The 121,108-nt window shown below is 39.9% G+C and overlaps 1 protein-coding gene and 1 pseudogene across 1 annotated transcript; one reads left to right on the top strand and one right to left on the bottom strand.

Moving 5' to 3' along the window:
• Nucleotides 1-11,933: 11,933 nt before the first annotated feature.
• On the top strand, nucleotides 11,934-89,543 carry LOC127423492 (tyrosine-protein phosphatase non-receptor type 13-like; annotated as a pseudogene).
• Nucleotides 14,518-14,955, bottom strand: LOC127422876 (uncharacterized). Its single transcript, XM_051666683.1, has one exon. The coding sequence runs from the start codon at nucleotides 14,953-14,955 to the stop codon at nucleotides 14,518-14,520; it is 438 nt and encodes a 145-aa protein (XP_051522643.1).
• Nucleotides 89,544-121,108: the final 31,565 nt, after the last annotated feature.

Genomic DNA, 121,108 nt, shown 5'->3' with positions numbered 1-121,108 from the left:
ATGTGCATAGGGATGTTCTATAAATCGAATGACTGATGAGCTTTCGTGTTGTTGGTATGACAATCTCAACCTCAATTCACGTGCATGCTCTTCGTTTAGAAAAGAAAAGTAAGCCTACAGCCATAGAAGAGCATTGAGAAATTATCTAGCAGGGCGAGAGAGAGAAAGAGAGAGAATGGAATGGATATGAACCCCTGATCTATAATAAAATGTAGAGATAAGTGATATGAACAGATGAGGTGTCACTGTCAAAAAGTGATTGTGACACAGTAACGCTGGCACAAGTAATACACGCCGATGGTTCAGCATCACACAACAGATATGTAAAAAATAAATATATATATATATATATATATATATATATATATATATATATATATATATATATATATATATATTACATATTATCTCCAAAACAGCTCCATGTGAGGCATTATAACGCATATAGATCCATGTTTAAAAATAAATAATAATAAAAAACATCCCCAACACTACACAGCTGCCTACCCCTGGTTACTATTGCTAGGATAATTTTGGACTTTGACCTTGTTCAATAATACAGTTTAATTACAAATCAAAATAAATACATAGAAATCCCCCACTGTCTGAATGTTTGACAAGTTAAATTAGTGATAGCTAAATGATTAGTGGTTAAATACTAATTGTTAAATCATTAGTTCAATAAAAAAAAAAAAAAAAAAAAAAAAAAAAACATGGTTCTACACCTTTAAAGAATTGCCATAGCTCTTTACGGCAATTCATTTACATATGTAAATTTGACGTCTTGTGTAATAAATGACAACTTCCCATGAAGAGTCCCTCACAGTCCCAGGATCAGCAGGATGTAGAAGAAAATATATATTTTTTAAACTATATACATCACCTATAATTGACACACTCATTATTATGCCATACCATTGTAAAACCATTTAACATATACCTTCCTATCAGCATACACACGTATTAGGATATGAACTACATACTGACAAACCTACATATACATATCTACATCTCTTTATCTCTCACCCTAGGCCTACATACTGTATCTCCATATCCGATTTATTAAAACTTATAGATTTCAGAAACTGTATCAGTGCTGAACTGGTTCCCATTTCTGGCTTTAAAATATTCCTTTATGTTAACATTTCAACCTCCTTGCCTCCTCACCTCCTTCATTAATTTTTCTTTTTCCCCTATATACATCCTGCAATGAATTAATACATGTTCTACTGTTTTACTTGTTGGATGTTTTCCCAATAAATGCAATGTTTTATTTAATCCTGTATGCCCTAATCTCATTCTTGATATTATGTTTTCCTCAATCCTATTCCAACAAGAAACTCTTCCTCTCCCTTCTGTTGGTTGTATTAGATATAGCTGCCTACCCTTTGTATCACTATTCCATTCATGCTGCCATTCTTTATATAGCCCCTTTTTAATTATAGATTTAATCTCTGATCTACTGTGTGATATTTGAAGATCAACTTCACCCTTCTCTACAGCCTGCTTGGCCAACCAATCTGCTTCCTCGTTTCCCTCTATACCCACATGAGCCAGGACCCATAAGAATCTTACTTATATAATTGCCTGATATAATCTATACAAACACTGCAAAATTTCCAGAATTATTTCTTGCCTACTGTCTGACTGTTGAGCTTCTAGACTTAAAAGAGCCAAACTGGAGTCAGAGCAAATGATTGTATGATTTAACCAAATATCCTTAATCCATTGAACTGCCATCATAATAGCGACAAGCTCCCCCATATAAACTGATAGGAGGTCAGATACCCTTTTCCACATTTAAATTTCTTTTTTTGGCATTGCACATGCAATAGCTACATATCCTGTTTCAGGATCCTTTGACGCATCTGTGAACATATGATTTAGTGTACCATACCTTGACCATGGATACTTTTTGACCTCATCTGCCTCTTGCTTACTTCATCCTTGCTTTTGTCTAATTTCTAATAAACTTAAATCTACTTTTGGTTGAGGCATAATCCAAAGAGGTAGTGGGGACAAAACCACTATTGGAGTATACTGATATTCACTGAAACCTATTTCACTTACTAAATCTTCCCCTTTCCATGCTCCCAGCATTAATTGAATACCTTTACTGTAGGATGAGTTTTATTTTGACCTTGTAAATTTGTCCAGTATGCCATCATCAGTTGTTTCCTCCTGATTTTTAATGGCATTTCTCCTAATTCCACCTGCAATGCTGCAGTTGAAGAAGAAGGAAAAGCTCCACAACAAATTTTCATTGCTTGATATTGTACTTTATCTAATTTCGCCAACTGATTATTAGATGCTGATCCATCCGCAAAACATCCACAGTCCAAAACTGACCGTGTCATTGTTACATATATGGTTTTTAATGCCATCCTATCAGCCATCCTTCTCTTCCTGACACACTTCTCATTACATTTATAATTCGCTTGTACTTCTCTACAACATTATCTAAATGACCTTTCCAAGTTAGCCTGCTATCAAACCACATACCTAAGAATCTAACAATAGATTCTCGCTGTAATACTTTATTATATAATTATAATTATAATTGTCCACTGACAACTTAATTCCCCATTTAAATTACCAATTTTCAACTTCTTTTAATGCAGTCTGCATTTTCCGTACACTATTGTAGAAGATTCTAAGCAAGAAAGAAGCGGGAGTGTCATGAATCCCACCTTTGTTGTTCCTCCCACTCACCACCAGAGGGCTCCATCACCTGGGGATTGACTTTAACTCTCTGGACACCATTTCCCATAATCCCCATTCCTGGCAATGATTCCCTGTTTACCTGTTTCCAATCTATTCAGTTATTTAAGTCTCACACTCACTCTCTGTCATTGCAAAGTCTTGTTTTGCCCTGGCTGACATTTCTGAGCATTCCCTGAGTTTATTGCATTTCCTGTGTTTGATACTGGACTGTTTATCCTGTTTTGACCCGTTGTTGCCTGCCTACTATTACTGCCTTGATTTCCTGGATATATCCTGTGATTTTCTGCCACCTGCCCTGACCTCTTGCCTGTTTATTGACCACCTTTCTGGATGACCTTGGATATTACTGATGCTGGTGATTGAACCCATGCCTGTCTGTATTACTATGTATATTATTATTAAAGCTGCACATGGATCTCAACTCCTTTGACTCATCATTACAGAAGACTTCGCCACAAACCGATCCAACGTCTTTTCTGCAACTCACCACCGAGGTCTCAGCGCAAGCGGATGTATTGGCCGTACACCACCAACAGCTTGACCGGCTGACATTCTTAACAGAGGAGCTTGTAAAGACTTTGCAAAGCCTCCGTTTACCAACACCAAACCCTTCAGCCTCTTCATCTAATCCAGCGGCTTACCCGGCCTCACCTAGCTCATTCACCACTAACCCACGCCTTGTCTTTCCTGAGAAATTCAATGGGTCACCAGCTAAATGTAAGGGATTTCTGCTCCAATGTTCTTGGTTTGTTAATCATCAACCCACACTATACTCCACTGATGAGAGCCACATTTCCTTTGTTTGTTCGCTGCTTACCAGTAAGGCGTTAGACTGGATTACAGCAGTGTGGAACGGCGACAGAACAACATTCCCTTAATTCAGTTACTTCCTCCAACGATTTTGTGCTGTGTTTGAACATCCAGTAGGATGCAAAGTCACCAGAGATCAACTGCTTTCTCTTCATCAAGGTAATGCTCCATGCCATGTCACAGCCAAGCCTGAGTCTGCTCCATGCCATGTCACAGCCACGCCTCAGCCTGCTCCATGCCATGTCACAGCCACGCCTCAGCCTGCTCCATGCCATGTCTCAGCAATGCCTCAGCCTGCTCCAAGCCATGTCACAGCCAAGCCTGAGTCTGCTCCATGCCATGTCACAGCCATGCCTCAGCCTGCTCCATGCCATGTCACAGCCACGCCTCAGCCTGCTCCATGCCATGTCACAGCAATGCCTCAGCCTACTCCACACTATGTTCCAGTCAAGTCTGAGTTGGTTCCACACCATGTCATAACCTTGCCTTCCGTGGCCCCGGTCTTGAGGTCCTTCACGGCCTTTGTCTCCAAGTTGAATTATCCGCCACTGATATCGGTGCGTAGGGCCATGAAAACCTTTCCCACAAATTGCCTGCCACGGCCACCAAGCCCAGTCCCACGCCTGCCACGGCCACCGAGCCCACGCCCACCACGGCCACCGAGCCCACGCCCACACCTGCCACGCCCAATGACCCCACGCCCACGCCTGCCACGGCCAACGCCTGCCACGGCCAATGAGCCAACGCCCACGCCTGCCACAGCCAACAGGCTGGAAGCCTCATCCGTCCCAGAGCATGCGTTGCCAGCCTTATCCTTCCCAGAGCCTGCATTGCCAGCCTCGTCCGTCCCAGAGCCTGCACCGCCAAATTCTGCCTCACGGAGGAGGAGGAGGAGAAAGGCTTCTGTTTCCAAGCACATGCAATAGCATGCAAATGCCCATGTTCACGACCACAGAGGTTGTTTCCAAGTCTCTGCCCATGTTCACGACCACAGAGGTCATCTCCGAGTCTCTGCCCATGTTCATGACCACAGAGGTCGTTTCCGAGTCTCTGCCCATGTTCACGACCACAGAGGTCATTTCCGAGTCTCTGCCCATGTTCACGACCGCAGAGGTCGTTCCCGAGTCTCTGTCCATGCCCACAACCACAGAGTTCATTCCCGAGTCTATGTCCATGCCCACAACCACAGAGGTCATTCCTGAGACTCTGCTCTTGTTCGCGACCACTGAGGTTATTTCCCAGTCATCCTGGACTCTTAGTCTCAAGTCTACCACGGTTCCGCCTTCTACGGCTTCGCCCCTCGAGCCTGCCATGGCTCTGCCTTCTACGGCTCCCCTCCTCGAGCCTCCCATGGTTCCGTCTTCCATGGCTTCAACCTTCCAGCCTGCCATGGCTCTGCCTTTCATGGCTTCGCCCCTCGAGCCTCCTACAGCTCTGCCTATCATGGCTCCGCCCTCAGAGTCTTCCATGGCTCTAGTCTCTAGTCTGGGGTCACCACCCAGGCCTCCTGACACTGTTTCAGCTCTGTGGTCATCAACCAGGCCTTCTGATCCAGTCCCTACCCTGAGATGGCCTCCTGGGTCTCCTGGCCAACCACCTGATCTGCTTTGGTCCCCTTGGTCTCATTGCCGTCCGCCTAATTCGCTCTGGTCTTCTGGGTCTCCTGGTAGTCCACCTAATCTGCTCTGGTCCCTTGGTCTCATGGCCATCCGCCTAATCCGCTCTGGTCTTCTGGGTCTCCTGGTCGTCCACCTGATCTGCTCTGGTCTCCTAGGACTCCTGACTGAGGTGGCGGTCATTCCTGCTGCTGACCTGACTGTCACAGCAGCAAAACTCCTCATCGCTCGGAGGAGGAGCAGAAGGGCACCTACTCCTCAGTTGCTGACAACAGCCACAGAGGTCATTCCCCTGTCACTACCGGTGCTCACGGCCACAGAGGTTGTTCCCCTGTCACTGCCAGTGCCCACAACCACGGAGGTTGTTCCCCGTCACTGCCATTGCTCATAACCACGGAGGTCACTCCCTTGCCACTGCCGATGCCCATGGCCATGGAGGCCATTCCCTCTTCCCTGCCAGTGCTCACGGCCTCGGAGGCCATTCTCCAGTTGCAGCTGACAGTTCTCACACCCACGAAGGCCATTCCCCAGTCACAGCCAGTGTTTACGGCCACAGAGGCCGTTCCCCTGCCGCGGCCGACACTCACGCCTGCCACGGTCAACCAGCCAGCGCCCATGCCTGCCACGGTCAACCAGCTAGTTCCTGAAGCCTCGTCCATTTCAGAGCCAGCGCATGCATTCCAGGCCTTCTTGACTCCTGAACCCTCTGAGCCCTCCATGGCTCAGCCCTCTGAGCCCCCTGCAGCTCTGCCTTCTGTGACTTTAGCGGCTTCACCCAGTTCTCTGACTCCTGTCCAGTTTTTGTCACCTGCTGCATGCATTGTGTGGCGTTTGCCTTGTAATGTTTAATCAGGTTTTGTTTAGTGTGAGAATGCATGGCATGGCTTTGTTTGGCATTGCTATGCATTCTCTCATCTTGTTTGTCGGTTGGCATGGGCGTATATTACCTTATTGTCTTGGCCATGTGCGTTCATGCCATTCGGGTGTTTTGTTGTCTGTGACGTGTTCCTACTCATTTTTGTCTGTTATTTCTTTTAGTTTCTAAGTGGCATGGTGAAAAGGGGATCCGCCCCTATTTCTAAGCATTCTGATGTCAATGAGGGATTCGATATAAAACCACGAGGTTCATGGCAGATGCCCTCTCCACTTCTCGTTTGGGTCTCGTCTCTCTCTGGCATCCTCCCGCATTCCCTCATGGTGGCATCATTTGCTTTGTTCCTAAGACTGGAACATAATAGCTTACATGTTACTTTACTTTCATTTATGTGAGCAGATAAGGATTTATATGTATTTATTTTGAGCATGTTTTGTTTAATCAGTGGAGACTAGGGAAGCAGTGGCCCGGAAGATTCACCTGTGTTTTTCCCTTTTCCCCTTTCTTCGGGAGCAAGGTAAGATCTTTTGGAGAACAGGGGTAGTTAGGGGATTTTGTTTTGTTTTGGTTAAGTCTATCTGCTCTCTAAGTTAAACATAGTCATTTTCTAATTTGGTTTAAGTTGTTATTGTTTGTAAATAAAACCAAAAACGTTGGATGTCACAAAATCCAAATTCCAAGCCTCTGTTATTTATCATATGTGTTAGGCCATCCTCTTTAGGTGATTATAAAAGAACGAGCAAAAGGGTTGGCTGTAAAATATTTGGGGGCTCGTCCAGGATATGAGTGGCATTGTTTAATCCTTTGATCTGTCCACGATTTGTTTGTGCATGCGTTATTGTTTAAATGTAACGCAGTTCAGTCACAGTCGTTTGAAGTTGAGTTTGTTTTTGCTCTAGTTAAAATTTGGTCTGCTATTGTCATGCTCTTTAATTCTTGCTTGTTTTTTATTGGCCTTTTCTAACCAGTTCAATTTAGCAGCGTTTACTGCGAATCTGATGCAAGAAGAATTGTTTCATTTTAACAGAGTAGATCTTGTGAAATTGTGGCTTATTATAAAGTGGGATTTCATAGTAATTTATCCAAGCGCGAACTTCAGGTTCTGTTAGTCGATGCTTTATATAAGAGAAAATGTTAGAAAATTAGGACATAGCGGAGGTTAGCTCTGAAGATCTAGCAATGCAAATTTTGCAAGCTCAAGAGCACAAACGAGTTGTGTTGAGGGAGAAAGAGGAATGGGAGCATGAGAAATGAACATGAGAGACATGAACTTGAACTGAAAAAGCTCGAAATTGAACAAGCTTGTCGACTTATAGAGCTGGAATTGAAAGCTCAAGAAAGAGGTATACCAGGTTCTCTTGATTTTGATGCGAGTCGGAACAAGTATTTTCCCCCTTTTAAAGAACAAGAGGTTGACAAATGTTTTGCTCCTTTTGAACGTATTGCAACTAATTTGAAGTGGCCGAAAGAGGTTTGGCCTATGTTATTGCAGTGTGTCTTAGGAAGCATATTCTGCTCTATCAATTGTGGACTCTCTAGATTACGAACAAGTAAAGGTGGCCGTTTTTCAAGTTTATGAATTTGTTCCCAAGGATTACTGCCAAAAATGTCTTATTCATTGCAAGATCTGGAATGATGAATTTGTTAGAGAGAAGGAGTTGATGTTTGATCGGTAGTGAGCTTCATTAAAAGTAAAAACTTTTGAAGAGCTACGCAAATTAATTATTTTAGATGAATTTAAAAACTGTTTACCTGAACATGTTACGACCTATTTAAATGAGCAAAAAGTTCTGAAATGTGCTGCTGCGGCTACTTTAGCTGATGAATGTGTTCTTACACATAAGAACGTCTTTACCTTGACTCAGAAGTCTCCATCTCGCAGTAGCAGTCACAGGTTTTCAAAATGTAGTCCTGATCGGGGTTTGTCTGCTGAGAAGCTGGCAGAAAATTCAGATAAGTCCTTGTCCTCACCCGTTTGTTTCTATTGTAAGAAATGTGGACACATTATTGTGGAGTGCAATGCGCTCAAGAGAAAAAAAGGTGTCCCGAAACCAGTAGGTTTGCCTACGACGTCCTCACCCAGTTGGTTGGACTGGAGATGTTGACTTTCAAAGCTGACACTAGACAAGATCAGTAGTGATGCTAGCTCTCAGAGACCAGTCAAAATTCTTCGTGATACAGGCGCTGCTCAGAGTTTTTTAGTGGAGGGTATAATACCTTTGTCTGATAAAACCTCCATTGGTTCAAGATGGGCTTCGTGAATGTGCCTTTGCAAGAAATTGAACTTGATTCCTCCCTTGTTAAGGGCCGTGTTACTGTGGGTGTGCGGCCGTGTCTTCCCATTTAGGACATTACCTTTATTTTGGGGAATGACTTAGTGGAAGGGAGAGTGTTTTCTAGCCCTGAGGTAATTGATGTCTCTCTTGCTTGTTCTACTCCTGATGAGTTAGCTCAGATGAACCTGGAGGTTTTTCCTTCATGTGCAGTTACTCGCACAATGTCTCAGAAACTGAAGGGACAGAATCACAATAAGTCAGATGGTGAGTGGAATTTTGATTTGAGCGATACATTTTTCACCTCCTCTGATTTTTGTAATGCTAAATGTTCAACTCCAACGCCGATTCAGCCAACAGCATTAAGAAAGGAAAAAGACATTAGGTGGGGCTTGACACATTTCCTTTGACTCCCGAGCAACTTGTTATTGAGCAGAGGAAAGATTTGACCATTTCTTCCCTCTCTGAGAGTGCTGTTCTTGTAGAGGAACTTGAAAATGTATCCCAAGGTACTTTGTTGATGGTGGTGTGTTAATGAGAAAGTGGAGACCCCTGACCGCATCTGCTGAAGATGACTGGCAGGTTGTTAGATAGTAGTTCCGACTATACTTCGATCTGAAATTCTAAGTCTCGCTCATGAAAATCCATATGCAGGTCATTTAGGGGTTAATAAAACTTATGATCGTGTACTCCATCATTTTTTCTGGCCTGGCATGAAGGGCGATGTAGCAAAGTTTTGTAGATGTTGTCATGTCTGTCAGGTAATAGGAAAGCAGAATCAGAGTATACCTCCTATGCAGTTATATCCAATTCCAGCAAATGGTGATCCGTTTGAATGTGTAATCATTGACTGCGTAGGTCCTTTACCTCACACGAAGTCTGGAAATCAGTATTTGTTGATGGTTATGTATACATCCACACAATTTCCTGAGTCAATTCCTCTGAGGAAAATTACTGCACCAGTTATTGTTAAGTCTTTTATCAGGTTTTTTTAGTTGTTTGGCTTACCGCATACTGTTTAAACTGATCAGAGCACGAATTTCATGTCACGTGTGTTCAGACAGGCTCTGGATCAGTTGCACATCCAACATCTTACATCTAGTTGTTGTCATCCAGAAAGCCAAGGAGCACTCGAGCAGCTCCACCAGACTTTGAAGTCGATTCTGCGAGCATACTGTCTGGACTTCCAAAAAGACTGGGACGATGGAGTGCCTATGGTAATGTTTGTGGTAAGAGAGGTCGTGCAAGAGTCTTTTGGTTTTAGTCCTGCTGAGCTGGTGTTCGGACATACAGTCCGTGGTCCATTGAAACTGCTCAAAGACCATTGGTCTATTGATCCGACACCAAATAATATTCTTAATTTTGTCTCAGAGTTTCATTTCAGGTTGCACCGAGCATGCAAGATGACTAAGGAAAATCTAGTGATGACACAACGTTTCGATCACAATGCAAGACTTCGTTGTTTTGTTCCTGGTGATAAAGTACTCATGTTGATGCCCATGTCAGTATCGTCCCTGCAGACCCATTACTATGGTCCTTATCTTGTGGAGAGAAAGGTAAGTGAGCTTGACTATGTGATAGGTACTCCTGACAGAAAGAAAAAGTCCTGGCTTTGTCATTTTAACATGTTTAAACCATATTTTGAGAGAGTGCCAGTTAGGGCTGAATAGAAGTCGGCGACTTTAATTGTTCCCCAGACAGATTTGACCTCGCTTCTCAAAAAGGAGCTGTCTAGTGCTGATCTCTCACTGATGTGAGTGATGGACAGGGGATGTCGCTGTCCATTGCTGAATCTTTGACTGCTATACCTTGCTCTGTTGTTACCGTTACCTGTGTTGTTCCGTCACCTCCTGAGTGGGAGGATGAGCATGTTTATGTGCCTGCTAGGGAATTGGTAGAGGGAAGGCTGAATAATTCGAAAATAATGCAAAATCTTGATTTGTATCTTTCTCATTTGACAGTTGAAGAACGATCTGACCTAATTAATGTAATTCGGTCTCATATAACTTTGATGTTTCTTCTCAGACGTCCCTGGTAGAAAACGATATAGATGTCAGTGATTCTTCGCCGATTAAACAACATGCCTACAGGGTAAGTCCTGAGAAACAAACTCATTTGCAGAAAGAGGTGGCCTTCATGCTCGAAAATAAAATAGCTGAGCCCAGCACTAGTGCCTGGAGTTCACCCTCCCTGCTTGTAAATTAAAAGCAGATAATACAATTTGTTTTTTGCACAGATATTTGTCGTGTTAACGCCATACAAAACCTGACTGTTATCCTTTACCCCTCATGGTAGATTGCGTGGATCATGTTGGGAACCCTGGTTTTGCTACCAAGATCAATATTTTAAAAGGGTAATGGCAGGTACCTCTGTCGATGCGTGCAAAAGACATTTCCACGTTCGTACGCCTGATGATATCCTCCAGTATACCATGATGGCTTTTGGTTTACGTAACACACCTGCAACCTTTCAGAGGTTGGTTAACTGAGTCATCACGGGGATGCATAACTGTGAGTCATATCTAGATGATCTTGTGGTCTATAGCTCGTTCTGGTCGGAACATTTGGAGCAAATTGATGCTCTGTTTGATCAGTTGTCCAGTGCCAACCTTACCGTGAATCTGGCTAAATGCGAATTTGATCAAGCCACGGTAACCTACCTGGGAAAAATCGTAGGTCGTGGGCAAGTTCGGCCCGTTGAGTCTAAGTTAGAGTCTATCATTCAGTTCCCTGTGGCCAGATTGCATCACAATGGGCATGGTGGGATATTACAGACATTTCTGTAAGAACTGTTCTGCAGTTGCCTCACCTCTGACTGATCTTCTTAGTCCAAAGGTCATGTTCAAGTGGACTGAGAACTATCAATTGAGTTTTGAGGGGGTTAAAGCACTTCTCATTAATTCCCCCGTGCTTTCCGCTCCAGATTTTACTACACTGTTTCACCTCGCCGTAGATGCAAGGGTGTTGAGCACCCTGTCTGTTATTTCTCAAAATTTTTTTTATAAACATCAGCGGGGTTACTCCACAATCGAAAAGGAAGCGCTCGCCCTTGTTCTTGCACTACAGCACTTTGAAATGTATATTTGTTCTGTTTCACATCCAGTGGTGGTTTATACAGATCGTAACCCCTTGGTATTTTTACATCGGATGAGAAATAACAATCAACGGTTAATGCGCTGAATCTTGTTTTTACAACCCTTTGATTTGGACATTATTCACATGTGAGGTAAGGAAAACATCATTGCTGACATCCTATCCCAGGTGTAAATATTATGAATAAATTGTTCTGCTTAAGGTGAGTAATCCAACTATACCTACAATTTATTCACTTAAGGGTGAAGGTGTTACGTGTTCCTACTCATATTTGTGTTTCGTATTTTTTGTCTGTTATTTCTTTAAGTTTCTAGGTGGTGTGGTGAAAAGGTGATCCGCCCCTATTTCTGAGCTCTCTGACGTCACAGAGGGATTCAGTATAAAACCACAAGGTTAGTGGAAGATGCCCTCTCCGGCAGCACTCGCTTTGTTCCTAGGACTGGAACATAATAGCTTACATGTTACTTTACTTTCATTTATGCGAGCATATAGGGATTTATATTTATTTATTTTGAGCCCATTTGTTTAACCAGGCAAGGGAAGCAGTGGCCTGGAAGACTCACCTGTGTTTTTCCCTTTTCCCTTTTCTTCGGGAGTGAGGTAAGATCTTTTGAGGAGAACAGGGGTAGTTAGGGGATTTTGTGAGAACACGTGGCTTTGTTTTTTTTTTCTGAATTGCCGCGTGTCTCTCTCTGTCTTGCGTCATGCCCCGCCTCCTTGTTTGCTTATTAGTTAATTTGCCTCACCTGTCCCGTTAACCTGTTTAATTTATCTCCCTATTTTAGCCTCTCCGCTGCTTTAACTATTATCTGAATGTTCTCTGTCCTCCTATAAGTCTGTGCTGTACAGTTAATAACTTCTGCCATGAACAGCAAGAAGCTTTTCTTGTTCACCATCAACATATCCTCTTTAATCCTTACCCCATCCTCATATCTTCATAATTCCTCATTTCCACCTACACTCTCTAACCTTTCCTTTGTTTCCAGCTTGTTCTTCATTTCCACCGCTTTCACCACATCATCATATGACAAGTTATACTTAACACATTGTTGTTGCACTTCAATTGCTTTTTTCCTAACCTCACATCCCCCGTAAGCAACACTATGGGCTCCACCACAGTTACAACACTTAACTCCCACACCACACTTACCATAATCATGTTCACCTCCACACCTAGCACATCTCTTCTTAGCCTTACACACAGCAGCTACATGTCCATACCTCTGGCAATTATAACACCTCATAGGAGACTGCACATATACTTTTACAGGATAACTAACAAATCCTACTTTAATCCTATCCGGCAAACTCCCTCCTTCAAACTTCAACATTACAGAGAAGCTATCAACGTTTTCTATTTACCTGCAGACACCTTGCCTCAACTACCTTGCCTCCCTCTACATTCTTCTTAATCTCTTCCACTGACAGTTCCAATGGGACTCACACCACACACCCATGACTTTTGTCTTACCGGTCTGGAACTCACTACCGCCTTCTTGCACATCATCTTTAATCTCATTACTTTATTCCTTTGCTAATCGTTACTACATGATACCATCAATGCTCCATCCTGAAATACTTTCACATATTTAATCTCTCCAAATAACTTTTTCAGCTCATTCGTCATTGGTATTGGGCTTCCTCCATACAAACTATTTCCTTCCCTAAACTTTAATACCATCCTAAATTCACATCTACTACTACTCATCTCACCCATCCACTCCTTCACTATCCCCTATGCTTCTTACAGAACCTTCCTGATTATATTTCTTTCTTTCCTTTATCCTTTTTTTATTTTACCTCCTCCACCCTCTATATTTATCCAACCTACCTCCATTCCATCCTAATCCTCCAAATCTTCAGTACAACTTTTGGTCTCTGGTCCCACAACAGCTCTATTCATTCAAGGTTTTGTTAAGATTTCAAACAACCCACAAAAATGCAGAGCCCCCAACATGAGCAATTTCTGCTGTTCCCCCAATGTTATGACAGTCTTGCGATGACGCAGTGACGCTTGGGTTGATACTAAACATACTGTGGCAAAAAAGTTATTTTTTAATGGATTGCTTTAACATTTATTATTTAATACTGACCCCCTTAGAGGATAGTGCAGGAATTGTTTTCTGAAATAATTTTGTGTGCCCTCGCAATAAGTTTTGCATCCCCTGCAATATGTTTTGTGTGCCCTCACAATAAATTTACCATGGTTTACTACAGTAACCACATTTTAACCATGATAGGGTTTTACTATGAATATTAAGGTTAAAATATGGTTCCATGTAAAATCATGGTCAATTTACTATTAAATCTTGCAAATCATGTAAAAGTATACTGGGGCTAATGGGTCAATGCGAAGGACACTGTCTGGTCAAGCAGACAATAAAAATGATCCATCAAAAACAGTTAACTGAATAAATGCAAATGGGAAGATGTCTTCTGCTCAAGAGCATTAAATTGGTAAGTGTTTTTGTTGTAAATCTTCATGGAACTTGTTAGTAATGAATGCAGTGGATGTTGAAGGGGCAATTTCATTTAAAGAAAAAAGGTAGCTCTGTTACTGTTTGGAAGGCAACACACGCAGATGGATGGTGAACCCAGATGCGGGAACTACATTGAAATAACAGGTAAGAGAACAGGTGAGAGAAATGATAAATGGACTTAGCTGGTTTCAGAGTAATGTAGTTCATAGTAGAATGTTACTGATTAAGAATAACACTAATGATGAGAGCATGAAGAAGGACGATACTGCCCCCCCGCTTAAAGGGTGACTCCTGGCGCCCGATGATGGATGGAAAGGAGGGCAGGGTCAAGCAGACCAGGAAGGATGATTATGAGGCCAAGGAGGAGTTGGCGGATCATCAGGAGGCCAGGTAGGAGCCTGCGGACAATCAGGAGGCCAGGGAGGAGCCTCCAGGAAGGGAGTGGGGTCTGGAGATTTGGGAGGCAGCTTCAGGAAGGCTACGGGGTCCAGTGGTTTGGGAGGTGGTTCCAGGAAGGCAACTGGCTGAGGATCAGGACACCAGGATGGAACTGGCAGGGGGTCAGGGGGCGGAGCCATAGCTGGTTCAGGGAGTTGAATCTCAGGAAGCGGAGTGGGCGGAGCAGCTGGATGAGCAGGGACTTGTGACTCAGGAGGAGGAGCCAGAGGCGGAGCGGGCAGAGCTGCAGGAGGAGCAGGGATTTGAGTTCCAGGAGGAGGAGCCGGAGGTGGAGCGGGCAGAGGTTTGAGGAGGAGCAGAGGTTTGAGTTTCAGAAGGAGGACCCAGAGGTGGAGTGGGCGGAGCCTCTGGAGGATCAGGGATTTGAGACTCAGGAGGAGGAGCCGGAGGTGGAGCGGGTGGAGCCGTCTTTGGGAGAGTGGATGGGACCGCTGGAGGAGGAGTTTCTGAAAGAGCGGACAGGACCGCTGGAGAAGGGGTCTCTGGGAGAGCGGACAGGACTGCTGGAGGAGACTCTGGAGGAGCGGGCAGAGTCGTGGAAGGCTCAGAGGATGGAGTTGTGGAAGACCCAGAGGGCAGAGTCGCCAGGGTCAGGAGCACTGTCAGCGACTGGGAAACAGCCTCCATGGTCGTGGGCACTGGCAGTGACAGGGAAACGGCCTTCGTGGTCGTGGGCACTGGCTGTGGCAGGGAAACAACCTCTGTGGTTGTAAACACAGACAATGACAGGGAACGGCCTCCATGGCATTGGGCACTGGCAGTGACAGGGGAACGACCTCCATGGTCATAAGCACAGGCAGTGATAGGGGAACGAACTCCGTGGTCATGAGCACAGGCAGTGACAGGGGAACGACCTCCGTGGTCGTGAGGACAGGCAGTGATAGGGGAGTGACTTCTGTGGTCGTTAGCACAGGCAGTGATAGGGGAGTGACCTCCATGGTCGTGAGCACAGGCAGTGACAGGGGAACAACCTCCGTGGTCATGAACACAGGCTGCGACTGGGGAACAATCTCCATGGTCGTGAGCACTGGCAGTGACTGGGGAGTAGGAGCCCTTATTCTCCTCCTTTTCTGGATAGCCATGAGCACCGCTGTGGGAGGCTCGGAAGGCGGAGCCGTGGGAGGCTCGATGAAGGAAGACGGAGCTGTGGGAGGCTCAGTGAAAGAAGACGGAGCTGTGGGAAGCTTGCAACGCTAGTTCTGGGATGGACAAGGCTTGCAATGCTAGCTCTGGGATGAATGGGGCTTCAAGAACTAGCTTGTTGACCGTGGCAGGCATGGGTGTTGGCTCGTTGACCGTGGCAGGCTTGGCCGTTGGCTTGTTGACCGTGGCAAGCATGGGCGTCGGCTCGTAGAACCCCTCCAAGGGAACTGCAGCATCGTGGGACCACATTGGTAGCTCAAAGACCTCCCAAAAGTGGGTGATGAAGGCATCAAAGGATTGAGATACTTTATCTCCTTGCCTCCAGATCATGGACCCGCACATCAAGGCTTCTCCGGTCAAACGGGATATGATATAGGCGATCATCGCTCGCTCAGTGGGAAAACTGTGTGGAGAACTCTGTAACAGGAGTAAACATTGGAGGAGGAATCCATAGTGTTCCTCTATGGAACCGGAAAAGTCAGTCAGAGTGGCCAGTGAATTGTGAAGAAGTTGACCCAGAGGGTCAGGAGAGGAGTTAACAGAGTAAGCCACTGTAGTACTGGTAGCACTGACCGATGATAGAGAGGTGATTACAAGAACTCTCACTATGGGGTCCAGTGCATGTTGAATCCGATGAATGACAACCCCAAAAGGCTGCATCTCCATAGCAAGTAAACACTGAAGTAGAAAGCCATTGCAATCCTCCACAGAACCAGCGTAGGGCGCTGGGGAGACCAAAGGACTGGCTGAACTCACCGAGGCAGAGGCAGAAGAAGTGGCAGCAGGAAGTGGAGCGGAAGCGGTTGTTGAGTATCGATAGATTCTCGTGGGTTGGTAATGTTTGAGTTTGAAGTGGATGCTGGCGAAGTGTTGATGAGAGCTAGACAATACCGGTTAACCCCTGTTTCAATATCATCCGGGTAGAGATGAAGATTCACTCCTGCTGGGTCCATAATTGCAGTTTAGACTTCTGTTAGGAAGGCAACACACGCAGATGGATAAATGGACTTAAGCTGGTTTTAGAGTAATGTAGTTCGTGGTAGATAGTTACTGATGAAGAATAACACTAATGATGTGAGCATGAAGAAGGATGATACTGCTCTGGAAGAGCAGTGAGTTTTGTGTGTTCCAAAGGGAGACTAAACCATGATTTTGTGGCTGTGATGGGTATTTGAGCTGTCCTTGATTACTGTGGTAACTGTGTACAGGTGCAGGTGATTAGAAGTCTGGGGAGGTGCTTCTGGGCAATGTAGTTTTGTGGGGAGAGTGACAGACAGAGACTGGGGAGAGCATGACAGTTATGCTTCTCTTTTGTCTACTTCAGTGTCGTCTAAAGGCCAAAGTATGCTTGATGCAAATTTCGTCATCAGCACAGTCTGCATGGACTGACCGCGAAACGCGGACATGCCTTGTCTGTGTCATGAGTCCCTCTTTTACTTTTCAACTCCTCCCCTCCAACCAACCAGTGGTACAAGGTATGTAAATGGCCACTTTTCATGATCAAATCAAATCCTGATGGATTATGAATCAGGAAAATCCACATCCTACATTTTTTCTTGTTTCACTCTGAAACATGTCAGATTACGGAAGTTAAATGGGTTGCGAAGGACATTTCACGTTGACTTTAAGAGTAATAAATCTTTATGGTAACACTTTACAATAAGGTTCCATTCGTTAACATTAGTTAATGCATTAGGTACCATGAACTAGCAATGAACAATATATGTTTTACAGCATATACTAAGCTTTGTTATTGCTAGTTAATAAAATACTATTGCTCTTTGTTAGTTTGTGTTAGTTTATAGTGCATTAACTAATGTTAACATATACAAGTTTTATTGTTAGAAATGTATTAGTATATTTTAAAATTAACATTAATCAAGATTAATAAATGCTGTAAAAGTATTGTTTAATGTTAGTTTGTGTTAACTGATGTTGTTAACTAATATTAACAAATGGAACCTTATTGTAAAATGTTACCAACTTGATTAAAAATATATATTTATTATAAAATAAAAGTCATAAAAATGTATTACAGATATTGCTATTTATTGTTTTATATTTTCATACACATTGTTTTAAGCATATATTTAGTAAACAATACATAAAACTAAAGACATCAGTTGGGCTTTGAAAGTATTTTACCTGAAACATGTTTTACAATAAGTCAATCTTATTTAATCAATGAATTAATTTGAACTATTCCATTTAAGTATACAGTAGCTTGGGTGTTCAAACTGTCCCAAATGGGGATGGCAATATCGCTTGAAGTTTTGACTTTTTTTGCTGCTCAGATCCAAGGATTCTGGCAGTTGGGGTCTAATTATGGTTGAATTCTGGGGACTCAGGATAAGTTGTGGATGAGTTTTCCCACTGGTAAATTAGTTTTAAGCCAATATTTGGTTAGAATTCAATGCAGAATCCCAACCAAGTTTGCAGGCGAAGCAGAGATGTTTTTTTTTTCCTTTTTATTTTTTTTTTTCTGGTATTCAGGCTTACAATAAATATTTAACAGATTTGAAACAGATTTTTTTAATCACATACAGTATACTGTAGCTTAAAACATTCTCATAATGCATTATGTGAATGCATAATGGAATATATTGCACAGTGGTGAAATATATAGAGTCACACCTCTTCTATTGAGTCAGATTAGTGAAGTGCTGGTGGGGAGTTTGGTCACACTGATTGGTCACCCATTGACCTGTCAAACCTTTGCTCTAATCCAATTGTGTTCTTATGGCTGAACTCTAAGAATAGGATTAATTAGCCAAAATGCAGCAGTGACAACATTTAATCATGGTATCAGGAAATGGAGGAAATCTTCACGAATAATAACGGTGAAGTTGGAAAAATTTATCATAACAAAAGTAGTGCTGTTGTCGGTATGTAAGCAAGAGCCACAGAGTAAAATGCTTTCGAGGTTTATAATTGAGTAGAAGAGACCTGGGGGAAAACACTGCGCATATCGAATGTAGAAAGGTAAATATCCTTTGTAACTTCTCTTTGTGCCTTAATAGTGATAACAGTTTCATAAATACAGTGTCCTAATGCTATTATTCACAAATGTGGAAAGCACAGTTGTAGTGGCAGACAAAAAACCATTGTGTTTCAAATGATGAAGTAGTTTGGAATGGGACGGGCACATTCTCTATTTATTGGCAGCTGTATTTGGTGCATTAGTGATTGTGAAGTGTAACATTTGTTACAATATACTTACATTATGGTCACAAATGACTAAGATCTTTTAGCAAGCCCCCTTTTAAAACTTTTTGAAACACTCTGCCACATAAATTTCACTATACCATTTAAGCAAATGCAAAAATTACGCATACAATGTAAAGGCGATTATAGGATTTTGGCCTGCTTATTCATAGCAGTTATAATATCCACTGTCTGTGAAAGTTTTCTATTTGATTCTCAAATAGACAACTTTCACTCTTGCACAAAGACTGGATACATCATACACCCTGCACAACACACACATAATTACTCTTAAACAACATCTAATACAGTTCAGTCATAATAGGTAATAGCGATTTCTTAGGCTTATTAGCCTTGATATCACCTTTTGTGCAGTTGTACCCAGACAGCTGCATACTGTTAAGAATCACAACATAAACATTAATTTTGGTGATGTAAGGCACGAGTGAGGCTGTGAAAATCAGAATAGTAATGACATGTTTGTACTCAAGGATTCAAGTGAGGGCAAGTGACAGCATTAAAGGACAAATATCAAGGTAATCCTTTATGACATTTAACTGGTGACTAAGAGTTTGCAGATACATTTGGGTTCATGCAATGACAAATAAATTCCAATCTTTGTATCTAATTTATATATGAAAATGATTAAAAGTAATATTGAAAATATTTGGAACAGATATTTGTAAGCCAGTTTGTATGATAAGTGCCCCAGTTCTTGATAAATAGGTCGAAATTTATTTAAGCCTGCTAGTGTTTTACTGGAAAAATGTACTGCCCCTTAGTTCTTCTGAAATGAATTGTCAAATATTTATAACATATCAAATACATTGTCTACCAACAACTTCCTGTCATTTATGCACCTTTCTGGTGCTTTTAGCTTAGTTGTAAGAGAAGGAAATAATACAGACTCATTAGAGCAAATCCACCAGGCTCTCTCAAAGCCAATTACTTAGGGAAAAGACATGCTTGTTTGGAAGTGTGTGAAAGCTTGTAGGTGGTCAACATGTGGTAGTGCTGTTAGGCTCTTAAGGGCCATTTTCTCAATTTTACCCTTGTGGTAATTAAAGAGGAAAGCTAGAAACAGAGTACTTTTGCTCTGTCTGCTTTTTTTTAACACCTGATTCACTAAAGGAATGATTCAAATCAGGAAACGGTGAAACAAGGACCGAAGACCAGAGCTGAATGGCTGAATTTGCATGGTGCAACTTCCCATCTTGCAAGCCAGTTCTGAGTGCTAGATTGTGGAAGAGGCAGCAGACTACCACAATCTGCCTATACTATGCTGAGACTGTACAGCATCGCTCTACCACTGCAGTTCAGGCACCTGAACACTTTAAAGTGGACTTGACTGCACAGCACATACAGATATCTGCCTGGTTATAACGCTTTTCCCCATCATTTGATGAATTCCTGCCATGATCGCTAGAACATCTCTGTGTAATAAAATTCTGTTTACAGCCTGCTTTCCGTGGGTGGTAATAGTGCAACATTAATTGCACCAGGCAAATAGTACTGACTTTTGTGAATAAGATGCAATCTGTAATACGCCAATGTGTTTTAAGAGAACACTCTTGAATGATTTTTTGAGATACTGTACTTTGGCATGTTGTCATAGTAGATAGGGTAAACTGTCACAGTGGAACCTGCCATTAATCCACTGGCATAGGTTTTATGTCAATATTGGGTAGAGAATTTTCTTTTTTGTTTATTTTGGAGGGTATAATTCACAAAAATAATTCTAATATAAGAGGGTTTTATATGAAAGCCCGTCATGTCCATGGTTTATAATTTATTTTCTTGTGATCACAACTTAATTTTCTCATGATCTCAACATAACAAAAGTTGTTTTCTCATGATCATGACATAATTTTCTTAAGATCACAACATAACCAAAGTTGTTTTCACAAGATCACAACTACTGTGCAAATTACTGCAAAATCATTGCGGATATATCATTCAGTGTGGCAGTGTCAGGGGAGCCGGAGCACATCACATGTCCCTTTAATCAAGGCCTTATAGCAACTGAAATAGCTTTGTGCCTTGCTGGAGAAAATATACACATAATTGTGTTCGTCACCTGGGAAGACGGTTAGTTAGACATCGGCTTTATTACAACATTATTATGTAACTACATCGCTGGCCAGCTATGAGGTCCTGGGAGACTCCATGGTAATAATGTGACATTCGGCACCAAAGATTCAAAGCTTGTGTTGAAAAAAAACAAAAACACCTTCACTTTGAGCTTCAGTCGTTTTGGTAAAAAATTTGATATGTGATGTTCGAAGATTTTTTCGCCTTGACTGCTTCGATAAATGGTTAAAAAAGCGCAAACCCAGTACAAGTTTGAACCCAATACAGTCACATAAGCACATTTCACTCCCCTTTTAATAAAAACCCATTTCTGATGAAAGCCCTATTGCTTCAGAAAGCTTCATTTTCCCATCACTACTCCATGGATACCAGATGATGACTGAGAGATGCATGTCAGCAGGCTTGTGAGTCACTAGATAAAACTGAGATAAAATCAATTTCCTTGACCTAGAGAAGCCTATACTGTTGCGATAAACGGGAGATGAAGATACTATGCCTGTGATGTTATGAGCTGCTCCAGGTGCGAAAAGGTGTTTTCTTGCAAGAACTTTAAGTTGAAATCACGAGAACACAAGACAAATTTTATTAAACGAGAAAACAAAATTTGTTATGTTGAGATCACTAGAAAATTAAGGCTACATCCACATTAATCCAAATACATTTGAAAACAGCTTTGGGTTGAATGGATCACATGACTACATCACATGAAAACAAATACAAGATCGTTTTCAGATAGCACAGTTTTCCCTGTCCACACTACAAGCAAAGACAGCATTTTCAAAGTTATCCATTTGAGAGAGTGTTTTCGAAAAGCGCTGTTTTCACTGTCAAAAATGCTGTCTCATTGTTGACGGAAGGTCAAAACGTAGAGAAAAAGATGCGATTTCAAATACATGGACATGGCCTAAGACATGATCACAAGAAAACAAGACAGAAAAAAACTAAAAAAAAAAAAATAAAAAAAAATGAACCAAGGGAAAAATGGGCTTCTGTAGTTTTAAACTAGGTGTTTGAAACCAACATACAAAACCATTGCTAGAGAAAACACACATTTGTGTAATTGGACTTTTGACTCAAAACATTATACTTACTGAGATATAGCCCTTGTGACAACTTTCTTGTGTGACAGCTTGCCCCAGTCTCCTCTTTGCGTCTGAGAATTTAGTCCTACAGTCCTACTTCACTCTTGTTGGTTATATATAAGTTTATATGTGTACACATACACATTATACTGAATGTGTGTGTAGCCCATGGTTTGCAGAATGAGCACATTTGTGACCCTGGCAGAGGTACTGGAGTCACGGGGAGTGCCTCTGGAGGAGGATGAGGTCTGGGCTCTCCTCCTGGGTGCAGCAGAAGCATTGATAGACATCTCCAGTAAAGGTACAGTAACTTCAGTACATATTGTATGTCCTTATCCTTCATTCCCAACAAAAGATGTCCCCTTCAAAAATTTTGGAATGTCCTGATGTATGACACCGTCTATCTCTCCCTCTCAGATCCTGGAAACATGTGCTGTGTCATCAGCCCTGGTTCCATGCTCCTTTCCACAAGAGGCAGCATTGCCTTCAAGACTTGCAGTCGTTCTGAAGATGTGGGCTCATTTACTTCCCAAGAAATGTCACACAGCAACTCTTCCACCAGGAGGCAGGCCACAGAGAAGGTGAGTTGACCCACAATTATGGTAGACTTTTTCCTGGCAGTCCTTCCTGTGAAGAAGATTAATGGGGTGGACTTGAAGGTTAAATGAATGGGTGGTAAGTGTCTTAAGAAGGTGAGCTTTCAAAGCTTGGTTATGCCAACAACAAATAAAAGTCCTTTAACGAGCATAACAAGAGATAATGTTTGAAATTTACACAATTTAGCTTATGTTTGCTCTTGTTTTAGATGGTGGTGTACTCACTAGGTATGACACTCTATTGGACAGTGGATTATCAACTTCCACAAAATCAGGTGGGTTCTTCTTTAATTAATCTTAAAGTTGTATTGATCTCTATTTTACATCTTTAAGTCTTTTCACAATCCAATAAAGTCTCAAAGGATACAATCATGTCTAAATATATAAATCACTTATTGCAACTCTTCTGCCACTAGTCTGTCCAGCTTTGTGACAATCTGAACAGCCTTCTACTAAGCATGTGTGAGGACGTGGCTTTCAAACGGGTGAACTTACTTACAGTGATGGAGACGTGTGAGCAACATCATAAGAATGCTCTCCTTCCCCGACCAGAGAGAGTCATCAGGCAGATGGTAGAGGATGTACTACAGGTAAAATTAAAAATGAATATAACAAAGTTGTAGTTTTCTTGTTTAGAACTTATTTGATGGTAGAAATTATAATGCACAGACATCAGATCTGACCTCGTTCCACTAGATTCCCACCTAGCATTGAAACTAATACAACAATGTAACAGGTTAATTAAAAGATCCAGCGCTATGCTGGATATCTCAAATGCAGTATTTAAAATATTTTTGTGCTTTTAATCAATGGTTAGCAGACTGCTTTAGGTTTCGTTGCTGGATTACATATAACAATTTTATGTTTAATTTTACCTTAATTATCATATATCATATACCATTATTATCATAATTCCTCAAAAAACACATGCTAATCACTGTTTTTATTTTATTTTTTTAGGTGGAAAACCCCCCAAATGATGCTGCTCATCTCACAGACCGAAGCCAGATGGTTAGAGAAAGACTTCGAGGCATGTTTCACACAACCCATGTTTTTGAAATAAGCTCATAAAGTTAAAATAAAAATACATTTAATATATTTTTTTTTAAAAGCCTGTTCTTATGCCTTAGGTGCTTCATGTCAGAACTCTTTTTGGCCACTTAAAGGGAACAGCACACCATCACAAGCAGATTTTAGGAGGTGAATAGCACTGATGTGATCCATTTATATTTGTGTAATGCTTGCACGTTTAAAGCATTGGTTCTCAACTGGTTTTGCTTCAGGACCCAGATTTTACCCAGCACAGTAATACAATTGTAAAAAGTAAACATTGTCATCTGTAGAATCAAACACTGTAATTGAGTAAAATAACAATGGCATAGGCTGAACAGGAAATATTGACACTTTTTGTACAGTAAATGCATAAAAAAGCATTTAAAAGCAAACAGAAGGGTGATTTGTTTTGCACCAAAACACAATAGACCCCATTTACACCTGGTATTAAGATTCGATCACATGTGGTCAGACCATAATTTCAGGTGCAGGGGCACCTTATTGAAACCCGTACAACATTTTTTTTTTTCATTAAAAGTTATTATTATTAATAAACGTCTGTCTGTCCAGGACCCTTAGAAACGTCCTAACGCCCCTGGTCAGGTGAGACACATCACTGTTTACACCTGGCCACACAAATGCATCTCATATGACCACTTGTGTTCAGATTTCGAGGAGAGAGTATCTGATTTCATGACAACCAGTGTTGGGTGTAATCCAATTACAAAGTAATTAGTTACTGTGATATAATTACTTTTTAGTAAAAAAAAGTAGTGTAATGCATTACATTCTAAATACTTGTAATCAGATTACAGTTACTGACTTTCAATTAATTTAATTACTTTTAAGAACATTATAGGGTTATGCTTATTTCTAATAAATATTCATGTGGAATACATGAATTATGGCCCCGTAAAGAGTCATTGAAGGAGAAATGTGAGGTGCTGAGTGCATGACTTGTGTGTAACAACGAACAAGAAAGAAATATAGACATTATTTGGAATTTGTTGAGCGGAAAAGTGTTTTAGAAAGTAACTTAAAAGTAAAGTAATTAGTAATTTTTAGTGGATTACTATTCTTAAGTAACTTGACGACATATAGTACATCAGTCCCTATGTAAGTGTGTTACTGCATGACAATAAACTGCAAAAAAATGTCATAAAAGAAAGTGAAAAATCTGTTTCTCCCAGATGCAGTTTAATCTATTCACAAACACAACATTTTGAGCAGAATTATTTGTATTTTATTGGATTACCTATATTAACTGAGCATGAGATGAATATGCTTCTCATCTGTGTCAGTGCATGTGTATATCAGACACACTGAAAAAGTTATGTGAAGTTCCCATGCATATTTATGTATGCACTTTTCAAATTGTAGGATTGGATGGTTATTTCCTTTTAAAAACTAGAGTTTAAAACTCTAGTGTGGTCACATGCGTTTTTGACTACCTCTGTATCAGGATTTCCATTCGATTTCCATTACCGGTTTTTGACCGCTTCTTTGACACAATATCCAGTGAAATTATTAACACAAAGCGTCAGAAACGCCTTCAGTTGATGGCCACAAGTATACAGCATGAGTCCAGCACAATGATGACAACGCTTCGCTGCCACGGAATTTTAAACATTCCTGATGGCTTGCGAATTCCTAATCCACGACGGGTTGTATCCCGCACACTGGCAAAAGCAGCCCGCATTATTCCCGCCTCACATGGCCGTAGCGAGAAGCTTCTCACTTCAAAATCGCATTAAAACAGCCTTACGTTGCCGTCTTCTAGAAGAGAAGGACACCATGACTGGACACATTTAGAAGGACGGTGCACACATATGGCTTCATGTGCTGTGTAAAATAGGAGGAAACAGTCATAAAAATAAAGATAAAGAAATTAGCCAAGATGAGAAATTATATGATATAACGATTTTTATTATTTTAATCATTCTTTGTGAATGAAAAGATATGTGGAATATCGCAGTTTAGCTTTTTGCTTTGCTCTCTGCTTATGTTTTGAATTATTTTTTTTAAATTAGACTATTTCTGTGACTGCTGTTTTTTGTTTTCTTTTTTATGGAAAAGCAGCTATAATAAACAAATGTTTGTTGATCATTTTACCTGATTGTGTCATTATTATATAGCAAATTATTCTTGTGGTACCCCACGTACATGTGTGGAGGTTGTATTTTGGCTTTGCTGTAAGCAACAAATAATTTAATTTAAACCGACTGATCTAAATTCAGGACACTCTGGGCTGTCAGTAAAGGGTTAAACTTTCGTTGTACGGAGTCATGTGACAAAACAACATGGCGCCAATCACAATGGAGTTTGTCTTTGGGAGAAATGCCAACAAAACTACATCTGGTATAAGAAACCTAATCACGTTTTTATATTGATTTTATATTTATATATTTATATTTATAGTCTCTAGTTTCATCTGATATGCCATTTGTAAAATTTGAGCTATTTATCGCGAAACGCCACGCTGCTAAACACAATGTACACTATAGTGGACAATAGCACTAGGTTTTCATTAGAAATCCTTTATTTGCATCTATGCATTTTAACACTGAGAAAATAAATTTGCTTTCAGAGGCTTTATATGGAGTTAGGATGAAAATACGGTGCATTTCGAACTGTTCTGAGACCAGTGCAGACAGACAGCGCACTGAAGGCTAAGTCATTCACTAAATAGGGAGCAAGGGAGCTTCCTATAGATTGCCTATGAAGCCAAGTGAATTAAATCCAAACTTCCTATCAAAAGTTCAGTTTCAGGCTGCAGATCATGTTTGGACGACTCAACATGACAGATATGTGACAATGGTAATCAGTATTTAGATTCAGAATTTATAATGTAATTTTATTTTAACATAGTTGGCAGTGATTGGACGATGCTGGTGATTACTTGTATCAGAATAAATTATGCAAATTTCTGATTGGTAAAATGCTTCAGCACTGGCTATCACAATTTTTGTTTGACAGTGCAAAGAGAACATTGAGATTTTGTTGCCCAAGCAGAAAAAACATTGAAACATAAAAGTAACATAAAGTCAAATCATTTTTATTTGTATAATTTTTTTATTTGTGCTTTCTATTGTCTCAAGAAATGTGTTTTATAATCATTATCATATTTTTATTTTATTTTTTTATCCAGTCACCAAATGTTTTGAACCCCATGATCGGATTACCTGTAACACATCTTAATACCAGGTGTTAACGGGGTCATAGAGTGAATGAATGGTCTTTGACACCAACAACAAAAGCCTTACTTTGCTATTCTAACTATGCATGGTTATATTGTTAGTTGCATTTTATTATGTGCGTTTAGCATTGTTTTTCCACATGCTGTTAAATTTAGATCTAATCTCACTGCTCTTTCTCTTCCAGAAGTTGTCACATTTCACAGCAGAGAAGCTGTAACAGCACATGGCTGACCTGAAGTCCTTGTCTTGACAGGCGTCGCTTGTTCAACTCGAGGCCGAATCAGTTATTTGGCTCCTCACTTAGCCTTAATGAAAGGAAAATAAAGGTAAGGTAAATTACATTTCCTATACCTTTAATACCTTTTTTTATGAACAAAAATGCCAAAATGATGTACCTTTCTATCTCTTTGTATTTCTCTTTTCTTGGTTTATACTTATACTCTTAGAAGTATGGCCCAGAGTTCATCAGAATGTTGGAGGAGCCTCTCATCGTTTTAGAGCTGCCTAATTCCATTGTGGTCAGTTCAGTACCCCTTAAATTGACTCTACTGGCTCTGTAGCAAAGAATATGTTATTAAACCAACAGCCTGATACCTTAGGAAGGATCACCTTTTGCACTTCCCCTCTCTCTCACACTCTCTCTCTCTTTCTTTCTGAGTAGTCAAACAAAGGAAGGTCAAGTTCAAACCAAAGGGACTTGACAGTTCTAATGCCAAATGGACAGAACATTCTGGTCAAATGTGATGTCAAGTCGAGAGGAGGGAACGTCTTTGATATGATCATCGCTCATTCAAACCTTGTGGAAAATGTTTACTTTGGCCTTGCATACAGTGCTGGTAATGCACATCTAATGTATTTTAGACATGTTTGGTCTGGTATTTTGAATGGTATTTTGCCGTTTTTTGCAGAATTTCGGTTTTGTTTTTTTAGCAATATCATACAAGTAGGTATGATGGGTGTTACTGAATTTCAGCACGTAGATAGTCACAGCCTTATTACATATTTGTAAATAATTCTGTTGTGGAATAATTAGGTCAGTGTGTCAGTTTAGTTTGTTTGTGTACACTTTGCTATTTTACCTTTTAAATTGTCCTTATTTTGTTTTTCAGGTGATGAATTTTTCTTTCTTGACAATGAAACAAAAATTTCAAAAGTTGCCCCATACAGCTGGATAAAAGTGCCCACTGCCACATTTGTGCTTCATTTCCGCATCAAATTTTTTGTGAAAGACTTTTCTCTTCTTCTGTAAGTCCCTTTCCCTGTTCTCACTATATCAGACTAATTTAATAGTGTGTTTTTACCTGTACTGTTGTCCAACCTTGACTTCCATTGTGATTATTTCCACAGCAACAAGCTGACCCGTCATCAGTACTATCTCCAGTTGAGGCGGGACATTTTGGAGGAGAGGTTACTGTGTAATGAGGAGACCTGCTTGTTTCTTGGCGCCTTGGCTCTCCAAGCTGAGTTTGGGGACAGTATGCCTGAGGTATTCCAGCTATCACAAAATGACCTTTCCACAGAGATGTGTGTTTATTCTCAGGGCTACAGTCATACAAGTTTTCATGCTGTAGTCTCTGCCCCTCTATCTGTGCCATGATGTCACACCCGTAAAATAGTGCCAGAGACCAAAATATAATGACATCATGGGAGAAGCTAAAAATAAATGCAAATAAATAATATCATGCCTACAGAAAGCATTGAGGACTTAGATCAAATACATACCAAGCAACTGCTAAATGGTAATGTTGTGTACAGCTTTTTATCTATAGCATTTATGAGTGTTAACTGGTTTTACTTTAATGCTAAAAGCACTGTTTTTAGCCTATTTTCACCATAATCAAAAGCTTGTCTGTGTCCTCTGAAGGTTAATGGGAAGAACTACTATCAGCCTGAGCACTATGTTTCCAAGAGTGTTTTGCAGAAAATGGCAATGCCTTGCCTGAAAGAAGAGTTGCTACGGTTACATGGCAACAATGCAAACATGGTTGCTGACGAGTCAGAGCTAGAGTTTCTCAAGGTTGTATTCACTTCTGTTCTTTCTAACACCACACATGGTTTATTTAACTTCTCATGCAGTTACAAAATACACCAGTGTGAACATCTGAGGGGAACTGACAACCACTAAAAATAACCTTGGGACCAATTAGTAATAATTAATGGCTCAGAAATTTGATGTTAGTGTAGCATTATTTGTTTACTTGCTTTATGTAATCTAATGCAAACAAATATTTGTTATATATTAATACATAAACTATTATGAAATTATGAAAATGATGAAAAATTAATAAATGTTATAAGAGGTCATGACATACTCTTTTTTTATATATATAATTGTATTATCTTCCCTGATGTCCACTGATTGTTTAATTAATTTATTTTGTTGCACCAAAATGTAGTAATATAAGATAATTTTCATGCAGCTGAATGAAACAGAATGGGGTCTCCTTTTCAGAGTTGTAACTTGACACCGCATCTTTTAAAAGCAACGCGAGATACATGCCAATTGTCAAAGATGTCTGTCTAGTGCATGTTTATATACAAAAATAATTCAAAATAATCCATATGGGTCCCCTTAGGTGTTCAGGAATAGTTAGGCCACACTAGGCCTGTCTGTAATGCTCTCTCTCTCTGTACGAATGGAGCGCCAGTGAGCGGGGATGTAAAGTAGGTGTATATGTTTTTAAGCTGTAGAGGGGGTCATGAATTAATGAGACCCTAAATGATGAAGGAAGGTTGCAGAAGTATAGAATGAGGCGTTTTTGCAGTTTGGTTTCAATAAATGCTTTTATTGCATTGGGGATTAAGTTTTGAATTCTGAAATGTACAGTATTTTTTTTTATAGTACAATGACCTCTTACATGTCAAAATATCAAGAAAAATTTGATTCCTAATGACATGACCCCTTTTAAGGGTGGCTTAAATGCCCAAATACAGTAGAGTGCCAGTTAAAAGTTTAGACATATCTAACTTTATTTATGTTTTTTCATGACCTTAAAGACCTTCTGATGCTTGAATTTAGTTTTGTAGATAAACTAAAATTATACTTAGGGAATCTACTTTACATAGTCTAAAATACAGTATAAGATAGTTTTGATTATTTTCTTCTCATTGGTCACTGCATAGTTTCTATTTGTGTTATTTAAAAATGTTGATTTTATATGCATTATGTTAAAATGTGTTAAATAATTATTATAAATTACCAGGTGTGTCCAAATGTTTACTGGTACTGTATGCTTATATGGATGGAAAATATGACCACTGTGTTTGTCTGTGCTGTGACAAATGTTTTTTATCCTTTTGCCATCTTGGATTTATCCAGATCCATAATGACTCTACTGGCTACTGGCCAAACATTGTTATAGACACCATTAAGTCTGAATAGTTTTTCTGGTTAAGATGCTTGGTAGTGAGTGTCCTATATTATAATCTGTCCAACTGACTTGGCAGCACTGACTTAACTCCCCCACAGACTATTCAACAGCTTCCTGAGTATGGAGTGCTGTTTCACCATGTGAGCCATGAGAAGAAGCCTGTCTTTGGAGAGCTGGTCCTGGGAGTATGTTCCAAAGGCATCATTGTGTATGAAATTATAAATAACTCCCGTTCCGCAAGCCATAGATTCCACTGGAGAGAGACAACTAGTATCACCTCAACTGTGAGTAAACACAAATACAAAACACTGATACCTTAATAATAACATAATAAAGACTATTTATAATAAAGTATTTAATAATATTTTTTAAGACATTAAAGGTAATGAGTGATTGCTTTGATGTTAAACTACTTTCTGAAATCCCAGCTATAAGCCATTAATTGGTTGATTCCTCCGAAAAGTGTTTCTCTGTGGCACTCTGTGTGCTGTTTATTTAAGCATCCCAACCAGCCTGTAAAACTACACTGTAAAAGTTTGATTTCTGTCAGACTAAAACAATAATTTATCTTTTTCAAATGTAATGTAAAAATGCTTTAATCCAAAACAAGATAATGCTATTGTTGCTCGGCTTTGTCTAGCATGAATACATGTAAGTCAGACCGTAACTGTGAGGTGTTTCAAGCTTACTGCATCTATAACCAACAACTGGGAAACAATCATTTTGATAAGCTTTTCAGTTTGAATCACTGTGTGGCTTACCCACTAGAGAGTGCCGCTTGCTCACGTAGCACTGATTTAAGCAGTGAATGCAGGCTATATTTTACAATAGGAAAATAGGAAATTTGATTTTTAGTAAACATGCAATGCCATATTGCTAGTCTTAATTTATGTTAGTCTTAATTCAATAAATCATGCAGCCTTAATGGATACCATACCGTAAAAGTCTACAAGTTTCAAAGAGTTTTGGATGTCTTTTTCCTTTTTTCATGTCTATTTTTTTCAAGTCCGTAACTGAAAATTTCATTTCCCGATCTAAAAAAAAAAAAAAAAAAAAACTTGTATAAAATGTTTTGCTGTCTGCACTCTGTCTCCAGCGGTTTATAATTACACATACAAATGGTTTGATATACTGGTAATGAGTACTTTCTATGAGACATTAAATTTCACTGATAGACTGTAAATGTCACATACGAAACTCTGGAATTGCTCAGAGGTTACGGGTGACCTCAAATATTTGATTATGCATGTGTAATGTATATTTGGAAAGACCGAAGTCTGTAGCTCTACTACGCAAAAACCTGCTTTAGCTCCATTATAAACGCGTGTAAACGTACTGATTTGGCAGACTTGTCAGACTGAGGGAGTGTTCAGGAAATCTGTTTGAAAACCTTTTTGCAATTCCGTTTAGTTACTCTAGTGGCATAGAATGTATAAACTTCACTTTTAAGATACAGCTTTGGGGTAGGGCCAGACAAAGTCTCACATTGCCAGACCTTTGACTTAAACGTCAAAAGGTCTGTGCTCTTTTGCAGCTCAAACTGGCCAAGAACCCACTTAGACAAGAAGAACCATCTAACTGACATGCAAAATGATCAATCACAGTCAGTTTTGTCATTTTGTGCCATTTAGGATGGGGTTTTCTGAGATATTATACCATAAAGACCAACTTGGGTGGAAAAATTATAATAATGACGCAAAAGTCTCTATGAGTGATTGCACAGAAAACAAGTCAATTTTTATTTGTATAGCACTTTTCACAATACATCAAAAGCAGCAATACAGAAAATTATTCTGTAATGTCTGTAAAGTCTTAAATGTCCCAAAGTCCAAATTAAGTAGTTTCATTAAAAGCTTAATTGAAAATTATTTCTTAATGTTTTTGTCTTTAGGCCTCCAGTGAGCAATCCAAAGGCTACTGTGACAAGGAACGAAAAACTCAGTTCCGCTCTGGCTATACAGCATGAATACAGTATAATGCCATTATCAGTTAGTTGTATGTATACAAGTCGTGTATTAATTGAGTAAACAATAGATTTTTTGGTAGGCAATGTTTAAAACTAAAGGACTTTGATTGAACTGTAAGATTTATAATCAAGTGTGTTTGAAGTCCATCCTGAATTGACTGCTGAGGTGCACGTAGATGCAGTGTCCTTTGCTGTTGGGCTGGTAAAGGCTTTGTGGTAAAACACACAGAAAAATATCGGGAAATGTGTAGAGAATCTAAATACAGAACAGAAAACCTAAGTTCAGACTATTTTACAGACATAACTAAGTAAACAACTAAGTAAACTAAGCAGAATATAAAGTTAAGCTTGTGAATATCCGCTTTACTTGCTACTCAAACAAAGCTCTTAATATTTAATGTCAATAACCTGGCAAACTTTGGCACATCCAGTGATTATTTTGTCCTCAAAAGTGCTCGTTGTATCAACCCGGAATCTTGTGAACATGACTGTGTTTCCAGGCAGACTGTATGTGCCTTTACTTTTAGACCTGTGTGCTTTTACTCACTGAAATTCCATCAAACCAGCCAATCAGATTAGGATTTACTTATTTGAGGAATTGTTTTCCAGTTCTGTGTGCAATGTGCATCAGACAGTTAGTGCATGGACTGTGGCCAGTCAGTGGGCGTACCATCTGAGACTTAAGCTTGGCCAGATCTGAGTTTGATTGAGTTTATGACTTGTGAGAGACACTTTGAAGTAATGCATAAACACAAGAGCACAGTTAGGGAATTTAATTTGATGCTGTCTCAATAAACTAAACTAAAATGTTATGGAGATTGTGGGTAAACTAAATTGATAGGATTTTATAATTAATTTTATGATGTTGGTCCACATAATGATTCTCTCTATCGTATTCTCATCAACACAGCGATGTAAATTTGTCATCGAGAGCAGCACTAATAAAAAGAAGCACACCTTTCTGACCAAAAACTCAAAAGTTGCCAAATACCTCTGCAAAATCTGCTCTGCACAGCACAAGTTTCACAAGGAGATGAGCTCCCGCCAACTCACCCACAGCCTTGCCTCAGGTTAGTACACATCCAACCTATTAAGGTAAATTCATACTGAAAGAGATTCAAAGTAACAAAGTGACTGGAAGTAATTCATTTTAAATTGAGATTTGTAGATTTAAGGTGACATGAGCAACAGCGACTGTGGACTATGATGCAAAGTTGAGTTCAACTTTATGCAAATGAGTAGTGACATGATGTGCCGACTACCAATGGGAGTGGAGCTCATAAGATCTGCCTGCTGATACAATTGGATCCAAATTGTATCAAGGTTTCAAGCAACATATAAATTACAAATATTGGATTCAATTGTAATTCGAGCTGTCAAAATTAACAAGTTAACGCATGCAATAAATGTAAAAAGTCTAAAGCGTTAATTTTTCTGTGTGATGGGGAAAGGAGCTCTTAACATTATTTGTTGTACAAATCAAGCCCAGATGGGACTTGTGACAGAAATCAAGTATTTTTCAGCCTTTAATTACCACAGAAGCATGAAAAGTCTTAACTATCACAAAAACGTAGAATGAGACGTTTTTGTCTACAAGCGCTTTTCATGTGGAGTTCAAAGCGCCGCTTGACGCTGAAGCACTGACACGAATCATGAATGCAGCTTCACGATTGCTGTAGCAAAGTGCATAGCCACAGTTTGCTGGGTGATTAATATTGTTGAGGATGAAAGTTTAAGATATTTAATGCCCATTGCAATGAATATGCAACCTATTTGTGGACTAGTTTTTTTCAGTTGGTCAAACTCCCAGATAGACTTTGGTAAATGTTTAATGTTACTTGAATTGGTGCTATTTTAGTGCATTTCTTTCTTTATACTGTGGAAGGCTTTGTTTGGAAAATGTTAATAAAGCATTATATTGTTACTAGGCATGTAACAATACACAAATTTCATGATACGATACAAAGCCTCATGATACGATATGATACGTTTAAAAAAATTTAAAATAAAAAACAGCTCCCACAAAAGTTTCGCTTAAATTTATTCAAGGATTCAACATAAATGTCTTTTAAATCATAAATGACACAACAGTGTCTGACATTGGCAACAAAAAGCAGAGCTCTATAATAAAGCACTGCATTTATTCTGTTTGATTGTAAACTATATGAACTCATCATTTTCATGTTTTTCTTGAGAAAAATGTGTTTGCCTACACTCAAGTAATTTGTATATCACTTTTCATAATACACATATTTTCAAAACAGCTTTATAGAAAATCATGCCTTGCTGTTTGAAAGCCCCCAGTGATCAAGCTGAAGTGACTGTAGCAAGGAAAAAAATATTTTCAGTGTTATTTAGTGGTGAAAAAAAAAACTTGAGAGGAAGCTGACCTCTGGTTTTATGTTATATTTACATAATCCAATATTATTTAGCGGCTTGAACAAAACCCAGTCAGCACACATAATTTTGGCCTTTTCCCCCGTTTCACATTGTATGAAAACTTTACCACTGTTATTACCGGCTTATAACATGTGCACAAGTGTTGTTCTCATACCTGTTTACATTTTGATGTCAAAACCAGAAAATAATAAGTGTCATGTAATCACGGGTTTCTTACATTGTCAGATTTTTTAATACGTTTTTTTTTTTGTTACTTACGAACGTCTTGCTCAGTTTCATGCTCTGTGTCATCTGGGAGAGGCTGGCTGTTAAATGCAACTTTGCTGCTGCTGTGTTTCTGCATTGCAAATCCACCGATTTGTGCAGTGATGTCAGCGTAAATAAAATGACATGTTTGATGTACTGTAGTGCCGGGACATGACAACGTTGTATGGCAAATTCAACAAGCTGTAACGCTACAATCTACTTGCCATTTGCCATCGAATTTCTCACTAATGTTCTGTAGATATGCTGCTCTGTTTTTCCTGTGAGTGCTCAGTGCCACCCCTACTGCGGAGGAGAATGTTTTAATTAATTATTATTGTTAAAATCTGTGATTAATTGCGATTAACTATGAAAAATTATACGATTAATCATGATTAAAATAAATTATCAACTGACAGCACTAATTGTAATAGATTTTTTGCCAGTGACTGTTTTTGGAGAGCTATTTAAAGTGTAAATTGCAACTTTTTCTTAGTCTGCTGCCTTTGACGTCACAGCTTATTATAGGCACTAGTAAAGGCTTTGGGACTGTACACCTTCTTCTGGTGCCATCAGCCAATTAGCATTGTCCGTGAGACATAATTTTCCTGCAAATCCAGAATGATAAGTCACATAGCATTTAAGGCTCATGTCACTGGCTTAAATAAAACTGAATGCCCATGACCAAAGATGGCAGCAAGAAATTTGCATACTTTCGGGGGGGTCATGCACCAGCCAAGTAACTGCCAAATAAAAGAATGGGAATGCTAATGGGTAGCTTTCTTCAGGTATTATTGATATCCTTGGATCCTACAGTCAAGTAAGACTGCCTACTAGTGGCCAATATTAAATCATCTTGGCAACCTCCAGCAATCTAATTGCTGTCAAGGTGAATGTACTTTTGTTCAAGGGGAAATTATTGGTTTATTGTGACTGGATGATGCCCAAATTGTCAGGTTCCCAAACCACCATTTTTTTGTCCTGTACAATTCATGTGTGATCTTGGGTAAAAGCCTCTGGCACACTCTGCAACATCATGTCAGACTGTACGATATGCATCCTAGCCAAGACTTTGGTCCCAATCGTCCAGATTGACAGTGTTGACTGGGTATTTTATCTCATTTGGCCATCATAGGAGTACAGTGCATGACTGTGATGCAAAATTTCAGTCACTGCCAGAACTTGTCTAATGCTAAGATGTCTGGTGCAATTAATCGGCCACCAGTGACCGATTGTCGCTCTAAGATATCAAAGACAGTTGATTTTGCCCTGCATCAAGATAAATCATTTATGATCCCCAAACTTTGTCTCAGATAACAAAATCATGGCCAATATTGTACAGTGTGAACCCAGCTTTAATTGTTGTCTTTACTGAGTTATTTGTTCAGATTTGACCACCCAGAAAACATGGAAAGGGGGACTGAGTTACTAAATCTTATCAGAACGGCCCCTTACCAATCACAGTAACTACCAGTTTCAAATATTTCTTCAGAAGAGAGTATTGTGCAGTATGCAGCCATGTGCAGGGCCAAGAACAATCCGACGAGAAGGTTGTCTGTGGTAGCACTCAATGATAGACACCTCAACGCCAATCCTGATGACTCTATGAGCAAGCTCTGTGAGGATGTTGCTATCCGGATCAAGACAAAGATCAAACAACAGAGAGACTTATTAAACTACACAGGGTGAGAACCAACTGAATGAACACCATTTGCAATAACCCTAATCCTACATTTTCCTTATTTATGTTGAAAATTATTTGTTGTACTTCTAGAAGCCAAAGTCCATTTCAGCAGAGAAGTTCTTTTAGCTCTCAAAAGCGATGCTCTGAAGTCTCTATGTCCTCCGCCTTAAAAGGTATGGGTTGATAACTATTCCCTAATAAAATTAACCTCTTTTTTCATTGGTGCAACATACAATAAGACCAGGAGCATGTATTAAGAATGTAAAAATGGTCAATTTTTATGTCATGTTGACTTTAATGTGGTCAATTAGAAGCAAGTTTTGTTGTAGAGAGATGTCTAAAATACAAAGGTGTTTTTGAAAAGCATTTTTACAATATGCCTTTTTCTCAAAGATACTCCAACAATTTCCCGAACACCAGAAAGGGAAATAATCTGCGTTTCTCTCAAAAAGGATCCAAAAGTTGGCCTTGGTAAGTGGATTCTGCGATTCTGCAATTCTACAGTAACTCATTATTACTGATAACTGAAATGCTTGTATACATGGGTGAATAAACACTGTACCCTAGGTGTTGTAATTGTTGGAGAAGACCATGCTGGGAAACTAGACCTTGGACTCTTCATTGCTTCCATTGTACCTGGAGGCCCAGCTGACCAAAACGGACGCATCAAACTAGGTGAATTTAAGATTCAGATTACTTGTGGGCAAGTACACACTGCAAGACAAAACTGTGAATGCATACTTTACACAATTAATTGCAGATTAGGGGCATCAATTACAAGACCATTTTCCTCCCCGTTTGTAGATTCATTCTCATACAAACTCAAGCACAAACTTATTGTTACAGTTGTGAACAATCATGTGAATAATCAACATGAAGGGCTTTTGGACATCTTCTCACAGATTTGCACAGAACAAAAAGCTGAAAAAAAAATAGACGAGACAATTGTTATTAACTATTTTGTGCATTTTGAAATTTACGCCATACCAACATTTAAAAGTTACACATTTTTTGTTGCTAATTTCGGTAACTTACAACAATATAGTTGTAATGATGAGTCAGCAGAGTTGGGATCCATGTGCAACTTTATTAACAGTAAACATAGTAATATAGACAGGCAGAGGTAAATCACCAGCAATAGTAGTATCCAAGGTAAATCAGAGAGATAGTCAGGCAAGAGGTGAGGTCAGGTCAGGTCAGGTCAGGGCAGGTGGCAGGCAATTACAGGTAATATCCAAGTAAACAAAGCAGTAACAGTAGGCAGGCAGCAAAGTGTCAAAACAGGGTAAACAGTCCAGGATCATACACAGGTTAGGCAGTAAATAGAGATAAGATAGTCAGCCAGGGCAAAAACAAGACTTGGCAATGACAGAGAGTGAGAGTGAATCTTAAATGGCTGAGTAGCAACAGGTGAGGAGGAAATCAGTGCCAGGTACAGGGATTATGGAAAATGGAGTCCGGAGAGTTAGTCAATACTCAGGTGAAGGAGCCCTCTGGTGGTGAGCGGGAGGAACTACAGAGGTGGGATTCGTGACAATAGTGATATGATTTTAACAGAATTAGACATTTTTGGGATTAAAGGAATATTCTGTGTTCAATACAAATTAAGCTCAATTGACAGATTTTGTGACAAAATGTTGATTACCACAAAAAATAATTTTGACTAGTCTGTCATTTTCTTTAAAAAGAATTAAATTCAATTCACAGTAGAAACTTACAATGGAAATTAATGGGGTCAATTTTTGGAGGGTTTAAAGGCAGAAATGTGAAGCTTATGGGTCATTCCTGGTATTCTGTGCCTTTTGTGTTCCCAGTAAAGATCATGATCGTATTGCCTTAAAATGTTGAACAATATCAATTTTAAAGCTGTCTTTGACATAAATAACACCATTTAAACTTTAAGCATATTAAGGTTGATTACAAATAATAATTTTAAACATTTTACAGCGTTTTAAACCACAAAATATCAAAATGTTTCCTATGTCCCCAGGCTTGTGAATCCCATTTTCATGATGAATACAAGACATACTATGAGTGATTTTTTCACGTTGTTGGGTATATCACTAACACTTCTCTCTAATGTATTTTTTTTTTTCATTTATTAGATTTATTTTAATAATTATAATAAAGTTTTTTTTTGCATGTCCCTGAAGTTATTGTCCACTCTGTTATTTTCAACTGTCTCTTTAAATGAAAGCTGGCAAAATCAAATGGCATCATATCATAAATCTGACATCAATGCCTTGGAGGGAAAACAACTTGGGAAGGTGAGTGAGATCCTCAATTTTTTTAATTTTCTATTTTTTTTTTACTTATTTTATCTTTCCAATCTGATGTGGTGAACCTTAATACTTCCACTCTGTTGAGTGAAATATGAAAAAAGTCAGTAGTAGTTCATATTTTTAAAATTAACATTTTAAAATAATTTCATTTCTTTATTTGATAAACCTATGTTAGCTTCTTTTTGCTCAGACATGGTGCAATGGCGACTTTAGGTCAGAATTTCCACTCTGTTAGTGACCACCCTGTTAAGTCAGAAGGCCTTACAGAGTGGACAGTTAGAGTGTACATAGTGACAGTGAAAATAATTTATGTTTAAAGTTGAAGAATTAGTGTTTATGTGAACTTCATTAGTTATGTTTTACATATTTTCATAAATAGTCACCAAATAATTTTTGATTTCAGGTTTTGTCCACTGTGTAAACACTTTGTCCACCCTGTTATTATTGTGTCCACACTGTTAAGCATGAGTTTTTTTTGTGTTTTTTTTTTTACAATAATCCATCAGAGAGAAAGTACAATTCATACATATCTATTTTTTAAAATAATCTATTAACTGATAAGATTTTAAAGGGAAAATATATTGTAAACAATGCCCATACATTTAAATCATAAGTCTTTCAAATTGTTGTTAATTTGTCACTAACAGGGTGGACATTTTTGGTCCTCCATTTCATTTATTTTGTTTCATTAATGGTTAAATGTATTAACCTGAGCTTGACCAAAATCATTTTTCAGATGTTTTACATCTCCATATCATGATTACACAAGAAGTGATTTTAAAAACTGTGTTGATTTTCTAAATATTATGATGTCCAAAAGGCACAGAATACCAGGAATGACCCTTACAAGTACTTACATCAATTCTTCTGTTTAAACTCATGTATTATTTAAGCTGTAAAGTTGTTTCAATTGTAATTTTATAGTCATTTTAGGGTTTTAGGGTTTGTTGACATTACATCGTCATGGCTAAATAATGATAATAATATGTCACCATTTATTGCCAGCCTGTAATATAAAGCAGCATTATTTAGTATTTTTGTATAGCTAAAATAGCTGGAAGTGGCTTATACCGGAAGTGGTCCACATTCAAGCTGATTATGGCAGCGCCCTAGTTTAGCTGAAAAATAAGGTGGATATTGAGATATCAACCTCTGTGCTTTTATCATTGTACAGACGAAATGGTCAACTTGGATCACGTGAGTCTTTTCTGGCCAATGGCTGATGTAGATGGACTGCATTTAGAGTTTTACGACAGTTTTTTTTACAGTTTTCATAGCACTTTTTACTTGTGGTAGATTTTGAGATATATCAATGTTATTTTACATATTTTGGGAATTGAATGTTTGTGGAATACGTTTCAGTGACCGGGAAAAAGAGCGTGCTTTTTCTGCTGCAGATTTCGGCATGAGTGTCTTAATCTATTTAAAAAATATATATATTATTTTATATCAGCATCATTGGGCACACACAGCAGTCATAATAGTCATTACATTAATATAATTACATATATAATACATTAATCATTACAATTTATTTAAGTCTAATTCAACTAATCCTAAAAGCCAAAGGAAAAAACAGACATTTATCAATTTATTAGATTTTTATTAAATAATATACAATATTGTACAAAATGTATCATATTTTAATACTAAACACTTATTTTAATTAATCGATGCAAATGTTTTTTCTTTTTTTTTTTTTTTTTTTTTGCCGTAAATGAGTTCTTCCTGTCGCTTCATTCTCTACTCTGATATCTCTTATAAAACAGCAATTTTATCGTAGTAAACTCCACACATCGTTCATCTCAAAAGGATTGTTTAGTGTAAAACATGTTGAAGATTAGCGGACAGGTGGTTCATTTAATAAGTGGTGAGCTCTTTCCTCAAAAGCAGTTTATTCAGCATGATGAATCATCTCCTCCATAGACATCCATTAAAAAAAAAAAAAAACAGCCTCTTGTCTCCTCGTCAGTGTACCGCTGAGTTATGTGTTTTGATGCTAACCTTGTAGGCTCCCCTTTAGAATGGCTCTACTATAACTTTACACAGAACAGGTTAGCAAGCAATTTTATCACACTAAAATCATGTTAACATGCATGTTGTTGTTTATGTCTTGTGGCCATACTTCTGAAATAGTGTGTATTGTAAAGCTGCACTACGTACAATTTTTTGGTTAAAAATTAACAAATTGCTATTATTGATTGAGTACATAAACAATCAGTGTTCAAAACAATGTCCTTACCTTACCCCAATTCACTGTGTAAGTCTATAAAAATTATTTGTATCTTGAGCTGTCGGGCTAGATTTGGCGTGAAATCATTGGCTTATGACATTCATCCTTGCGTCATTATGTCATGTCCATAAACACAGAAAAGAAGTACCAGCTGTCTCATGTTCCGGCTGGAGAAACTATATTCAGTTCAGTCAGTCACACTCACACAGTTCAGGACAGCATCGCTGCAATCTGAATGGTTGTTTACCTGCTATAATGCTTGGATATGTTTTCTGGTAGGGTTCTTGAAGCTAATATTGGTTGTCATGCTTGTATGAATCGATCATCACTCGTGTGTTAACCGCTCGCAATCTATCTGTGTTGTCGGGGGAAGTTACTATGACATGTTTACTAATATTTATGACTTCTGAAATTGACTTCTTGTAACTGTTATATTGCATATTTAAGCATATTATTTTTAGGTTTAATCATCATTATTGAATCCTCTTTTTATGTTTTTAGTTTATGGTGTTATTGTGTGCAGTGCATAGGCATGCTATAGTAGTATTATGGTTCACTTGCATTATCGACTGAGGCTGTACAATCTAATATAAAAAAAATAAAGTCTTCTATTGAACTCGTATCAGCCATATTAAGAGTTGCACCTCTTAAAATAATAAGTGTAGTACAATACAAACATTAATAGTAGAAACATTTTGAATAATCATATTAAAATATACTGGTAACTGGAAGTGACTGAGTCCCCTGTTCTCTATGAAAAAGCGCTTTGAGTGTGGTGTCAGAAAAGCTCTATAAGTGTAAAATTCATTCATTCAAAATGTGTAAATAGAAGTGTTTTGTATCTTCATCAAAGCTAGTAATATTTCAATTTGAAATGTTTAATTGTATAACATAATATCAACATGAAAATAACATGTTATGACTCCGGCTCTGAATATCTCCCAGTCATGATCACACACAGGTGACGTCCAGGTAAGCTCAAATCATGAGATTCATCTGCCAGAAGAGCAGTGCCGAAACGACTGACGTAAAGCGTTCTTCTGCAGATTGCTTGCAATTGTAACTTTCAACCACAGATTTCGCTAGAGAGCACAAAGAGTTGTAGCGCAGCTTTAACGTTTACTGATTGACCCCATTCACTTCCATTGTAAGTGCCTCACTGTTACCCAGATTTTTGCTTTTTTTAAAGAAAAGGAGGGGCAAATCAAAACTATTTTTTGTGGTAATCAATATTATGCCACAAATGCTGTCGATTGAGCTTAATTTGTATTGAACACGGAATATTGTTTTAAATGAATGACAGTTTGACAATCAGATTCAAATGGCGATATGGCAAAGTGTGATTATTAAACCGCAAAAGGATGCAGTTTAATTAAATAAATATATGGTCTGAATGCGTTGCACGCTTCAGAATGAACAAGAGGTGCCACACTGCTCTTTCATCTAATAAGTGCACGTGATGCTCATGAGGCCTTTTTTCATCATATGATAGGATGGGAACGATCCACACAAACTCCTTCTCTGGTGGTGCTCAGAGAGTTCGGCTCACAAGCATTTCAGCATGTCATTTAGAAAACATGTCATAAATAAAACATTCATAGGCCTACACAAATAGGGAAATTTAACAAGTCTGCTGTACATTTAAAGTGCATTACCTGTTATCCATTATCTGTTTTGAATATGTGCCTTGTTGCTGTAGTGTTACATGTGAAAAAAAGTGTTTAAGTGTTATTCGTTATTTTGAAACGTTTTAAAAATAATCATGTAACGCACTTCTGTATCTGCAAGGCTTTATGCAGTTATTTTTTGTGTAGTTTCATCAGTCATCTGAGGCTGATTATTTTCTGCCTAAGTATCGATTTCGTATCAATAATGGGGTACCCTACTAACCGCATATCTTTCCGTCAGGTGGTCGACTGATCTCTCTCAATCAGATCAGTCTGGAGGGAGTGTCCTTCAGTGAAGCTTCTGACATCATGCAGAACAGCTCTAATGAGGTGGAACTTATTGTCTCACAGCCCAAAGGTATATCTGGGCCCATCCATCACCCACATTCAGTCCACGTGATTATCATATCAATAGAGTTTACCAAAAAAAGCAAGAAATGGTCATATAATTCTGATTAGAAATGAATGAACTAAATATACAATTCTTAAATCATGAATCTCAGGTCTCAATAAGCATGGTGGCAGTGGTAATCTGGAAGAGAGGAACTACGAGTCTCAGAGTACTATACTGGTTGACAGTCGAACAGGGGCTGATGATTTGGATGAACTGGGCAGTGTTATGATGACCCCTAAGGCCATGAACAAGCTTCATGTTCCTGAGGTCTGCATTGCAAATGCACAGGTACATTATCTAAAAATGTGATGTATACAAAGTGTCTTCAAGGGTTGAGATGATACTTATGTATTAATTAGCTTGTTACTTTTGTGTGAAATAGGTCTGTGTGTGGATATGTGTTTGTTCTAGGACTTGCACAACTACTAATTTTTACTTGTTGACTAGTCATCCAGAAAAATAGTCAACTAGTATCAACTAGATCTACAGTGTTTACCTTATTTAAATGGATCACAATACGATGTCTGCATCGGCAGTTTTTACTCTTTCTGGCAAGTCTAATGTTTCATTAACAGAGAGTGTGTTAGTGGACAGAATGCCCATGCCGCTGAGATGACAGAATGAAAGCAAGCATATACAGTTGCAAGAAAAAGTATGTGAAACCTTTGGAATTTGATGGTTTTCTGCATTAATCGGTCATAAAATGTTATCTCATTTTCATCAAAGTCACAAGTTTAGACAAAGTCAACCTTTATTTATTCAACCTTTATTTATAGAGCACATTTAAAAACAACAGAAGTTGACCCAAACTGCTTTTTTTTTTTTTTTTTTTAAGCACAATGTGCTTAAGCTAACAACACACAAACAATTATAATCTTAAATGGTTTTAATGAACACTTCCCATTAAAACAGGTGTGGGCAATTATTTTGGTACAGGAGCCACATCTGGCTTTAAGTAGTGTATGTGGGACCACGTTGTACTCCTTTTGAGATGTTCTTTACTGATTTAGTTCTTGTATCTTTTAAGCCCAGAAATAGTTGCATACTCAATTTTCTGAAGTGTATATGTGACTGATAGGACTCATCTGCAATTGCCTAAAGTATTGTATTGCTCTACAAAGGTAGAACATTTTTTATCAGGCATTAAATAAAAGAATAAAGGCTGAGCATAATTATAAATTATTTATTTTACCATCTCTAATTCCCTGGTAATTTTTTATTCAATTTAACACTCTCTACATCAGGGGTCTGTTTTAATAAAAAAAAAAAAAAAATAGAACTTTTAATGTTTGTTGCAAAGCAGGCCAGTTTACATATTTTATTCTCAAAACATTACCCGTTTACGTGCTAAAAGCGTCATGATGCGGGTCTCGTAAATGGTTTGGCTTTGCATTCAGCACACAACTGAATAGAACAGGCTGCATGACTATGATAAATAATTACTGCAGGAGTTAGATTAACATAAAGGTGCGAGGCACTTCAGCATTTCTAAATTATATAAAAAAACATAATCTGACGTGTCAATGATTACCCCTCTGTGTGTCAATGATGCCGAGATCTATGTTTATATTTTATTAAAGTTCATCACTGAGAAGGTTTGCTTGCAAACTTAGTAGCACCAAACAGCACAAGCAGCCTCAAGTATGGACACAGTGTGGCCATATCACACTTTTTCTTGAGAAGAATATTGCAGAGATCGCTAAATTTGTTGAAAGGGGAAAGCAAGAGCTAGATTGTGCCAGATTGCACAAAATAAGTATAAGATTAGGCAGAATATTTCCAATTTGCGCAAACATAAATTTCTAACTGGGGGGTTTGCATCTCTTATCTGGCAACCCTGAGCATGTTAAATGCTTGTGGAGGTGCGTTAGGTCCCAATGCAAGATAACTGAAATATCCAGTGAAAAAAAACTTTTAGGATAAACGACCCACGGGCCAGATTAAACCATGTGGAGGGCCAAATCCGGCCCACGGGCAGTAAATTGCTGTGTGCCTGACGGTATTTCCACTTATATGGTGATTAAAAGCTAAATTAACAACATAATTGACAACATAATTTCTAGAGGGCCCTGCCCCTTTACAGTCTGCAGTAAGCATTAGGGGAGATTTCAACAACAATGTTCAAGGGATAAACTGGGATTGTGTTGACATTAAAAGACTAAGGACCACTGAATCACCATCGGCAGCTTAGAGACACATCCAAGTGAACCCTTGGATTTAATAACTGGTCAATCCTCCTTTGGCAGCAATAAAGTCAACAAAGTGTTAGCTTTGGATTAGACTTGTACAATGTTCAGAAGGAATTTTGGACCATTGTCTGGTGTGAACAGCTCTCTTGAGGTCATTCTACAGCAACTCTATTGGGTTTTAAGCCATTCTGTAGTGGATTTATTTAGATTTTTAGGGATATTGTCCTGCTGCATCACCCAACTTCTACTGAGCTTCAGCTGGTGCACAGCCACCCTGACATTATCCTGTAGGGTATCTTGATAAACTTGGGAATTCATTTTTCCCTCGATGATGGTAAGCGTTCCAGGCCCCGAAGCAGCCCCAAATCATGATGCTCCCTCCACCGTTCTTCACCTTTGGGATGATGTTTTCATGTTGGTATGTGTTCCCTTTTTTACGCCATACGTAGTGCTGCGTGTTCTTCCCAAACAATTTAACCGTAGTTTCATCAGTCTACAAAACATTTTCCCAGTAGTTTTGTGGAGTGTGAAGGTGGTCTTTGGCAGACTTCAGGCATGCAGGAATGTTTTTTTTTTGGAAAGCAGCTGCTTCCTTCGTGGTGTCCTGCCATGGACACCATGGATGTTTAATGTTTTCTGTATAGTAGACTCATGAACAGAGATGTTAATCAGTTCCAATGATCCCTTCAAGTATTTAGCTGTCACTCTACAACACACTCTCACAGCGAAATCGTAAGGATTCTTTTCTAAATTTGGCTAATTCGTATGATATCGCACAACTGCACTTGTATGAATTCGTACAACTTTCACTACAGCCAGTGACATTGGTGGACATTGTTTCCATCTAATACACGACAATTACTTGCTTCTGTCACACACAACAGCTTCCTAACATGTTTACACACTCCACTGATTGGTTATGTTTAGATAAGGGGTTTGGGTAAGAGCATATTATTAAAAAGCATGTCCTTGACAATGAGGGACAGCTGGGGGAGAATGATCGCAATCAGCCGGCAGAGGGATAAGGTGCCCACGGGAGCCAAAGAAGAGCGTTTTCTTTTCTCTCTCTCTCCTCTCTCTCTCTCTCTCTCTCTTTGTCTCTCCCGCTCGCTCTTTCTCTCTCTCCCTCGCTCCCCTCATCTCTCTCAGATTCTCAGGAGGTGGGGAGGACCATAGGGCGGAACGGGCAGAAGGGCAGCATCTCCCCTCCAGAGATGGTGGGGGAGTAAGCCAGTCCTGATGGCACCCCGGCCTGAATCGGGCAGTGGAGGAGTGTGATGAGGAGGGCGTGACCTGGCCATGAGGATGCATGCCTGGTGCTGAGTTGCCTAATCAGCGGGAGAGAGATAATGGAAGAGCTGGGGACGCCAGTGAGAGAGAGAGAAACACACGTGGCCGCTCTGTGTGTGTGTGTGTGTGTGTGTGTGTTTATGTTGCTGTGTTTCCAGTTTGATGTTGTGTTGTAATTAAAGTTCGTTGAATGTGGATCCGGCTCTCGTTTCCTCCTTTCCCAGATGAACTGAGATCATTTACAAGCACATTGTGCTTTGTCTATGCTTATGACTTTGATGAAGATGAGATCACATTTTATGGCCAATTAATGCAGAAAACCAGCTAATTCTAAATGGTACACAATTTAGTGCTGTCAGTCGATACATTATTTTTTAAACACGATTAATCACATAATTTTTTTTTTAATCCATCGCGATTAATCTCAGATTTTGAAAGTGCTGAAATTTGACACTATATATACTTCTTTTCTTGTCAAAATGCATTTATTTCCATCTTAGGATAGAAAACAATATGTAACAGTATAATGTTTTATTAACAATTTCCAAACAAAGCCTTCCGAAGTACAAAGATAGAAATGCACTAAAATAGCACCAATTCAAGTAACATTAAACGTTTGCCAAAGTCGAAGTGGGAGTTTGACTAATTAAAAGTCTCCCCATAGGTTGAGTATTCATTGCAATGGGCATTAAATCTCTTTAACTCTCATCCTCCACAATATTAATCTACCATTAGACTGTGGCTATCCATTTTTCTACAGCAATGGTGAAGCTGCATTCATGATTCGCATCAGAGCGTCAACTCCAGCATCGAGCACTGATTGGAACTCACCATGAAAAGCGATTGCAGACAAAAACGTCTCATTCTGAATTTTGGTGATAGTTAAGATTTGGTGTGCTTCTGTGGTAATTAAAATGAGCCTTACATAGACTGAAAAATACTTGATTTATAAGTCAAATCTGGGCTTGTTTTGTACATCAAATAGCTCTTTTCTCCATTATTTTATCACTGACAGGGAAGTGCTGTCAGAGATTCTTTTATTTACTGAGGTAACAACCTCCACGGCTCTTTTATAGGAGAGAGCGTAACGGTCAACTAGCGTGTTACGACAGTACCACCCATAGAATGTCCATGAGACCACCGCGTTATGCTGTTTTATGCAGAGCTTTTAGGCTCACTTGGTAGGAGGGCTCTGGCATTGTGGAGTGTGTGTCAGTGTTATGACTCCGGGCAGACACATTACAAAGGTTCCACCCTTCACACCAGTGTTTTTGCTGTATTAACAGTAAATGTGTTAATCGCGATTAAAAACATTTTAAATTAACCTTAGACCATCTTTGATGTCCGCTGATCCTGTGTGGTTCACTTATGAAGTGCTTTGTGAACTCGAAGCACTCCAGGTTCACTTACTGTAACTTTCACTTCCATAATTCCATTCATATTTGGCCATTAAAGCTATTGGGTGTTACAGGTTGCTATACAACTACAACTATTATTCATTATAGTTAAAGCTAATGAAACTCAGATATACTGTGAAACACTTTGTGGATAGATTCATTTTCCTCCAGCTGTCACCATATAGAACAAGCGCAACTGAAATAATGTGATCTACTACTAGTTGACACAGACCCAATCGACTAGTCAACTATTCAGTGCAACCCCAAGTGTGTTCAGGTGTAAGAATTCAAATTTATTTGCCAAGTGTGTTTAGAAATCATACAGATTGAGGGATCATGAAAAATGAGACAGAGTTAAAGAGAAACATGTCTAATAGACCTATCTGTTGTATTTTCTCTCTTTTGTGTTTAACAGGATGATTTTTCCAGGTCAGCATCTTTGAACAGCCTGAGACCCGAAGAGTTTATAGTGATGCTTTGGAAATCTGGGGGCAGTCTTGGCATCAGTATAGCTGTAAGCATCAGTATTGCTGTTTTATTTTTAATAGGTTTGTTTATGGAGATAAAACAGAATCAAAACCCCTCACAAATGCATACGACAATCCAAAATGCAAGCAACTGATCCAAACACATATTTTTGACAAAACAGATACATACAGGCAAAATTTTAAATAAAAGTTCATATAAATTTGTGATGCCATAATTTACACAGGAAAAGCTCTTTTATGTTGGCTGCTACATTGGCTCCCACAGGGTCATAGTATTAAAGAATGTGAAAGAGAATCAGGGGCCAAGGGGCAAAGAGGAAGAGTGGTCACATGACTATGCAGATGAACATGTGGAAAAGGGAAGCAGCTACAGTCTAGGGCTAATCTCTTTAAGTGGGGGTTTACAGTAGTTGCTTGAGAGGCATTGGTGCTGAACATTACTGAGTTTAAACCTGATGGCATAAGCCTTTGCAGACCACACAACATACACTGCACACTGGGAGTCCAGTGACCTGTAACTTCTTTCACTGTTATTTGCAAAGCACTTATTCAGACGTATCTTGGAATTTTGTGTCTCTAAGCTGCCGATGGTGATTCAGTGGTCTTTAGTTTTTTAATGTCAACACAATCCCAGTTTATCCCTTCACCATTGTTGTTGAAATCTCCCCTAATGCTTACTGCAGACTATAAAGGGGCAGTGCCCTCTAGAAATTATGTTGTCAATTATTTTGTTAATTTAGCTGTTAATCATATGAGTGGAAATACCATCAAGCACACAAAATAGTATTTGACACAAAAACAGCATATTAATAAAATAATATTGAATTAAAGGACCTATTTTTAAAATTACTCTCTCTAAAGTCACACTGACCTGCCGAAAATCACATTTATGTCTTTAGCAGTTTCTTACCAAAAGAAGAAAGGGATGTAAAAAGTAGCCAAGCACCAAGACTAGGGGTGTTTCTCAATGCTGAGAATGCAGTGAACGGTCTTGCATAGTTCTGGGCGATATACCGGTTTATTCGCACTTGAACGCACTGTCAGATGTTCAAAATCTTACAGCGGGAAACTTTTGAGGGAAAACACAACGATAAATGTCCTTCGTCTGCCACTGTAGTGCCACTATGACTTCTGTGATTTCAAATGGGTTCTTGCCCACAAGCAGAGTTCTTCTATACAGTGATAACAACCTCCGCGTTTGTGCCATCGGAGAGGGCGTAACGGTCAACTAGTGTGTTATGACAGTTAGTCACATTTGTTCACTGACACCTACCTGTCGCAAAATTGTCTGTTTCTTCTCTTATACAAAAGCAGTTTTATTGTAGTAAACTCCACGCATAGTTCACTCCATAAGGATTGTTTTCATGTTGAAGATTAGTGGACAGGTGGTCAGTTGATTAAATGATGAGTTGTTTCCTCACAAAAGCAGTTTATTCAGCACATTGAAGCATCTCATCCATATACATCCATTAAAAAAATGGCCTCTTGTCTCCTCGCCAGTGTACCACCCATAAAACATCTATGGGACCGCTATTTAAAGCTAAGCTTGTAGACTCCCCTATGTAGAAGGGTTTTGCCACAAGTCACCATGCGATGCTTCCTCAATATCTGGCCTGTTACCAAGACCAGTAAAGTTGGCAACATTAGTGTTGGACAAGTATAAAGCTGTTCAGCCCTGACGTCAATTTCTAGGTGAAAACAGATGGCTAATTCGGCATGGATTCCCTCGGGAATTTCCTATGGGTTTTTATTATGGGGAAATTGCTAATTCTCTTCCAGGCTTTTGGACTACATCCTGAGCAGCTCTATAAGGGCTGTGTTTACATGGACACCAGAAAGCGACTTATTGTGTGAAAGTAGGTTATTGTGAGAAAGCAGCGTTCTCGTTTGCATGCACTGTATAAGCGGCACACTCTTTACTTCCATATACATGCAACTTGGTCATTAAGCAGCTTTCTCCACAGCAATGTAATTTCCCTGCGAAGCTTGTGTTAATAACAAACATAGCATCCGAGGAAGACTTTGTTATTTTATTCTCCATTGCTTTGCTTTATTTCCAGATGTTTCAGAGTTGTTGCTGTTTTTGTTTCCTTAACTTTCTATCATGACCACATTAAGACACGTTTTTGATGAGAAACCTAGGTGTGTTAAAATGCTTTCTCTTAATCCCTTAAACGGCATAAGGAAATCGCCGTTCTCGTTTACATGACATTTCAGAACACAGCTTTCTGCAAAAACCCTGAAATATAAAATGTTCTTAAGTGCATGTAAATGTGGTCAATGTGGTCTGTAAATGTTAGTTGGATATCTAGGAAGCACTCAGAGGTTTTTACATATCTGTTACCACTGTGTGTCTGTGACATTTTCCGATTACTGCACTGTAAAAAGTGGTATTTGTACCACTATTGGTTAAATTAGGTTGATTCAGTGATGTTAAATAATGCTCTAATAAAGCCAGTTAATTTAGATGTTACCACATGAAGCAGATTTTTTAGGTAATTTTATTTTTTCAGTGGGGGACCTTCAGCAGAAATGGAGAAAGACAGGAAGAGGAACTCAATCTTGCCAAGGATGAGCTTCCATGTTAAATACAGCTTAATTATGCCACTGTACTGTACTCTAAAGACATTTCCATTCTATTTTACAAACTGAAGGACGAGTCGAAATATTTTCTGTGGTAATTGACAGCAGGTTTCAGATCCTGCTGAAAGAGCTTAAGCTGTATTTATCCTGGAATATTTCTTTAAGTACAGTAATGTTGTCAACTTCCATGAGTGATCGCATTTGGGCTAGTGTACCACTTTGCTTTCAGTGCTTAGATTTGGACAGTCACATGCTTTGCAAGTAATGGAAAGACAGCATTTTTCTGAAGTAAGGTCACACTTAGACACTTAAACTTGTGGAATTCTGTTCTGCAATTAGCCAGCTTGTAATGCTGTAATTTCCTGACATTAGCTTGTTTAAGCTCCATTAAACAGAATTTTAAGTGACTCCTCTGAAGTATATGGATTCACTTAATCATATTATTATTGGCTGATCGATTTGCAGGCTTGGTACAGTCTCATCTGTGTGAGTGGCTGATGTTTATTTTAAACAAGGTCCCTTATAATTTCAGTCTGACCTTAATTGTGTGGCACATTTCGGCACAGATTGTTTTGTCTGTCAAAATTTAAACAGAGTTTTGCAAAGGGGTTGTAACTGAAGCATGGGGCAGTTAAAAACTAAGTGCCTATAGAAAATAATCGAAGTCCTTTGGAATAGTCACTTTTTTGTCTTACAGCCTGAAATCAAACAAAAAAATAAATAAAAAAAGGTGAAAAACTAGAATAACAGGGTTTGAAAAGTGATCATGCCCCTGGAAAATAAAACCTTTTGCCACATGACATCAGAATCATCCATGGTCAGATGAGACAAAAATGTAACTTTTTGGACTGAACTCCAAGTGCTATATTTGGAGAAAACCAAACACAGTACACCACCCAGAACATACAGGTACCATACCTAATGTGAATCATAGTGGTGGCAACATTATGTCATGGGGTGTTTCTCTTCAGTGGGGACTGGGCAGTTGGTCAAGATTTATGGGAAAATGGATGCTGCCATGTACACCCAAATTCTTAAGGAAAATCTGTGGCCCTCTGCTGGACAACTGAAGATGGGCTGGTGGTTCACTTTTCAGCACAACAATGAAACACCCCGCCAAAAAAACAATGCATTGGCTTAAGGATAGGAAGGTCAAAGTCCTTGAGTGGCCAAGTCAGAGCCTTGATCTAAATTCAATAGAAAACCTGTGGATGGACTTGAAGAGAGTAGTCCATCGCCGGTGGTTCACCTTTCAGCACAACAATGAAACACACCGCCAAAAAAACAACGCAGTGGCTTAAGGATAGGAACGTCAAAGTCCTTGAGTGGCCAATTCAGAGCCTTGACCTAAATTCAATAGAAAACCTGTGGATGGACTTGAAGAGAGCAGTCCATCGCCGTTCACCCTGCAATTTGACTGAACTCTAACAATTATGCAAGGAAGAATGGGCAAATATTCCCCTAACTATGTGCACAAAGCTTGTAGAGACATATCCAAACAGACAGATGGCTGTCATTAAAGCAAAAGGTAGTTCTACAAAGTATTTAATCCAGGGGTTTGATCATTTTTCAAACCCTGTTATCCTAGTTTTTCATCTTTTATACATATACATACATACATACAGGTGCATCTCGATAAATTAGAATGTCGTGGAAAAGTTAATTTATTTCAGTAATTCAACTCAAATTGTGAAACTCATGTATTAAATAAATTCAATGCACACAGACTGAAGTAGTTTAAGTCTTTGGTTCTTTTAATTGTGATGATTTTGGCTCACATTTAACAAAAACCCACCAATTCACTATCTCAAAAAATTAGAATATGGTGACATGCCAATCAGCTAATCAACTCAAAACACCTGCAAAGGTTTCCTGAGCCTTCAAAATGGTCTCTCAGTTTGGTTCACTAGGCTACACAATCATGGGGAAGACTGCTGATCTGACAGTTGTCCAGAAGACAATCATTGACACCCTTCACAAGGAGGGTAAGCCACAAACATTCATTGCCAAAGAAGCTGGCTGTTCACAGAGTGCTGTATCCAAGCATGTTAACAGAAAGTTGAGTGGAAGGAAAAAGTGTGGAAGAAAAAGATGCACAACCAACCAAGAGAACCGCAGCCTTATGAGGATTGTCAAGCAAAATCGATTCAAGAATTTGGGTGAACTTCACAAGGAATGGACTGAGGCTGGGGTCAAGGCATCAAGAGCCACCACACACAGACGTGTCAAGGAATTTGGCTACGTTTGTCGTATTCCTCTTGTTATGCCACTCCTGAACCACAGACAACGTCAGAGGCGTCTTACCTGGGCTAAGGAGAAGAAGAACTGGACTGTTGCCCAGTGGTCCAAAGTCCTCTTTTCAGATGAGAGCAAGTTTTGTATTTCATTTGGAAACCAAGGTCCTAGAGTGTGGAGGAAGGGTGGAGAAGCTCATAGCCTAAGTTGCTTGAAGTCCAGTGTTAAGTTTCCACAGTCTGTGATGATTTGGGGTGCAATGTCATCTGCTGGTGTTGGTCCATTGTGTTTTTTGAAAACCAAAGTCACTGCACCCGTTTACCAAGAAATTTTGGAGCACTTCATGCTTCCTTCTGCTGACCAGCTTTTTAAAGATGCTGATTTCATTTTCCAGCAGGATTTGGCACCTGCCCACACTGCCAAAAGCACCAAAAGTTGGTTAAATGACCATGGTGTTGGTGTGCTTGACTGGTCAGCAAACTCACCAGACCTGAACCCCATTGAGAATCTATGGGGTATTGTCAAGAGGAAAATGAGAAACAAGAGACCAAAAAATGCAGATGAGCTGAAGGCCACTGTCAAAGAAACCTGGGCTTCCATACCACCTCAGCAGTGCCACAAACTGATCACCTCCATGCCACGCCGAATTGAGGCAGTAATTAAAGCAAAAGGAGCCCCTACCAAGTATTGAGTACATATACAGTAAATAAACATACTTTCCAGAAGGCCAACAATTCACTAAAAATGTTTTTTTTGTTGGTCTTATGATGTATTCTAATTTTTTGAGATAGTGAATTGGTGGGTTTTTGTTAAATGTGAGCCAAAATCATCACAATTAACAGAACCAAAGACTTAAACTACTTCAGTCTGTGTGCATTGAATTTATTTAATACACGAGTTTCACAATTTGAGTTGAATTACTGAAATAAATTAACTTTTCCACGACATTCTAATTTATTGAGATGCACCTGTATATATATATATATATATATATATGTATATATATGTATGTATGTATGTATGTATGTATGTATATGTTTTTTGTTTTTTGTTTTTTAAGGGCTTAAAAAAGGGTTGGACAAAAAAAAAGTGACTATTCCAATGAAGGGGTATGATGATTTTCTATGGGCACTGTATGTTGTACTCAACTGCAAACCCACAGCCCATGAGTAAGCACCGTTACATGTTTCACTTGCAAGAAAGGGCATTTAAGTAGAAGTCTTAAAAGCAGAGTAGAAAAAAGAGCCAGTGTAGTTCTTGGGGTGAAAGAGGGTCGAAAACGGTTACAGTGGCAAGAAAAAGTATGTGAACCCTTTGGAATTAGCTGGTTTTCTGCATTAATTGGTCATAAAATGTGATCTCAGTCATCATTATAGTCACAAATATAGACAAAGCACAATGTGCTTAAGCTAACACACACAAAAAAATTATAACCTTTCATGTCTTTATTGAACTCATCCCATTAAACATTCACAGTGCTGTGGAAAAATAAGTGAACCCCTATGCTAAAGATGTCAACAAAAGCTAATTAGAGTCAGGAGTTGGCAAACCTGTCATCCAATTAATGAAACAAGATTGGAGGTGTGGGTTAGAGCTACTTTGACTTAGTAACAGCACTCAAACATTTTGAGTTTGCTATTTACAAGAAGCATCTGCTGACGTGGACCATGCATCGCAAGAAAAGAGATTTAAAAAACCTACTGTCAAGAATTGTTGCTTTGCATGAAGCTGGAAAGGGTTACAAAGTTATCTTAAAGAGATTAGATATTCATCTGTCCACAGTTGGACAAATTGTCTATAAATGGAGATGATTTATTACTGTGGCTACTCTCCCTGGAAGTGCCCGTCCAGCCAAGATGACTCAAAGGGCACACCGCAGAATTCTCAGTGTGTTAAAAAAGAACCGTAGAGTGACAGCTAAATACTTAAAGGAATCATTGGAACTGACTAACAGCTTTGTTCATGAGTCAACTATATGGAAAACATTAAATATCCATGGAGTAAATGGCAGGACACCACGAAGGAAGCAGCTGCTTTCCAACAGAAACGTTGCTGCATGCCTGAAGTTTACCAAAGACCACCTTGGCACTCCACAACGCTACTGGGAAAAATTTTTGTGGACTGATGAAACTATGGTTGAATTGTTTGTGAAGAGCATGCAGCACTACGTATGGCATAAAAAGGGCACCACATACCAACATGAAAACATCATCCCAAAGTTTAACTACGGTGGAGAGAGCATCATGATTTGGGGCTGCTTCGCACCTTCAGGGCCTGGATCACTTGCCATCATCGGGGGAAAAATGAATTCCCAAGTTTATCAAGATATCATACAGGATATTGTCAGGGTGGAGTATGGTCTAAAATTCCTTCTGAACTACCAGAAACGCTTGTTTGAGGTTATTGCTGCAAAAGGAGGATTGACTAGTTATTAAATCCAAGGGTTCACTTACTTTTTCCACAGCATCGCGAATGTTTATTGGGATGTGTTCAATAAAGACATGAAAGATTATAAATGTTTGTGTGTTGTTAGCTTAAGCACATTGTGGTTTGTCTATATTTGTGACTTTGATGAAGATGAGATCACATTTTGTGACCAATTCATGCAGAAAACCAGCTAATTTCAAAGGGTTCACATACTTTTTCTTGCCACTGTATGATAAACTAAAAATCTGTTTTTGGTGCAAAAAATGTTGCTAACATTATAAGCCAACCTTATAATGTCAGTTCTAAAATAAAATACTAAAATGTGACTAGTTTCAAAACCAATCATCTTCTAAACTGTGAAGATGTTAGACAGCACAAGTCTATTTTGTATACAGGGAGGGGTGAATACAGGTCTTCGCTATGGAGGTATTTACATCAAGAGCCTGGTACCTGGTGGAGCAGCAGAACAAGATGGGCGTATCAAGTCAGGTACAGTTTTTCTACAGTTCTTGCTATTATCCCTGATAATATACTATTGACATTATTGTTGGACATATCATGGATCTGAACTGAGATTTAGAAGCAAGAATGTTTTGGTTTGGTTGAGCCATTTGAGACATGGCAACTAGGAAATTACGATATTTGTATACTGTGTGTATGTGTGTGTGTCAGGAGACAGGCTGTTGGAAGTGGATGGCATCAGACTGCAGGGATTTACAGATCAGCAGGCTGCTGAATGCTTGGCAAGAGCAGGGGAGGTACTGTAAGCACTATCTCTGCTCACTCCATCAGCACCATGGCAACCACAAATTAAACACTGATCAACAGGAATCACTGCTTTGCTCTAGCAAGTCAAAGGTTATACATTAAATCAGAAATTATAATATATAAACATCTCAACAAACTCACTGGTTGGGAATGTGCAGCACCTTGTGATACCAACACAAAGAGGCACAAAATCACCTTCCTGAACTTTCACTGTAGTGGTGGGGATTTAGATTCATCATATTAACACAAATGTTTTGATTCTGCGCACCAAAAAGATTCTGCTGGATTTGTTTACTGACTCTTTATGTAGGTTAAATGTCAATAGGTCACGACTATTGTCTTTTTGTGCCCATTTACAGATAGTCACTTCATGCGTCTTGTTCAGTCAAATTACTATCCAATTGGGTATGCACATTGCATTTACATTTGGCCACATAAATGTTTCTTTGCAATATGGATATAAATCTGATCTACTATTCCTACACTACATGCAAATATAACAGAGTGATGATGCTAATGTCTGGAAGTGAAATTGTTTGTATAAGTTTGAGTTTTTCTGTTGTGGCCTGTGTGAATTTTGGAGGACATTTACACTTGATATTTTCATGTTTGGACCGCTATCCAATCAGTAAAACGCATAAAGTGTGTGTGTAAATACTCCCTCAGTGTGTTGCAAGTAAGTCATTAAATCATTAAAGGAATAGTTCACCCAAAAATTAAAATTCTCTATTCAGTTACTCACACTCATGCCATCCCAGATGTGTATGACTTTCTTTCTTTTGATGAACACAAACAAATATTTTTAGGTCCATACAATTCAAGTGAACAGGGTCCAAAACTTTGAAGCTCAAAAATCATATGAAGGCAGCATAAAAGTAATTCATAGGTCTCCAGTGGTTAAATCCATGGCAATATGCATGAAGAATGTGAATTGGTAAAAACAAAAGAAGAAGAAGAATTCTTAGGAGAGAAGAGCGCTTATGAGGGCTGTTTGAAAGTGGAGATTTATAGTAAAAAAAAAAAAGGACTTAAATATCGATCTGTTTCTCACCCACACCAATCATATTACTTCTGAAGACACATTTAACCACTTGATTCGTATGGATTACTTTTATGCTGCCTTTATTGAGCTTCAAAATTTTGGTCACCATTCACTTGCATTGTATGGACATACAGAGCTGAGATATTCTTCTAAAAATCTCTGTTTGTGTTCAGCAGAAGAAAGAAAATCATGCACATCTGAGATTGCATTCAGGTGAGTAAATGATGAGTATGGTTCATTCACTTAAAAGATTTGTTCAAAAACAGAATTATTCACAAAACTAAACACCACTATTTGACTTTTATTGTACCTTGATGGTGGAAAGATATTCCAAACTCTACTTGAATCCCTCTCAAAGAAACACCTAAAGACACAATTCTTCCATGAGCACTTAACTCACAACTGTTAGCACACTCCTTAACCATTTAAACTCTAATAATCTACTTTTTCACTGTTGTTTTACTGGGTCACAAAAAAAAATTCTGTACAAGCTTATGGAGATAAAACAGTATCAAAACATCTCAGAAATGCACATGACAATCCAAAAATGCATGCAACAGATCCACAAATGCACTCGACAGTCCACAAATGTACATACACAACAATCCGCAAATGCATGCAGCAGATCCACACATGCATACGGTACTCTACAAATGCACGCAGCAGATCCACACACGCACAAGACACTCCACAAATGCACTTAACAGATCCACATGCACACTCAATCCACAAATGCATGTAACAGATCCACACACGCAAACAGCAATCCACAAATGCACAGAACAGATCCACTCATCTGCTCAATTAACAAATGCAACAGATCCACACACACAGCAATCCACAAATGCACACAACAGATCCACACATTTTGTAAATTCACAAATGCTCACATCAGAATGTTTGCAGATGACACCACTGTCATCGGCCTCATCCGAGATGATGATGAGTCTGCATACAAAAGGGAGGTTAAACAGCTGGCTGTCTGGTGCAGTCAAAACAACCTTGAGCTGAACATGCTCAAAACGGTGGAGATGATTGTGGACCCCAACACTGTGCCCCCTCACCATTTTAAACAGCACTGTGGCAGCAGTGGAGTCATTCAGGTTCCTGGGCACTACGATCTCACAGGACCTGAAGTGGGAGACCCACATTGACTCCATTGCGAAAAAGGCCCAGCAGAGGTTGTACTTCCTTCGCAAGTTGAGGTAGTTCAACCTGCCACAGGCGCTGCTGATACAGTTCTACTCAGCAGTCATTGAGTCTGTCCTCTGCACTTCAATATCTGTCTGGTTTGGTTCAGCTACGAAATCGGATATCAGAAGACTACAAAGGACAGTTCGGACTGCTGAGAGGATTATTGGTTGCTCCCTGCCCTCCCTTCAAGAACTATACACTTCCAGAGTGAGGAAAAAGGCTGGACCCCACTCACCCTGCCCACTACCTTTTTGAACTGTTGCCTTGTGTGTGTGTGTGTGTGTGTGTGTGTGTGTGTGTGTGTGTGTGTGTATGTGTGCATGTGAATGTATGTATATGTGTCTGTATATATGTGTATGTGTGTGCATGTGTGTGTATGTATATGTGTGTGTATGTATATATATGTATGTATGTATGTGTGTATATATATATATATATATATATATATATATATATATATATATATATATATATATATATATATATATAAATATACTGTATATATAGTCTATTGTGTATTCTATATATACTTTTTTCTTTTCAATATTAATTTATTTTTTATTCAATTTTAACTTGTTATTCAAAGTCTTGTTGCTGTTTTGTATTGTTGTGTACTGGAAGCTCCTGTCACCAAGACAAATTCAGAATGTTCAGAATTATGCATTCTGATTCAGAATGCATAATTATAAGCTATACAAGGATTTCTTTGCTCACAGTACAGTCCACGAATACATACATAGATGCTGAGACTTTTTCCATTGGTATTCTGCCTTAAAGATGCCCATGAATGTGCATTTGCATTTGTGCAAGTTTTGTGTAGTTTTGAGGCTCTTGTTCCACAGCCTTGATTCACAAAAATGAGCAATCTGATCTACAATGTATGTGGATCTGCCTTCTTCTTCTTCCCTTTTAACACTGGATCACAAACTAAAATAGTCCATTACTGCCACCTGTTGTTAGCTTAGACCAGAGACATCAGTATGGATCGTCACAGAGGGATAAAGTGTTGGCGAGTTTAGTAAATTCTTTGCTTTATTTTAATTTCAAAACATATGCAATTTTACATATGTACTGTTTTGATTTCATTCTTTGATTCTGCACTTGCATAGCATCCTTGCATTCTTTCCTCATGTTTTTACGAGGGAGGAATTGAAAAAAAGACAATGAAAAAAATAAGGATACACAATTATGTAATAAAAATTGTTTTATTATTAATTAATTAATAAATAATACATTTAACAATGATCGCCAATATTCATCATGAGTGTAAAAATGTATGCTGTCTGGGTAGTTATTAATAATTTCCTTGGACAAAATACAGCTGTAGGTTAGACTGTTTTACAGACATTGCTGTTGCATATTGTAATGATGAGGAGGCGGAAGCCAAGGAAGAATCCATATGCGGATGTTTATTCAAACAGTCCATCAAAATCCAAACACAGTGTCAGAAAAACAGGCAATGAGGTCAAAAACACAGTAAAGCAGTCCAACCAGGCAAACAGGCAAAAGGGAAGATCCAAAAGAGAAGTCAAAACAAACAGGTCAAAACACTAGGCAATAAGGCAATGATATAAACGCTTGGTAAGGCAGATGATCTGGCAATACTTCGCAATATGGAAATGAGCATGCATGGCTTATATACTAGGCAAACAGAAAATGACATTACAGGAACTGATGTGGCAAGAAACAGGAAGTGACAGTTCAGAATTCAGGTGAGGTCTCCCTCTGGTGGGCAGGAGACCGCTCAGATGTTACACATATCCAGCAAATGTAAAAAGAAATCATACGAGGTGAAACATTGGTTGTTTCTTCTATTCTAATTATTATTCACTAGTTAGTTGTTTTGACCGATGCTGAACTTGTACAAGTGGAGTTGTCACATTGGATCTGTTACTTTTCTCAGTGCTAGTCAGGTGGTACCAATCATCGTCGTTTATGATTACTGGATATTTAAATTATTATTTTAGAAAGGTTACAGGAGCAGATTTCTATTTGTATCTCCAGTACAAATCATTTGAATTTATAGATTTAATCAGAAATATTGTCTAGAATACAATTGTCTTCAGTCAGTTAAAAAACATCCTTATAGAATGCAGCCAAATTCAGCGCTTTTAAATTCAGTAAACATCCCCTGGAACGCACGTTCATTTAGCAACAAAGGAATGTTGAAGACGATCGAGATTAGCTTGCTCATATTTGTGAATCAAGGCTGTGGAACAACAGTGTCAAAACTATCCAAAAATGCAAAAGCACATTCATGGACATCCCGAGGCAGAATACCAATGGAAAAACTCTCAGCATTTTTGTGTGCATTTGTGGACTGTACTGTGAGCAAATAAATCATTGTATAGCTATGTGCATTTGTGAATTGAGCAGAGGTGTGGATCTGTTGTGTGCATTTGTGAATTGAGCAGATGAGTGGATCTGTTGCGTGCATTTGTGGATTGCTGTCTGCGGATCTGTTGAGCACGCATGTGGATCTGTTAAGGGCATTTGTGAATTGCTGTGTGTGTAGATCCGTTGTGTGCATCTGTGGATTGAGTGAACATGTGGATCTGTTGCGTGCATTTCTGAATTGCCTTGTGTGTGTGTGTAGATCGGTTGCATACGTTTGTGGATTGCTGTGTGTGTGGACCTGTTACATGCATTTGTAGATTGCCGTGTGTGTGTTTGGATCTGTTGCATGCATTTGTGGATTGTTGTGTGCATTTGTGTATCTGTTGCGCACATTTGTGGATCTGTTGTGCACATTTGAGGATTGTGGTGTGCATTTGTGAGGTGTTTTGATACTGTTTTATCTCCATACAAGCTCATACTTACTTTTCAAAGGAATAGAACATTGTCACTTGTAAGTCTCTTAGATAAAAGCATTTGCTACATTAATAAATGTAAATATAAAGTAAATGTAAAACAACTTAGGTAAAAAAGACATGAAAAATGTACTGTAGCATTCCTAAATACTATTTTAAACAATTAATTTTGATTTTGTTTAATAGTTTGTGTAATATGCTTGAAATAATTGATGTTAAAGATTGAGTAGATTAATATTTTGGTGGTTTGTTTGTGCTCCCAGGTAGTGAGCCTGATACTGGAGAGGGATGGAGGCTCTGTGCTGCCTCAAGGCCCAGCGAGCCCTCAGTTTTGGAACACGCTCACCATCCACACACCAGCTCCAGTAGGGACACAGAGGAACAGCTGCCCTACCATCACCATGACAAGACCCATCCCAGTCAGGCCCAGAGATTACAGCTTTGTGTCTGATGGTAATGAAAAGATTTAAAACTAGCTGGGAATTTGTTAATGCTCTCACATCTTGTTTTTGTGATGGATCATGATCACATGAAGGTATGTACTAGACACTCCTTTTAGCACCTTGGTACTAACCCCATGTACTTGGTACTCAACCCAGATAGCTGTTTTAGATCTTTTCATCTGCAAAGCATTACAAATTAATTAATATCTACTAAACATCTTAAAAAGATCAGATTTACAAACATTCTAAATTAGAAACGTCTCAAAGATATCTGATAAATGTCTTATTGACATTGTTGGGCCTCATATGCTCAGATAGGAGACAAACGCAGGCCTACACACAGTTACAAAGCCTCATAACATGAAAACAGCGCCAAAATCAAACAAATGGAGTCCAAACAGACTACAGATCCCATCAAGCCTTGCTCACTTTATACCTAGGTGTGAAATTCTGAAGGATCGAACTCTCAGCTCCTATTGGATGAAATGCACGACAGAACACATCCTTCAGCCATGATGCCATCGAGAGTATAAAACTCCAGAGATTCCTCCTAAGCTTGCTTCCAGCGACAGTATGCGCCACGTCTATTTGCAGCCCTTATAAGGATGGGCAAGGAGGAGGCGCATAAAGTTTTAATGTCAAACTTAACTTAAAACCAACATAAACAAACATGCAGCGTGGCCGCGTACGTCTCTCTCTCTCTCTCGAACTGGCACCTTCTTTGTTTTCCTTTTGAATGTCGATGTTCTCCAGACGTCGACTCTCCAAAGAGAACAATTCTATATTGAGACTGCTATAGTGTCTGGTTATTAGTCCCTGATTCCAGGGTGGTGCCCCGGCAATATTAATCCTAATTAATATTAATATTCTATTGATTTTGATAATTGATAGTTGTCTTTGACGATTGTTGATTTGAAGGATGTTGATTCTAATTAAAGTTCTATTGATTTTGATCATTATTAATTATCTTTGATAATTTGGTTATTGCTAATAACCAAACCCGCTCCTGAACGAAGCCCCAGCATTAATGGTGCCCTGTGTGAGGCATCCTATGCGGCAGTTTTGTCACAGTGAGTATGCATAAGAATCCAAAGTAATAACTTGAATCATTAGTTCAAAGTTTGAATCTGTTTGACGATTGACTTCTCTCACGACTTGCCAGGCATAAGCCAGTGTGGTGTGAAAGTGCTCTTAGAGTGTATTAGGGGTTGGTAAGTTTACGATAGTCTGCTCCAAGCCTGCTGTTGTTGTTATTTAACTCTCGCCTAGATGTTACAGAGAGGTGTCAGGTCACCTAAGTAACATCCACAAAGGAGAGGTCGCAGTGAAATTTGCACATTGCATAACAGTAACCCGTAAGCCACAGGTCGAAGCCTCTCACCTGTGCGTTTGTGTCAGCATTATAGCAACTGTAACACAACAAGCTATCAGAGCCACTGTGTCGCGAGCATTTTTACTGCCCTGGTAAAATGAGTCGCCAATCACCCCACGTGGCCGGAGCTGAAGCTCCTCAGAGGTCAGTTGACCCAGCACTGCAAGATGTGGTCGCCGCTATCCTCCGTCTCTCCGTAGAGGAGAGAGATAACCTTAACAGCTACAATGTAAGTCGTTGTGATGAAGCATTGCAGGAACTAGTTGATTATGTCAACAACCCGGTTGGTAAGCCAGAGCGCACAATCGCGGACCTCGTGGGCCAAATTTTCCTTCTTCATCACCGCAGAACACAACTATAAACCGCACCAGGCCCAACTCACCCAGCTGCAGAACAGCTACCAAATGGTGCAGAGGGAAAATAACAGCCTGCACCAAGAATTTAGGTGCAACCAAGCTGAGAGAGTCCAGGCACAGGAAGATAATGCATGGATGCAGGAGGTAAATGAGACCCTGCACAGGCAGCTCAAAGCTGCCCAGCTAAGAGCAGACTCAGATCAGGTAAGTGCAGCTGCTGACCTGGCCACCCAGGAAACGCACAGCACCACATTTGACATCGAAGAGGGCCCCCTCTTTAGCACAACCATTAGAAATGTGCCCCTAGGAAACCCAGGGACACACACTAGGAGCCGAGCTGCCCCTAGTGGTACAGTCTCTGACTTTATCCTCTGAGACGCCTTTCAAGCTCCTCCAATGGCCCACTGGTTGGATGCAGGTGCCCCTCTTTCCGGTTCCCCCCTCAGTCCATTATCAGTCACGCCACCTTGCGTTTCGACCAGACTGACTCCACACCACAAAAGGGGGAAAATTACTTCCAAGCTCAAAGTGGTGTAAGCGGCCCGATGGCCCCATTAGCCAGGAAGCTGTGCGCAACACGGGACCCACCCCCATGCTTCGACAGGACTCCATCCCCACCACGAAGGGGAAGAAGTCGTCCTCAACGCTATAGCTATCTGAGTGGCTATGGTGTTTTGGATGACTCGGACGACCCGCGGTCATACCGACACCAAGGCTTGCGCACTCGACAACTCAAGTCCCTCGCAAGGGACAAAGAGCGCTTTGACCTGAGTACTCGAGATTCAAACATCGATGATTATCTCAGAGAAATTAAGCGCTGCCTTGTTGATTTACCTCATGCTTCATCGCGTGAAAAACTCAAGCTCATATGGAAGACCACGATGAGGAGTGTCCATGTGTTCATGGAAACGTTACCAACTGGTACCCGAGACTGCTACTCAGCTCTGTGTAAAGTCCTACATGAGGAATATTCACCATATACCGATGAAGCCTCTGCTACCCTAGGCGCCATCGTGCAGAAGAGGCATGAGCATCCGCATGAGTATTACAGACGCCTGAGAACCGCGTACTTCCAATGACATAACGCACCAGGTCTGGAGGAGGAACGGGCTTTCAAGTCTCTCTTCCTTCACAACCTCCACGAGAGCACGTGATATGATGTCACAATGCACTGCAGAATGGGCAACCCTACCAGGCAGGAAATCAGAAGGTACATGCAACTGGCATGGGAGATGTGCATGCACCCTGCTCGAGGGCACGAAGGCGATGCCAGAGTCCTGGGGATCCAAGCCTCAGAAAACGCCATCCTAGCGCTTGAAGGCAATGAGATTGCGTTAAGGTGAACATTAGAATAGGATCCCAGGGTTGATAGTCAAAATTCATTTCATGACCACGAGTCTTTCCTTTGTTCACTGAAGAACATGAACTTAACCATTTACAGCCACCACATTGTGGGAGGTGTGCACATCAATGGTATAGCGACACCAGAAGCGCTTGTAGCTCTCTGGTCAGAAAAGGCCACTATGAGCCAGGACCTATACGACGACTTGTGTCGACACAGTCCTTCTCCATTCTTCACACTGCGGAGTCACCACATCCTTTCGGCAGGGTCACCATAAAGTCTCCTCAAAGCGATGGGGGTATGCGCCCTCTCCATACGGATTGGGAAAAGGCAGGTCGTGCATTTTGTGAGTGTAGTCCCTCAACTCCAACCCCTGTTCATCGTGGGGGTGGACCTTCTGGTCAGACTAGGTGCTCAGTTGGACACAGTCAACCAGGTTCTGTGGTCCCAAGCCTGGGCCAAAAGGCATTCTCTGACAATTGAGGTAGAACACATGATATCCAGCCAGACCATTCCCCAGGTGTGCCAGGTTGCTAGCGAGGTAGATATGACTATCCCCGCATGAAAACAGGCATTATTCCAACCCTTGCCCTGCTTCAGGGAATTCAATCTGACCATCTGCGGCACGCCCCTGCTCGAGTTGAGCCACCACTCAGCCTACTTGTTGGCTTAGATCCTGATGCACGTCCCAATTCAGGTGACGGCACGGTGACTGAAGGGATGTTGGTCGATAACTTGTTTCATGATTTGAACTGACACTGCCAGTGAGAATTACTTCCATCACTAGCCAGGGACGACAACCTGGATGGTGTCCTGTCCAATTTCCCGACCAAAATGATCACGGTGGCCCACCACGAAGCGCTACAAGGCAAATCAAACTTCAGCGCTACTCTGGGCACCAGAGGTGACATGGTCATATATTCTCTTGTGACTCAAACTGAAGACACAACCCCTGGTGATGACAGAACCTGTTCCTCACCAGAGGAATCTTACATTGGCTTTGAGGCTGAGGTCAATGAGCAGCTTGCCAAAGCAGATGCTTTAACAACAGAGGATCAGAGAAATGTGCTTCGGAAACTCCTTCATGATTTCCAGCCAATCTTCTCGAGAGATTCCCATGACTGTGGGGTCACCGACATCCACTCTGTTTGCATTCCCACTGATCCAAATGCACCACCCACATTTGTACGGTAGTACAAAATCCCCCTGGCTGCATATGAGTCGATCTAAGGGATCCTCGACAAGCTTTTGCAAAAGCAAATAATTCGGGAATGCAACTCAACCTACAACTCACCTATCTGGCCAGTGTTAAAGCTGACCAGCAAGTGGCATCTCACTATTAACTATCACCCTCTGAATAAGCAGGTACCACTTTCCCACTGGCCCATGATCCATTTGGACCAAGATCAGGCCAAGGTCAAAGGGGCCCGCTTCTTCTCTACTGTGGACATGGCCAACGGCTTCTGGACAATGAGAGTCGACCCAGCTGACCAGTACAAGCTGGCTTTCTCTTTTGGTAACCACCAGTACACCTGGAACCATTGTCCATTCAGATATTCGAACTCCATAGCCGAGTTCAATATCTTCCTCCATAAGGCCATGAGTGATGCCGCTGCCCATGGTAACCTCATCTACGTGGACGAACCCTCATGAGGAACCAGACCTTTGAGGAACACTTGACCGAGATTCGACATTCGACAAGCTTGCATTAGCCAAGAGGCAGTGGTGCCACACCAAGGTTGAGTACGTGGGTCTAACAGTGAGTGCAGATGGCATTGAACCCCAAGCTGGGAGAGTTCAAGCCATCCGCGACATCAAAGCTCCAACAGGTTTGTCAGAACTCAGATGCTTCCTAGGTGTCTGCAACAGCTCCCCACAGTATATACAGGCTGTCTCTCCATCCATCCTACCTGCACTCACACACATAATTAACACATCTCTACTTACAGGCACTTTTCCCACTACATTAAAGCAGGCTCGAGTAACCCCGCTGCTGAAGAAACCCGCATGTAACCCCACACAAATAGAACATTACAGACCAGTCTCTCTCATCCCATTCATGGCAAAAACACTTGAAAGGGCAGTTTTCAATCAAATCTCTGCCTATCTCTCATAGAACAAGCTGCTGGATGACAATCAGTCAGGCTTCAAAAAGTGGACACTCCACCGAGACTGCCCTGCTGTCTGTCACTGAGTCGCTGAGACTGGTGAAAGCTGAATCCAGATCATCCGTCCTGATTCTGCTGGATCTTTCTGCAGCCTTTGACACAGTCAACCATCAGATCTTACTCTCCACCCTCTCCTCGCTGGGCATCACAGGAACTGTGCTTGACTGGTTTAATTCCTATCTCTCAGGTAGGTCCTTCAAGGTAGCCTGGAGATGTGAGGTATCCAAGCCACATCAGCTACTTACTGGGGTACCTCAGGGATCAGTGCTTGGGCCACTTCTCTTCTCTATATACACAACATCACTGGGACCCATCATTCAGGCACATGGTTTCTCTTACCATTGCTACACTGATGACACGCAAATCTACTTGTCTTTCCAGCCCAACAACACCATAGTGATTGCTCGAATTTCTGCCTGCCTGGCAGACATCTTAGCCTGGATGAAGGAACACCACCTGCAGCTCAACCAAGCCAAGACCTCCTTGTCTTTCCAGCCAACCCTGCTGTTGAACACAACATCACCGTGCAGCTGGGTGCAACTACAGTAACGCCTTCCAAAACGGTCAGAAATCCAGGGGTAACCATCGATAACAAACTAAATTTCACAGACCACATCTCAAAGACCACAAGATCATGTAGATTTACACTCTACAATATCAGGAAGATAAGACCCTTCCTCTCTGAACATGCCACACAACTGCTTGTTCAGTCACTTGTCATAACTAGACTGGATTACTGTAATGCTCTCATTGCAGGCCTGCCTGCATGTGCAATTAGACCCCTGCAAATGATCCAGAATGCAGCAGTACATCTGGTTTTTAATGAACCAAAGAGAGCACATGGTACACCACTCCTTGTCTCTCTCCACTGGCTGCTGGTTGATGCATGTATCAAATTCAAGGCTCTGATGATGGCATACAGAACAGTAACTGGGTCTGCTCCAGCATACCTAAAATCATTTCTGCAGAGCTACGCGCCCACTAGAAGCCTGTGGTCAGCTAAGGAACGCCGCCTTGTTGTACCAACACAAAGAGGCACCAAAACACTTTCCCAGACTTTCGGCTTCATCGTACCACGTTGGTGGAATGACCTTCCCAACTCCATCCGTGAAGCTGACTCACTCTCTGTCTTCAAAAAATGACTAAAAACAAAATCTTTTCCATGAGCACTTAACCAGTCACTAAAAAAAGTGTTGCATTTTAATCTGTTTTGAATACTATTCTGATGCTAGTGAAACTTTGTAATATGACACTTTTCATACCACTGTCTCCTTAAGATGACTCGCTTATGTTTTCCTCTTTTGTAAGTCGCTTTGAATAAAAGCGTCTGCCAAATGAATAAATGTAAAATGTAAATATCAAGGACTATGCGGAGATTGCCAGACCCCTCATGGAGTTACTCCGTAAAGACAAAACATTTGAGTGGGGAGAACCCCAGGAAAAGTCTTTCTGCCAGATGAAAGACAAGCACAGTCTTGTTGTCCAGTCAGTAGTTGTTTGGTTTGTCAACTGGACAAAAAGACAAGCCAGTACACGGAGATTACAGCAGTGCTAATCACGCTCCAGCAAGCCACCAAGTTGACTGTTGAGCAACTGATGATCTGTTCTCTCACTTTCCCACATGGAAAGAACGGCATGAGGAATGACTGCCAAGTCTGCTCATTGCTGCTAATAATACTCAAGGTATTATTGTAACTTACTGTTACCACGAATGTGATTTGCTGTGTTGTTGTCCAACCACGTTGGGCTGTTTGTGCATTTCTGCCATCGGGGGTGAGACCGGCACACTGAGTTTATCCATTAAAGAACCAACGACCGCAGTGGACGGATTACGAGCTGTTCACCGCATCTCTGAGTGATAAAACTAATGGTTGCCTTCTCTCCCGTGATCGCTGAAACTGACTTCGGTGCCGTCACACACGACCCCTCATAAACATACACGCACACCCATTTGGCGAACAGATAACTTGGCGATAGAGCCCAGCTTTGTCCCTAAGTTATCGTACCAGTGGAGACACGCCTTAAATGGGTAGACGCCATTAACTAGTTTCTCCACCCACATTCGCAGCCACATTCTCTGGCCGGAAACTTCGTGTGACGGACTCTCATCGAGAGCATCGCCTACCATTTTGTGCCCTCCTTCTCTCTTTACACACACACACACACATACACCCATTCACACATATACCTACCCTCCTCATGTATTATTGGCTTATCCGTTACCATATCTAATCATGTTACTGTTTATTTTGTAGTTGGAAGTCGGAAGTTTATCGACTGCTTTGTATTGATTATTAATTGATATTACTGCATCAATAAATTTTGTTATATTTTAAAGAGAAGTGTTTAGGTATTGTTCTGCATTCACCTGTGCCAAGGGCTGGCAGAGGATGTCAGTGCTCGGATTCAAGCCTTCATTGTTTTCCTTTTGAATGTCGATGTTCTCCAGACGTTGACTTTCCTAAGAGAACAATCCTATATTGAGACTGCTATACTGTCTGGTTATTAGTCCCTGATTCCAGGGTGGTGCCCCAGCAATATTAATCCTTATTAATATTCTATTGATTTTGATAATTGATAGTTATCTTTGATGATTGTTGATTTGAAGGATTAATAAGCTAATGTTGATTCTAATCAATGTTCTAATGATTTTAATAATTAATAATTATCTTTGATAATTGTTGATTTGATGGATTAATAAGCTAATGTTGATTCTAATCAATGTTCTATTGATTTTAATAATTAATAGTTGTCTTTGATAATAATTAATATTTTATTGATTTTGATAATTGATAGTTATCTTTTATTATTGTTTATTTGAAGGATTAATAAGCTTGTCAATTCTAATCAATGTTCTATTGATTTTAATTATTAATAATTATCTTTGATAATTATTAATTATTGCTAATAACCAAACCTGCTCCTGAACGAAGCCCCAACAACATCCAAGACATACTTATTGACATACATTTTATAGACGTTGTCCTTCTGTCAGGCTGTTGTATATAAGAATCGTGTTCTTAAGTGACTTGCCTGGTTAAATAAAGATTAAATAAAAACAAATATGTCTTCCAGATGTGAACACACATAAAATAGACATCTGGGTGATGTACTGTATGTGTGCTATCAGGGAACAAGCCTCATGTGGCTCTTTATTGACATTGTTGTGGCTCAAAGTTTCAGTTTTGGTGAGAAAAAGTGCACATCTGCTGAGTGGCAGTGTAATCACACAACTTAGAGGCCATTTTGAAAATGAGGACCACCCTTGCAAACAAAATACATTTTGCTCCTGACTTGACTATGGTTGAGTACCACCAGTCTAGCCACTTTGTCAACTCTCTACTATATTGCTTTGAATAGCAAATGCCCTTGAATATTATACTAAATTCAACTTCCTACACACAACAAGAATGTGTGACAACAATACAACTACACTTAGCTTTTTGTCAATTTCCATAGTCAGTCTTCATTGTGCTTCGGTTTCAATACACTTTGGGGTCTATATAGATTAATTGCCATTTGGATGTAAATGTATTCCCCCTCCTCATGTAAATATAATTGAATGACAATCAAGTTTGTAATAGTTCTCAATAGCTCACTCCTGATAACAAATGTATTATTTATGGTCATTATTATTAATACTATCTGGTGTAATATAGTATTATTGCATTAATGCACCCACCACAAAAGATCTGACTGCAAAAGATCTAAATGTGGGTACTTTTTGTACAGTGATGGGTAATATTGGTCATCTGCCCACCACTGTGGCGAACTGTAAGATGTCTCGGAGTGACATATGAAAAGAAATGCCTTTAGACACACAGACTCATACTTGAACGATATAAATCTGATTATATTTTGAACAACAGACTAAATTACAGCCATTGGTACGCATGTCTGATTCGTTGTGTTTTCAGAGGTTCAGTGTCCATCTCAGTTTAGTTAGCTTTATTTATACTGTATGTATATATATATATATATATATATATATATATATATATATATATATATAGATAGATAGATAGATAGATAGATAGATATAGAAAATTCTCTCATCATTTACTCACCCTCATGCATCCCAGGTGTGTATGATTTTCTTTCTTCTGCTGAACACAAACAATGATTTTTAGAAGAATATTTTAGCTCTGTAGCTCCTTACAATGCAAGTGAATGGTGGCCAGAACTTTGAAGCTCAATAAAGCATAATAAGACAGCATAAAAGTAATCCATAATACTCCAGTGGTTAAATTCATATCTTCAGAAGTGATATGATAGGTGTGGGTGAGAAATAGATCAATATTTAAGTCCTTTTTTACTACAAATTCTCCTCCCTGCCCAGAAGGTGGTGATATGCACGAAGAATGCGAATAACCAAAAACAAAAGAAGAATGTGGAAGTGGACATTTATAGTAAAAAAGGACTTAAATATTGATCTGTTTCTCACCCACACCTATCATATCGCTTCTGAAGATATGGATTTAAACACTGGAGTTTTGCGTGTCTTCAAACCCGGGCTGTGTCTTCTTGTCATCCAAGTTCGTAGATGAGATTTCATCAAATGTAAACTGTGATACGCAGTGGAATATGAAATTTCTTTACATTTAACGTGTTTCTAGTCTCCCGTGTTTGGATATGTGTGAATGGAAGGTAATGGAGCACAAAGTGTAGTCGTGTGACTGAGGCTTAATGCTGCTGCTTTGCCTATGCACTGCTTATGCATGCAGTGTTAAACAGGCCTAATTCATAGTTTATGTCACCAAAAGTTTACACATTTTCCTGCTTGAATCCTGGAGGTGACTCTGAAGAAGAGATGGAATGGTCTGTTTTTTCATCACTGAGCTGGACACTTCCCTCAACTATGGCACCATTGTACGAATAAGGACACTGTTCCCTGGTCAGCCTGCAGAAGAGAGTGGCAAGATTCAGAAAGGAGATGTCATTCTGTCTATTAATGGAGAGCCACTGAAGGGGATGTCCTATCAGGTAATGATTATGGCTGCATTGAACATAACATGCTAAATTAGGTAAATTAGTAAGCATGTAAACCAATTTTCTTGATATATGTTGGTGAAATTGTTCTTTTGTGAGGAAGTGAAAAAGCCAACCATTTTTACTAATAAACTAATATTTGCCCTGTGATCTGACACTACAGCGAGTGATACATTTCTGGAAGAATTTTCCTTCAGAGGTACAGCTTATGCTTTGCCGCCCTGCTGAAGGTAACACAGACATTATTTAATCACATTTCACTGGAAGATTTTGATTTGTTGGATGATTATGTGACACTTTACTGTAAGGTTCTATTTGTTAACATTCGTAAATGCATATCATGAACTAACAATTAACAATATTTTTAACAGCATTTATTAATCTTAGTTAATGTTACTATATAAAAATTATACAATTGTTTATTGTTAGTTCGTAAAGCATTAACTAAAGTTATCAACTTTTAATTTTTAAAATGTAGTTCCAAGATTAATAAATGCTGTCAAAGTATTGTTCTTTGTCAGTTTATATTAACTAATGTATTTATAGGGAAAGTTCATTCAGAAATTAAAATTCTGTCATCATTTACTCACCCTCCTCCCATAGATCATAGTCATAGTCATAGATGTGTATGACTTTCTTTCTTATGCAGAACACACAAAAAAAAGATTTTTTAGAAGAATATCTCTGCTCTGTTGGTCCATACAATCCAAGTGAATAGTGACCACACCTCTGAAGCTCAGAAAATCACATAAAGGTAGCATAAAAGTAATCCATAAGACTCCAGTGGATTAATCTATATCTTCAGTAGAAATATGCCAGTTTTTGGTGAGAAACAGATCAGTATTTAAGTTTTTTTTTTTACCATTAATCTCAACTTTCACTTTCAAAATGTGAAAGAATGTGAACGTGAAAGTGGACATTTATGGTAAAAAAATAAATAAAAGGACTTCAATATTTATCAGTTTTTCACCCACACCTATCATATCACGTCTGAAGGTATGGATTAAACCACTGGAGTCTTATGGATTACTTTTATGTGGCCTTTATGTGATTTTTGTAGCTTCAAAGGGCTGGTCACCATTCACTTGTTTTGTAAGGACCTACAGAGCTGAAATATTCTTATAAACATCTTTGTGTGTGTGTGTGTTCTGCAGAAGAAAGAAAGTCATACACATCTGCGATGGGATGAGGGTGAGTAAATGATGAGAGAAGTTTCATTTTAGGGTAAACTATTCATTTAACAGATGTTAACATATTGTAAAGTATTACATATTTATTGTTGGGTTTGAGAATAACGTCATGGTTACTGGTGTAACCTCCGTTCCCTGATGGAGGGAACGAGACGTTGGTGTCGATGTAGTGACACTAGGGGTCACTCTTGGGAGCCCGAGACACCTCTGGTCTTTGATAAAAGGCCAATGAAAATTGGCGAGTGGTATTTGCATGCCACTCCCCCGAACATACGGGTATAAAAGGAGCTGGTATGCAACCACTCATTCAGGTTTTACGCTGAGGAGCCGATATAAGGTCCGGCCATTTCAGCGGGTAGTTCAGCGTTGTGGCAGGAGGGACCAATGTCTCGTTCCCTCCATCAGGGAATGGAGGTTACACCAGTAACCATGACGTTCCCTATCTGTCACTCACTCGACGTTGGTGTCGATGTAGTGACACTAGGGGTCCCTATACAAAACGCCACAAGGCTGAACTGTGTTACGTGAACTGGCGGTGTGTGGTGGGCAGACTTGCTGTGTGCCTCATAGCCAGCACACCAGATCGACACGTAACCTCCCCCAACACAGTTATGAGTGTCGAACGGCCCTTTTGGGGACAAGTCGACTACCCAGAGATAGAGACAGGCTTAACGCAGTTGTGGCCTCTTTCCCCTTCTCTTTTTCTACTCCCTAAAAAAGAAGGGGGATTATCTGACTGGGCCGCCAGGTCTAGTCAGGGGGTGTCCCTCCCAAGGGGAAGACACCGCGGAGACCACACCTCGCCCCAAGAGAGGGGGGGATATTTAAGTGGAAGAATACATCACATGGTCTTTCCAACCATGTGGAGAGCCTTCAAGGTAGATCCTGCCCAATGGGGGAGGAGTTACTACAACATGGAGACTGAGGGGCTCTGCCCAAGGAAGACGCAGTTTGCCAGTAGGGAAACAAACTAGCGGAAGATATAGATCACATGGGGTTAGCCTTACAGGGAACATGCGGAGCACCTACCCCAGAACCGGGCTCTTAGTTAGCGCGTGTACTGGGCCGGCAGCTAGTCTCTCCGAAAACTCGACTGCCACAGGGCTTAATGCTGCTGCTTTGCCTATGCACTGCTTATGCATGCAGTGTTAAACAGGCCTAATTCATAGTTTATGTCACCAAAAGTTTACACATTTTCCTGCCTGAATCCTGGAGGTGACTCTGAAGAAGAGATGGAACGGTCTGTTTTTTCATCACTGAGCTGGACACTTCCCTCAACTATGGCACCATTGTACGAATAAGGACACTGTTCCCTGGTCAGCCTGCAGAAGAGAGTGGCAAGGTTCAGAAAGGAGATGTCATTCTGTCTATTAATGGAGAGCCACTGAAGGGGATGTCCTATCAGGTAATGATTATGGCTGCATTGAACATAACATGCTAAATTAGGTAAATTAGTAAGCATGTAAACCAATTTTCTTGATATATGTTGGTGAAATTGTTCTTTTGTGAGGAAGTGAAAAAGCCAACCATTTTTACTAATAAACTAATATTTGCCCTGTGATCTGACACTACAGCGAGTGATACATTTCTGGAAGAATTTTCCTTCAGAGGTACAGCTTATGCTTTGCCGCCCTGCTGAAGGTAACACAGACATTATTTAATCACATTTCACTGGAAGATTTTGATTTGTTGGATGATTATGTGACACTTTACTGTAAGGTTCTATTTGTTAACATTCGTAAATGCATATCATGAACTAACAATTAACAATATTTTTAACAGCATTTATTAATCTTAGTTAATGTTACTATATAAAAATTATACAATTGTTTATTGTTAGTTCGTAAAGCATTAACTAAAGTTATCAACTTTTAATTTTTAAAATGTAGTTCCAAGATTAATAAATGCTGTCAAAGTATTGTTCTTTGTCAGTTTATATTAACTAATGTATTTATAGGGAAAGTTCATTCAGAAATTAAAATTCTGTCATCATTTACTCACCCTCCTCCCATAGATCATAGTCATAGTCATAGATGTGTATGACTTTCTTTCTTATGCAGAACACACAAAAAAAAGATTTTTTAGAAGAATATCTCTGCTCTGTTGGTCCATACAATCCAAGTGAATAGTGACCACACCTCTGAAGCTCAGAAAATCACATAAAGGTAGCATAAAAGTAATCCATAAGACTCCAGTGGATTAATCTATATCTTCAGTAGAAATATGCCAGTTTTTGGTGAGAAACAGATCAATATTTAAGTTTTTTTTTTACCATTAATCTCAACTTTCACTTTCAAAATGTGAAAGAATGTGAACGTGAAAGTGGACATTTATGGTAAAAAAATAAATAAAAGGACTTCAATATTTATCAGTTTTTCACCCACACCTATCATATCACGTCTGAAGGTATGGATTAAACCACTGGAGTCTTATGGATTACTTTTATGTGGCCTTTATGTGATTTTTGTAGCTTCAAAGGGCTGGTCACCATTCACTTGTTTTGTAAGGACCTACAGAGCTGAAATATTCTTATAAACATCTTTGTGTGTGTGTGTGTTCTGCAGAAGAAAGAAAGTCATACACATCTGCGATGGGATGAGGGTGAGTAAATGATGAGAGAAGTTTCATTTTAGGGTAAACTATTCATTTAACAGATGTTAACATATTGTAAAGTATTACATATTTATTGTTGGGTTTGAGAATAACGTCATGGTTACTGGTGTAACCTCCGTTCCCTGATGGAGGGAACGAGACGTTGGTGTCGATGTAGTGACACTAGGGGTCACTCTTGGGAGCCCGAGACACCTCTGGTCTTTGATAAAAGGCCAATGAAAATTGGCGAGTGGTATTTGCATGCCACTCCCCCGAACATACGGGTATAAAAGGAGCTGGTATGCAACCACTCATTCAGGTTTTACGCTGAGGAGCCGATATAAGGTCCGGCCATTTCAGCGGGTAGTTCAGCGTTGTGGCAGGAGGGACCAATGTCTCGTTCCCTCCATCAGGGAATGGAGGTTACACCAGTAACCATGACGTTCCCTATCTGTCACTCACTCGACGTTGGTGTCGATGTAGTGACACTAGGGGTCCCTATACAAAACGCCACAAGGCTGAACTGTGTTACGTGAACTGGCGGTGTGTGGTGGGCAGACTTGCTGTGTGCCTCATAGCCAGCACACCAGATCGACACGTAACCTCCCCCAACACAGTTATGAGTGTCGAACGGCCCTTTTTGGGGACAAGTCGACTACCCAGAGATAGAGACAGGCTTAACGCAGTTGTGGCCTCTTTCCCCTTCTCTTTTTCCACTCCCTAAAAAAGAAGGGGGATTATCTGACTGGGCCGCCAGGTCTAGTCAGGGGGTGTCCCTCCCAAGGGGAAGACACCGCGGAGACCACACCTCGCCCCAAGAGAGGGGGGGATATTTAAGTGGAAGAATACATCACATGGTCTTTCCAACCATGTGGAGAGCCTTCAAGGTAGATCCTGCCCAATGGGGGAGGAGTTACTACAACATGGAGACTGAGGGGCTCTGCCCAAGGAAGACGCAGTTTGCCAGTAGGGAAACAAACTAGCGGAAGATATAGATCACATGGGGTTAGCCTTACAGGGAACCGCCACATGCGGAGCACCTACCCCAGAACCGGGCTCTTAGTTAGCGCGTGTACTGGGCCGGCAGCTAGTCTCTCCGAAAATTCGACTGCCACAGGGCTCGGAGGAAGTCAACCAGGGAACAACTTTTGTGAACACTACTGTGAATTAACAGCGCACGTCTTCAGCTCAAAAGGAGGTGGAAGGCGCTATGTGCAAGCAATACACCCGGCCGGCTATCCCGGGCTTATCCACTTGTGTTGCGTGCCACTACCTGGGACGAAACCGGTTCCACCCGGAGGTTGTAGAACCTTGCAAAGGTGTTGGGTGTTGCCCAGCCCGCTGCTCTGCAAATGTCTGTTAGAGAGGCACCTCTGGCCAGGGCCCAAGAAGCCGCTACACCACGGGTAGAATGGGCTCGTAGCCCTACCGGGGGCGGCATGTTTTGGGTGAGATATGCCATAGTTATGGCGTCAATGAGCCAGTGGGCGATCCTCTGCTTGGAGACAGCGCTTCCTTTCCCATGTGCACCAAAGCAGACAAAGAGCTGCTCAGAGATTCTAAAGCTCTGCGTGCGATCCAAATAGATGCGTAAAGTGCGCACCGGACACAGCAACGACAGGGCTGGGTCTGCCTCCTCCTGGGGCAGTGCTTGCAGGTTCACCACCTGGTCCTTAAAAGGAGTGGTGGGAACGTTGGGCACATAGCCCGGTCGGGGGTCTCAGGATCACGTGAGAATAGCCCGGACCGATCTCCAGGCACGTTTCGCTGACAGAGAACGCTTGCAGGTCACCTACCCTCTTGATGGAAGTGAGCGCAGTCAGGAGGGCAGTCTTCAAGGAGAGTGCCTTAAGCCTGGTTGACTGCAAAGCTCAAAGGGGGCTCTCTGTAGACCCTGAAAAACTACAGAGGTCCGATGAGGGAACAAGGCGCGGCCTGGAGGGATTCAGCCTCCTGGCGCCTCTTAGGAACCTGATGATCAGATCACGCTTCCCTAAGGACTTACCATCGACTGCGTCGTGGTGTGCTGCTATGGTAGCAATGTACACCTTCAAGGTGGAAGGGGACAGCCTCCCTTCCAACCTCTCTTGCAGGAAGGAAAGCACTGATCTGACTGCGCACCTCTGAGGGTCTTCCTGACGGGAAGAACACCACTTAGCGAACAGACGTCATTTAAAGGCATACAGGCGCCTCGTAGAGGGAGCCCTAGCCTCAGTGAACGTGTCTACCACCGCAGGTGGGAGACAGTTTAGGTCTTCCGCGTCCCATCCAGGGGCCAGACATGGAGATTCCAGAGGTCTGGGCGCGGGTGCCGGATGGTGCCCCTTCCCTGAGAAAGAAGGTCCTTCCTCAGGGGAATTTGCCCGGGGGGAGCTGTCACGAGGAGCATGAGGTCCGAGCACCATGTCTGGGTGGGCCAGTAGTGTGCTTACTAGGATGACCTTCTCCTCGTCCTCCCTGACCTTGCACAGGGTCTGTGCGAGCAGGCTCACTGGGGGAAGACGCATATTTGCGAATGCCAGGGGACCAGCTTTGTGCCAGCACGTCCATGCCGAGGAAGGCCTCGGTGAGGGCGTACCAGAGCAGGCAGTGGGAGGATTCTTGGGAGGCGAACAGGTGCACCTGTGCCTGACCGAACCGACTCCAAATCAGCTGGACCACCTGAAGGTGGAGTCTCCACTCTCCCTTGAGGGTAACCTGCTGTTACGGCACGTCCGCCGAAGTGTTGAGGTTGCCCGGCATGTGAGTGGCTTGCAGCGACTTGGTGCTGCTAACTCCGTTGGAGGAGACGGCGGGCGAGTTGTGACATACAGCGGGAGCGCAGACTGCCTTGGCGGTTGACATATGCTACCGCTGCCGTGCTGTCTGTCCGAACTAGCACGTGCTTGCCCTGGATCAAGAAAGGAACGGGGCGGGGCGTGGCTTTGAGCGGCGCCACGAGCCCAGGAACCAATCACCGAGCCGCGAGGGTTCAGGGAAGAGCGGTGAAATCCACTCTAACCAACGCCCACGGCTGTCCGGGAAAGCATGTCGTCATCTCCGCGTCAGCCTGTGACTGGGAGATCGACCCTGAAGGGAGGAGCCCAGCTGAGGCTTCCGACTGGACGAGCCCGCTCTCCGATGCTGCTCTCGAGAGCTCATCACTTTCGCGGGCTCCGAATAAGAGGTCGAACTCGTCGTGAGATGACCCGGAAGCCCGATCGGGGCAGACGAGCGTGCTGGGGAATGGGAGGTCCGAGGGGGGATACCCGGCAGAGGCGATCCCATTGGGGTCCCCAAATCACCCCCAGTGCTAGCCGCGCTGGCCTCAAACCCGTGGGTAAAAGGACCGAGGCGGGAGCCTCTGGGGTGGCTCACTTTCTTACGAAGGCGAGCCACGACCGCAACGTTGCCATGGATATATTCTCGCAATGAGAACGTGACCATCCACGAATGCTGTCTCCGCGTGAGCAGTGCACAGACACGAAAGACAGTGATCGTGACCGTTAGAAGGCGAGAGATAACGAGCACAACCAGGAATAACACACAATCGGAAAAGCATCTTTAAAAAGACGCATCTTTAAAAAGACGTTCCGTGTGTGCGCTCTTTTAGAGAAATATATGCTCTTTTAGAGGGGAAAAATGCTCTTTCAGAAAATATACTCTCTAGTTTTTCTGCCGAAGCGCCCAGGGGCATTCTCTGCAGTGCACCAGTGCAGAGGAGGGAGAAGCCGCTGATATGCGCCGTCAGATCCAGCAGGTGAATGAACATGCGAGCATGAGCATGACCGTTCGGCTCCGAAGAGAAAATCTGAATGAGTGGTTGCATACCAGCTCCTTTTATACCCGTATGTTCGGGGGAGTGGCATGCAAATACCACTCGCCAATTTTCATTGGCCTTTTATCAAAGACCAGAGGTGTCTCGGGCTCCCAAGAGTGACCCCTAGTGTCACTACATCGACACCAACGTCGAGTGAGTGACAGATAGGGAATTTGTTATTATGCTTTATGTTCTTAAGGAACACTGCCACCTATATCTGAGAAAATAGGCCAACTGTCATATGGTCCTTAAGTCTTCTCCAGGGAATGAAGGCTCCAGAGGAATCCCACATTATGGGAATGGATGGATCCTTCAGAGGGGTTAGAAAGTTCAAAACAGAGTGAAAGCTAAATCTCACTGTATCACAAGGTCTGATTTTCGGACTTTTTGTGGACGTTCCACTGAAGTGGAAATCCATATTAACAGTTGCAAATAATACAATTAAAATAGCTAATTAAAGCTGGACTACGTAACTTTGTGCTCTCTAGCGGCATCTGTGGTTGAAAGTTAAAATTGCAAGCAATTTGCGAAAGAACAATTTATGTCGGTCGTGTTCTGGCACTGCTCTTCTGGTGGATGAATCTCTTGATTTGAGCTTACCTGGACATCGACTGTGTGTGATCATGACCGGAGCCTGAGTCATAACATGCTATTTTCATGTTGATATTATGTTGTACAATTAAACATTTGAAACAGAAATATTTCTTGCTTTGATGAAGATAAACAACACTCTTATTTGCATATTTGAATGAATTTTACACTTAAATCATTTTTTTGACACTACACTCAAAGCACTTTAAATAGAGAACACAGGACTCTCCTCAGCTACCACCAGTATATCTTAATATGATTTTTCAAGTGTTTTATCTACTATTAATGTTTGAATTGTACTACAATTTTTTATTTAATAGGTTAAACCTGTGATATGGCTGATACAAGTTCAATACTATATTATACTATATTCTCCAGCCTCAGTTATTACAATAGCATGTCTATGCAATGCACATAATAGCACCATAAACTAAAATATAAAACAATGATTCAATAATGATGGGAATAAAATAAACTTTATTAAACATAAAAATAATATTCTTAAATATGCAATATAACAATTACAAGAAGTCAATTTCAGAAGTTAATTTCAGAAGAAGTTGGAAGAAGATGAACCAGACAGTGATCAGAGAGTCCCAAAGCTGCTCTAGGGACAGAGTGATATACATCCTTTATTGTTGTGTAACAATAATCCAGTATGTTCCTGTCTCTGGTGGGGCATGTGATGTGCTGTTGGTATTTGGGCAGTTCATGTTTGAGATTTGCTTTGTTAAAATCCCCAAGAATAATAATAACTGAGTCCGGGTATTGTTGTTCCATGTCTGTGATTTGATCAGCCAGCTGTTGCAGCACTGTGTTCAAACACGCGTTTGGTGCGATATACACACTCACCAGAATAAACGAGGAAAACTCCCGCGGCAAGTAAAAAGGCTTACAGTTAATAAAGAGCGCTTCCAAATTAGGACAGCACATCCTCTTTAATGTTGTTACATCTGTACACCAACTTTCACTGATATAAAAGCATGTTCCACCGCCTCTCGTTTTCCCCATTAACTCCGCAATGCGATCCGCTCTGAACAGCTGGAAGCCCGGCAGATGTAACGCGCTGTCCGGAATGGCTTCACTCAGCCAGGTTTCTGTGAAGCACAAGGCAGCAGAGGTTGAAAAGTCCTTGTTTGTGAGATGTAGTTCGTCCGTTTTGTTAGGAAGAGAGCGGAGATTCGCTAAGTGAATATTCGGCAGCGCTGTTCGAAATCCGTGCCGACAGAGTTTGACCAGCGCACCAGCTCGTCTCCCTCGCCTGCATCTCTTGAACAGCAGAGCTGCGCCTCCAACTAAAATGTCTAGCAAAACGTCTGAATATTCGAAAACTGGGAAAAGATTGTCTGGCACATGCTGTCAAATTTTCAGCAGTTCGTCTCTGTTAAAACTGACTGGAAAAAGATTACTAAACACAGGACAAACAAACAAAAACAACAAAAGAACTGAGGAGCTCCACACCGAGGCAGCCATCCGCGGCGCCATCATGATGATAAACATCAGGCAGAAATTAAAATCAACCAAGCCAGTAGTAAGGACTGTAAAGAGATGGACCAATGAAGCAGAGCAGGAACTACAAGCCTGCTTTGATTGCATTTTTGAGTCTGCAGCCACAGACTTCGACGAGCTCACAGATACTATTACATCATATATCAGTTTCTGTGAGGATATGTGCATTCCTACTAGGACTTATTTAAAGTTCAACAATGACAAACCGTGGTTTACAGCAGAGCTCAGGCAGCTTCGTCATGCCAAAGAGGATGCTTACAGGGGTGGGGATAAAGTCTTGTACAATCAGGCCAGGAACACACTGAACAGGGAAATCAGAGTGGCTAAAAGAAGATACTCTGAGAAGCTGAAAAACAAGTTTTCAGCTAACGACCCTGCATCAGTGTGGAGTGGCATGAAACAACTCACAAATTACAGGACTCTGACCCCCAACCCTGTTGGGAACCAACAACTGGCTGACGACCTGAATGTGTTCTGCTGCTGATTTGAAAGGCCCAATCTCACACCCCACACCCACTCTGACCTTCACTTCACACAAACACCAACACCTCCTGCAACCCCCCTCCTGCTACTCAACCTGCACTTAAGATCTGTGAAGATGATGTGAGCCGCGACTTTCGGAAACAAAAGACAAGGAAGGCTTCAGGCCCAGATGGCATCTCACCAGCGTGTCTTCGATCCTGTGCTAACCAGCTGGCCCCCATCTTCACACAGATCTTCAATAGATCACTGGAGCAGTGTGAAGTCCCATGTTGCTTCAAACGCTCAATCATTATTCCTGTCCCAAAGAAACCAAAAATCACAGACTTAATGATTACAGACCTGTCGCCCTGACATCTGTGGCCATGAAATCATTTGAGAGACTGGTGTTGGCCCACCTGAACAACATCATTGGACCCTTTCTAGATCCCCTTCAATTTGCTTATTGAGCAAACAGGTCTGTGGATGATGCAGTCAACATAGGATTGCAACATATCCTACAACATCTGGACAGATCAGGGACATATGCAAGGATCCTTTTTGTGGACTTCAGTTCAACTTTCAACACCATCATCCCAGCTATACTCCAGAGTAAATTACACCAGCTCTCTGTTCCCATGTCTATCTGTCAGTGGATTACCAGCTTTCTGATAGACAGGCAGCAGCTTGTGAGATAGGAGAAACTCACTTCTAGCACCTGTACAATCAGCACTGGTGCCCCCCAGGGATGTGTGCTCTCCCCACTACTCTTCTCCCTCTACACCAATGACTGCATCGCCAAGGACCCCTCTGTCAAGCTCCTGAAGTTTGCAGATGATACCACTGATACCGAGGCTGCACCTGAAAGCAGCGATGAGCTGCGTCTACACACGGTGAGCAAAGTTTTTGGAAGCAAATCCCAGAAGCATTTCAGAGGTATTTCTAGTCCTGATGATGTCATGGTTGAGGTGCGTTCTGTCGTGTGCCTCATCCAGTAGGAGTTGAGAGTTCGATCCTTTAGTGAGCAAGGTTTCATGGGATTTGTAGTCTGTTTTGGACTCCCTTTGTTTGATTTTGGAGCGGTATTTATCAGTAAGATTTATGACTTGTTATGTGGGGGCCTGAGTTAGGTTTTACGATCTGAATACATGAGGCCCAACAGTACATAACAGATTTGTATTTGCACTACCCATGTGTATGTGTGTATGTATGTATGTGTGTCTGTACGTATGTGTATAATTAGTTTTATTTTTTATTTTTTATTATTATCTATGTCTTGCTGCTGTTTTTGTATTGTTCTTGTATTATTGTACACTGGAAGCTCCTGTCACCAAGACAAATTCCTTGTATGTGTAAGCATACTTGGTAATAAAGCTGATTCTGATTCTGAAATATGAAACATGTCACAGTAACTTCAACGGACAACATAGATACATCACAGTAGCAAAGTTCGTTGTCGGGAAGATAAAGGTGGAAGCGGGAGCCGGTTTCCATGAGTCAGGTTTTAATTCTTAATACACAGCAATCCCTTTACAGTTTACATAAAACAAAGAGTGGCTTTTCAGCATACACAAATAAAGTTCTGCTTTTCAGCAATCAAACAAAACACTCAGTGAATAACATACAGTCTCTCGTGTGTCCCTCTCTCTGTGCACCGGGCTGTTTTTATCTCCCCATCTCTCACTGCAAACACAGAAACAGTCATTACCAGCAAATTCATCTCAGGTGAACCTCCTTACCGCTTCCTCTCTCCCCAGACGGGCGCTCGACCACGCCCTCACCTCCACAATGGCGATCGGTTAACACACAAGTAATGTTCGATTCATAAAAGCATGACTAGTAATATAAGTAGTTGTCAACCAATATATCACTGTGGCCGATAAATTGGCTGATATTCTGACTTTTCTAATTATCGGCATCAGCCAATAAATTTTCCAGTTTGGCCGATTTGTTTCTTGAGGGTGCCGAGAATCGCCTGCTTGCATGTGAAGCAACTGACATATAAACGACAAGTCATGGTTTGTTTTATTGTTACGTGCCATGGTGTTACTACAATAATAGACCGGTGTGCGACACAGTCTCATTTAAACGGTCCGCATATCAGAGCCGCGGCAGATGCGTTTGAGTTCATAATGTTAAAGTGCTCGCCTGTTTCATTCTCCCTCTCTCTCCTCAACAGTTCCTATAACTTTTAACTGTCTTGTCTAATGATAAAAAGGCAAATATCAATAAAACTAATATCATATACTGTCTGCAAATATGCGCATATCTGTTTAAACAGATGTAATAAACCATCCTCACACAACTTCAGCAGATCCAGCATCCTGTGGAATGCTCATAAATCTTCCTCTGAAGCACGTATTCTATCAGCCTCTCCTCAACAGTTCCCTGTCACTTTTAACTTTCTTTTATAATGATAAAAGGCAAATATCAATAAAACTTCTATTATATACTGTCTGCAAATATGCAGATATCTCGTTTAAACAGATGTCATTCACGAACCTCACGAAAATCTAGTATTTTCTTCCCGTCGAGCGCTCATCTAACATCTTCCTCTGAAGCGCATGTTCTATCAGCCAGAATCAAAACTTCAGGATCAGGATTAAAAGTTCCTCTGGTTCACAAATCATGACGACAATCCAAGCAGGCAATTCAGGCCATTTAAACTGTCAGGAGATTGCTGCTGCTCACTGGATCCGCACAAGCGCGTGAGTGCAGTCCACTGTCAGCTATGTTCGGAACGCTCTCAGGAGGCTATTTCTTGTCATGAAAGTGCAGCTCCTATCTACTCGAATGGGAAAAGATCGAAATCTCCATAATGGTCGGTCAAGATTACAATCAAAGAACATATTTCAAATCAGCAGTAAAATCTGACAACACTGGTATCATAAATGGTGCTTCTTTACCTAAGATTACGCTAAAAAGCGCCATTTTCCCTGCTTTTATAGCTAATGCGCATGCACATTCTAGAGTTGATTGACAGGCAATGTCTGTATCTAAAAGGTGATTGGCTCTTTTACCTGTAAGGCGGGACTTCCTATCTACATCCGTTGACCGTTGGTTGCAGTTGGGCATTCTAATTTCTCCCATTCATTTTAATAGAAGTGGCCCGTCTCTGCTAAATAGTCTCTGGTGCAACTTCAAGGTAAAAGCGTTTCACGTGTGCTATAAGTAAATGTCTTATTCACTATACACTGTATGTACAATTGGTTTGATGATTCTTTTTTTTTTTTTTTAAATGTGATTGCTAACGTGGACATGCCATCTATTGTTGCTGGATTACTGTGTGTACTGTTTTTTTTTCCTTATTCCTAATATATTAACAATTTCTTCATGTGCAAATAAATTTCTAAAATTTTATGACTAAACATATGTCAGAAGAAACTGCTATCTACCATTTAAAATACAATATTATTTTTTTAGATTCTTTTTTTTACAAAGATAAAGTTTTGTGTGAAACTGAGTAAATATAGTGCTAAATAAGAGTTTAATATTATTAATAATAATATTATTATTATTATTATTATTATTATTATTATTATTTTGCAATTTTATGTTAATGTTATCTACTATATTAAATTGTGTGATATATCGGCATTGTATTGGCCTATCGGCCACCCTGCTCTCTGGATATTGGCATCGGCCATTAAAAAACACATATCGGTTGACCATTAAATATAAGTTTCAACAACCCTACCAGAAAACATATCCAAGCATTATAGCAGGTAAATAACTTCGCCAAATGGATGACAGATAAACATCCATCTAGACTGCAATGATGATGTGCTGAACTGTGTGAGTTTTACTGAACTGAGCTGAACAGCGTAGTTAGTTTCTCCAGCCAGAACATGAGACAGCCGGCACTTCTTTCCTGTGTTTACGGACATGATGTAATAATGCAAGGATGAACGTCATAAACCAGCGATCTGGTGCCAAATCGAACCTGACAGCTCAAAATCCAAATAATTTTTATAGGCTTACCGTATTGAATTGTGGTAAGGAAAGGACATTGTTTTTAACACTGATTGTTTATGTACTCAATCAATAATGGCAATTTGTTCATTTTTAACCAAAAAATCTTACATAGTGCAGTTTTAAGAATATTAATTTCAGTCACATATGGCTAGTTCTCTAATTCCAACGTAACTGCAGCCAAACCGATTTCTGGAACTTCGCTGACATTCTTTAAAAAGAGGATATAAGATGACTCCATAAGCTCTACTTTTGTAAACAAACAACTACTGTTCTCAAGTCAGTGTTTCATGATGTCATCCTCTAAATGTTATTGAAGATCTGTGATGTACATGGTGTACTGGATTATCTCAATCCAGCATATGGCCTCTATCATTTCATTTCATTCATTTAAGACACATTTAAATGTGTTTCTTGAGTGGTGCTATATTTTTTTATATCTAGTTTGTTGTTGTAGCCAAAGACACTGCATGTATAAATGCTTCCACACTTAGAATCAGAATCAGAATGAGCTTTATTGCAAAGTAAATGACAGGTGCTAGGTGACTTGGTGACAGGAGCTTCCAGTATTCAACAATACAAAAACAATACAAAAACAGCAGCAAGACATAGATAATAATAAAAAATAAAAAATTATTATACACATACGTACAGACACACACATACATACATACACACATATGAACACACACAAACAAAGGGTCTTAAGGCTTTCTAGGGATAATCCTTAATTTGTAGGGTCAAAATGAGAGGTCAATATGTGCAGTATCTCACCACTTAATCTAGTCACACCTAGCCCAAACATGTTTTAGGGTGCCATCTAGACTTTACTATAATAGCAAGGAAAGACTATAATTACATTATAGCTACACTTTAAGAGATAAACTTGAAGAATGTTTTTTTTTAATCAACTAAAAGTATATTTTTTGTGTCTGTAGGTCCTTTCAAATACAAAAAGGCACAGGAATGACTGCAGAAGTGGACTGCCAGTTTGAAGCACTTGCAAAATCTTACAAAGATCAATGATGCCTGGTCATTTACTTGACTGGACAAAACAGGTACGTTTCAGTAAACCCCTACTTGTGATACAGTATGTATCACACAATCATAATTCTATATAGCCAATGTAGTGTGTAATTTTTCAGAGACATTTGCTGGATTCTAGGTACCGCGGTTCATGATGAACATTTACAAGACTTTATACAATACATTCAGTAGGTTTTAAAATTCCACTGAAGACCAGACTTGGTATGCTTGTTAATTCTGTATATGTTTTTTTGTAAATGTGCCTTTTAATTGATGCTAATTGATGATCCATAGTACTAAAATTCTCAGCAAAGTCTGGCATCTATGAAATTACTTTATAATCATTAAAAGATTGGTTCACCCAAAAATGAAAATTCAGTCATTGTTAATTCACCCCTGTGTTATTATAACCATCTATGACTTTCTTTCTTTTTCTTAACTCAAAGGGAGAAATTGTGAAAAAAAAATATTGTGCTCAGTGATGTCTTACAATGGCAGTTTATAGTGACCACCTCTTCAAGCTTCAAAAGTCAATAAATTATTCCATGAGACTCATGATTGTTATGAAAGCATACGATAAGGTTTGGTGAGAAACAAACTGAAATCTAATGTATTATTTAGTGAAAATGTTCACTGACCATTGATCTCCTGTGCAAGTATATGATAGGGCATGAGAGCAACAGTTTACACAGCCCCCTCACGACATTGGGGTGTTCAAGCCAAAACTCGTTTTGTTTATCTAAAAACAGGTCCTCCACAGCGATAGCGACAACAGAACACAACACAGCTGCACACAAAACAAAGAACAGAACTTACTTAACATGTCTGAAGAGGTTGTAGTCATAGAATTTATGCATTTCTATGCCCAGCCTTATTTTTATTTAGTTTTTAGTTTTTGGACCGGTACCAGTTCACAGTAGACGAAGTTACCTACAGGATGCCGAAAATAGAAAACAAGCAATCGATAGAATGTACCGTTGCTCGTCATTGCTGGTTTGGACAAAAACTCTAATTACCATAGAAAAGATACCTTTTAGCGCATGTCGTTTGTCGTCAGGTTAGGACACGGTGTGACTGTGGCTGCCTCCTATATGTTACTGTTTGATTTCCTTGTACTCTGTTAAAAGAAAATAAGGCTGGGCATGGAAAATGCATCAATTCTTTGACTACAAACTCTTCAGACATGTTTAGTAAGTTCTGTTCTCTGTTTTGTGTGCAGCTGTGTTGTGTTCTGTTGTCACTATTGGTGTGGAGGACCTGTTTTTAGATAAACAAAATTAGTTTTGGCCCGAATGCCCCAATGTCGCAAGGGGGCTGCGTGAAATGTTGCTCTCGTGCCCTATCATGAACGCGCACAGGAGATCAACGGTCAGTGAAAATTTCCACTAAATAATACATAAGATTTCAGTTTGTTTCTCACCAAACCTTATCATATGCTTTCATAACAATCATGAGTCTCATGGAATAATGTATTAGACTTCTGAATTATACTTTTGTGTCCTTTTGAAGCTTGAAGAGGTGGTCACTATAAACTGCCATTGTATGACATCACTGAGTACAATTTTTTTTTTTACAACTTCTCCTTTTGTGTTAAGAAAAAGAAAGAAAGTCATTTAGGGTTATAGCAACACAGTGTTGAGTAAACAATGACTGAATTTAAATTTTTTGGTGAACTATCCCTTTAAAGATATGAGCAGGCCCACATGGAATCTGCATCTTAAATACTCTACCGAAATGTTCCTGCAGACGTTCTTATGGACTCCTTAATAAAATGTAGTTAACATAGTGTTTTTTACCAACTGTCTATTGAAAAAAGCAAACAAATTGTTACATAGAAGCGCAATTCCTGCGGATGCACTGCAAGTTGTCCACAAGATGGCATCACAACTGCATAAACAATTCTCTGTTCTCAATTCATAGCAAACACTTGCCATGTTTTAGTCTCTGGAGGAATGATTTATTGTTTGTTTTGTTTCTGTCTGTGATATTACTACAGCCTGAATGCTGTAGTAACTGTTATGCTAATGTAACACCATTATGCTAAGCACACGTTATGCCACCTAGGAAAAACCTTTTAATAGATTTTCCAAAAATGTATGTTTTTTCACAGGTAGCACTGATGCTGACCCAGTATTGCACCAATACTGTTTTTTGCAGCTAACCATAACTTACCCAGCTACCTTAACTGCTACATTATTTGTTAACTGTGACTGAAAGTGATTATTTTCTGGTGCCTTGCTGTCAAAATAAGATTTCACAACTCAAAAAAGCCACCAGACATGCCTGATTCAAGAACTGAAATATGTAAAATGACCTCAGTCTGTTCCTTAACTTTGCAATAATGCTTGAAATGTATGTTACTGTTTTAATTGATTAAAAATGTTTTGTGCTGTTGGAGTCATTATTACATGTCATCATTATAGCAGTCATAAAACTGGAAAGAGGTTTGGCCAGCAAATACATTTCCACATTCAATCTAGACCCAAAAGATGGTAGTGCCTTTACTAGTGAGGCTATTGGCTCTTTTAACTGAAAGGCAGGAATAATGTTTCTAATTCAACACATAAAAACTGTGATGCTAAAACCAAAAGAGAATTTGAGAAAGTGACAAAGTATTTGTGACACAGGGCCTTATTCATGAATCATGAGCAAAAAGCAATTCTGTAAATCGATCATTATTTTTACATGAACTGACTAATTGAATGTAATAGGGTCACTTGCATAAGCATGTTTTTTGCTAACCATTTACACAGAAATTTGATCTGCTCGTGTTTCATGGAATAAGGCTAAAGGTGTGCAAAAAATAAATTCCAATCAAGCAAGAGAAATTTTGAGCACAATATACTGATAATCCATTCAATACTGAAAAGTATTGATACATTTTTTTAAAAAGATTTTACCCTAAACGTGTGTATGCTACTGTATGTATATAAATACTAAGATACATGCGTCATACTCTCACCTCTCCTGCATTAAAATCAATTGCGAGTCTCCTGTGTGTTTCTGAGTGTGAGACGTGCTACTTGTGCAGCGTACGGAGTTGCTGCCTACTGCTGAGTGTTCCAAATAAGTCACTTATGTAGTTCCATGTCTTTCTGTGTGTGATGCACTATTAGTGCAGCATGTGGAGTTGCTGCCTACTGTAGAGTGTTCCAAATAAGTCACTTATGTGGTTCCATGTCTGTAGGGCACACATTAATTTCATTACATTTACACCTATCATCCCCACTAGAAGGGCATTTTCCTTCACCAAAAAGTTATACTGTAGCAACTTACCTATATAAAAACACATTAGGTTTAATGGCATGACATTTGAAGATAAAGAAATATATCACCCAAGAATGGCAATTCTCTCATCATTTACTCACCTGCATGCCATCCAAGATGTGTATGATTTTCTTTCTTCTGCAGAACACAGCTGATCTCAGCTCTGATGGTCCATATAATGCAAATGAATGGTTAACAAAACTTTGAAGCTCCAAGAAGCCCATAAAGCTAGCATAAATGTAATCCAGATGACTCCAGTTGTTTAATCCATGTCTTCAGAAACTATCTAATCAGTTTTGGGTGAGAACATATCAAAATGTAACTCTTTTTTCCACTGAACATCCTACCATTGCAGTCTCTAGGCATGATCATGATTTCAAGCTTGATTACACTTCCTAGTGCTTGACACATGCACAGAGTGCTAGGTGGCACTATAGGAAGTGTAATCAAGCTTGAAATCATGATCGCCAAGGAGACTGCTAATGTCAAGGTTTATAGTTAAAAAGGAGCTGCATTTTGGTCTGTTCTCACCCACAACCAGTTGGATCGCTTCAGAAGACATGGATTAAACAACTGGAGTCATCTGGATTACTTTTATGCTATCTTTATGGGCTTCTTGGAGCTTCAAAATATTGGTCACCATTCACTTGCATTGAGTGGACTTGCAGAGCTGAGATATTCTTCTAAAAATTGTTGTATATTTTCTGCAGGAGAAAGAAAGTCATACACATCAGGGATGGCATTAGGGTGAGTAAACAATGAGAGAATTTTCATTTTTGGGTGAAATATCCCTTTAACTCTATGCATCCTGATAAATACTGAGGTTTATTACTGCCACTTCAATGCAAGAGCGCATGTTAAGCATGTATGTACTATGGGAGCCAGTGTTAGCCAAGCACTCGCATATGCCTACTTGAGCATTATGTGCTTTTCCATCATCGGGCCGAAACGTTCTTAGCATGGTTAGTAACATTTCCAGTAGCCTTTCCACTTGAGCATGGTTTAGTACAGTACTATTAAAAATCACCCCGGCCTGGATTTCTCAGCACTGTTATCTAATCAAGACAGAGAACCGTTCTGGTGGAACGGCTGTGGTGATGTGGCACTCACAACTGGTCACTTGCTCAGTCAGTCCATTCAATACTGATTTCGCAGCACCACAGTGGAAAAAGAAACCATTACCGCAACGAGAACCTGTCACCGCAAGACCGTCGGCCTGAGGGTGGTGAAGTGGCTTTTGTTTCTGGTCTTTACATTGTGAGCAGTCCCTCCAGTCAAAACAGAGATCCACTCCATAAACTTGTCCAGTTTATGAAAAAAAAAAAAAAAGGTTTAAAGGAAATGTAGCCTTTTTTAAGGCTTCGGTTCAGTGTTGCTTCGAGTGAATGAATAAACACAGAGACTGTGTTATTGCAAGACAGCTATCAGAAATATCTTAAACTCTGAGAGATCACAGCAGACCCCTTCTTAAGTTAATACTATGTGTACCTCAACTTCCAGAAAAAAAAAAAAAAGAAAAAAAACATCTGCACAATCCATCAAAGGACCAGAGGGAGGGATTACAAGTTATTTTTTTTACAGAACTTCCCTTGCCATGAAGTGCAGACTGAGCCCTGAAATATTGACCAAGCAGCGGGAAAGAACAGTAGTCACTGCTGAAGTTACATACCTGTCATGTGTGGGCAAACATAACAGAGAAGTGGAATGCTTCCCTTAATGTCTCATTAAAACACGTTTCTGAAAAGATTCTTGGTGTGTTATAGTGTGTTGTGAGCTGTGGGTGTGATTCTGATGAGCAACAGGGGAGGTGAATGGAGCACTATAAGTACCTTAAAACACTATTAGATCCATCAAATTCTACAGCTGTGACTCTGACTGTTCTGGATTTGTGGGTAAGAAATGTGCAAAATTATTTTTGTAAAGCGCATATCACCACTTTCAGGACAGGGATTATTTAGAGTAAAAAAGGACTTACTGATTTGTTTTTCACTCACACATATCGTATTTACATATATTTAAAAATACATGTTGCTAACCCATCACTAAATAAGGACTACAAACAGCTGTCCATTTCGTAATGCACATATCTCGCATGCTGAAAGTATAAGAACAAAAAGAAGGCACAAAAAAAGTGCTGCATTGTTCCTGCCAATTATACTCGCTTTTAATCTAAGCACAAACATGACGTTTAGGGCAGAATTTCTAGTTATTTTAATGGGGAACCTGTAACTGAGCTTTAGATGTGTGTGCTTCTCATCTGTGTCACTTTATGTTGATATCCAGCACATGGAAAAAGTTCAGTGAACTTGTGCATGTATTTTCTCACCGGACGGTTTTTTCCTTTAATAACATGAGGCTGTTGAATTCTTGATTCTTATTCGTTGACGGACGTTCTAAGGTGTGAAATAATTTTTCAGTAAATGCACGGCTATGAAGTAGTTCCAGGTCTTGACCGCATAATGGTTCCACATCAATTATTTACATTATTTACAGGCTACCACAGCAAAATAACCAAATAAAACAAATGCATATAAGTAAATTGGATAAGAACAAAAAACAATGTCTATAATATCCTAAATTAATTTTAATATCTGTGGTAAGCACCCGTGCTCACCCTCTCTCTCTCTCTCTCTCTCTCTCTCTCTCTCTCTCTCTCTCTCTCTTGCTGTCACCTACACACACATACACACACACACAAGCTCCATACAAGAATGGCAGTGCTACCACCCTGCTGCTGAGAAGTACAGTTAAACTAACAGCTTTGCGATCTGAAGTGATGTTACAGCTGACGAGAGCTGTGACAGACGCAGGTAAACACACACCCGACCGCTCTCTCACTCGCTCTTGTTCTCTGTCTGTCTCTATCTCTCTCTCACACTCACACACACACACAAACAAACACGATATCTTGTTACTCCAATAAATGCTTAAAATCAGCTCAAGCCTCCGTTACTAGTTCTAAAGTGACCCTTTCTAACTAGCAATGAAGGTCTGGGATGTATCAAAGCAAGACGTTGAATCCGTGGCGTAAGATAGTCGTTTTACTCACAGGTTTTCGTGTTTTGAAGACGAAAACCTGAAAATGTCTCAAGATAAAACCCTGAAAGATGCCTTGAGGTGTGGTAACCATGGTGCAGAATTGACAACGCCAAAGTTGAACAGCCACTTAGCTTGCTGTTGTGACCGCATTACCACTTCGGGGTGTGCATTATTTTTCAATAATTCAACAGTCCGTCGTCAATTATTCCTTACTTACTGTATGTGGTCTGTTCTAATACTCAGTTCTGACTGGCTGGAATCAGAATCAGAATCAGCTTTATTGCCAAGTATGCTTACACATGACAGGAGCTTCCAGTGTACAACAATACAAAAACAATACAAAAACAGCAGCAAGACATAGATAATAATAAAAAATAAAAAATAAAACTAAATATACACATACGTACAGACACACACATACATACATACACATGGGTAGTGCCAATCTAATACAATCTGTTATGTATAGTGCAAATACAAATCTGTTATGTACAGTGCAAATGTTTTTTTTTTTTTTTTTTTTTTTTTCTCAGAGGAATGAAATGGCAGAAGAGGTTGGATGTGTTGGATAAATATAAAAAAAACTAAACTGTGTATTGCACATAGTTATTGCTCAATGGGGCAGTTTAACTGTTCATGAGATGGATAGCCTGAGGGAAACAACTGTTCCTGTGCCTGACGGTTCTGGTGCTCAGAGCTCTGAAGTGTCGGCCAGAAGGCAACAGTTCAAAAAGGTAGTGGGCAGGGTGAGTGGGGTCCAGCCTTTTTCCTCACTCTGGAAGTGTATAGTTCTTGAAGGGAGGGCAGGGGGCAACCAATAATCCTCTCAGCAGTCCGAACTGTCTTTTGTAGTCTTCTGATGTCTGATTTCGTAGCTGAACCAAACCAGACAGATATTGAAGTGCAGAGGACAGACTTAATGAATGCTGAGTAAAACTGTATCAGCAGCGCCTGTGGCAGGTTGAATTTCCTCATCTGGCGAAGGAAGTACAACCTCTGCTGGGCCTTTTTCACAGTGGAGTCAATGTGGGTCTCCCACTTCAGGTACTGTGAGATGGTAGTTCCCAGGAACCTGAATGACTCCACTGCTGCCACAGTGCTGTTTAGAATGGTGAGGGGGGTCAGTGTTGGGGTGTTTCTCCTAAAGTCCACAATGATCTCCACTGTTTTGAGCGGGTTCAGCTCAAGGTTGTTTTGACTGCACCAGACAGCCAGCTGTTCAACCTCCCTTCTGTATGCAGATTCATCGTCATCTCGGATGAGGCCAATGACAGTGGTGTCATCTGCAAACTTCAGGAGCTTGACAGAGGGGTCCTTGGCGATGCAGTCATTGGTGTAGAGGGAGAAGAGTAGTGGGGAGAGCACACATCCCTGGGGGGCACCAGTGCTGATTGTACGGGTGCTAGAAGTGAGTTTCCCCTGTCTCACAAGCTGCTGCCTGTCCGTCAGAAAGCTGGTAATCCACTGACAGATGGACATGGGAACAGAGAGTTGGTGTAATCTATTCTGGAGTATAGCTGGGATGATGGTGTTGAAAGCTGAACTGAAGTCCACAAAAAGGATCCTTGCATATGTCCCTGGTCTGTCCAGATGTTGCAGGATATGATGCAATCCTATGTTGACTGCATCATCCACAGACCTGTTTATTCAATAAGCAAATTGAAGGGGATCTAGAAAGGGTCCAGTGATGTTCTTCAGGTGGGCCAACACCAGTCTCTCAAATGATTTTATGACCACAGACGTCAGGGCGACAGGTCTGTAGTCATTAAGTCCTGTGAATGCATGCAGTTAAAACCGTTGAATGTGCAGGTAGTTCCAATCAGTTTTAATCACTGTTCTATATTAATCCACCTTCTCTGCTGTTCCCTGAAATGACACATTGTGAGAGTTTTATGCAAATATAGTGCTGGGATTAACCATCAAATAACAAAACAACATCATCAAGTCATGCAGTGTCATTTTTAAATCAACCGTGAAGCTACAGGAAACACGGACAATACAACAGTGTTCATCAGCCCCGATTTACTCACCCAAAGCTTGGCGGAGATGGAGAGAAGGTAACCGGGACCCATCAGATGCATCTTTCGCTGTCCGGACAGACGAGGCAAGATGATTTATATTGTAATATGATAAATATTCATCTAAAGTTGCTGCTCTGCTCAACATGTGCACCTATAACTGCTAGAGGGCGCCCCACGATCACGCATCGCTGACTGAAGCTCGAAGATTGGTTCATAACATGTAGCCTTTTGCTGTTTTGAAACGCACACCTAGCCATGAATTACCCCTTATTAAAGCCGCACAAAACCTGCAGAAATGAAAAATCTTGTTTTGGCACTGCAGTTGATTTACAGGTAGAACTTTAACCCTAGAACTCCTTTCACCACACTCGCTTGGAGAGTCAAAAATGTAATTGTGGTGAGCAGGGCGTGGCCGAGCGATAAGGATTGACAGCTGGGGGAGAATTATTGCAATCAGCTGGGAGAGAGATAAAGAGGAGCCAGAGCCGCAGTTCGAGAGAGAGAGAGAGAGAGAGAGAGAGAGAGAGAGATGCACGAAGCTGTCTGTGTGTGTGTGCCTATGTTGAGGGGGTGCTGAAAAGCACACCGTTATGTGTAACACTGAAAAGTGTGTGTGTTAATAAATGTCTTACGTTTGGATGTTTACCCGGCTCCTGCTTCCTCCTCCATAAGAAAGGCAGAGGTCTGCCACAGTATTATATATCCACTGTCATGTATATGCCATTATAATGGATGCTCAACCCCAGAATGTAGCCCTAGTACTTATGAAATGAAAACAAGTATGACCGATAAAAATAGACCATGATGGAAATTTTACAACTCAGTCCATCAGAGTAATGGATAAAGATTTTTACTAGCACAACCTCTGAGCTTGAAAGCATTGTCCCTCATAAAATAGTAAATATTGTTAATATTAAAAAAACACAACTGATCAACTACAATAAGACACAGCTGGAGAGAAAGGATCTATTAAGTAACAAATATTAAAGTTTATATTTAATAAATCTGTTAAAATCTGTTGTTAAAATTGTCAATGTGTTCCAAAAGTATGGTTTTTCATCTGTTATTAAGAGCTTTAATATATTAAAAATGTATTATATATATTGGCAAATTATAGGAAGCAATAAAAAATAACAAACATCACAGTTTTTATAATAATTTTACATTTTATTTTATGACATGTAGAAATAGCATGAACTGTAGCAGAAGAATGACCACGGTATTCAAACAGACATGTATGTAATTACTAAATCACAGAGAGGGACTGCACTGCATATAAAGAGGATTTACTAGTTTTAACATTTTCAGTGCTGGCTAACCACATCAGCATCCAGGGCTCTGTCTCGTAATTTTCAACCAGTGTGAAACAGTGCTGCTCCGGAGTCCAAGCGGCCAATTTCCAAGCCCTTCCTCTCTCTATATTCTCTTGCTTTTTATTTTTAAGACATGCACCTCCAACCAGCAACATCTGATTCAAGATGCTGTTACTCTCCAGAAACGTGAGGAACCACAAAATAATCCACAAGAGGAGTTTAACAGTACCAAGGCGCCATGTTCCATGTGGTTTTATAAGACTTAGCTGATGAAACTAACCGGTTATGTTTTACATCCTCTAACCTCAATACTCTCTAACGTTTCCCACTGGAGATGACAGAGGGCCAAAATAATAAATCATTCTTCAGTATCTGTCAATTACTGTTCATAAAATGGCCATAGCTCCCAAAGAAATTTCACATTCATACCACACTGGGATGATTTTGGGTGGCCTAGAAATCTTTTATTATGGATGTTCATTTTTATATTGTGGGGAAACTGTGTGGAGCCTTTACACAGTGTTGGGTTTAAAAAAAAAACAGCGATCTGTTTAAGTCATGGCTATAGTGAGGAAGTGATGCTAATTAAAGTTAACCTGGAGCAGGGTGTTGACCTTACCATCTGGAGTGGACATGTCTGCTATCAGCCAGTGACCAAACAGTGACACTGCAGACATTGGTTGCTGTGTGCAGCTGTATGTGGTCAGTTTTGCATTTATCCAGACTGAGCCCAGGATTCGTGATAAATAAACAGATTGCTGATGGATATAAGATAGCAAACCTGAAGGACACACACAGACAAGTGGAAATCATTGTCATCACAATGGCTATCCAGAAGATGTCACCGGTGTAATTTATAATGTGTAAAAATAAAAGTATTTGGACACTTTAAGCCACACTTAACAATTATGAATTTCAGTGCATTAAACAAAATATCAAAGCAAGTGGCACCTGTAAACAATTGATGCTAAACTTTTTATTAAAAAAACAACTTTTCTGTTTTCTGTAAACAGCTATTTTGCAGTTACTTTTAACCAACTGGTCTCAAGGTCATTTTTAGTCAGTTCCGCTCAAGTACACACAGATGCCCTAGCCAGTGTTGGGTAAGTTATTCAAAAAAGCAATACACTACAAATTACTAATTACTTCTCTAAAAAATTTAATTGGATTACTTTACTGGTTACTTAATCAAAAAAGTAAAATCACATTACTAATTACTTTACTTTTAAATTAATTTCTAAAACACTTGACTCCAGCCAGGTCTCCTTAGCAACCAAATTGGCCCGGTTGCTAGGGAGGGTAGAGTCACATGGGGTAACCTCCTCGTGGTCACTATAAGGTGGTTCGCTCTTGGTGGAGCGCTTGGTGAGTTGTGCGTGGATGCCGCGGAGAACACCATGAAGTATCTCCGCGGTAACATGCTCAACAAGCCACGTGATAAGATGTGCAGATTGACTGTCTCAGACGCGGAGGCAACTGAGATTCATCCTCCGCCACCCAGATTGAGGCGAGTCACTACACCACCATGAGAACTTAGAGCGCATTAGGAATTGGGCTTTCCAAATTGGGGAAAAAAGGGGAGGAAAAAATACTTTGAACAGAAAAGTTTCAAAATGAAATCAAAGTCTCTATTTTCCTCCTTTTTCATTGTTGCATACCCTACAGCGGTCATAGTAATGCAAACAGACGTACATATGCACATATTAATTCATATTTCAAATGTATTATAAATACATTTTATTTTAGAAATGTGTGTAACCCAAGTAATGTACTTAAAAGCAATTACCTTAACTGAAAGTCAGTATCTGTAATCTGATTACAAGAATTTAAAATGTAATGCATTCTAATACTTTTTGACATAAAAAGTGATTAGATTACAGTAATTAATTACTTTGAAATCAGATTACACCCAACTCTGGTCCTAGCAGAGTAACCACAGGTATTTCATCACATTACTGTAACTATAAGCATCACCCACTTTTTGACATGCAGAAAGTTCCCAAGTAATTTTTATTCATAATTTTGAACAATATATCTATTTTGATCACTTAAAATCTAACAAACTTCTTTTATCAAATGTTTTGCTTGTGCTGTCTTTCTTTAAAACATTGGCATAGAATTGAGGGGACGTCCTCCCTAATGCTGTGAAGGGGGTGATTTTTTTTGAAGGGTGAGGAAAGCAGACTTGTAAGAATTGTAATTTTTTGAAAGCTTTTTCTGAATGTTTGATATGATACAGTGTTTAAATATTTAAGAGTATGCAATGAATATAATTTTCTATTTATCTGTGCATTAATTTGAACTGTTATTATGCACCGTGTAATGTGTTGTAATGAAACATTAATTCTCTGTAAGACAAGCTTTTCACTATGCAACCTCAGACAGCACTGTTATGGTGTGAAGATGTAAGCATGTACAGGCCTATGTAGTTTTGTCACACTCACATATTTGAAAAATATGTGTCTGTGTGTGGCCTTTGCTTGCCACAGAACCTACTGTATGTACCGATGCTTAACCAATGCAAAGGATATGTTTATTATTGTAGTAAATTACCACCAAATGGTGCAAATGAGCCGTGAAGAGTTATTTTGAGAACCGTAACAGATGAATAGTTTTTAAAGTTTTCAGCAGAGGGTCAAGTCAACATCTACATCCCTAATCCAGTTTCATTCTGTCACTTTTCTATAAATCCAATGTGAAACTTGAAATGGATGAGGCATTCTATCTTAATAAACCGGAGTTTTGATTGAGTCAGACTTTGACGCCTCTTCTGATTGGCAAATAATTGAAAGTAAAGGCAACATCACAAAGCATTATCAGGCTAAACATTTAGCTAATCTCTACTTTTTAATTCATGCTTGCCGTACTGTGCTCGTACAAAGATGTACAGGACTCTTTGAAGATAATATATGCTCAATGTTTATTTACGCTGTAGCAAACATAACAAATAAGTGCAGTGAAAGTTTTATCTTTTTGATGGATGCAAATCATTATATTCTCATTTGAGCACAATGCTTTGCCTTAAGCCCTTAAGAGGCCAGCGCTTCAAAAACAACAATAATAAAAACTTGAATGAAGGAGTTTTGGAGAAAGTGAAATGCTCAACAAACCATAACCTGCCCTTCTTTTAAAATCCAATCTGTTTATTTCTCTCTGTCTTTTTGTCATTGAGATATTTAACATTTACTACTATTCCAAATATATGTCAAACATGGCAACTACAGTAATATGTTTGGCTCCATATTCAACTAAATTATCCCCTTCATCACTGAAGTCTTCAGAAATTCATGTGGAGTTCTGTCTTAAGTTTTGTCACTGGTGTAATGAAACACTGTCTTTCCATTACTTGCCGAGTGACAACAGGCAGTAGACCATGGATACCAACACTTTTACTTCACTGGACTAACAACCGCTAATATTGTACACAACCACACCAGTCTCTCCTCTGCTGATGACACTAACTGTTTGGGTTAGCTTGGGTGAAGCCTTTGTTCCATCCAAGCGTATCTCCTGGATCACAGTTATGGCTTCAGTCTAAGACCACCACTGTCAACCATAAGGGGTTTCAGATCATCTCCAGGTTTTGCACAGAGCTCATAGGTCATAAGAATGTAATTACTAAGATCAATAACATTTTAGATCTCTAAGACTTCACAGCACAAAGGAAAGAAACATTACAAATGATATCTCTTTAACATCCCAATTAAAATAATATCTTTAAAATCAAAATTAAGTCTGCAATCAAAAGTCAGAGATTTCAATATGAACTTTTGAAACATTCTTTCAAAACAAAATTATCTGAGCTATGCAATCCACATAGGTATGTCAAAAATTGTTTTGTTTCTCTGTATGTTTCTACTAATGAATTTTAAGTAAAACATATTGGACAAAATAAAACAAATGAAACAAAATGAAACAATTTTAATTATGCAAAACTGAGAACTACTTTTGGGAGTTCCCAAAAAGAACCTCTGAACATTAAACATTTCCTCTTGGAGAGGATGATAGATGTACTACTTCATTTTATTAAAGCTTCGCATTATCCTCTTAAAATCATTGTACTTTAAATTATATTACTCACTCTCATAATAAAGATTTTGTAATTATTAATATTTCATGCTTCTTTAATGAGATATTTAAACATTTGTATAAATCAAATGACAAAGTAATGAGTAGAATAGCACAGCAGGTATACTGTATATGCTCAATTACATACAATGTATTTAAAAAAAAAAAAAACAGTTTTAAAATCTTGAAATCAGCTTCAAATCACAAAAGCATAGTATCACTACACACTCAAATCTAATGTACTGTTTCTCACGCAGACCAAAGATTTTCACGCAGGCTCTGTGGTGGGCCTGCGTTATCAGGGGAACATTTTTGAGGCCTCCAGGCACCCAGTATGGGTGGTCAAGAGGACAACCACAGGCCTCCACTCTGGCATAACTCCCAACCCACAAACACACCCCTGCTGCTCCCCAAAAACAAACAGCTCTAAAACACCCTTTGTCTTTCAATTACACACTTCCATTCCACAAAGCTGTGCTATGGTGGCTTAGTAACAAAAAAATCATACTGATGCTGAACATTGTAAACACGTTGCATCTTTTGTTGAGGTGTAAATCCTGTGTACAAAATATGTAATCATAGTCACCATTCTGACAATTGTGATCATCTTGGTGAGTAATTTTGCACAATGGGTAATGCCAGTTCTTGTTTTAAAAAAGAAATTGCATGTGGTGAATTCTGGAATCATGTCAAAAACTCTGTATGGATACGAATGGATAGTATCCACAAAATTATGCAACATTTTTCACATGGTAAATCAACTACCCGGCAACACTGAACCAGCACACACTCATGGTAGCTGTTATTTACAATAGAATTTCCATAAATAAGCAAATATTTGAAATAGAGCATTTAATTTTGTTTATAAAGTTCCTTTTTATTATTTGTTCCCGACATTACCATTTGTGTAATGGTATTGGCTGAAACTGAATGAAACTGAAACTTGTTCCACACTATATTATTGCATGTAAAGAACAAGTATGCTGCCTTTATGTGATTTTTGGAGCTTCAAAGTTCTGGCCACCATTCACATGTATTGTATGGACCTACAGAGCTCAGATATTCTTCTAAAAATCTTTGTTTGGGTTCTGCAGAAGAAAGAAAGTCATACACATCTGGGATGGCATGAGGGTGAGTAAATGATGAGAAAATGTTCCTTTTTTGGGTGAACTATCCCTTTAAGAACAATGAAAACAAACAGCGCTGAATGAAGTGGATATTCACCTACAAATAACTGAACCTTTTAGAGAGGTTACTTTGAGAAAGCTGTGTGGTGTGAACAAGGGGCCGTTCACACCAACTTTGTTTTTGCATCCATCCACACTGTTTTTCAATTGTTTTCCATGTAAACATACACTAGATGGATGTCTTTGACCACTTTGCCATGTTTTTCTATGTTTTTAGCATCTCTCACAGGAGCACTGCATTTTTAGATGCCGTGTCAAGTTTAAAAGAACTTTAAATGTTAAAAATGCATCTCGAGACACCTACATAATGCTCCATTCTTTGCACTGCGTCTTGCTTTTTTAAGTGCAAAAATGCATTTGTTCTGAACGGTTATGGTTACTCTTTAGAAATGCTTTAGCTAATAGTTACAGGAATGCTACACATACTCAAGACAATTAAAAAATGCTTCTTTCAAAGTCAACACCATTAAATGCTGTAGTGTTGTTTTCCCCCCAAAAAATCTCCATGATTTAACTTTACATGAACTGAGATCACATGACTAGGTGAATATTACTCATTTTATTTTGGTAACCCCCTTATTATCCAACCTGATAATATAATCACATTACTATACCAACATTTTGGCCAAATAATTTTTTTACGTGGCTCGTTTTACTGTACGTATCACAGCAGTTTCCTGGTCAAATAAACACTAGAGGTGCTAAAACAACAATGACTTTTATTCACTCTCACACAAATTACGAGTAAAACGACAGATTATCAGTTCATAAACACTTGCTTTTCGCCCTGTTCCTCACACAATTCTATCTTATGACATTAAAACACTTTTATTATAGTGCAAGACTTGTACAGTGATATATTTTAAAGGGATAGTTCACCCAAAAATGAAAATTCTCTCATCATTTACTCACCCTCATGCCATCCCAGATGTGTATGACTTACTTTCTTCTGCTGAACACAAACAAAGGTTTTTAGATGAATATCTCAGCTCCATAGGCCCATTCAATATAAGTTAATGGTGACAAAACGTCGGAGCTCCAAAAAGCACATAAATGCAGCATAAAATTAATCATTAAAAATCCATGTCTTAATACATGACCGAAATTATCTCATTTTTCACTGTACATCTCGCCATTGCCATCTCTAGGCATGCTCATGATTTCAAGCTCGATTACACTTCCTAGTGCATGCGTAGAGCGCTAGATGGCGCTAGGAAGTGTAATCAAGCTTGAAATCATGATAATCAAGGAGACTGCAGATATCAAGATTTAAACTAAAAAAAGGAGTTATATTTTGGTCTGTTCTCACCCAAAACCAAACCAGCTTGTTTCAGGGTATTCAAATTGCATTGTAGCTCAGCAGATAGAGTGTTGAACTTGCAGTGCAAAGGACTGAAGTATGAGTCCTGGAGGTGCCATGGAAGCACCAAAAAATGCTTATATTAACAGACTATTTATTAAACCAAGTCAAATAAAAAACTGATGTTTATGCATGAACATTTTTTTATGTTTACACTTTAAAAGTGACTGGCTGGATATGTGCAGTAGTAACAACTGTGCATGGATGTGCACCTTTAACCCAACAGAAATGCTTACTAAAACCGGCTCACAGACCATTTCATTTTCTATTTCAAGTTCATTTTGTAATGTCAGATTCTGACATGACTGGAAGTGGTGTTGTCTGTTTCAGTTAGTCGTTCTCTGTAATTAGTCTGCACACATCCAACAGTTCACTCTGTCCATGGCGATCTACGGATCCGCTACAACGAATGAATGACAGGGCAATGACCAATCAAATCAAAGTGGAGACATTGCCTCCTCTCAAGTGGCTTTTTGCCTATTATTGTTATGCACCAGTGAAACTAGCGAGCAGCCATCTTGAAAATTTTGTCTTTTAACTTCCAGTCTAGTGTTTTCTGTATCAATATCTATAGTGTTGATTTCAAAGTGTAATTATCTAGCGAAGTGGATTTACAGGTTATAGAATTGCCAAAAGTTATCATGAGTATTTTAAAGGGTTCAGGGGATGTCATAGCAACTGGAAGCAGAGCGGGGAGATTTTAAAACAAGAGTATTTGATTCATAAATCTACAAGATCTTACCTTCATGCTGTGGACATACTGATATGCCTCCGTACTCATGAAACTCCAAGAGACAACACAAAATCTTAAAGTGTAAAAAATCTTTGTATGACACCTCTGGCCATCTTCTCGTGTCATCCATCGTGTTACAGTTCAGGTGATCAACTTTTCTCAGTAGCTTCAATGCAATCCGGAAGTTAAGAGACAAAACACAGAAGCGCGGCGTGCTGTAAAATGAGCTGAATGGGTTGAATAAGATGAATAGACCATTTCAAGACAGTTTAAGAAAGTGACGCCTTTTTGTTCCTTAAACATTTCCTGCTAGACGCGAACTCAGACTGCATTCCAAACGGGATATATCACCCTCCGAAGGGCACTTTGAAGGGAGAACAATCATGATAGTCATGCTGTAAGACGGAATTTCCGATAAAAATCACTTTAAAAGTGAGTTCTGAATGACCCTTATTTTGAGCCCCACACGTTTTAGCCTTTCAAATCTCTCACAGTGGATGGTTAAGTCTTCGAAGAGAACAGAGCATAGGGATAATCACTTCTGAATGGAACGCACCCTCATTCAATACAACAGCGGATGGCGCTTCATTCATAGTGACTTTAACATGATTAACGTCACTAACGTTAACACGATTGTCATAAAATGCCATTATTAAAATATGGACCATGTTGTTCGGTGGCTGGATGCCTGGAACTATGGAAATTAAAGTGTTTATATCTCTGAAAAAGCAAAGGCAAACGGACACATGAACCGCTTCAGTGAAGCAAGGCAGCTGGATGGATACGTGCAGTACTAACAACTGTAGCAGACATCTTATCTCTGGTAGGTGAACAACATTTATGCCGACTAATTGTTTGGTTTGAGAGGTAGAGCTCTAGTGACTATTGCTCCCATTATAATGAATGAATTTGTGCAAATAATTTACTTTTACATTTAGTAATTTAGCAGAAACTTTTATCCAGATGAGACAACAAATGTATTTTTATCATTAAAAAATAAACCCTTACCTTGTCCGCAACTGCAGGTAACTCAACATGTCTGGATAAGTCAGGTAAACGTTTGATGTTCTTTGAGAAAATGTGTCCAGTAATGATACCTCATTGTTTATTTGCAGTTTTTGCACAATCTTGTTTGTTCTAATTTAGCTAGACTCCAAAATGATGTGCTAGTCATTTTATTTTGACAGTTCTGGGTTGCCACAACTGGAAATGATTCAGGGGCCAGACATGCACGGTAGCGTTCTAATTCCTTTGTTGTTTTTTACGTCTGTGAAATGGTCTATACTCTGTGGTTACCACACTCACATTCACGCCATGCTTTAGGAGCTCAATGATATCGCAATGAGCTGAGGAGAGGCTAAAGAGGCAATGCCTCTCTCTGAAACTTTATCTGCTGGTGGCTCGGGTGACCATACGTCCATAGCGTCCGGCCGGGATTTCTAAATTTGCGAAAATGTCCATTATTCGGCTTTAGTTGCATTATGATGTGCATCTGGTCTAACACTTCATTGTGTGTGCGTGCATATTTGCATTTCTTTATAAGTCCCGCCTTCTTGCACACCAATTGGTCAATTATAAAAGGCTTGCAGCAACTATTGGCCAAATTCCTCCCTGTTAATCTCTCCGCGAACGCACGAAGCACTGTTGTGTTCGGCATCAAACAGTTGCTTGACAGTAGCAGCAAATGACAGCTGAGTGGAAACAATGCCCAAACGTAAGTCCAAATTTACAGAAGATTTGCACAAAAAATTCCCATGCTTTCGTCCAGGTCGAGATACATGGGTAGCAGAATGTATGACATGTAAAGATGGCACTTATGTGTCAGTTGCTAATAAAGGTGCAAGTGATTTAGAAGCACACATTAGCTCTGAGAAGCATAAAGGGTCAGCAAAAGGTGAAAGTTCATCAGGTAAATTAACAGACTACTTTTTGCGAACAGGTAAAATTGTTATCACATTGCTTCATTTTCCATGGCCATTCAAAATAATAGTAATAGTAAATGAAGGTACACTCTTGGCATCAAATATTATATTTTAGTACATGGACATTCAAAAGAATGTTAGACATTTTTATTTATTTATATATATATATATATATATATATATATATATATATATATATATATATATATATATATATATATATGTTATGCTAATAGAGTGTTTTTTCACTGTATTAAAGTTTGCATTCATAGTAACACTGTTTTGAACTCTATTATTCCACCCAACCCCAATCCCCTAGCGAAAAAAAAAAGGTGTCCTCTTTTTGGAAAACCAGAATATGGTCATCCTGCTGGTGGCACTGCTGGTGTTATGTTAGATAAAAGACTGCTATACATACTATCTGAGCTCACATTTCATCATATTTTATTTATATAAAGTTGATTATTTTTTTTCATCAAAATTTTTTGAGGCGACACTGCCTCCATTGCCTCCTTGGAGAAAACAGCACTTGATTTATAGAGGAATTAACATTAAAAACCTCATATGTTTGGGAGAATATTTAGCTCACTTTAATCGCCACACAGTTGACATTTCACCTTGGAAATCCAGCAATATGAACCACCTAATATTACTGTTCAAAAATGTTGCCACAGTCAAGTACATTTCATGAGATAAGGCTGCTATTATCAGATACAGTACGTTTGCTCACGCAATTAATTAATCATGGTTGATATTGTGGATACCACATTTCTACAATGGCACTGCTGGTAACCAAAATATTTCATTGTCAGAATAAGTCCAATGAAGCTGGTCATTTCAGCCAATGCAACATAAACAAAAAATACTCAGTGCACCTTTAATTTAAACCAGTGTACACTTGCTGAATGTTGTTGAATGTTGAATTTGAAGTTATAGATGAACCCAACTGCACAGTATTTAAGACTGCAGATAATGCAAGAACTTTAGAAAAACCATACACTTATACATTAAATCTGCTGAAAGAGGCATTGTAAAAAGAGTCTGGAAAATGTCAATGTAAATTTGGGCAGACCAGACTCATTTGCTGAATCTACTCTTAACGGCTGAACGGCAGTGAACTGTGTCTGTAAACTATAACTTTGATAAGGCACTGACAAAAGCAACCCTACCTTTCAGCAGGCAAGAAAACAGAGAGAAAGCAAACGTGCCTCTTTTGTGTTCATGCCCGATCAAGCAGAACAGTATGGAGAGAAGAGATGACTAATGGATGAGGGAAGAGCATCTTGTAAAGAGCAAAAGAAAAACTTTATGACTTGGATTGTCTGAATAACAAGACAAAGCAGAGGAAGACAATAACTTTTACATGTCTGCCATACCGCTTTTGGGCGAATCCTAATGATTCAAGCTAACAAGACATTCTTTTGTCTGTTTAAATCTCTATGTGCATTGATACAGTTTTACAGTATGTTGAAAGGGCTTTATAGTCACTACTCCTATGGCATGCACATAACATGGCTAATATTTGTAGCTTGCTTAAAAGAATACTCTGAATTCAATACAACTGAAGCTGTTTCAACATCTGTGGCACACTATCGATTACAAGAAAAAGTAATTTTATCATTATAATTTTATAATTTTAAATGAACTCAATCAGTGTTTTTTAAATTAAATAAAAATCATGGTTACACTAAAATAATTGTAATGGAAGTAAAACAGGCCCGAGTTCTGGTGAGTATATAAGCAGATACGTGAAGCTCGTATACTTGCTTTCAAGTATTATTCAGTAAAACCCTGTTTATGATTTGAGATGTAAATTTGTCTAACGCCGGGTTCACACATCCTCTGTGAGCGGCGCGTTTTCGTTTCGCCGCCTATATTAACCAGAGGTGGGCAGTAATGTGCTACATTTACTCCGTTACATTTACTTTTTTGAAGAAAAAATTACTTTTAGAGTAGGTTTAAAAGTGGGTACTTTTTACTCTCACTCAAGTAAATGTCTAATGAAAAAAATTACTTTTACTTCGTTACAATGAGCGCCGTTCCTGTTGTTACATTACTAGGTTTCATTTTAATTAATATGTAATTTATTGATAGATTACTGAATGGGACTTTTACAACTGCAGAAGTTTAGCTGCGCGCGCTGTCACAGACTGTCACTAAAGCAGTGTACATCACTGCTGCAGCATCAAGCTCTTCAAAGTGAAACTTTCTTTGCTCCGCACAGTGAAAAAAGGTTTGTTTCGTCATGCAATGCCTTCATTTAACACCAAGACAAGCGGATATTTCAAGATTAAAATTGAAGCTCCAACTTAAGGCAGCACTCTAAGGTAAGTTGTGGCTCTAATGATAATGCAGGCTTTTCTGTGACATGGTGATGGTCATTTTCAGGGTGATTCTGTAAATATGGGCTCTTGTGTTACATTTTTAAATCAGTGCAGCAATATATCAGTGTGCTTTGTCCTGCGTCCCGCATGTCATAAGCAGTATTTTTGCATTTACCCCGTGCCCTCGCAGCTACCCTGGCAACTATCGCAGCTACTTCGGGCAGATTAACTGTATAAGTCCATGTAAACATCCAAGTTAAGTGTAAATGCCTTTTGCTCTGCCCTTCGCGTGATTGACAATTGGAATGCAAACAGACAGCATTTCTGCACGTGCACAGCGAGGTGCGCGCGTGTGAGAGATGTGCAGATGTGAGGTGATCTATGGCGAAGAGAGTGGCTGTGTCCGAAATCGTTCACTCATTCCCTCGTTCACAATTTTCTATATTTAGTGAATGGCAGTGAGTGCACTATATCACAGCAGTGAGTGAACTAAATGAGTGAGTGAATTCGGACGCTGACGTATACACCGAGCGTCAGAGCTCTGGGGTTGTCACAGAAATAACGTCACATATGAACTTTTAAAATACTTGGGCCTTACTTGTTATCTTATTAAATAATATATTAATACAATAAATCTTCATCCTGTTTGTCATTTTTTATATATATGTTAATATAAATGGTAAACACATTTTATCAAATGTACATTGTTGTATTTATTTGTTATACTTCAGTATCTGTAAACTTCAGTACAAACTGGGTAGCATTTCTGGGCACCCTCATCTGACAAAATTATCATAACCTACATGTAAAAATAAATAAATAAATAAATAAAACGAATATTTAAATCATCCACAGAATTATCTTATCTTAATGGCAAAATTCTAACATTTTAAGATGTATCTGTTTGCCTCTCTATATGTTATTATGTTATTTTTAATCAAGTAATGATTTGTCAAAAAAGTAATTTAATACATTCAGGATGAAATAAAACATTGCAGGAGTGAAGGAAGCAGAAAACTTGCGTCTCTCTCTCTCGCACGCTCGCGCTCACGTTTTCACTGTAATAATTACTAGAAAGGTTTCCAAACCTCTCTTCTTATTGACAAATTCATCCAGATCTGAGAAGAGCCCTTAAAGGGATAGTCACCCAAAAATTAAAATTCTCATTATTTAGTTACCCTCATGCCATCCCAGATGTGTATGACTTTCTTTCATTTGCTGAATAAATGAAGATTTGTAGAAGAATTTCTCAGCTCCATACAATGTGTGCCAACATTTTAAAGCTAGAAAAAAAAAGAAAAAAAAAAATCACATAAGTCAGCATAAAAGTAATCCATAAGACTCCAGTGGCTAAATCAATATCTTCAGAAGCGATGCGATAGGTGTGGATGAGAAACAGATCATTTTCACATTCTTCTTCTTGTGTTTTTGGTGATTCACATTCTTCTGTGCATATCGCCCCCTGCTGGGCAGGGAGAAGAATGTCTAGCAAAAAATGACAAATATTGATCAGTTTCTCACCCACACCTATCATATCACTTCTGAAGATATGGATTTAACTACTGGAGTCATATGGATTACTTTTATGATTCCTTTATGTGCTTTTTGGAGCATCAACATTTTGGCACCCATTCACTTGCATTGTACTGATCTACAGAGGTGAAATATTCTTCTAAAAATCATAATTTGTGTTCTGCAGAAGAAAGGAAGTCATACATATCTGGGATGGCATGAGGGTGAGCAAATTATGAGAATTTTCATTTTTGGGTGAACTATCCCTTTAAATTGATAGTCATAATTTAATATTCTATCATCATATCCCTTCCCTCATGTTGTTCCAAACCTGTGTGATCTTCTATATTCTGTGGAACACAAAAGATGTTAGACAGAATGTTAGGGACTGACAGTTTTCGTCACCATTCACTTTCAAAATATTGAGAGAAAAAAAAAAACACATATACTGAAAGTAAATGGTGACTCAGGCTAACATTCTGTCTAAAATCTCCTTATTGTGTTGCATGGAAGAAAGAAATTCATACGGGTTTGGAATAACATGATGGTGAATGATGAGAGAATTTCCATTATTAATAATAATAATAATTCTGTAATACATGTTCAATGTGTATTATGTAATAGAACATAGGGTAGTTAATGTCCACTATGTCATTTGTGAAAGTAACGATTTACTCACTACTTGAGTACTCTTTTAATTGAATACTTTCTTACTGTTAATCAAGTAATTATTTATATTAGTACTTTTACTTCTACTTGAGTAATTATTTTTTTAAAGTAATTGTACTTTTCTTGAGTACAGTGTTTGGCTACTCTACCCACCTCTGATATTAACAGATTACACCGTTCACACTGCAAGCGTGAGTCGTGAGGTGAAGCGTCCCAGACGCAGCAGTGAGCGGATAGTTTAGGCTTCGAGCCTATTTTTGCCGCGCGGCTCACACTGAGCTCAGCGGCTCTAGGTGCAGTACAACACAAAAATAATCATGAGATTATAGAAAAGACACAAAAGCAAATCAAAATAATTTAAACTGAACCTATAGTACACTACAGTTTATATGTCTGCATGCAAGTAAACTCTTAAATAAAATAACTTAAAGGAAAGAATTAATAAACTGCCGGGCCTTTTGCCATTCTGTGTATATAGTAGGTGTACAGTATAGACACAATATTAACCAATCACAACCAATTGTGCTGATAAAGATGAAGAGCACGTGACTGCCCGCTGTTGTCCTTGAAGCAGCAATAACCTTAGCTTATTATGACCTTATTAAAGAAACAATTTGGCGTAGGACCCCATAGATAACTTTATTTTCTGTGCGGTGGTGCTGCTGTTTCTCGCAGAAGAGACGCGGCCAATGTGAACTGCCCCGCTCACGCGCCACTTGCACCTCGCTCATACCACGCTCACGGAGGATGTGTGAACCTGCCGTTAATCGTCCTTTTTAAGGTGGCAATTCTTTTGAAGCTGAATGAACTTCTGTTTATGCATTACTAACTTAATTGCTATGGGTGGACTTTGCTCCATGTAAACAGTGCTTTATGCATTGCAGATAGTTACTGTACATTACGTCCCATTAAATGGCCATGTAATGGTAAAGTTGAAAGATTTCAAGCCCCCGAGCAGCTATTTTCTATGTAGTTAATAGACCGAAATCTCCAAAACTGTCTGTCAATACTACGTTTCAATAACATATTTCAAATAAGCAATAAAATGTCTAGATCAAAAAGGTGATTGGCTCCTTTACCTGAAAGATGGGACTTCCATTCCTGCAACTGCCATATTGAGCCTAATGTTTTCTTCCATTCATTTTCCTACGAGTGATCCATCTCCTCTAAGTGATCCATCTCCACCCCCTTATAGGCTTCTGTCTGTAGTGTGGACCGACAAATTGCTTGTTACTGAAAACTTACTACATTGTGCCTGCTTAGGACACAGTATAAAGCATACAGCCATGTTTAAGTTTAAGGTAGGTTACACATTGGTATTTAGTGCAGTTTTCAATAGAGGTTAACCAATTGTGGATTTTGCCAGTACAGACAACTAAGGTGGTGTAAAAGGCAGATGACAGATTAATCAGATGATAGTGTAACTCTTGAGATGGATGAGTCAGTTCAGAATCCATTTGCAGAAATGTATTAAGAAATGAAGAGCAAACAAATCAAAAGGTAATCGCAGAATTGTAAAGTCAGAAATTAGGCAAAGGTCAGGTAAGTAACAAAGGTATCCAAAAAGGCAAACTAATCCAAAACAGTACACAACAAACATAACCCAGAATAAGAAGGCAAAAAGATATTAACCATGGAACCAACCGTAGCATGAACGCCCAGTAAGGCAGCCAGAGAAGGCTATATTTTGCAACTACTGAGTGAACTACATTACTATTTATTTAAACAGGAAGTGGAACATTTCAGTTTTATCGTGATAGTGCCCTTCAGTGACTTGGAGTGGTACAGTGGCGATTTCAGTAGTTCGTATGTTAATGTAATCTTGTGTTGAAGCAGTAAACGTATTTGGCTTGCTGTCCATATACTGGAGGGTTCGGAGCTCGAGACTCGACTCGAGTCCTGATTACCCCCCCCCCCCACCGCAAGGTCTTATTTAGATAATGAATCTAGAGAATAGGTGGAGATGGGGTGGAATGTCAGCAGAGTTGTCACAGGAAGCAGGTAAGCAGTGGCTTATATACTCCTGCTCATGGGCTGTGATTTGTCAGATTAAAATTAACATGCTCCTCCCGAACCTCTGTTGATTAACTCCATTTCAGTAGTTTGTATGTTAATGTAATCTTGTGTTGAAGCAGTAAACGTATTTGGCTTGCTGTCCATATACTGGAGGGCTCGGAGCTCGAGACTCGAGTCCTGATTACCCCCAAAAAAGGCGTTAAGATGAAAGAACAATACCATGACTATGGCAGGAAGTATTTAGGACAGCAAACCAGCAACAATTCTATTTGGTAAATTGGCTTGGCTGATGCTTCTGAATTGTTCATCCCCCCCCCCAAATCTGTACAGAGGGAGTGCTTTAAGTATTTGTTTGAAGGTGCTTTCTTGTATGATGGCTGGTCGAGAGGGCTACGCTGTGATTTGAACGATTTGAACTTGTCGTAGAAGTGGGTGGGTTCACGGTATGCAAACAGGGAAGGTGAAAATGAGAGTTGGCTCATGCTGCATTCGAAAGGGAGTGCTCACACTGCGATTCAAACAGGAGACTATTCTAAGAGGGAGGTTTAGCTCATGGCGTTTGAACGGGTAAGCCCAGCATGCATTCAAACGGGGAAGGTGAGAATGAGTTGGCTCGCGCTGCGTTCGAAAGGGAGGGATCACACTGCGATTCGAACGAGAGACTGCTCTATTGAGAGAGAGCGCTCACAGCATTCGAACGGGTAAGCCCAGCAAGCAGTCAAATAGGGAAATGAGAAAGAGAGTTGGTTTGTTCTGCGTTCGAAAGGGAGGACTCACACTGCGATTCGAACGGGAGACTGCTCTATAGAGAGAGAGCGCTCACAGCATTCGAACAGGTAAGCCCAGCAAGCAGTCAAACGGAGAGTTGGCTCGTGCTGTGTTCGAAAGGGAGGGCTCACACTGCAATTCGAATGGGAGACTATTCTATTGGGGGAGAGAGAGCTCACGGCATTCGAACGGGTAAGCCCAGCAAGCAATCGAACTTTAAAAATGAGCACGAGAGTTGGTCACACTGCGTTTGAAAGGGAGGGCTGCAATTCGAACAGGAGACTGCTCTATAGAGAGAGAGCACTCACTGCATTCAAACGGGTAAGCCCAGCAAGCAATCGAACAGAGAGTTGGCTTGCGCTGTGTTCAAAAGGAAGGGCTCACACGCGATTCGAATAGGAGACTGCTCTATAGAGAGAGAGCGCTAACTGCATTCGAACGGGTAAGCCCAGCAAGTAGTCGAATGTAGAGTTGGCTCGCGCTGTGTTCGAAAGTGAGGGCTCACACTGCGATTCGAATGGGAGACTGCTCTATAGAGAGAGAGAGCACTCAATGCATTCGAACGGGTAAGCCCAGCAAGCAGTCGAATGGAGAGTTGGCTAGCACTGTGTTCGAAAGGGAGGGCTCACACTGTGATTCGAATGGGAGACTGCTCTATAGAAAGAGTGCTCACTGCATTCGAATGGGTTAGCCCAGCAAGCAATCCAACGGGTGCCACTCTTTATCTAAAATAAAAAGCCGATTGGTAGCCTCAGAGGGGAGAGCTCATGATACAAGCACGTGGATGAGTTTGCGTGGCATTTGATGGAGAGGACTATGCTGCGATTCTAATTTAAATATATATACACACACATATATATATATATATATACACACACACACGCACAAACAGACAAGCACAAACACACGCACACACATCCGTGCCTATACTTACGTGTGCACGTATGCGCGTGTGTATGTTGAATGTGTCCACACGGCGGCGGGTGGTGAGGTGCATGCCGGTGACAGGTGGTACTGATAAGGAATTTAGCTGATTAATGATTTATGAGCTTTCCTGATGTGGAAACGATTGGATCTGATGTAGGTGTGATATGCGTCTGAGGACCAACAACCGAGAGATTGAATTTGTTGTTCTGATAAACCTTTTTGGGAAGCGGTGGTTGCTGCGCCGATACGGAATGAATGACTGGAGTAAAATTTTGCCGGAATGGAGGAGGACTGATTTAAGGTGCTTTTGAAACCAGAATCTTGAATCTGCATGGTTATTATCATCAGTAAATTCTGAAAGGAAAAGCGGGAAAGTGAGTCAGCAATTTGGTTCTTTGATCCTGGTATGTGTCTTACAGAGATGAATTGGTTACAGGCTGAAATCCAAATTAGACGTATTAGAGACGGCATGATTTCGGGGGCACCAGAATGGCCCTTGTTGATGCAGTGAACTATAGCCTGATTATCGCAGTGGACTATGATGCTTTTGAAGTCCATTCATTTCCCCACAGAAATGCTGCGACCACGATGGGGTCTCTTTATGGATTAGTTTATCCACCACTTCGGGTTCAGCTAGCGCGGATTGCAAATTATTGCAAATAACGCTAGTGGAGGGCAAGCTTTCTTGCCCGGGGTTGAAGCCAGATTTTAAACCATTCAGGAGGTAGTTTGTAAATTGTGCATCAAGATGGTTTTCAAGTTCTTTAGCAAGAGAAGAAAAAATTTACAGGAGTGCTGAGATATTTATTTATTTTTAGATTTATTTTTTGAAAGATTTCGATACAGGGCAGATAAGGCGGGCATGCACGCCTCCGCAATGGGAACAGACATTCAGGAAACGACAACATTGCCTAGGGCAACCAACTCATTGAAGTTGTTGCAAACTTGTCTGTCGGTTGAAACTCTTACTACCTTTCCTCTGTAATCGCGATCTGTTTGATCAAGGGGAGGGTTATTGGAGGGGTGTGGGACGTAGCTGGTAGAGTTTTTGGATCTTTGGGCTGGCCAGGTGGGAAGGTTAGAATTTATGAGAGGGCATAGTTCAGTTTGATGATCTGATGATCTACATACTGTGCAGGAAATGCTGCGGCAGCCCAGGAAAACTCTGTTATGGAGATCTAAGTCGAGCGCTCCCCAGTATGGACACTGGTTCCACTGCACGACTCTAACAGAGCATTTGGCAGAGAACATTTTATGATGGTGTAGAAATGATTTCCACCGAAAGAGAGAGAGAGCTCTGCAATGATCGCCATGTAATCATTTAGCTCACGTCATCTGTGTGGAATCACAGAGCAAATAACTTCTGTATAACGGCTGAATGAAACACAGAATTCTGCCAAGGAGAGCGTACGAGTGGAGGTAATGTTACTGAAAAGTCGCCACAAGCTAAAAGGCGTTGCGGCTCATTGGTCGGGTAGAGAGAGAGGAGAGCAGAAAGGTCTATATCTGCACTTGACAAAATCTGGGTCCGGAGATTATTGTACACTTGAGGAGGTTCCATGGCAGCGGCATTTGGGGGAATAGCTAGAGGCATAGCTGTATGGAGGGTGAACGTAGAGGGGCGGGCTGATTGAGGCCTGCCAGAAGGAGTGGGGGCGGAGCCGGCTCTGAAGGCGGAGGCATCCTCACGCCTGGGGCGGTTCCGAAGGCAGGATAGAGTGAGGGGGGAGGAGCTGGAAAAGGTAAACATTGGGCTGGAGCATTTGTCGTTAGTGGAGGCAGCCTCGTGCTCGATTCCGCTCCGAAAGCCCAAGGGTAGGACAGGGGGAGAGAGCTGGGGAAGTCTGGTTGAGGAGAAGGATTTAGAGCCTTTGAGGTTGGTGAAACTCCAAGCGGTGGCAGCGGGCAGACTCCTGCGTCAGGGTGCCTGGTGGTTGGGAGCAAAGTGAGTGGAGGCTGGCAAGAGAGAGAAAGGAGAGGTGGTAGCTTGCTAGGCGCTTGGCCTGGTGCTGACGCCGCGCTGGCTGAAGGCCTTTTATGGGATGGAAGTTTGGTGAGGGAGAAATGGCCTGTAACTGAAACCCCGGAGGTTTGTGAGCGGTCGGGGTGTTTGTGAGCTGGAACGTCATGTCTGGAGGAACTGGTAGAAGGTAAGGATTCGGCTATCATGTTTTCAGGCGTTTTAGAGGTAGAAGGAAAGACATGTTGAGAAGAGACATATAAATCATATAACTGGATTTTGCTTAGCCTGCGAGAGAAGTGGATACTAGAAGCAGCTAAACAGTTTTATTAACTGTCCATTTTGAAATGACAGGTATAGTTGAGTGGTCGGCAGAGGTTGAAGATCTGAGTGATCTGGACGGCAAAGGAGAGGGCTGATTCCTCCATCTTGGAGTGCGGGTTGCTGAGAGAGTAGCCCTGCATCCTCGGCTTGGAGCAGCCGGATTGATGACGGCGTTGGACGGAGGAGTGTCTTTGCCAGAATCGGATGGCTGTGATGAAGCAATGATGGGAGAGTTGAAGAGTTCCTCAACTGAGGGAAAGAGATCCAGTTCAGACATCTTTGCTGGCTTGAGGGTGGGACTCACTTGTCAGGAGAGTTTTCACAGGAAGCAGGAAAAGCAGTGGCTTATATACTCCTGCTCGTGGGCTGTGATTTGTCAGATTAAAATTAACATGCTCCTCCTGAACCTTTGTTAATTAACTCCATTTGGTTCATTTGACAAAGATGTGACAGATAGGGTGCATTTCATTTCTGAAATTGTGCATCCCTGTTTCCTTTCCTCGTTTCCTAGCTCCTCCCTCTTAGGAAATAAGGAAAGGAAACAAGGATGGAGGAATCGATGTATTTGTTAATTGTAATGTCCTGCTCACTCACACATCACTTCAAAGCGCAGTCTTTGTGGAGCTGCATTACCTCAGAGCACTTTCCGTTATGTTGTTGAAACTTAATTTATATTTTCATAATAAAACCTAATAATTCAAGATGCACTGTTGTGACAATTTGATTTATTTAAACTGCAAAGGTGAAAAATGAATTAAAACTGTTGTATCAGATGTGAAGGAGGACAAGAATTTATGCGTGCATATTAAGGTGCTTCGACCAAAAAGTCTTCCACATAGAATGCTTCTGTGCTTCCTCTCTGAAGCGTCCTAGGCAAGCTTCCTGCGTCCTTGATCCTCGCGGTGCATTTAGAGAATTGATAAGTCCTTATTTAGAATTGTACGTAAAGATTTTTATTCAGCAAGTCTCCACGAGGTGTCAGTGATTGTTTTTTATTTCACCTCTATAGGTTACTGTTATACTGTAGAACCAAGTCATTCTATCTGTAGAGTAATCCAATGCCGGCCACAAAGGAACATCCAGGAATAATAAAAAAAAAACCTAACGGCAACTATCTGCATAAACTTTTTGGCGATAACGATAGTTCCAAAAAAAGCGACCAATTAAACTGTAAAACTGATATATCGGTCTACCTCTAGTTTTCAATGCCTTCTCTTGGAATAGTATGTTTTGGCTGATGCATTTAACATCAGGTCAGCATCACTCAGGTCTCCACCTAGTCATGTAACAGTTACTGTTATGGAAAAGGTAAACTTACCACACAACCTAAAGCTCAATAGCTCAAAAGCTCAACCTAAAGCTCAATAGCATGTCTATTTCCCACCCTTCACCTGTTTATTTACCCTGTTTGCAGGCCTCATCTCTTGCAAGAGTCTTTTCTAAACTGTTTGCTACTTCTATTCAATAGAAGTCAATTAAACATGACAGAAAATACACATTCACATGCAAGGGCAGGAAACCCAAAGAAATACAGTCTCAAAATATCAGATCAGGGACTGAAGCAAATACTCCTCATCTTCTTGATGTTAATTGTCAGGTGCTAAATATTGATTCTTCTTGAACATATGGTAAACAACCCATCAAGTTAACGCAATTGTGGCCATATAAACATAAAAATAAAGAGCCTACTTACTTTCTTAATTCACATTCCTGGTCCTATTGTGTACAATTCATTTATGCATACATTTTTTTGTCTTTGTAAACTTTTATAAAAATGTAATAACTTGCTCTGCCTTCAAACAACAGTCCTTTTTTTGGCTGACATCAAAAATCCATCTTACTTTTTCAACCCCTCACATTCTGGTATGCAACACCCACTTTTCACGATCCAATCAAATCCCAAATATAAATTCCTGCCCTTTTTTCTGCTTGAATATCTTGTTTAACTGGAAAATATGTCATATTGATGCGGTCAAATGTGTTGCGAACAGTGTTTTATGCTGAATTTAAAGTGTCATGAAACCCCCCTAGTTCAGCACCAGTCATTCACACCTCAGACTAAAAAAATAATGGTCATGAAATGGGTGAAAAGATGTAAAAAGGTGGGAGGGTATTTGGTGTGAAGGGGGTCAAGCACAACACCTCACTCACTCCCAGTCATGATAGAGATGGCAAAACATCAAAATGTGAGGAAACACAAGCAAAAGAGTTTTGGGGCACTATGCTGTATATCAATCATGGGACAAAAGTATGAACGTGTAAAGAGTGAAGATAATATAACAGTTTGCAAATCAAAGATTCAGATATTTTGATCAAACTTTTGCAAATGAAGTAAAAGCTGGCATTGCCACCAAAACCAGGACTGCATAGAGACTTTTCATAGATATATGTAATGTTGTCAAAAGTACTGGTACTGCGGTACCAAGTCAGTACTAAAATAAAAAGATGTCACGATACCAGTGTTTCTGCAGCATCGGTACCGAGCTCAGACTCGATTTGATACCCACACACTGTCTAACTGACACACGACTGCTTTCAAATGCTCGCATGCTTATTTTAGTAAGTGCTCTGTTACTCATTTTACACTGAAATGCACAATTAATCAAATTAAAATTGTTTTACAGTATGTCCTAGTGTGATTATTAAACCGCGAAAGGCTGCAATCTTAATCTGCATGAGCTGCGTGCTTTAAATTATTGTGTGAAACAGAACACTCATACACTGGAAACTCCACAGACATTGATAATTATTTGCATTGTGTGCGATGAGGATGCAGAGCACTAATCCACAGTGAAGCGCTTAGCACATGGAGACAGTATATTTATATAATAAAATCACAGCATTTTCACTTTAATGATCACACTGGGCCATGTTGCAAACTGTTTATCTGTCAGAAGAAATTAAGCTTCCGTCAAAACCACACATCAAAATAAAAGCATGATACAAAATAAAAGCTAAATGCCTGAAATTTAAGAAACTGCAATAGAAATATATTACAACTGTATAGTAAAATGTAATATTCACTGTAGTAATATTAATAATAATAATAAAAACAAAGCAATATATCACAAGCAAGAATGCTGTTGTACTAAATAATAGTAAAAGAATTGCACTGGTATGTTGAAAAGTAACTGTTCTATTTTTTACTTGTTAAAATGTTGTAAAAGTTTAAGAATTAATTTGATTAGACACCATGTTGATTATAAAATTTAATTCAACTTTAAAACATGGAATTTTGGAAACAATTATTCAAAAAAGGAAAAAGGATTGGGGGGGGGGGGGGTTGGGGACTGATTTCAGTAAGGCTCTACTTAAAAACACTAAAGCAAGTACGAAGCTGGTAAAAAAAAAAGGTAAAAATAAATAACCACTTTACCCTTAAAAATAAACATAATGAGTGCTATGGTTGTTTTTAATTGTAGTGCAACCTGTAAATATCTGTTAACATCTCAAAAAATGTGTGACCTTTTTTATACATACCTGGGCAAACATGCTTCTTTTAGTTTGCCTAAAATTTATCATGATATGCAAAGAGGTTTTTGTTCTGCTATGGTGTTATTTATCCTGTTTTTACTCTTCCCTGAAATTCTTGCCCTATAGTAGTTGATCTCAACTAGTCGAAGAGCATTTGTGATTATTTAAAATTAATTGTGGGTGTGTTTTGGGCATGACTTTCTTTATTTATTTCTCTTCTTCAACAAACGACTTTTAAAATGACGCCATGCGTTGTATAAACTCAGGCTTTGTTAGACTACGGTGCTTTAGTTTGTGCAGAAGAAAAATGTTTGGCTTCTTCCACTGCATAAAATCTTAAGAGAGAAGACAAACACTCTAAAGACTAAAATATGTTGCGGGATGATATGAGAAAGAGAATGACAAATAAGGTCACTTGAAAATTAGTTGAACATGAACTGGGAGTATGGGGCAGTACTTTCTGGAAGTTTTCCTGTTGTAATATCTCACAATTGGCTATCATTATTGTTTTTCAGCCTGGTGGTCTAAGCTCAGGAGCTCTAGTTCTGAGGATAAATCTGGGCATGTAAGCGAATCTGCACCAAGAGATTCAGTAGTGATCTTAGTTTTCACCACTCAGAGATCAACATGTCACCCCAAAATACCCGTTAAACCTCATCCAAACAGTGACATATTGGTGTGAAGGAGCCAAACCACATCAGATTTTATGGTTCTCAAAACCTGAGAAATACGCACTTTATTTTTCCAGCTTAGCAAGAGTGTGAGCTTGTTGAGAGGCCATTTCACCCTCCTGACTTATGCAGTATCACCTCTTCAGCCAACTCAACATACTGAGGAGTGAACTTCAAGACACCTTTTCCACTCTGACATCAGAGCCGCCAGACATTAATACATAGTATTCACATCTACAGCTAAAACTGTAAGCAATATGGCAGGAGCTACAGTCCTACTCCCACTGCATGCCTTCATGACAGCACCACTCATTCTAAAGAATGATGTCACCTCCTGTTTATTGCGTTACGTTATTCTGGCCTAAAAAGGAGGAAAATGATGAAAGAC

Source organism: Myxocyprinus asiaticus, chromosome 32 (assembly GCF_019703515.2).
Source record: "Myxocyprinus asiaticus isolate MX2 ecotype Aquarium Trade chromosome 32, UBuf_Myxa_2, whole genome shotgun sequence".
NCBI lineage: Eukaryota > Metazoa > Chordata > Actinopteri > Cypriniformes > Catostomidae > Myxocyprinus > Myxocyprinus asiaticus.
Note: the sequence above shows the minus strand (reverse complement) of the source record. Positions and strands in the feature narration are given on the sequence as shown.

Excerpts from the sequence above, each read along its gene's own strand:
- LOC127422876 (XM_051666683.1), bottom strand. The coding sequence starts at position 14,955 with ATGGAGGCTGTTTCCCAGTCGCTGACAGTGCTCCTGACCCTGGCGACT.